Below are 144179 nucleotides of genomic sequence, written 5' to 3'. Positions count from 1 at the left end.
GCGGTGACAGAAGTTGATTTTGGTGCTTAATTTTGACACAACTTACCAGAAATATTTTTACCCATATGAAAAATTATGTAAGCCCCGGACCTTAAAAATCAGCCAAAAATATTTTTTTTCAAAAATGTCCAAATTCTGCTTAAAATATTTGGTACAACTTAAAAAACATTTGCTGCGGTGACAGAAGTTGATTTTGGTGCTTAATTTTGACACAACTCACCAGAAATAAATTTACCCGTATGAAAAATTACGTAAGCACCGGTCCTTAAAAAATGGCCAAAAATTTTTTTTTCCAAAAATCCAAAATTCTGCTTAAAACTTTTGGTACAACTTAAAAAAGATTAGCTGCGGTGACAGAAGTTGATTTTGGTGCTTAATTTTGACACAACTTACCAGCAATATATTTACCCATATGAAAAATTACGTAAGCCCCGGACCTTAAAAATCGGCCAAAAATATTTTTTTTCAAAAATCCAGAATTCTGCTTAAAACTTTTGGTACAACTTTAAAAAGATTTGCTGCGGTGACAGAAGTTGATTTTGGTGCTTAATTTTGACACAACTCACCAGAAATATATTTACCCATATGAAAAATTACGTAAGCCCCGGACCTTAAAAATCGGCCAAAAATATTTTTTTTCAAAAATGTCCAAATTCTGCTTAAAATATTTGGTACAACTTAAAAAAGATTTTCTGCAGTGACAGAAGTTGATTTTGGTGCTTAACTTTGACACAACTCACCAGAAACATATTTACCCGTATGAAAAATTACGTAAGCCCCGGACCTTAAAAATCGGCCCAAATTTTTTTTTTTTTTAAATCCCCAAATTCTGCTTAAAACTTTTGGTACAACTTAAAAAAATTTGCTGCGGTGACAGAAGTTGATTTTGATGCTTAATTTTGACACAACTCACCAGAAATATATTTACCCGTATGAAAAATTACATAAGCTCCGGACCTTAAAAATTGGCCCAAAATTTTTTTTTTCAAAAATCCCCAAATTCTGCTTAAAATATTTGGTACAACTTAAAAAACATTTGCTGCGGTGACAGAAGATGATTTTGGTGCTTAATTTTGACACAACTCACTAGAAATAAATTTATCCGTATGAAAATTACGTAAGCACCGGTCCTTAAAAAATGGCCAAAAATATTTTTTTTCAAAAATCCAAAATTCTGCTTAAAACTTTTGGTACAACTTAAAAAAGATTTGCTGCGGTGACAGAAGTTGATTTTGGTGCTTAATTTTGACACAACTCACCAGAAATATATTTACCCATATGAAAAATTAAGTTTGCCCGGTCCTTAAAAATCGGCCAAAAATATTTTTTTTCAAAAATCCAGAATTCTGCTTAAAACTTTTGGTACAACTTAATAAAGATTTGCTGCGGTGACAGACGTTGATTTTGGTGCTTAATTTTGACACAACTCACCAGAAATATATTTACCCGTATGAAAAATGACGTAAGCTCCGGACCGTAAAAATTGGCCAAAAATGTTTTTTTTTCAAATGTCCCCAAATTCTGCTTAAAACTTTTTGTACAACTTAAAAAAGTTTTGCTGCGGTGACAGAAGTTGATTTTGGTGCTTAATTTTGACACAACTCACCAGAAATAAATTTACCCGTATGAAAAATTACGTAAGCACCGGTCCTTAAAAATTGGGCAAAAATATTTTTTTTCAAAAATCCAGAATTCTGCTTAAAACTTTTGGTACAACTTAAAAAAGATTTGCTGCGGTGACAGAAGTTGATTTTGGTGCTTAATTTTGACACAACTCACCAGAAATATATTTACCCATATGAAAATTTACGTAAGCCCCGGACCTTAAAAATCGGCCAAAAATATTTTTTTTCAAATATATCCAAATTCTGCTTAAAATATTTGGTACAACTTAAAAAAGATTTGCTGCGGTGACAGACGTTGATTTTGGTGCTTAATTTTGACACAACTCACCAGAAATATATTTACCCGTATGAAAAATTACGTAAGCCCCGGTCCTTAAAAATCGGCCACAATTTATTTATTTTTTTAAATCCCCAAATTCTGCTTAAAACTTTTGGTACAACTTAAAAAAGATTTGCTGCGGTGACAGAAGTTGATTTTGGTGCTTAATTTTGACACAACTCACCAGAAATATATTTACCCGTATGAAAAATTACATAAACCCCGGACCTTAAAAATTGGCCCAAAATTTTTTTTTTTTTAAATCCCCAAATTCTGTTTAAAACTTTTGGTACAACTTAAAACAGATTTGCTGCGGATTCAGAAGTTGATTTTGGTGCTTAATTTTGACTCAACTCACCAGAAATATATTTACCTGTATGAAAAATTACGTAAGCACCGGTCCTTAAAAATCGGCCCAAAATTTTTTTTTTAAAAAACTCCCCAAATTCTGCTTAAAACTTTTGGTACAACTTAAAAAAGATTTGCTGCGGTGACAGAAGTTGATTTTGGTGCTTAATTTTCACACAACTCACCAGAAATATATTTACCCGTATGAAAAATTACATAAGCTCCGGACCTTAAAAATCGGGCCAAAATTTTTTTTTTCAAAAATCCCCAAATTCTGCTTAAAATATTTGGTACAACTTAAAAAACATTTCCTGCGGTGACAGAAGTTGATTTTGGTGCTTAATTTTGACACAACTCACCAGAAATAAATTTACCCGTATGAAAAATTACGTAAGCACCGGTCCTTAAAAATCAGCCAAAAATATTTTTTTTCAAAAATCCAAAATTCTGCTTAAAATTTTGGTACAACTTAAAAAAGATTTGCTGCGGTGACAGAAGTTGATTTTGGTGCTTAATTTTGACACAACTCACCAGAAATATATTTACCCATATGAAAAATTACGTAAGCCCCGGTCCTTAAATATCGGCCAAAAATATATTTTTTCAAAAATGTCCAAATTCTGCTTAAAATATTTGGTACAGCTTAAATAAGATTTGCAGTGGTGACAGAAGTTGATTTTGGTGCTTAATTTTGACACAACTTACCAGAAATATATTTACCCGTATGAAAAATTACGTAAGCTCCGGACCTTAAAAATTGGCCAACAATTTTTTTTTTTTCAAATGTCCCCAAATTCTGCTTAAAACTTTTGGTACAACTTAAAAAAGATTTGCTGCGGTGACAGAAGTTGATTTTGGTGCTTAATTTTGACACAACTCACCAGAAATATATTTACCCGTATGAAAATTTACGTAAGCCCCGGACCTTAAAAATCAGGCCAAAATTTTTTTTAAAAAAAAATCCCCAAATTCTGCTTAAAACTTTTGGTACAACTTAAAAAAGATTTGCTGCGGTGACAGAAGTTGATTTTGGTGCTTAATTTTGACACAACTCACCAGAAATATATTTACCCATATGAAAAATTACATAAGCCTTAAAAATCGGCCCAAAATTTTTTTTTTTTAAAATCCCCAAATTCTGTTTAAAACTTTTGGTACAACTTAACAAAGATTTGCTGCGGATTCAGAAGTTGATTTTGGTGCTTAATTTTGACACAACTCCAAGAAATATATTTACCCGTATGAAAAATTACGTAAGCACCGGTCCTTAAAAAATGGCCAAAAATATTTTTTTTCAAAAATCCAAAATTCTGCTTAAAACTTTTGGTACAACTTAAAAAAGATTTGCTGCGGTGACAGAAGTTGATTTTGGTGCTTAATTTTGACACAACTCACCAGAAATATATTTACCCATATGAAAAATTACATAAGCCTTAAAAATCGGCCCAAAATTTTTTTTTTTAAAAATCCCCAAATTCTGTTTAAAACTTTTGGTACAACTTAACAAAGATTTGCTGCGGATTCAGAAGTTGATTTTGGTGCTTAATTTTGACACAACTCCAAGAAATATATTTACCCGTATGAAAAATTACGTAAGCACCGGTCCTTAAAAAATGGCCAAAAATATTTTTTTTCAAAAATCCAAAATTCTGCTTAAAACTTTTGGTACAACTTAAAAAAGATTTGCTGCGGTGACAGAAGTTGATTTTGGTGCTTAATTTTGACACAACTTACCAGAAATATTTTTACCCATATGAAAAATTATGTAAGCCCCGGACCTTAAAAATCGGCCAAAAATATTTTTTTTCAAAAATGTTCAAATTCTGCTTAAAATATTTGGTACAACTTAAAAAACATTTGCTGCGGTGACAGAAGTTGATTTTGGTGCTTAATTTTGACACAACTTACCAGAAATATATTTACCCATATGAAAAATTACGTAAGCACCGGTACTTAAAAATTGGCCAAAAATATTTTTTTTCAAAAATCCAAAATTCTGCTTAAAACTTTTGGTACAACTTAAAAAAGATTTGCTGCGGTGACAGCAGTTGATTTTGGTGCTTAATTTTGACACAACTTACCAGAAATATATTTACCCATATGAAAAATTACGTAAGCCCCAGACCTTAAAAATCGGCCAAAAATATTTTTTTTCAAAAATGTCCAAATTCTGCTTAAAATATTTGGTACAACTTAAAAAACATTTGCTGCGGTGACAGAAGTTGATTTTGGTGCTTAATTTTGACACAACTCACCAGAAATAAATTTACCCGTATGAAAAATTACGTAAGCACCGGTCCTTAAAAAATGGCCAAAAATATTTGTTTTCAAAAATCCAAAATTCTGCTTAAAACTTTTGGTACAACTTAAAAAAGATTTGCTGTGGTGACAGAAGTTGATTTTGGTGCTTAATTTTGACACAACTCAAAAGAAATATATTTACCCGTATGAAAAATTACTTAAGCCCCGGACCGTAAAAATCGGCCAAAATTTTTTTTTTTCAAAAATCCCCAAATTCTGCTTAAAACTTTTGGTACAACTTAAAAAAGATTTGCTGTGGTGACAGAAGTTGATTTTGGTGCTTAATTTTGACACAACTCACAAGAAATATATTTACCCGTATGAAAAATTACGTAAGCCCGGACCTTAAAAATCGGGCCAAAATTTTTTTTTTCAAAAATCCCCAAATTCTGCTTAAAACTTTTGTTACAGCTTAAAAAAGATTTGCTGCAGTGACAGAAGTTGATTTTGGTGCTTAATTTTGACACAACTCACCAGAAATAAATTTACCCGTATGAAAAATTACGTAAGCACCGGTCCTTAAAAAATGGCCAAAAATATTTTTTTTCAAAAATCTCCAAATTCTGCTTAAAACTTTGGTACAACTTAAAAAAGATTTGCTGCGGTGACAGTTGATTTTGGTGCTTAATTTTCACACAACTCACCAGAAATATATTTACCCGTATGAAAAATTACGTAAGCTCCGGGCCTTAAAAATCAGCCCAAAATTATTTTTTTCAAAAATCCCCAAATTCTGCTTAAAACTTTTGGTACAACTTAAAAAATATTTGCTGCAGTGACAGAAGTTGATTTTGGTGCTTAATTTTGACACAATTCACCAGAAATATATTTACTCGTATGAAAAAGTACGTAAGCCCCGGACCTTAAAAATTGGGCAAAAATATTTCTTTTCAAAAATCCCCAAATTCTGCTTAAAACTTTTGGTACATCTTAAAAAAGTTTTGCTGCGGTGTCAGAAGTTGATTTTGGTGCTTAATTTTGACACAACTCACCAAAAATATATTTACCCGTATGAAAATTTCCGTAAGCCCCGGACCTTAAAAATAGGCCCAAAATTCTTTTAAAAAAAAATCCCCAAATTCTGCTTAAAACTTTTGGTACAACTTAAAAAAGATTTGCTGCGGTGACAGAAGTTGATTTTGGTGCTTAATTTTGACACAACTCACCAGAAATATATTTACCCATATGAAAAATTACATAAGCACCGGTCCTTAAAAAATGGCCAAAAATATTTTTTTTCAAAAATCCAAAATTCTGCTTAAAACTTTTGGTACAACTTAAAAAAGATTTGCTGCGGTGACAGAAGTTGATTTTAGTGCTTAATTTTGACACAACTTACCAGAAATATATTTACCCATATGAAAAATTACGTAAGCCCCGGACCTTAAAAATCGGCCAAAAATATTTTTTTTCAAAAATGTCCAAATTCTGCTTAAAATATTTGGTACAACTTAAAAAACATTTGCTGCGGTGACAGAAGTTGATTTTGGTGCGTAATTTTGACACAACTCACCAGAAATATATTTACCCATATGAAAAATTACGTAAGCACCGGTCGTTAAAAAATGGCCAAAAATATTTTTTTTCAAAAATCCAAAATTCTGCTTAAAACTTTTGGTACAACTTAAAAAAGATTTGCTGCGGTGACAGAAGTTGATTTTGGTGCTTAATTTTGACACAACTTACCAGAAATATATTTACCCATATGAAAAATTACGTAAGCCCCGGACCTTAAAAATCGGCCAAAAATATTTTTTTTCAAAAATGTCCAAATTCTGCTTAAAATATTTGGTACAACTTAAAAAAGATTTGCTGCAGTGACAGAAGTTGATTTTGGTGCATAATTTTGACACAACTCACCAGAAATATATTTACCCGTATGAAAAATTACATAAGCCCCGGACCTTAAAAATCGGCCCAAAATTTTTTTTTTCAAAAATCCCCAAATTCTGTTTAAAACTTTTGGTACAACTTAAAAAAGATTTGCTGCGGATTCAGAAGTTGATTTTGGTGCTTAATTTTGACACAACTCACCAGAAATATATTTACCCGTATGAAAAATTACGTAAGCCCCGGACCTTAAAGTTGGCCCAAATTTTTTTTTAAAAAACTCCCCAAATTCCGCTTAAAACTTTTGGTACAACTTAAAAAAGATTTGCTGCGGTGACAGAAGTTGATTTTGGTGCTTAATTTTGACACAACTCACCAGAAATATATTTACCCATATGAAAATTTACGTAAGCCCCGGACCTTAAAAATCGGGCCAAAATTTTTTTTAAAAATAATCCCCAAATTCTGCTTAAAACTTTTGGTACAACTTAAAAAAGATTTGCTGCGGTGACAGAAGTTGATTTTGGTGCTTAATTTTGAAACAACTCCCAGAAATATATTTACCCGTATGAAAAATTACATAAGCACCGGTCCTTAAAAATCGGCCCAAAATTTATTTTTTTTAAATCCCCAAATTCTGTTTAAAACTTTGGTACAACTTAAAAAAGATTTGCTGCGGATTCAGAAGTTGATTTTGGTGCTTAATTTTGACACAACTCCCAGAAATATATTTACCCGTATGAAAAATTACGTAAGCAACGGTCCTTACAAATGGCCAAAAATATTTTTTTTCAAAAATCCAAAATTCTGCTTAAAACTTTTGGTACAACTTAAAAAAGATTTGCTGCGGTGACAGAAGTTGATTTTGGTGCTTAATTTTGACACAACTCACCAGAAATATATTTACCCATATGAAAAATTACATAAGCACCGGTCCTTAAAAAATGGCCAAAAATATTTTTTTTAAAAAATCCAAAATTCTGCTTAAAACTTTTGGTACAACTTAAAAAAGATTTGCTGCGGTGACAGAAGTTGATTTTGGTGCTTAATTTTGACACAACTCACCAGAAATAAATTTACCCGTATGAAAAATTACGTAAGCACCGGTCCTTAAAAAATGGCCAAAAATATTTGTTTTCAAAAATCCAAAATTCTGCTTAAAACTTTTGGTACAACTTAAAAAAGATTTGCTGCGGTGACAGAAGTTGATTTTGGTGCTTAATTTTGACACAACTTACCAGAAATATTTTTACCCATATGAAAAATTATGTAAGCCCCGGACCTTAAAAATCGGCCAAAAATATTTTTTTTCAAAAATGTCCAAATTCTGCTTAAAATATTTGGTACAACTTAAAAAACATTTGCTGCGGTGACAGAAGTTGATTTTGGTGCTTAATTTTGACACAACTCACCAGAAATATATTTACCCGTATGAAAAATTACGTAAGCCCGGACCTTAAAAATCGGGCCAAAATTTTTTTTTTCAAAAATCGCCAAATTCTGCTTAAAACTTTTGATACAGCTTAAAAAAGATTTGCTGCAGTGACAGAAGTTGATTTTGGTGCTTAATTTTGACACAACTCACCAGAAATATATTTACCCATATTAAAAATTACGTAAGCTCCGGGCCTTAAAACTCAGCCCAAAATTTTTTTTTTCAAAAATCCCCGAATTCTGCTTAAAACTTTTGGTACAACTTAAAAAAGATTTGCTGCAGTGACAGAAGTTGATTTTGGTGCTTAATTTTGACACAACTCACCAGAAATATATTTACCTGTATGAAAAAGTACATAAGCCCCGGACCTTAAAAATTGGGCAAAAAATTTTCTTTTCAAAAATCCCCAAATTCTGCTTAAAACTTTTGGTACAACTTAAAAAAGTTTTGCTGCAGTGACAGAAGTTGATTTTGGTGCTTAATTTTGACACAACTCACCAAAAATATATTTACCCGTATGAAAATTTACGTAAGCCCCGGACCTTAAAAATCGCCCCAAAATTCTTTTTAAAAAAAATCCCCAAATTCTGCTTAAAACTTTTGGTACAACTTAAAAAAGATTTGCTGCGGTGACAGAAGTTGATTTTGGTGCTTAATTTTGACACAACTCACCAGAAATATATTTACCCATATGAAAAATTACATAAGCCCCGGACCTTAAAAATCGGCCCAAAATTTTTTTTTTCAAAAATCCCCAAATTCTGTTTAAAACTTTTGGTACAACTTAAAAAAGATTTGCTGCGGATTCAGAAGTTGATTTTGGTGCTTAATTTTGACACAACTCCCAGAAATATATTTACCCGTATGAAAAATTACGTAAGCACCGGTCCTTAAAAAATGGCCAAAAATATTTTTTTTCAAAAATCCAAAATTCTGCTTAAAACTTTTGGTACAACTTAAAAAAGATTTGCTGCGGTGACAGAAGTCGATTTTGGTGCTTAATTTTGACACAACTTACCAGAAATATATTTACCCATATGAAAAATTACGTAAGCCCCGGCCCTTAAAAATCGGCCAAAAATATTTTTTTTCAAAAATGTCCAAATTCTGCTTAAAATATTTGGTACAACTTAAAAAACATTTGCTGCGGTGACAGAAGTTGATTTTGGTGCTTAATTTTGACACAACTCACCAGAAATAAATTTACCCGTATGAAAAATTACGTAAGCACCGGTCCTTAAAAAATGGCCAAAAATATTTTTTTTCAAAAATCCAAAATTCTGCTTAAAACTTTTGGTACAACTTAAAAAAGATTTGCTGCGGTGACAGAAGTTGATTTTGGTGCTTAATTTTGACACAACTTACCAGAAATATATTTACCCATATGAAAAATTACGTAAGCCCCGGACCTTAAAAATCGGCCAAAAATATTTTTTTTCAAAAATGTCCGAATTCTGCTTAAAATATTTGGTACAACTTAAAAAAGATTTGCTGCAGTGACAGAAGTTGATTTTGGTGCATAATTTTGACACAACTCACCAGAAATATATTTACCCGTATGAAAAATTACGTAAGCCCCGGACCTTAAAAATCAGGCCAAAATTTTTTTTAAAAAAAATCCAAAAATTCTGCTTAAAACTTTTGGTACAACTTAAAAAAGATTTGCTGCGGTGACAGAAGTTGATTTTGGTGCTTAATTTTGACACAACTCACCAGAAATATATTTACCCATATGAAAATTTACGTAAGCCCCGGTCCTTAAAAATCAGGCCAAAATTTTTTTTAAAAAAAATCCCCAAATTCTGCTTAAAACTTTTGGTACAACTTAAAAAAGATTTGCTGCGGTGACAGAAGTTGATTTTGGTGCTTAATTTTGACACAACTCACCAGAAATATATTTACCCATATGAAAAATTACATAAGCCTTAAAAATCGGCCCAAAATTTTTTTTTTTAAAAATCCCCAAATTCTGTTTAAAACTTTTGGTACAACTTAACAAAGATTTGCTGCGGATTCAGAAGTTGATTTTGGTGCTTAATTTTGACACAACTCCAAGAAATATATTTACCCGTATGAATAATTACGTAAGCACCGGTCCTTAAAAAATGGCCAAAAATATTTTTTTTCAAAAATCCAAAATTCTGCTTAAAACTTTTGGTACAACTTAAAAAAGATTTGCTGCGGTGACAGAAGTTGATTTTGGTGCTTAATTTTGACACAACTTACCAGAAATATTTTTACCCATATGAAAAATTATGTAAGCCCCGGACCTTAAAAATCAGCCAAAAATATTTTTTTTCAAAAATGTCCAAATTCTGCTTAAAATATTTGGTACAACTTAAAAAATATTTGCTGCGGTGACAGAAGTTGATTTTGGTGCTTAATTTTGACACAACTCACCAGAAATAAATTTACCCGTATGAAAAATTACGTAAGCACCGGTCCTTAAAAAATGGCCAAAAATTTTTTTTTCCAAAAATCCAAAATTCTGCTTAAAACTTTTGGTACAACTTAAAAAAGATTAGCTGCGGTGACAGAAGTTGATTTTGGTGCTTAATTTTGACACAACTTACCAGCAATATATTTACCCATATGAAAAATTACGTAAGCCCCGGACCTTAAAAATCGGCCAAAAATATTTTTTTTCAAAAATCCAGAATTCTGCTTAAAACTTTTGGTACAACTTTAAAAAGATTTGCTGCGGTGACAGAAGTTGATTTTGGTGCTTAATTTTGACACAACTCACCAGAAATATATTTACCCATATGAAAAATTACGTAAGCCCCGGACCTTAAAAATCGGCCAAAAATATTTTTTTTCAAAAATGTCCAAATTCTGCTTAAAATATTTGGTACAACTTAAAAAAGATTTTCTGCAGTGACAGAAGTTGATTTTGGTGCTTAACTTTGACACAACTCACCAGAAACATATTTATCCGTATGAAAAATTACGTAAGCCCCGGACCTTAAAAATCGGCCCAAATTTTTTTTTTTTTTAAATCCCCAAATTCTGCTTAAAACTTTTGGTACAACTTAAAAAAATTTGCTGCGGTGACAGAAGTTGATTTTGATGCTTAATTTTGACACAACTCACCAGAAATATATTTACCCGTATGAAAAATTACATAAGCTCCGGACCTTAAAAATTGGCCCAAAATTTTTTTTTTTCAAAAATCCCCAAATTCTGCTTAAAATATTTGGTACAACTTAAAAAACATTTGCTGCGGTGACAGAAGATGATTTTGGTGCTTAATTTTGACACAACTCACTAGAAATAAATTTATCCGTATGAAAATTACGTAAGCACCGGTCCTTAAAAAATGGCCAAAAATATTTTTTTTCAAAAATCCAAAATTCTGCTTAAAACTTTTGGTACAACTTAAAAAAGATTTGCTGCGGTGACAGAAGTTGATTTTGGTGCTTAATTTTGACACAACTCACCAGAAATATATTTACCCATATGAAAAATTAAGTTTGCCCGGTCCTTAAAAATCGGCCAAAAATATTTTTTTTCAAAAATCCAGAATTCTGCTTAAAACTTTTGGTACAACTTAATAAAGATTTGCTGCGGTGACAGACGTTGATTTTGGTGCTTAATTTTGACACAACTCACCAGAAATATATTTACCCGTATGAAAAATGACGTAAGCTCCGGACCGTAAAAATTGGCCAAAAATGTTTTTTTTTCAAATGTCCCCAAATTCTGCTTAAAACTTTTTGTACAACTTAAAAAAGTTTTGCTGCGGTGACAGAAGTTGATTTTGGTGCTTAATTTTGACACAACTCACCAGAAATAAATTTACCCGTATGAAAAATTACGTAAGCACCGGTCCTTAAAAATTGGGCAAAAATATTTTTTTTCAAAAATCCAGAATTCTGCTTAAAACTTTTGGTACAACTTAAAAAAGATTTGCTGCGGTGACAGAAGTTGATTTTGGTGCTTAATTTTGACACAACTCACCAGAAATATATTTACCCATATGAAAATTTACGTAAGCCCCGGACCTTAAAAATCGGCCAAAAATATTTTTTTTCAAATATATCCAAATTCTGCTTAAAATATTTGGTACAACTTAAAAAAGATTTGCTGCGGTGACAGACGTTGATTTTGGTGCTTAATTTTGACACAACTCACCAGAAATATATTTACCCGTATGAAAAATTACGTAAGCCCCGGTCCTTAAAAATCGGCCACAATTTATTTATTTTTTTAAATCCCCAAATTCTGCTTAAAACTTTTGGTACAACTTAAAAAAGATTTGCTGCGGTGACAGAAGTTGATTTTGGTGCTTAATTTTGACACAACTCACCAGAAATATATTTACCCGTATGAAAAATTACATAAACCCCGGACCTTAAAAATTGGCCCAAAATTTTTTTTTTTTTAAATCCCCAAATTCTGTTTAAAACTTTTGGTACAACTTAAAACAGATTTGCTGCGGATTCAGAAGTTGATTTTGGTGCTTAATTTTGACTCAACTCACCAGAAATATATTTACCTGTATGAAAAATTACGTAAGCACCGGTCCTTAAAAATCGGCCCAAAATTTTTTTTTTAAAAAAACTCCCCAAATTCTGCTTAAAACTTTTGGTACAACTTAAAAAAGATTTGCTGCGGTGACAGAAGTTGATTTTGGTGCTTAATTTTCACACAACTCACCAGAAATATATTTACCCGTATGAAAAATTACATAAGCTCCGGACCTTAAAAATCGGGCCAAAATTTTTTTTTTCAAAAATCCCCAAATTCTGCTTAAAATATTTGGTACAACTTAAAAAACATTTCCTGCGGTGACAGAAGTTGATTTTGGTGCTTAATTTTGACACAACTCACCAGAAATAAATTTACCCGTATGAAAAATTACGTAAGCACCGGTCCTTAAAAATCAGCCAAAAATATTTTTTTTCAAAAATCCAAAATTCTGCTTAAAACTTTGGTACAACTTAAAAAAGATTTGCTGCGGTGACAGAAGTTGATTTTGGTGCTTAATTTTGACACAACTCACCAGAAATATATTTACCCATATGAAAAATTACGTAAGCCCCGGTCCTTAAATATCGGCCAAAAATATATTTTTTCAAAAATGTCCAAATTCTGCTTAAAATATTTGGTACAGCTTAAATAAGATTTGCAGTGGTGACAGAAGTTGATTTTGGTGCTTAATTTTGACACAACTTACCAGAAATATATTTACCCGTATGAAAAATTACGTAAGCTCCGGACCTTAAAAATTGGCCAACAATTTTTTTTTTTTCAAATGTCCCCAAATTCTGCTTAAAACTTTTGGTACAACTTAAAAAAGATTTGCTGCGGTGACAGAAGTTGATTTTGGTGCTTAATTTTGACACAACTCACCAGAAATATATTTACCCGTATGAAAAATGATGTAAGCCCCGGACCTTAAAAATCGGCCCAAAATTTTTTTTTTCAAAAATCCCCAAATTCTGTTTAAAACTTTTGGTACAACTTAAAAAAGATTTGCTGCGGTGACAGAAGTTGATTTTGGTGCTTAATTTTGACACAACTCACCAGAAATATATTTACCCGTATGAAAAATTACGTAAGCCTCGGTCCTTAAAAATCAGCCAAAAATATTTTTTTTCAAAAATCCAGAATTCTGCTTAAAACTTTTGGTACAACTTAAAAAAGATTTGCTGCGGTGACAGAAGTTGATTTTGGTGCTTAATTTTGACACAACTCACCAGAAATATATTTACCCATATGAAAAATTACGTAAGCCCCGGTCCTTAAAAATCAGGCAAAAATTATTTTTTTCAAAAATGTCCTAATTCTGCTTAAAATATTTGGTACAACTTAAAAAAGATTTGCTGCGGTGACAGAAGTTGATTTTGGTGCTTAATTTTGACACAACTCACCAGAAATAAATTTACCCGTATGAAAAATTACGTAAGCCCCGGCCCTTAAAAATCGGGCCAAAATTTTTTTCATCAAAAATTTCCAAATTCTGCTTAAAATATTTGGTACAACTTAAAAAAGATTTGCTGCGGTGACAGAAGTTGATTTTGGTGCTTAATTTTGACACAACTCACCAGAAATAAATTTACCCATATGAAAAATTACGTAAGCCCCGGCCCTTAAAAATTGGCCAAAAATATTTTTTTTTCAAAAATCACCAAATTCTGCTTAAAACTTTTGGTACAACTTAAAAAAGATTTGCTGCGGTGACAGAAGTTGATTTTGGTGCTTAATTTTGACACAACTCACCAGAAATATATTTACCCGTATGAAAAATTACATAAGCCCCGGACCTTAAAAATCGTCCCAAAATTTTTGTTTTCAAAAATCCCCAAATTCTGCTTAAGACTTTTCGTACAACTTAAAAAAGATTTGCTGCAGTGACAGAAGTTGATTTTGGTGCTTAATTTTGACACAACTCACCAGAAATATATTTACCCGTATGAAAAATTACGTAAGCCCCGGACCTTAAAAATCGGCCCAGAATTTTTTTTTTCAAAAATCCTCAAATTCTGCTTAAAACTTTTGGTACAACTTAAAAAAGATTTGCTGCAGTGACAGAAGTTGATTTTGGTGCTTAATTGTGACACAACTCACCAGAAATATATTTACCCATATGAAAAATTACGTAAGCCCCGGACCTTAAAAATCGGCCCAAATTTATTTTTATTTTTTTTTAAATCACCAAATTCTGCTTAAAACTTTTGGTACACCTTAAAAAACATTTACTGCGGTGACAGAAGTTGATTTTGGTGCTTAATTTTGACACAGAACTCTCCAGAAATATACTTACCCGTATGAAAAATTCCGTAAGCCCCGGACCTTAAAAATAGGCCCAAATTTTTTTTTCTTTAAATCCCCAAATTCTGCTTAAAACTTTCGGTACACTTTAAAAAAGATTTGCTGCGGTGACAGAAGTTTATTTTGGTGCTTAATTTTGACACAGAACTCTCCAGAAATATTTTTACCCGTATGAAAAATTCCGTAAGCCCCTGACCTTAAAAATTGGCCCCAAATTTTTTTTTTTTATCCCCAAATTCTGCTTAAAACTTTCGGTACACCGTAAAAAAAGATTTGCTGCGGAACTTCCGGTGGGCGGAGCATCGTGATGGCCGCGTTTTACTGAAGCTCCGTCACCCTCCTGCCTAATCTAACTGCATCTAAAGCTTCCCTCGGTCCCTTCAACACGTGAAGGAGATTTGCTGGCAGTGGAGGGTCAGATAAATCTGACAATATAAATCTTTTATTATATGGAGGCATATTACCACCGGAGTTCACCCTGAAAGTATTAGGGCCCAGAGGCATGCGGATGCTGTGAGCCGTTGGCGCCACGAGGCAAACATCCTTCCCAACATTGATCCCTTCATCCACAGCTGCGGCGTTCTATCATGGCCTGCCTACACTACATCGCAGACTTAATAGACCTACTGTGAAAACCCGGCTGCAGGTCCCTCTATCTGCTGTCTCACCCCGGCGCCGGGCTGGGACGGCAGGTGCCACTGAAGACCGGCTGGACGGAGGTTCCGCCTGTGAGTGGAATACAGCATTTGCCTGCTGCCGTGGAAACGGCTGAAATGGATGTCGGAGTGTGACTTCAGCCCTCTGTGAATGCCGCAGACTGCCTCCTGGTGAGCATCCACTTATTGTACTTACCTGCTGTTGCTGTCTGTGGGTAAACCTGCGGTGTCTACGGGCTGCTGTTGGGATGGACTGCTGAGTGTGGACACACAAATGACCTCTGTGGGATCTTGCTTGTCTGCTGTCCGGCTGCCTGTGAGTGGATCTGCGGAGCTCGCCAGCTAACTCTTCCTTGCATATTCGCGGGAGTACATCTGCTGACTCTCCGGGTCGTAAGGGGCACCCTTCATACTCTGCGGGTGCATCAGTTTCAGGAGATAGTGCCGGTAACACAGGAGGCCGGTGGAGTTTGCCGGGGCTGTTGCATATCAAGTAACTGATAGGATCTGACACGGCAGTAAATCGGATCTCCTTTAGCGGCTCTCTCTCTCACCCCCTGGCTCCCGTCTGCCGGTTGCTGCAATCTGAGGGCTGGGGTCGCGTTGAGCCTGCCATTCATCTAGGCAGTTAATATTACCTGGTAGTGCTGCGAGAGTGGACTTAACCCCTACCATACCTGAACACAGGACATCGCCTAATTGAGGAGCTTTCTGGAAACTGACAGACCGTGTCCTCACAGTGTCTTAACCTCTGCAGTGAAACAGTTAACCAGAAACAGATGAACTCCTACGGTACATGTCTGTTGCACTGCTGATGTACGAGAAGTGATTTAAGAGACGGCTGCTCTGTGGGAATTACTGCTAGACGGGGACTCTTCACTCCCGGCAGTCTGGTACTATAAATCACTCTGATTTTTTCCATTTGCTTCACCTTTGCCTCTCCTTTGATAAAACATACCCCTCCCTCCCCCTCCCATCCCATTCTGATACATTTTACATTTGTGACAATGGTGATTTCACTTCACAGAAGACAAGGCTTCTAATTGTATGCTAATTTTTGTTGGCTTCTAATTATATGCTAATTCTTGTTGGCTTTAATTACATGCTGATTTATGTTTAACTCACATAGCTTTGCTGGGTTACATTTTCACAGAATACTGATTATCTTGATACCATTACCTTCGTTCTGAAAGTTACCTTGTGCAGGACCGCCACCTAGTGGCAAACTATTATTAATACAGTTATATTCAGTATCATTCTGACAAATATTTGTTAAACAAAACAAGGTAATTTGTTTCATAACATTCTATTGTTCTAGTATAAATATGTAATCGTTGTGTATCATCTGGGGGGGATAATATCATCTTTCTGGCCTGCATTTCTCTCCATGGTATGGACAGATACTTCACTAAGATTCAAACACCTAAAATGGGGAAACCACAAAAGCAACTCAGTAAATCTGCTCCTACCAGGGTTTCACCAGTATCTAATTCATCAATTCCAGGGTCTGTGTCCCCTACAACTATGCCCCCTGAAAGCCCACCTTTACATGATATCCCTGAATCCTCTCAGGTACTCTCCTCAACACAGGCTTCACAAATTGATAAAAAATTGGATGCTATTCAATCATCCATTAATGCAATCCTAACCCACCTTGAGTCTAATACCAAACGGCTTGTTGAGGTTGAACAACGTACAAGTGATAATGAAGACGCCATTTTGGCACTTCAAAACACTGTTGAGGAACAGGCCCAATACATAGCGACTATGGAATCCAAGTTAGATGACTTAGAAAATCGTCACAGACGAAATAACCTGAGGTTCATTGGTATTCCGGAACAAATTAAAGGATCTGACCTGTTTGACCTCCTCTGTACAGATGTTGTCAATACACTTAATGTTCCTACCACTTCTGGTGCGGTGATTATAGAAAGAGCACATCGCATTGGGCCAGAACGGGAAACTCGTAATGCAAATTTTAGACCAGTCATTGCAAAATTTTTGAATTATCGAGATAAAGAGAACATCCTGACAGCATACAGGAAACAGCGCACACTCATGATACGTGACTTTAAGGTCTTGATATTTCAGGACTTTTCGGTCTCTGTCACCCAGAAGCGTAGAGAATTCACCCCTATCTGCAAACATTTGTTTGAAAATAACATTCGCTTTGCTCTGCTATACCCAGCAAAGCTTAGGGTTATGGCTGATGGTAAACCCATTCTTTTTGAGGACCCTCTTTTGGCCAGAAATCACTTTAAAATCTCACAGAACACATCTTCCACCAATCCACCCCCTAATGGATGAATACTTTATCTTAGCGCTAACACACAACAAATTCCATATTGAGTAAGCGTGAATAGCATGCGATTGCAATTTGATATTTTTTATGTATGGTATGTCTATTAATGATTACCTCCACACCGTGGAGCGATCATTGCTATTACTGTTCTTGATATACTACATGTTTTTGTTCCTCTTTGTTTTTCTCCTTTCCTTTTTGTTTTCCCCTCTTTTCCTCCTCCCTTTCCTTCTTGGGATGTGCACTCCTGGGGTCTGGTCGTTTGACTTTCCTAGAATCCTCTTTCGTCTTGCTCGCTGGGATGAGACGGAGGACACTCCATCGCAGTTTCTTGGCTGGTCTCACTGTAGAACTGGGGTAGGTTAATGTCATTGCAATCCTCTTCACCAACTAATATACAACTCAACTCTACTTCCTTCAGATGTATGTCATGGAATGTTGCAGGGCTAAATTCAATTATTAAAAGACGTAAGGTCTTATGTCACCTCAAACGTTTTCGCCCTGACATCATAATGCTTCAGGAAACCCATTGGTTAAAAAATGCTAACTCTACTTTAAAAAGCCCTTGGATACAGGAATGTGTATCTGCCTCATATTGTAAGAAAAAACGTGGGGTAGCTATATTATTTAACAGGAATTTAGTTTATTCTATTTCGGAGACGCTGGCGGACCCTGAGGGCAGATTCCTTTTGATTCATGTCACAATCCAAGGTGAGCGTTTCACATTGCTCAACATATATGCTCCAAATTTCCCTAATTTCTCCTTCTATAGGACTATTTCTAATATACTTATGAAACACGATACACCTAACCTTATAATTGGCGGAGATTTTAATTCGCTTCATGACAGTACTCTGGACCATTCCAATCCACTGAATAGATCTTCTGTCAATCCACGGGAAGGCATTTCCCTCCTTTGTTCTCACCATGCTCTGATCGATGCTTGGAGACTCCAGAGTGCTTCTAGTCGTGAATTCACATTTCACTCTCGAGTACATGACTCTTTCACCAGAATCGACTACTTTCTAATTGCAGAAACACTATTCTCCCACATTGCCCAAACTTATATTGATAAAATCATTATTTCTGACCACGCCCCTATTGTTTTGGATTTAACGCGACGTACTCCTCTGAATACTTCCTGCCTTTGGCGCTTCCCTTCCTTCCTCTCTCAAAATGAAGATTTTCAAATATACCTAAAAGCTAAGTGGCATGAATACTTGGATGATAACATTGAACACTGGGATGACCCAGTACTATTCTGGGAAGCGTCAAGGGCAGTTATGAGGGGTCATGTCATATCTTACTTGGCAAAACGTAATAGAGACCACAAGGAAAAGTTACGCCTTTTAAATAGCAAATTACAAACCTCTTATAAACGTTATTTGTCTTTTACAACAGCTGAAAATAAATCCCTCTACCTTCAAAATAAACAAGTATTGGAGGCTTTTCTATTGCAAGAGGCTAAACTTAAAACAGATTACACAAAAAATCAATATTTTCGTTGGGGGGGCAAAACAGGTCGACTTCTAGCATTTATGGCCAATCGACAAAAGAAAAGACATTACATCACTAGTCTTTGCGATCCTATAACGGGAGAGACCATTACATCTCAATCTGATATAACAAAACTTTTGGAAGTATATTTCCAAAATTTATATGCAGCTGAAACGTCTAACTTAGCAAATGCAAGCACTTTTCTTAATGAGACAATTCTACCAAAACTATCCACCCAGCAGAGGGAATGTTTAGAAGATAATATCACAGAGGAGGAAGTTCTCATGGCTATTAAATCGCTCAAATTGAATAAATCACCTGGCCCTGACGGCTTTACAGCAAATTACTATAATATCCTAAAAGACGACATTACACCTACACTTACCAATTTACTGCAACAAATCTACTCGAATAACATTGCATATCCCTCATTTAACGAGGCAACAACAATCCTGATTCCCAAACCAGATAGGGATACCTCCTTGCTGTCTTCATATAGACCCATTACTTTGCTTAACCAGGATTATAAAATCTTGGCAAAGATCTTATCGATTAGATTACATAATATGATGCCGACAATCCTTACCCCACATCAACTAGGATTCACAAAAGGCCGCCAATCGGTGTTGGGCATTCGCTCGGCAGTTGCAGTTCTGGCCTCCTCCCCAGCGGATCAGAGATCTTCCACTATTCTGTTGAGTTTGGATGCTGAGAAGGCCTTTGACAAAATTCTATGGGAATATTTGTTCCTAGTTCTCGATGCCAGGGAATTTGGTACGTCTTTTATTAATATGATCAAATATCTTTATTTGAATCCATGTACTAAGTTACTTGTCAATGGCCTTCTCGGCAACACATTACATATGTTTAGAGGTACGAGACAGGGGTGTCCGCTCTCACCCCTTTTATTCAATTTAGCACTTGACCCGCTAATCCGTTCTCTTCAAGATTGGTCGCTGTTGCGCGGTGCTTCCATTGGAGATTACGAATTAAAGCTTATAGCTTTTGCGGATGATCTCATGCTTTTCATATCTAATCCAGAGGTTAGTTTGACCCCCTTGTTCGAAAAATTGGAACGATTTGGTCACATTTCTGGATTTACTATTAACTTTACTAAATCTACGGCACTAGCTTTGGGTAATAGACCTTTTAGACCTAGAGACAATTTAGGAGGCTTAAAATGGGCATCTTCCAGCATACCTTACCTGGGTATACAATTACCCAAGAATATTAACAACCTATATTCTTTAAATGTTACCTCAATAATAAATAAAATTTGTGCGGAAATGGACAGCTGGCAACATTTTCAGCTTTCTTACCTAGGAAGGGCCAATCTAATAAAAATGATAATTTTCCCTAAACTGCTATACCCTCTACAAGTCCTCCCGATACTTCTCACTTTAACTGATATTAAAAAGATAGATGCCGCTTTTTGGAAATTTATCTGGAATAACAAAAAACCAAAACTTAGTTTGAAAATTCTTCAACGCACTAAGGAAGAGGGGGGAATTAACTTTCCCCATACTCTCCTTTATAACCAAGCTGCAATATGTAGATACATTCATGACTGGATTCTACATAGAAATCATTTCGCCCACTATGAATTAGAGAGACAGTTCCTATCTGGTTTGGACTTGGTTTACTTCTTACATATGCCTAAACACGATATACCACCGCACTTGCTTGATAACCCACTCCTGATGTCAACATGGTCAACATGGCACTCGATACGTAACAAATTTAAAATTCATGCTTCCTACTCACTACATCTCCCTCTGCTGGGAAACAATGACTTTCAGAATGGGTCTGCAACACACCCTTTCCGAAGGTGGGATTCACTGGGCCTTCGTACAGTTAGACATTTCACTAATTCTTCACTTAAACGCCCATTAACGTTTGAACAGGCACATACACAATACGATTTTCTTCATTCTTGTAACTTGGCCTTCCTACAGGCACAACACTACACCAGTAAAATATTATCTTTTTTATCTCCCTTGGATTGGGATAATAGGTTAGACACTGCCTTCTTGTTGGCTGGCTATCCATATAGGGCTATATCCCTGTTTTACCACCTACTAAGAATTCCTTACTTTACGGGAACATTCTCCACTGGTATCACTAAGTGGCAGACTTGGTTTCCAAATCTAACAGAAACTAATATTTTGCGCACGCTACAGTATTCCCTCCAAACATTGACAGCTACAACTTACAGAGAAATGTTCTACAGATTATTCTATAGGAGCTATCTTTCTCCCAAACATTGTCACTTGATTGGTATTGCAACCTCCTCTGCGTGTCCAAAATGCGCCCATTTAGAGGCATCTTTATACCACTGCCTATGGGACTGTAGGGTCATCAAAAAATTTTGTATGGAAGTGAAACAATATGTGCTAGCTGACCTAATCAATTATCTTCCATTAACACCAGAATGGGCAATATTGGGTTATATTCCAGGAATAACTAGAGTTTCCAAGGGTTGTAAAAAATTATTATTAATTATTTCGGCTGTAGCTAAAAAATGTATCCTGCAACAATGGATTGCTCCTACCCCTCCTTCATTAACCATGTTCAAAGAGAAATTATTTTATATTTTCAAAATGGATTGGGTCAACTCTTCTATCAACAAGGAAAAGAAAGCAGAACAATTCTTCTTAATTTGGGAAAGCTTTATTGAGGCTTTAAATCCTGAGATTAAAAGACAAATACAACAGTGTTTCAAATCAACACAATGGTATGAAACTAGAATACTGCTACAAGACCCCCCAATAACTTACGCTTAAGAGAAAAAAAAAAAAAAAAACCTACATAAATAAAAGAAGAGTAGTAGGGGATTGACCCTGGGAGTGCATGGCTCATAACCCCCTTCCCACTTTATTTCCTCTTCTCTGTTTTTTTTTATTTTTTTTAATTTATTATTTATTTATTTATTTTCTCCCTTTTTTTTTTTCATCTCTCTCTTCTTATACTTATCCACCGCCCCACCCCCCCATCACCCATCTACTTTCTTCCCACCTTCATTTCTTCTATTATGGTTGAAGTCATTAGAATATATTACTGTTTAATTTTCAATTGATCGGTAAAAAGAGAAAATTGTGGCAAGTCTATTACCTCAAACCACAAGTGAACTGTATGCTATAAATTATAATTATGTCATTGTTTCTTGTCATATTTACTTGTGTACCAGAGTGTATTTGTTGACTTCAATAAAAACATTTTTGAAAAAAAAAAAAAAAAAAGATTTGCTGCGGTGACAGAAGTTGATTTTGGTGCTTAATTTTGACACAGAACTCTCCAGAAATATATTTACCCGTATGAAAAATTCCGTAAGCTCCGGACCTTAAAAATCGGCCAAAAATAAAAATTTTATTTTTGGCCCTAATGTAGGCCAATGTCATTTTTTTCATTAATTTTTTAAAATATTGCACAAACCTCATACTGGCCACTTACTTCTTGGTGGCGACTTTAATTCTGTTCTGGATCCGACCCTGGATAAGTCTCTTTCTCGGACCCGCCCTTCTACTTGTCCTATATCTAAAATTCTCAATAAACATATGAAAATGGCTGGTCTTTTTGACACGTGGCGTTCCCTCATTCCCTCTTTTAAGGATTACACATTCTATTCCAACCCCCATCATACTTACTCCAGAATTGATTTTATTTTATGCAGTCTCCCCATTTCCAAACACCTTATAGATGCGAGTATTATTCCTAATTCCTGGTCTGACCACTCTATCATTACTTCCTCCCTCGATCTATTAGACAGCCCGGTCATCAGGCCCACTTGGCGGTTAAATGAGACCCTTCTTAAAATCCCTCATTTCCAAACTTAAATTACAGACGTTTTTTGCTCTTAATGTTTCCGGCTCCGGATGTTCTCCCATGGAATGGGAGGCTCATAAATCTGTCCTTCGTGGGCACTTCCTCAGCTCTGCTTCTCACAGAAATAAAGAACACAAGCATTTTTTCCGATCTCTCACAGATCAGGTTTATCATGTGTAGTCTCTCCATAAACGCGCGCCCACTGACTCTCTCTATAAACAACTCACTACTGCAAAATCTGCCCTTAGCTCCATTCTCTCTGAAAAAATTTAAAAATCTCTTAGATGGCTGAATTAGTGATTCTATGAAAAGAGCAATAAAGCGGACACTCTTCTTGTCAACCGTTCAAAGGCTCGCAAGGTTGCTATGGTGATTCCTGTGCTTAAGGACCATTCTGGATCTCTTCAATACAGCCCCTCCAAAATCAACTCTATCTTTAAAGATTATTCTAATCTTTTTAACCTTATGGATCACGATCCGTCTCCACCCCCTCCCTCCTATCTCCATTACTGACTACTTGACTTCTTGTGATCTATCCCACATCGATGCCTCCACCTCTGAATCACTTAACCTCCCCATAACTGAGGAAGAGGTTTCCTGTGTGCTTAAACATCAGAAACATTCAAAGGCGCCTGGTCTGGATGGTCTCCCCTTTTCTTACTATAAAACATTCCAGAGCTCTCTAATCCCACATCTCACAAACTCTTTTAGTCAAATTTCTGAAGGTAACTTTTTTCCCACTGATATTACCAGAGCTAAAATAAGTTATCCCGAAACCAGCTAAGGACCCTCATTTGGTAACTATCTACCAATTTCCCTTTTAAATATGGACCTCAAACTTTTTGCCAAAATTTTGGCAAATAGACTAAACCCCATCCTCCCTTCTCTTATCCATCTGGACCAGGTAGGTTTTGTCCCCTCCTGTCAAGCCCTTAATAACACTAGGTGTACAGTAGACCTTATACACCATGTAAACTCTATTAATCTTCCCTCCCTCCTTCTTGCTCTTGATGCCGAAAAGGCCTTTGATAGGGTTTCCTGGCCCTTTATGATTAATACTCTCCTTAGCTTCGGTTTTCATGGTAGATTTCTCCAGGCCATTAGGGCCCTTTATCATAACCCATCCACCTTGGTCCTCGGGGGTCTTCTTTCTGACACCTTCCCCATCTCAAATGGCACTAGGCAGATGTGTCCACTCTCCCCGCTGATCTTCGCTCTAATTATTGAATCCCTGGCCTTTAAGATCCGAGTGAATACAGACATTTCTGGCATTCAAATAGGTGACTCCTCTTAGAAAATTTCTCTATTTGCTGATGATGTCCTGTTTACTCTTACCAACCCTTTGATTTTCCTTCCAAAGCTGTTCCAAGAAATCTCCCTTTATGGACAATTTTCCGGTTATAAAGTCAACAACGACAAATCAGAAGGTTTGCCCCTCCATATCCCGAGGTCGTCTCTAGATCTCCTCCGTCTTAAATTCAATTTTAACTGGCATTCAGAATCCATTAAATATCTAGGTGTCAATCTGACAAAATCTTATTACGGTCTCTACAAGGCAAACTATCTCCCTCTGTTTAGGGCCATAGAACTAGACCTCTCTCATTGGCGCTCTCTATTTATCTCTTGGATAGGCCGTATAGCCATGATTAAAATTAATGTCCTTCCCAAACTCCTCTACATTTTCCAAACCCTGCCTGTGGCAGTCCCTCCCCGCATTCCATCTTCTTTACAGGTAAGTTATGGTAAATTTATCTGGAATCACAGAAGACCTCGTATACGTAGAGCTGTCCTTTTCAAGACCACTTCAGCTGGCAGCCTAGGTCACCCCTCGTTATCCAAATACTACCAAGCCTCTAGACATAGTCAACTAGTCACCTGGCACTCTCCCAAGGGAACCAAATGATGGGTTGATCTTGAATCTGCACTCATCAAAACCCCATCGGTTTCAAACCTACCGTGGCTCCCCAGAAAACTCAGATCTCTCTCTATCTCGTTGGCCCCATCAGTTGCCCTTACTCTATCTGTATGGGACTCTCTCGATACCAACTTCTCTCTGTCTACTCACCCCTCGCCTCAGACACCTCTCTGGTTTCACCCTTCTTTTCTTCCTGGCCATTCGCCCCACATGATCTCTACATGCTCGGCAGCTGGCATCACCCGCTTTCATCACATCCTGGGCAATTTTGCCCCCCATTCTTTTACAGAGTTATGGGAGATACATTCTTTACCGCAGTCCTGTTTCTACCAGTATCTCCAGATCCGTCACTTTGTCTATTCGTCCCATTCTTCTCTAGATGCATTACGAAACCCCATGGCTATGGAATGCCTTTGTATTTATAGACCCATGGAAAAGGGCTTAATTTCTCAGATCTACCATTCTATACTAGATCAGGATAGCCTGCCCCTTGAGACCCATGAGCTTTGTTGGGAGATGGACTTGGGTGCCTCTCTGGGAGAAGATACTTGGGTAGCTATACGCCTTAATATATCGAAATGCTCAATTAGCGTCTCCATTAAGTAAAGCTCTTATAAGGTGTACACTCGCTGGTACCTTGTCCCGGAGCGTCTTTTCCAAATATACCCTAATTCTTCCAACCTTTGCTGGAGACAATATGGACAAGTCAGCTCTTTCTACCATATTTGGTGGTCCTGTCCATATATTGTCCCTTACTGGTCCATGGTCCAATCTACTATATCATCAATGATTTCTTATGCTTTACCTCTTACTGCTGCTTTGTTGCTCCTGTGTGCCCCAGCCTGTCAACTTTCCAACCATGAGAGCAAGTTGGCCCTACACATCTCCTGTGCCACCAAATATCAGATTGATAGTTTTGGAAACAACCACTCCCTCCTACTCGTCAACAGTTTCTCAACTGCGACTGGTTTGTGGCCAAAATGGAATATATCACGAGCCTCCAACACAACACGGTGGACAAGTTTAATGCAATCTGGTCTCCCTGGTACAGCTCAAAGGTGTGACCCCTCCTGGTCTCTCATAATTATCTGCCCTCTGCTCTCTTTTTTTATCCTCTCTGTTCATCAGTATCTTTTCCTTTATTAATAAAAGTTTTTTTTTCTCTCAAATTCTTTATTCTCTCCCCCCAGCTCGCTCTCTCCCTCTCCACTCCCTGATTTTTTTTTATTTTCCCTCTACATATTTTCCAAATTTTTTATTTGTTTTTATTTATTTACTAAATTATCATTATATTTTGTGTGTTATTTTGTTAAGGAATTGATAAAAAAGGGAAAAAAGAAAAGTTCAATTTCAATATCAGTATATTGTTATACCTGTTATTTACCTATTTGTATGACAATTATTTACTGTTTATTTTGTTCCTTAATCCCCCTTGGGGACTGAATTATGCCTTTGTCTGTTTCTCTGGTATTGATACCCCAATAAAATTATATGATTTAAAAAAAAAAAAACTTTCAGTATACTTCCAAAATGATTTGCCGCGGTGATAGAAGTTGATTCTGGTGCTTAATTTTGACACAGAACTCTCCCATATATTTACCCGTATGAAAAATTCCGTAAGCCCCGAACCTTAAAAATCAGTCAAAAATAAACATTTTCAAAAAGCCCCAAATTCTGCTTAAAACTTTTGGTACACCTCCAAAATTAATTGCCGCGGTGACAGAAGTTAATTCTGGTGCTTAATTTTGACACAGAACCCTCCAACGTATTTAATCGTATGAAAAATTCCGTAAGCACGGACCATAAAAATCAGCCAAAAATAAAAACTTTCAAAAAGCCCCAAATTCTGCTTAAAACTTTCGGTACACCACCCAAATGATTTGCTGCGGTGACAGAAGTTGATTCTGAAGCTTAATTTTGATACAGAGCTCTCCAACATATTTACCCATATGAAAAATTCCGTAAGCCCCGGACCTTAAAAACCGGACAAAAATAAAAAATTTCAAAGTGCAAAATTTTTTATTTTTGGCCGATTTTTATGGTTCGGGGCTTATGGAAATGTTCATATGGGTAAATATGTTGGAGAGCTCTGTATCAAAATTAAGCTTCAGAATCAACTTCTGTCATATGTCAAATATCTGTAAATATGAAGGGAGGGTTCTGTGCCACAAGTTAAGCACCAGAATCAACTTCCGTCACTGAGGCAAATCATTTGGGATGTGTACCAAAAGTTTTAAGCAGAATTTGGGGCACGTTAAAATTTTTCATTTTTGGCTGATTTTTAAGGTCCGGGGCTTACGGAAATTTTCATAAGGTAAATATGTGGGAGGGTTCTGTGCCAAAATTAAGCACCAGAATCATCTTCCGTCACCGTGGGAAATTATTTGGGAGGTGTGCCAAAAGTTTTAAGCAGAATTTGGGACACTTTAAAAATTGTCATTTTCGGACGATTTTTAAGTTCTGGGGTTTACAGAAATCTTCATACGGGTAATTTGTGGGAGGGTTCTGTGCCAAAATTAAGCACCAGAATCAACTTCCGTCACTGTGGCAAATCATATGGGAGGTGTACTGAAAGTTTTAAGCAGAATTTGGGGCACTTTAAAAATTTTCATTTTCAGCAGATTTTTAAGGTCCGGGGATCATGGAATATTTCATACGGGTAAATATGTGGGAGACTTCTGTGTCAACATTAAGCACCAGAATCAACTTCCATCACTGCTGCATATTATTTGGGAGGTGTACCAAAAGTTTTAAGCAGAATTTGGGGCACTTTTAAAATTGTCATTTTTGGCCAATTTTTAAGGTCCGGGGCTTAGTTAATTTTTTATAGGGCAAAAACTTTTTGCAGCACCTGTGTCAAAACTAAGCACCAGAATCAACTTCCGGTGCCGCAGAGATTCCTTTAGGAGAGGTACCTAAAGTTTAAAGCAGAAATTTGGGCACTTTTGGAATTTTCATTTTTGGACGAGATTTAAGGTCCGGGGCTTAGGTAATGCTGACAGTGGCATCCCAACAGCCAGAATCCAAACACCCATAGGAACACATGTATTTCTCCACACCCTACCCTAACCCTCCCTCCCTGGTGCCTAACCATAACCTCCCCTACCTAGTGCCTGAGCCTAACCTCTTTCTCCCCATATCCTAAACCTAAGACCCCCTCCCTAGTGCCTAAACCTAATCTACCCCTCCCCGCACCCTTATCCTAACACTTCCTCCCCAGTGCCTAACCCTCCCCCTAATGCCTAAACCCACTACCTAACTCTATGCTCCTCTTAACACCACAATACTTCCCTACGGGATGCTGGTGGTCAGGATACTAGTGTCAGGATGCCGACTACATCCCCTTTTTACCTGTGGTCCTTGTCTTTTGGTGGTCAAGGTAACACCACCCCACTACAAAGATTAAGAACTAAAGACTCAATTTAAATGCCATATCATGTGTCCACAGAATCACCCAAAGAATACTCTGGTCATCAAATAAGTCTGCACCTTAAAAAAGTTCTGCAATTAGAGTAGTTGCACAAGGCACACTGCAGTATCAATAGAACTACATTTATGAAATGTTATTCCTAGTCATTATTATATGGGGGAAGGTTAGTCCAGTCATGCACTTCTTCCCCCCATGTACATGTGAGAGGCCAGTGGGTCATAATCTAGGTGATCATATATTTGTACCAGGCATCTATTATAGAAAAACCAATGCTGTCTGGAATACTCTGATTTGCTAGGTATACTGTCTTTAATTAATATCTGTAAACTCCAGAGTAACTTTAAATTTAATTATATAGTCAGATCTTATCTCCTAGCTTCATGGGATGCTGTTTTGGATCTGCTTGTTTTTTTAGAATTTTATGACTTGTATCTGGTGTGGGTGAGGGTGAGGGTATTGGGTGTGGGTGTAATCAGTGGCTACACATGTTATGCTTAACCATATACTCAGTAGGTTACAAGGCTTTAGGCTTGTAAAAGGCTGCTAGGTTTTATTTCAAAGTGGGTTTTTTTCTAAGTGGGACTACATGTACAGCATAACTTAAAGAGTTAAGTCAGGAGTTAAGCAGGAGGAAGACATTTTAAAAGAACTCTCAACTTGGAAAAAAAAGCAAAGGATCTTCTGAGCTACTGGAAACCCTGCTACTCAGCAACCAGCTTCCATTATAACTTGGACACACCTTATGCCAACACCCTGCTTCAGCATTGCAAGCAACTACCTGTTTACTGAACATTTAATTCCTGTATTTTTGTGTTTCTTCTCTACATTGTTTAAATCATTCCAATATCACTGTCAATTTATCTTTATAGCACTGTTTCACACCTATACCTTTTATTTTATATATATATATAGAAAATACAAGGAGCTGGTATAGAGCGCCTACTGTGCTTATATAGCTTATTATAAAGTGCTAACAATATAAAGTGATATTGTGCAATAAAAGTGCTAATGCAAGGATAGTAATATCAAATTATCATTATCCTCAAATATTTATGCAATTTGTTATATATAGAGTATAACTTATAAAATAACAACGGTCTGTATGACTAAAGTGCTATTGCAGAGATCCTTCAAGGATCATAAACTGAATTAACAATCATAACATTCCATAAACGTGTGCAAAAAATGCATAAATAATTTGAAATGTGAATCAATAAAAGTGCAAAAAATTCATTTAAAATAACATAAATTAATTTTAATCAGACACAACAATAGATATCCTCCTACATGAAGGATAAATGACATAAAAACACATAAAACCATGGACAAAAATGTGTATATATAAAAAAGGACTATAAATTTATCAGAATAAATAGGAATAAAAATCGTAGCTTATCTGATAAAAATGGCAAGTTCATGAATGGAAAGATAATAGCAGCCTCCAACGCGTTTCGTCTGTATCCTGGACTTCTTCAAGGGATAATACTTTCTACTAATTCTCAAGTCTTGCTACTTTAACAGCTCTATACCCCTTTTTTGGTTATAATATACTATTGTAGTTCTGCCTTTACATCTTCCAGCACTGTTCTTCCTTTTATCTGATTTTGACCTTTGACCTGTACTGCTCCCTCATCTCACACTCATTACTACTACTGACTTTTTCCCCCCCAACTGCCTCATCTACACTATGTCTCTTTTCTTCTACTCCTCCCTCACTCAGCTGCTAAATTTTTTTCTCCTCTACCACCAGCTTTCACCTCTTTTCTCCATCCATAGTCCCCTCTATGTTCTCCCCCTCCTTCCCCTCCTCTGTCTCTCTTCATCACACATAAGTCTCTCCACTGCATCTCCCAAAACTCCAGTATTATTCACTTCTCTTCCACCATGGTCCTGCTGCACCACCACTAAACCCTGCACCCTCTCTTTTCTCCAAGTTACTTATCCTTTCCCCCACACACACACACACCACACTAAACTTCCACCTTACCCACCACCTGCTGTCACCCTTCCTCATTCAGAAGCCAGCCACATACCCCACACTCCTTATCCCCCTTCTCTAGATCAATATCACCTCCACACTACATCAACCCTAATAATCTCATTCTCCTCTCGCCTCTTAACTCTGTCCCTCTCTTCTGTTCCCTCTGGAAAGCCAGTTTTGTCTATAATAAACTGGTCTCCATTCATGAGCACTTCATCTGCAATGCCTCGATTCTCCTTGCCATCACCAAACCCTGGATTTACCCCTCTGACACCACTGTTCCTGCAAAATTCCTCCATCACTTGGCTTCCTGGCTTTTAATCTTCAAATGGGCCCTCAAGACCCATTTTTTCCTTAATGTTTTCCAGCGCTCATCCTAACCCACTACCCTATGCTCCTTCCTCACTATTTAGCCCATCTGTGTCACCCCTGTTTGTCTGACCCTCCCCTCAGAATGTAAGCTCTCGCGAGCAGTGCCCTCTTCCCTCACGTGCTTCTTCTTGCCTAACTTTTACTTTCATTTACAATGGCATCTAAAACTTGGTTACTGACAACCTGCTGCTTATTTAGGTGTTATGCAGCATTGTTTATAAATCATGTAGTTGTCCTGCATTGTCTGTACTGTTAATAACTGTTGTCTTCTGTGCTCATTTGTTTCTGTACTTTGTAAGGCGCTGCGGAACCCTTGTGGCACCATATAAATAAAGGATAATAATAATAATATGTGTCCTGGTTCTGGATCCAGTAGATTCCTTGTTTGCAAACAATATAAATCAGAAGTGCAAAGGCTTCACAATAATAGTCCAAAATGTGTTGTAGTCATTTTAAAGAATTACTAGTCAACACAGAGAACTGCCACCATAAAGAAATTAAGAATTTTCCTTATAGCCCACACATTAGCCAAGCAGTACTCAGCTGTGGCACATCCAATCTTCCATGTTTAGCAGTTTCTGCTAAAAACAAAAAACTACAGGATTGTCCTGCCCATCAGGCCCCTGCTTACTGAGTGCTACTCCGAGTCTGTACTGTGTGGTCTCAGTCTGCATAACAATGTGCTTATTATAATGTAGTACCACCAGCACCCTAGTCAGTGACTGGATTGCCACCTCACAAGCACATGTACAAGATTGGGAATTAGTCTTTGGGAGGTCTTTCAGAAATTTTGCTATGATGCCAACATTGAGGACAAATCTTCAGTATTATATAGCGTTAGTCATGTGATAGCACCCGCTGATTGGCTAGTAGTAGTCTGAACCTAAGCCAACAATGGCTAAGATGCAGGAAACCTTGTGGGTTTCCATTAGTCTCACCCTGTCTATAGAGCATATATATACGTAGAGGCTGATTCTGTGTCCTCTAGGTTCTGGAGATCGTTTTTTTTTTACCAATCCTGGGATGCCTACTGACCAGCGCCAGGGAGTAGGTAAGTATGTAGCATGAGTGTGGGTGAGTGAATGTGTAATAAAGTATTAAACATGTGGTGTGTGTGTCATGTCTTTTTTTCAGATTATCTTCACAGCTGGGGTACAGGTGCTTTTGGCCTGCCGGCACTTGTGGTTCTACAAGTGCTGCAGGGCAGGCTTGCTGGGACATGTAGTCCCAGTGTAAAGAACAATATTATTATTATACTTAACCCATTACCCCTGCACCCACTGCCACTAGGGGGCCAGGAAAAAGCCCTATGTGTGTACACCTGCAATGTTCCAGATGATCTCTTTTAAGTCCAAAGGAGTCTGATAAGTCTATATGGCAATATCACTAATCATTACCATATTTCACTTCTCTAGGCTGCCTTGCATGGACATTCATTGGGGCGTGTGGTGGAACAAGGGTACCAGTGTGGTACCGTATAACCTACTACCCTGGAATGTCTGTGTGTGGGATTATTTCAGATGTTTTTTCACATCATAAAACTACTGTAGCTACTATTATAGATGGGGTTCCTGCTGCTTATGACAGGACCCCAGTATACTAACCCATTCTCCTGGAACTTCAGGGAGACTCACAAATTTGGGGGAGTCCCAGCTCCAGTAAAAGTAGCAACTCTCCTGTCACCTGCCACCACTTCTTAGGTGAAGTGGGCAGAACAAGATGCAATTTGCTTTGATTCATGCAATCATGGCCCTGTCATCAGTGACTTCAAGACGGTAATGATGGCAAGTCGTCATGGGGTTGAAGCCACGATTCCCATTAAAGTCTCCTTGATTTCCCTCTCTATGGACCTCCCAGGGAAGGACTTGCCAAAAATATGGTGCACACTAACCCCATTTCTTTTCTCCAGTCTAAGTTCTACGAAACACATCTCCCTGAAGTCAAAGGAAGTGCCGCATCTTAGAAGCCCAACATCTTCTATATTCAGGTTGATGCCACTTATTGGACCAATGACTTCTTCCAGCTTGTATGAAATCCTCCGTACAAGCAGTGAGCTGAACTTTTACAATCTGGGGCTGGTAGGTACTAAACGAGCCTCTTCAAACAATTCAGGCTGATCTTATCAGTGCAAGAGGAACAGTTTGGTAATTTACCATTTACTTGGTGGGGGAGGGATTGATGACCCTCAGTCAGTTTGTATCTCAGCCTCCTGTCTGCCATGGTGCCACGAAGTCTGAACTGGGGGATCATATCTTTAGATCCTCCATACAGAATTCCTTCCATGACTTTGTCCACAGGGTCTAGCGCCAAATTTAATTGAGAAACTGGGTGGTGCTTTCAGTAGGGACTTCAGCTCTGCTCCCCTCCTAACCCTAGTAAAGTGTTTGAAGTGTGGCTGACAAATGGCCAGGTCCTTTCCAAGTACCACTCTCTCAAGGTTTATGAGAACCCTGTAGGAGCAGATAGGTCTTTGGCACCATCATCTTCTGGACCCCATGCTTGTAGACTGGAAAGCATAAGTCTTACAGCCTCACACCCTCAATGCTTGGATCTCTACAAGGCCATAAAGGTGACTAAAATATTGTATTTTAAATGTACACATCAATTTATTCATAAGTGTAGCTTCTGTGCCAGCCTTTACCTCAATGATATCGATAGCTAGAGGGGTGGTAGACTTCTTGATTAAGATCATCTCAACCTTTTCTCGAGTTCCTAAACATAGCAGTTCCACCTGTGTAATGTTCATTCTTCATGCTGTAGATCCTGACAGGTCCAACCAGGGGATGACCTGAGATACTAATACCTGGCTCTCTATAAGGACTTGTGATCTCTTTCTCTGTTTCTCAACAAGATAATTGAAATAATAAGCAGTAATGACATATAAAAAAAATAGTAATATCTGAAAGCGATACCCAATAACAGACAAATAAATGAGCAGTGATAATGTGTAGGGTCACAGATAAGATACCTAGAATCAGTGGCAGAACTCCCCGAGACAATGGAGTCATTTGCCGCCGGGTGTCAGCCCTGAAGGGGGCACCTGGCTCCATTGTCCCTGGGAGCTGCATGGAGAAGTAGCACCGCTGATCGGCGCTCCACCTCCATTGGCGTAACTACGGAGGGTGCAAGGGGTGCGGTCGCACCCCTGCACCCTCCATTTGCCGGGAGCCCGCTGAGTGTGTTACCAGCGGGCGCCCGGCTCCTATCCTCCTGGCGGTAGCCGGAGGACGGAGCTCCCTCCGTCTTCCGGGTCCCGCAGTGTACTATGGGAGTGATGTCATGTCACTCCCATAGTGCCGAGGAGCGGACGCCAGGGACGGAGCTCAGGAGTGAGCTCCGTCTTCCGGGTCGCGCAGTGCACTATGGGAGTGACGTAATTACGTCACTCCCATAGTGCCGAGGAGCAGACACCAGGTATGGACGGCAGCAGCACTGGAGCGGGGATAAAGGTGTTTGGTTTTTTTGTGTGTGTGCGCACCTGTGGGGGCCATCACTACTGGGGGCAACTACAGGGGCTCACTACTGGGGGCAACTACAGGGGCCTGCTACTGGGGGCAACTACAGGGGCCTGCTACTGGGGGCAACTACAGGGGCTCACTACTGGGGGCAACTACAGGGGCCTACTACTGGGGGCAACTACAGGGGCTCACTAATGGGGGCAACTACAGAGGCCTACTACTGGGGGCAACTACAGGGGCCTGCTACTGGGGGCAACTACAGGGGCCTGCTACTGGGGGCATCTACAGGGGCCTGCTACTGGGGGCAACTACAGGGGCCTACTACTGGGGGCAACTACAGGGGCTCACTACTGGGGGCAACTACAGGGGCCTACTACTGGGGCAACTACAGGGGCTCGCTACTGGGGGTAACTACAGGGGCCTCACTACTGGGGGTAACTACAGGGGACTCACTACTGGGGGCAACTACAGGGTGCTCACTACTGGGGCAACTACAGGGGCCTCACTACTGGGGGTAACTACAGGGCCCTCACTACTGGGGGTAACTACAGGGGCCTCACTACTGGGGGCAACTACAGGGTGCTCACTACTGGGGCAACTACAGGGGCCTCACTACTGGGGACAACTACAGGGGCCTCACTACTGGGGGCAACTACAGGGGGCTCACTACTGGGGGCAACTACAAGGGGCCTCACTACTGGGGGCAACTACAAGGGGCCTCACTACTGGGGGCAACTACAGGGGGCTCACTACTGGAGGTACTGCATAGGGGGACCATTACTGGGGAGCACTACATAGGCGGGCACTGCATAGGGGGACCACTACTGGGGTCATTATATAAAAGGAACTGCATAAGGGGGGCGGCGGCAGCTGGGGCTGGCATAGGTGCTGGGGGGTAGTACATTTTAGTTTGGGGGGGGCACCAACATTTATCTTGCCTCCGGGCATCTGGGATGAAGTTTATGCCACTGCCTAGAATGGACTCTTAGGTTGGACTGTCACCCAGTACTAGGCGCCTAGAAAGAGGCTGTGTATACGTTACATGATATACTCTTCGTTTAGATCATGAGCCTGTGGAGCAATGCAAAGAGTTTTACTATTTTTTATCCTATTGACATAATTATAGATCTTACGACTGGTTTGTGGAGTTTCTGTATTCCCAAAGAAATCTGGTTGCTGGAAGGCACATGTGTATCAGTGGCCTTGATCACCTGTATTATAGGGATATTCTGGAGGAAGCATGTACTGGATGTTCAGGACACTTGGCCAAAGGATTCAAAGTCTGGTCATGGCTGGCACCACCAGTAAATTGGAATCCAGAAACTAACTGGAGAACAATGTCACATGTATAGTCAAAGGTTTGGTACATGAGAGCCAGGGGATTACCAGATAATAGATCAAGGTTAAAGCAAAGGTTCCATACACCTGGCCTCAGCCCGGAGTATAATAGGAAAGAATAGACATTGTTTCATAACACAATATGGCAACAATGAAGCTGCTTTGCCGGTATTATGTAGTCGCTGGGGCGTGCAAGGCTGCAACAGTGGGGTCACTCCAGAAGCAATAAAGGTAGCTCCATAGCAACATACGGCTGTGAGGCACAGGGTAATGGTACAGCTCTCCCCTATCACTTCCCACCAGGACCAGGGGCTCGTACAGACCACCCCTCTTCTGCGTCACCTGGGAACGAGACATGAAAGATCAGGAAGTGTGCTCGCAGGCCAGACGTTTATACACACTGGCTCTATGGGCACCCCCTTTTAGGTACACAATATAGGGGATAGTGACAAGAGTTCCTGTGGTCCATGACTGAGGTACACATGGATTTATTTACTTAGTAAGTTATTTATACAGCACACACATAGGGCCCGATTCAGAGATAAGTGCCTTTTTGTCGCAGCAGCGGTGCCAAATTATTCTAAGGCCGCAGGAGGCATCTTATGAACAAATATGGCTACTGCCAGCTTCTGTGATCTGCTGCTGCGTGACCATCAGACCCTCCGGTTACTCAGGATGTCCGGTGAAATCCCGCAGCCGGGGCCAGTGAATTGGCATCCGAGGACGCAGCCACTCGCTTCGGCACATCCCGTTTCCTGGTACACTGGCCATTGCCACCAACAAAGGCCAGCAGCATCTCAATCATGTGGCAGCTTTGGGGGCACCGCGAGCGACATCGCAGCCCCAGCTCTGTACATGCACAGTGCAGTTCCAGAGCAGGTATTAAACCATCGGAGATGTGCGTTATCATCTAATTAATTTCACATCTCTGACTCATCCTCACATTCTGCAGAGCTTTACCGATAATATTTCCATCACCCACATCAGTCCTTGCCCCAGTGGAGCTTATAATCTATATTCCCTATAGCACACACATACACTATTGTTAATCTTTTCTATTGTCAGAATCCAAAGAAGCTACCAGTATGTTTTTGAAATGTGAGAGGAAACTGGAGGAACCCCCTGGAAGGGGAAGGGGGGCAACGACACAGAATTGGTTCATCGTTAGGGCACATTTCATTACTAGACAGTAACACTCCCTTTAATACATTTCCTGCAATTACAATAGTTATATAAGAAACACTGCAGCAGAAATGGGACTACATTCATGCCATGAGTTATACCAGTTTGATATGGGTGAAGGCGAATCCAGCCACACACCTCACCCCACAATGCCAATGTGAAAGACCAGTGGGCCATGATCTGGTTTCTGAGGCCCCTGTAGGCTTTTCCTGGTTAGTGGAAACTATGAATGGTATAAATCGAAGTGCAAGGCTTCACCGCAACAATCTGACGTCCTATCCCGATGTGTGTTGTAGTCACTTTTGTTATTGTAATTAACTTTATTGTACAATACAAAAATACATAAGAACAGTAAAAAATAGTGTAATCATAAAAGTGTAGAGATTTTTTAATTTTTTTTTTCTTTCAAACCATTTCTCAATATGTAAAGAACAGATTGTGAAGCACAGTAATTATAAAATAGCAACAATAGCGGACTAAACAGCATCTGGCAACAATAAAAATAAATAAACCAAGAATGTAAGAAAACTAGTGCGCTATACAGCAGCCCAACAAACTCTCTAGTGCAATAGTGCTACAGTGCCGAAGGTCGTTCCCATTTGGATAACCTTTAGTACAATATTACAGGTGTGACAGTTCCATTGAGTCCTTCTAGATGGTGTACCTCAAAAATATAAGAAACAGACCCCTAATAGTGCAGTACAACTAAAACAAAGATATATATAAATGGATAAGTCCAGGCTTTATTACCGCATAAGGTGGTCTACAAAATGGAAGACAAATGAGCATTCAATGATGAAAGATATCAGCCCACTCAGCAATCAATAATCCCAATCTACGATCCTTTTCTTACTCTCAATCTAGGATCCTTTTCTCTAGGGTACATATAAAATGCATAGTGCAAAAAGCCTCCAATAGTGTAAAAATATATTTATTTTAAAGCAAGCAAACAAAGGTAACAATGGACTCTCACCAGGTGGCATGGTCTCCTAGGTGTAAAAGTAGACAAATATCACATTTGATAAAGATGTTACCTAGGCGTCCCCAGAAATCACCATCTATCCACCAGGTAGAACTCCACTGTGTCCCCCAAAGAAGAAAAGTTCCTCCACCCCAACGCGTTTCGATACTCCCAGTGTGTATCTTCATCAAGGCATATAGAGGAAGTGAGAATGGCCCAATATTTATACTGACCCATAGATACTATTGGTAAAACCTTTTTCAGACATAGACCAATTACCACTAATCAGTCCTATCATAACCCATGTGAATCCCTTCCTTTCTGAATCAGACCGCATTTTCCAAGTAATCCAGTCCCGCTCAAATGAACGTCCGGTGACTGCCTGAAATGACGTCCTATCGTGGCATCTGCGACCTTATCTGTCTGCAGCCATATTTCCCGGAACCGGAAAGTGCGGTAAGCATGTCACAAGGCACTGTATTCCAGAAAGTGCCGATTACTCACTTCTGGTTCCACCAGGACTTAACATGTAATCCATTGATCATATGATCGGGAATATCAGCGGACATCTTTAGAATGGGCATATAGTAGATTAATCACCCTTTTGGAATAGTGCATATGCAAGTTCATAAAAAATATATAAAACATACAAAAAAACATTTTCGGATCATGGTTTTCTCTGAGTAACTTTGAATGCCTCATAAAGTCCTCAGAAGGTCAGGGCCTATTACATTTCAACTCAGACCTTCTTGAGGAAGAGAGATTTAGACAGTCCTTTCAAGTCTTCTTTCAATATCATGAGACATTTTTGAAGGCAGTTCGGAATAGATCTGAGTGGTGGGAGGTAACAGAGAAGAGAATCCAAAAGGTTTTTCTCGGGGCTTGTAGCTAAGGAAAACTTGATAAAGCAGAACACTGACTCCATAACCTGAGAAAGAAATTAGATTTCTTGATCTCTGAGGGAGATAGTAGGGATAACTCCCGGGTAAAGGCTCAGATTAAGGAATTTCAGTATAACCAACTGACGCACTTAGCTCTGGAGAGGGATAACGGAATGTACCACTCACCGGATCCCTGCCAGAGTTTGAGGAGGTCAGTTGAGGCTAAAGAGATCAGGGGACTGGAAGACAGACAGGATGTTCTTCGTACTGATAAGGGCATTCTGGATGCAATTGGGTCCTATTATTCAGATCTTTTATCTGTGCATCAAAGAGAGGATGGAAGAATTTCTGTGGGGGACACCAGGATTGAGTACTCAGGGTGCCTCTTTTGAATCCTTGGAGAGTGATATAACGGTGGAGAAAGTTAGGAAAGCGATAGAGGGGTTAAACTCAAAAAAATCTCCTGGACCGGATGGTTTAACATTTGAATTTTATAAGATCTTTGCAGACCTCCTAATTCCTTGCCTAGTGGAAGTATTTAATGACATCCTGGACAAGAGAATCCTCCCTCCTTCCATGAGGTTATCTGCTCTTCTATTACTGTCCAAAGGCAAGGATCCGTCCCATATTGAGAACTGGCGCCCCATAGCCCTTCTTAATACAGACAGGAAGATTTTGGCAAAGGTATTCTTGAATAGGCTGTCAGAATTTTCTGAGCTATTTTCTCCTTCTTGGCAGCCTTTAGTGTTGTCCTTGGTGTCTGGGAGACCCTAGAGCGGTGCTGTGCTGAGAAATAGGGAAAGTATTTACTAGCAGTGGATCAATCTAAGGCATTTGATTGGGTAAATCAGGAGTACCTTTGGGCCCTACTGAAAATGTATGGTCTTCCAGAGCGGGTGGTGTATTGGTTGCAAGCTATCTACTGTAAGGCTGAAGGTTGGGTGGGTCCCACTTTTGGTGTTTGCTTTGGTGTCGTTCAGGGATGCCCCCTTCTATATGTTTTTGCGATCAACCCCATCATGAGGGTAGAGAGCGGAACTATTGGAGAGGTGTAGCTGGGGCCGGAGTTCTTCTGTCATCTTTGGCAGAGGCCCATGAGGTGGAAGATCTCATCTGTGAGTACTCTGAAGCCTCGTGTGCCAGGGTAAACCGGTAAAATTGCAAAGATTTCTGGATGGGGATGGAAGGTGAGGAGTTCTGCCTCCCACACAGCTTCAATCACAAAAATATTAAGGGCAATCAATACTTTTGCACAAAACTGGATATAAACAGCCTCCTAAAACATCTTATTGAAGGAAACACCAACTTCACAGGCTAGAAAAAGTCAATAAAATTATGTAGGTGAAAAGGAATGGCGCTTATGCCTCAGATGGATGAAGAATATATATGTATCCCAATCAAGGATAAAGCAGAGAACAAAATTTATTTAAAACATATATATTCCATAAAATCAAGAGGACATAAATATTGGGGTAACAGGAAAACAGCTTCTCACCATTAGAAAAGGCTGTGGTGTGCTTGATGCAAACAAAGCAAAATCCAAGAGATCCCAGGCAATGAAGCTCGGCACCAACGCAGAGAATGTAAAGTTTCCTGGCAAGCTGGTAGTCAAAGGTTCTCTTGTAGCATGTAGTCCCGGACAGCTTCCCCTAGGCCAGTCAACAGATCAAATATTTTAGGCATTTGTTTCGATCATGGGGATTATACCTCTTTAAATTTGGAAAAAATACTGGAAGATGCTACCCAGAAGATAGAGAGCTGGAAGTTACCGCTTAGAGTTGATCTGTGTAAGACTTACTTGGTCCCAATTTTTGTATGTTAGGTGTACTTTTTGTCTCAATCTATGTGGTCCAGATTAAATTCATTGTTCTTCCTGTTGTTATGGGGGAATATAATCAATATAGTCAAGAGGTGTCAACCTCAGACGAAGGAAAGACGGGGGTTTGGACATGGTGAACCCTGCAGTCTTTTTTGTAACAACTTTTTTAAAGCTCATTGTTGAAAGTTTGTTTTTTTCAGATGCTCCCCCTCGGTGGGTAGAGGCCTTAGATTCTGGGTGTCACCCTTCCTTAGGTTTTGGTTAGAGGGAGGCGAGATGAGCTTTCAGATCCAACATGGTTACCTGCCGATCTGTCATCCAGAGTTAGAAGGTGATAAAGCGATTCATGTGTGGAGGTGGGAGAGGTCAAAAACTTCTCCAGAAGGGAAAAGAATTTTGCAGACTCACATCCATGTCACGCTGTCTCTAAGGGACTGTCCGGGTTATGCTGCTTCAGCAGGGTTAGCTCAGGGTTAAATTCACAGATACCGCAGAAGCTCAAGGACATTGCTTGGCTCTCAATTTATGGAAGGCGAGGGAACCACGGGTGGAGGAGCACCAGTGAACGTGGTTGTCCATGGGAGGAATGTCCAGGGGTGGAGGAGACGATGCTTGAGCGTCCCTTCCATGTAAAAGTTTATGAGGAGGTATCAGAGGCCATTGGTTTCCGTGCCTTTCGAGGCTAAATTACCATGAGTTGGCTTATGGGGCAATCAGAAGGTATAGTGGATTTAATTTGACCATCATTTAGTTTAGCTGTTAGATTTCACACTTGGAATGTACAGTGACAGTGTCAGGTTCCCCTAAGGAAAAAGGCCCTTCCCTATGGAGAGGTGGTGGGTTTGATTCTTCAAGAGGTGAAATGGATGATGGATCTGGATAGTGAGAGGATGGATGCTGTCAGCTGGTCTCAGTGGGGCCAGTTGAAACCCCCTTGAGTGGGTGGCAGAAGTTCTCTTCTAAATCTATCTTTGGTTTCCTTTTTGTATACTTTACTCCCTGTAGATTTTGAGAAATTTTTCTTTTGATGGAAAGTTTTACAAGCATCGACTTGTGGGTGGTAGATAGGAATAGATTTTTTGTGATAATATGATAGCGATTTATTTGCCTTAGTGTGTTAATCAAATGCTCGCTTAATTTTTCCATGTATGGTGTAAGAATGTATATAGGTAGTGGGTAGGCATTTTTTTTTGTATTTAGAGTATAGTGTAGATTTATATGATGATCAGAATATATTATATACACACATTTTTTATTTAATGTATTTAATTTACTGGTATTTCTTTAATGTATTTATTATTATGTATTTGTTGCAAGTTTTAATAAATTAAACATTCAGTTAGGACTCGGAAATACATTCTCACCTATGTGAATTTTTTTATGGCTAACAAGATTTGATCTGAATCTAAAAAGTTTCCTACATTGAGAACATGAAAAGGGCTTCTCACCCGTGTGACATCTCTCATGTGTATTCAGTGCTGATTTCTGTGCAAAACGTTTCCCACACTCAGAACATGAAAAGGGCCTCTCACCCGTGTGACTTCTCTGATGTATATCCAGTGCTGCTTTCCGTGCAAAATGTCTCCCACACTCAGAACATGAAAAAGGTTTCCCATCTGTGTGACTTAGCTGATGTACACGCAGATTGGATTTAACTGAAAAACGTTTCCCACATTCAGAACATGAAAATGGCTTCTCACCCGTGTGACTTCTCTGATGTACAGTCAGAGTGGATTTCTCTGCAAAAAGTTTTCCACATACAGAACATGAAAAAAGCTCCCCACCTCGGTGTTGTCTCCCATGTATAACAAGACCTGATCCCTGTGCAAAACATTTCCCACATTTTGAACATGAAAAAGGCTTCTCACCAGTGTGAAGTCTCAGATGGTTATCAAGAGATAATTTATGTGTAAAATGTTTACCACACTCAGAACACGAAAAATTCTTCTCAGCTGTATGACATAGCTGATGTACAGCTAGAGCTGATTTATGTGCAAACCGTTTCCCACACTCAGAACATGAAAATGGCTTCTCACCTGTGTGAGTCTTCTGATGTGTAACAAGAACTGATTTCCGTGTAAAACGTTTCCCACACTCAGAACATGAAAAAGGCTTCTCACCTGTGTGACTTCTCTGATGTCTAACAAGATATGATTTCCATGTAAAATCTTTTCCACACACAGAACATGAAAATAGCTTCTCACCTGTGTGAAGTCTCTCATGTAAAATAAGAGCTGATTTGTCTCGGAAACCTTTCCCACACTCAGAACATGAAAATGGTTTCTCGCCTGTGTGAGTACTTTTATGCCTAATAAGTTCTGCATACCATGTAAAACGTTTCCCACATTCAGAACATGAAAATGGCTTCTCACTTGTGTGAGCTGGCTGATATATAATACATTTTGTTTTCTGTGCAATACATCCCTCTCCTATTGAACCTCTATGGGCTGTGCTATGTGCAACAGTGTCTGAGGTATCAGGGGAACACTCTTCATGCACAGAGGAACCAGATGATGTATCTGCACTGTGCAGTACTGGGTGTATATTTGGGGTAATGGGGTTTTCTCCTGGAGAATCTCGTGTGATGTCATTATCTTCTGTTTCACACCCTGGAGATAAAATGAGATGTTCCTCCGAGGGATTCCCACTATTGGGTCCATCTGTTGGAAATAAAAAAAAAAAAAAAAAAAGTTTCTATATACAATAAATAGTACACAGAAGTCCCCCTATGTTATCATCCAATTAGTAAAGTGAATATGTTTCATGGTACAATTATGAAGTCACAGACTTATTAAACTATCCTGTATTTATAGCAGTGTATATTGTAATACCTTGCTCTAGAGTTTACCAGTGATGCCAAAAGATGTGCCTAAAACAGAGCTAAATTGCGCTATAAAATACTAAACTTGACCCCTGCCCTCTTGTTATGACAGCAAATGTCCGGGAACAGGACCGGCCGAGAGGATGGTCGCCCTGCTAGATTCCTGCTGCTACCTCCTTGCAGAACAGGTGAACAATATCTAAGAGGTGGACTGATAGCCAGCAGTGTTGTTCATACCACATTTGCATTATATTTATATAAAGACTTGGATGTACTAGATGGACAAGAGTTCCTAAGGCTCCTGCGCTCCCAACGATGGTTCTGCATTGGTATCTTTTTGAGCCATTTTCCATCTGAGCAATTGCAATGACGCTCCCCGTTATCCGCAGCCTAGAAAAAGCCAGTAATAGTATCCATGCTCTGACTTCAAGTTGTCCCCACACAGATCACAGATCTCCCCAACACGTAACTCGTGGCTTAGTCTGCTTTGACAGTGGGAGACACTGCTGACCAAATCCAGCCCATATGGCCTTGCAGACAGATGCATCAAGAATTGCCTCCATCGGGTATGTATGGATTCCCCTCACTGTTCTCACCATTGTAATGGGGGAATGCTCTTATCATGCCTGAGGGCACCGGTTCAAGCTCCTTCCTGTATCACATATCGTCAGGCTTGCAAAGTACAATATATCACCTGCTAATGCATCACCCATCCTAATATTAGGGTGATGCATGCCCTTCTTCACCTTCCCAAGCTTGATATTGAATTTACATTGAAATCAACCACAGAAATCATCTGGAACAGAATTTTCCTACAATCTAGCCTCAAATTCTTGACTCCCACCATGCCCAAAGGGACGGGGGTGGGAATCACCAAACTCTGATCTCCCAAGCATTTCCCGAAAAACTTCTCTTACGAAGGGGAAGACTAAGACAAAAATACCCCCTTAGTTCCAGAGAGGACTATGATGAAAATCTCACCACGATCACTCCAAAAGACTTTCTCTTTCATATTGGGTGGACTGAAGGTTCAGAAGCAGGTAATTAGTAGAATAGTGTATGGACGATATGTGGGTACATCTGTAATGTGATAAGCTGCCTGAGGAGGTGAGTTTTCACGCCTGATGGTTTGGAGACTAGAGTAAAGTCTTGTTTTGAGAGAGGGCATTCCACAGAGTGGGTGCAGCCCAAAGACATCCTGTAACCTTGTCTGGGATCAGGTAATGACAGTGGATGAGTGACGCAGCTCTATAATATATTGGTGAAGTATATCGGTGTAGTGTTGTTAATGAAATCATATGTTAGTACCCTGGTTGTAATTTATATTGGATTTGATATAATACAGACAGCAAACAGAATGGAGCAGCAGGGAAATCAGCCTAGCTACTGCCTCATTACTGATTGCAGGGGTGATGGTCTGGTTATGGGAAGACCAGTAAGGAGACTATTACAATAGTCAATGCGGGAGATAATGAGGACATGAAATATTATTGTGTGAAGATGAATAACAGAAAGACAGTGACGGGCCAGCACAGATGGTGACAGAGAGGATGAGTACATTTCATTATCATCTGCATGGAGATGATACTAAATCCTAATGAGCTTATTATGTTGCCAGGAGCAGTAGTATAGATAAGGCTGAGCCTTGTGGTCTACTACAGTGCATACAAAGGAAGCAGAGAGGAGATGGACTGAGCAGTGAGGATGTGATGTGATAAGTAGGATAAGAACCAGCATAGGACTGTGCCTGGAAGATCCAGGGACTGTAGGGTCTGTATGAGAACAGAGTGGTCCACAGGGTCACATGCAGCAGAGTGAGCCAAGAATTAGACCTTTGGATTTAGCACTGATCACCTTGGTCAGCATAGTCTTGAAAAATCTGCTAAGATTGTGTCCAGCTCTGCCCCAAAATATACACATTCTAGATTCCACGACCACTTCACAGGTTTTAAGGTAAATAGTGCATCTGACCGCAAAAGAGGGAATGCAGATATCCAGGTCCAGCCAAAAGCTGCATCCATGAACGCATCACAAGCCATGGTATGATCCAATAGAGAGAGCAGATCTGATCGGGAAGACTCGTCCCCAAAGGGAAACCTCAGCGGTAGCAAAAAAATAGACTTGACAGCCCCATCACACTCTGTACCCGAACCGTCAATACATGTAGTCTCAAGAATGATGGAATATCTGGCAAGCCTGGCAATGGGGGCTTCCCATATACCCAAATCAGCAGTCACAAAAGCAATGTGTCCTGGCACCTGCAACTGTCCATCTGGCACCTGCCATGCCCTCGCCACCCTCTCCTAAGAATTCAGACAAATTAGAAATGGATGGCAAATGGACTATCTGCATCTGTTTTGTGGATCTGAATTATTTTAAACAATGGCACCAAGAGAACCACAGGTTCCTATGTGCCCTGAAAGTCTAAAGCCTGAAGGATTATGAAAATCAAATTCCCAATGCCTGACCTACTGGAATACACATCTTCCCATACCCAAGGATGGTCCAGATCCAAATCCAGCTGAACCTCGGACATCTAATCCAAAGAGTAGTCCAAATCGGACCACCAGCAGAGCACGTTGATGCCTGTAGGTGAAGCTAGCTAGCGTGGCGTCACACAGTCTGTCCAACAAAGAAGCCTTTAAGGGCCATATTCTTCTGAATTAAGGTAACACAGGGGAAGTCGGGAATTCCTAACACTGGAGGTGGTGGAGGAGGGGGGCTACATAGAACCATGTAGAAGGGGTAGTTTTGGTGATTCACAGCACGAGGACACTCTGCCCTGCTCTCCAGCTCCATAAAGTAGCCTACCAACATGCCAAGCCAGTGAAGTTGCACCACACCAGTGTGAGTCGTATACACACTGGTATGGCGCAACTTCACAAACATGCTCCGCCAGTGAACCCAGTCCCCGGCGGATCAAGTCCTGTATCAGCCACCTGTGTCTGGACAGCACTGAAGCAATTAAGCTCGGCACATGCAACAAGTGCTGGTCTGAAAGCTGCAGCAATCGGAGGCAGAGCTAAAAGTTGCACTAATGTATAGCACTTCTAATTTACTCTCTCTTCATGCAGATGGTGGGTGTAGGGTGAGCAGCACAGGGTCCCCCCTGGCTTGGGGGACCGTGTGCACTGCACACCATGCACCTTTGTTACTCCACAACTGGTTCCAACGGCTCCACATCACATCATATGGTGCATGTGATTATATGTAATTACACAGGTACAGTGTCTTGCAAAAGTATTCACCACCCTTTGCATTTTTCATGTTTTGTTGCCTCACAACCTGGAATTAAAATGGATTGTTTGAAGGTGTGCATCATTTCATTCACAGAAAATGCCTACAACTGTGAAGGTGTGCTTTTTTTATATTGTGAATCAAACAACATTTAGGACAACATAACAGAAAACTTCAGCATGCATAACTATTCACCCCCCTAAAGTCAGTACTTGGTTGAGCCACCTTTTGCGGCAATTACAGCTGCAAGTCGCTTTGGATAAGTCTCTATGAGCTTGCCACATCTTGCCCCTGGGATTTTTGCCCATTCCTCAAGGCAAAACTGCTCCAGCTCCTTCATGTTGGGTGGTTTCCTCTTGGGAACAGCAATCTTCAAGTCTGACCACAGATTCTCAATTGGATTGAGATCTGGGCTTTGACTAGGCCATTCCAACACATTTAAATGTTTCCCCTTAAACCACTCAAGTGTTGCTTTAGTGGTATGCTTCGGGTCATTGTCCTGCTGGAAGGTGAACCTCCGTCCCATTCCCAGTCTCAAATCACAGGCAGACTGAAACAGGTTTTGCTTAAGAATATCCCTGTTTTTAGCACCATCCATCTTTCCCTCGACTCGAATCAGTTTCCCAGTCCCTGCTGCTGAAAAACATCCCCACAGCATGATGCTGCCACCACCATGTTTCACTGTGGGGATGGTGTTCTTGGGGTTATGGGATGTGTTGGGTTTGCGCCAGACATAGCGTTTTCCTTGGTGGCCAAAAAGTTACATTTTAGTCTCATCTGAAAAGAGCACCTTTTTATTTTTATCACTAAGTAATGGCTTTTTTCTGTCCACTCTTCCAAAAAGCCCAGCTCTATGGAGTCTATGGCTTATTGTGGTCACATGCACAGATACACCAGTCTCTGCTGTGGAACTCTGCAGCTCCTTCAGGATTCCCTTTGGTCTCTGTGCTGCCTCTCTGATTAATGCCCTCCTTGCCCGGTCTGTGAGTTTTGATGGGCGGCCTTCTCTTAGCAGGTTCATTGTGGTATCATGTTCTTTCCATTTGTTGATAATGGATTTGCTCCGGGGATCATCAAAGATTTGGATATTTTTTAGAACCCAACCCAGAATTGTACTTCTCAACAACTTTGTCCCTGACTTGTTTGGAGAGCTCCTTGATCTTCATGGTGAGATGCCTCTTGTTTAGTGGTGTTGCAGCCTCTGGGGCCTTTCAGAAAAGGTGTGTGTATACTGACAGATCATGTGACACTTAGATTTCACACAGGTGGACTTCATTTCACTAATTATGTGACTTCTGAAGGTAATTGGTTGCACCAGAACTTCTGAGGGGCTTCATAGGAAAGGGGGTGATTACATATGCACATGCCAATTTTCTAAATTTTATTTATAAAGATTTTTTTTTATATATATATATATATATATATTTCTCATTTCACTTCACCAAATTAAACTATTTTGTGCAGATCGATCACATAAAATTCAGATAAAAAAAAAATGACAATGTAACAAAAAAAGTAAAAAGCCAAAGGGGGGGGTCAATACTTTTGCAAGGCACTGTACATGTAGTATGGCTCAGGGAAAGTCAGACGCATGCTGTCATTACTAAGTATTAGCTGCACTCTCTCATTTAAAAAAAATGACAGTCTCCTCTTACCCAGTGATGTGAGGGGCCGGTGATTCTCCATCATCACGTCCTTGTACAGACCCCTGTGTCCTTCTATATACTCCCACTCCTCCAGGGAGAAATAGACAGTGACGTGCTCACACCTTATAGGAACCTGACACACACAATGATACAGTCATCACCCAGACACATCCCCTGGTGTTACTGTATAATGTCCCATTCCCAGCAGTCACCTCTCCAGTCATCACCCAGACACATCCCCTGGTGTTACTGTATAATGTCCCATTCCCAGCAGTCACCTCCAGTCATCACCCAGACACATCCCCTGGTGTTACTGTATAATGTCCCATTCCCAGCAGTCACCTCTCCAGTCATCACCCAGACACATCCCCTGGTGTTACTGTATAATGTCCCATTCCCAGCAGTCACCTCCAGTCATCACCCAGACACATCCCCTGGTGTTACTGTATAATGTCCCATTCCCAGCAGTCACCTCTCCAGTCATCACCCAGACACATCCCCTGGTGTTACTGTATAATGTCCCATTCCCAGCAGTCACCTCTCCAGTCATCACCAAGACACATCCCCTGGTGTTACTGTATAATGTCCCATTCCCAGCAGTCACCTCCCCAGTCATCACCCAGACACATCCCCTGGTGTTACTGTATAATGTCCCATTCCCAGCAGTCACCTCTCCAGTCATCACCCAGACACATCCCCTGGTGTTACTGTATAATGTCCCATTCCCAGCAGTCACCTCTCCAGTCAGCAGCTGAATGATCTTGTTGGTGAGTTCCAGGATCTTCTGGTCATTGCGTCTCTCATGTATCAGTGAGTGAGGTGGAGGCACCGTGATGGGGCTCTGGGTCCTGCTCTGTCCTCCTGACACACGGGGGCGGCTGCAGGTTGTCTCACACTCACGTGATGTCTTTTTCACTACTGTGTAACCCTGTATATTGAGAAACATGTATCAGTATGTATAGACTGTGACTTTCGCAGAATTACCATTTCCCCAGTCAGATCCCTGTGTTAGTAATAGAGATAATAGTGATGTCACTGTGACACTCCCAGACTCCCTCACCTCCCCCACTCAGGTCCTTGTGTTAGTACCGTGTTTCCCCGATAATAAGACACTGTCTTATTTTTTTTTTTGTTAACAAAAACACCATAGGGCTTATTTTCGGGGTAGGTCTTATATTAAATTTGACAGCAGTGCCCTTATGCAGGCCCCCCCCTTGCAGAAGAGTCCCATATGCAGGCCACCCCCTTGCAGGCCCCCTTACAGAAGTGTCCCATATGCAGGCCACCCCCTTGCAGAAGTGCCCCTTATGCAGGCCCCCCCTTGCAGGCCCCCTTGCAGAAGTGCCCCTTATGCATGCCCCCCCTTGTGAAAGTGCCGCTTATGCATGCCCCCCCCTTGCAGGCCCCCTTGTGGAAGTGCCGCTTATGCAGGTCCCCCCCTGTAGCAGTGTCCCTTATTGCAGTGCACTTACCTGACTCGCCGCCGTCCGGGATGTCGCTCTCACCTGCGCACTGACTGGATCTAACATGATCCAGCAGGTGCGGCCGCACAGGATCCTCAGCGCGCGGGTGAAGTCATGACGTCACCCGCGCACTGCATGACTGGGAACGCTGGTCTCTGCAGCATTCCCAGCTGAAAATGAGTTCAGGTAGGTCTTATTTTCGGGGTAGGGCTTAATTTGGACCGGGTTTAAAAATTAAGGGTAGGTCTTATTTTCGGGGTAAATTTGGGGAAGGTCTTATTATCGGGGAAACACGGTAGCAGAGAAAATAGTGATGTCACTGTGACACTTCCAGGACCACTCACCTCCCCAGCCAGCAGGTAGATGATCTCCACAGTTAGAATCAACATCTTCTGAATGATTTGAGTTATGTCCTTGCCAATCTTTAAACAATTCAGAGGTTGGTGATGCATGAAGATGTCCTTGTACAGATCCCTGTGTCCTTCTATATACTCCCACTCCTCCATGGAGAAATAGACAGTGACGTCCTCACACCTTATAGGAACCTGACACACACAATGATACAGTCATCACCCAGACACATCCCCTGGTGTTACTGTATAATGTCCCATTCCCAGCAGTCACCACCCAGACACATCCCCTGGTGTTACTGTATGATGTCCCATTCCCAGCAGTCACCACCCAGACACATCCCTTGGTGTTACTGTATAATGTCCCATTCCTAGCAGTCACCTCTCCAGTCATCACCCAGACACATCCCCTGGTGTTACTGTATAATGTCCCATTCCCAGCAGTCATCACCCAGACACATCCCCTGGTGTTACTGTATGATGTCCCATTCCCAGCAGTCACCACCCAGACACATCCCTTGGTGTTACTGTATGATGTCCCATTCCCAGCAGTCACCTCTCCAGTCATCACCCAGACACATCCCCTGGTGTTACTGTATAATGTCCCATTCCTAGCAGTCACCTCTCCAGTCATCACCCAGACACATCCCCTGGTGTTACTGTATAATGTCCCATTCCCAGCAGTCACCTCTCCAGTCATCACCCAGACACATCCCCTGGTGTTACTGTATAATGTCCCATTCCCAGCAGTCACCTCCCCAGTCATCCCCCAGACACATCCCCTGGTGTTACTGTATAATGTCCCATTCCCAGCAGTCACCTCTCCAGTCATCACCCAGACACATCCCCTGGTGTTACTGTATAATGTCCCATTCCCAGCAGTCACCTCTCCAGTCATCACCCAGACACATCCCCTGGTGTTACTGTATAATGTCCCATTCCTAGCAGTCACCTCTCCAGTCATCACCCAGACACATCCCCTGGTGTTACTGTATAATGTCCCATTCCCAGCAGTCACCTCTCCAGTCATCACCCAGACACATCCCCTGGTGTTGCTGTATAATGTCCCATTCCCAGCAGTCACCTCCCCAGTCATCCCCCAGACACATCCCCTGGTGTTACTGTATAATGTCCCATTCCCAGCAGTCACCTCTCCAGTCATCACCCAGACACATCCCCTGGTGTTACTGTATAATGTCCCATTCCCAGCAGTCACCTCTCCAGTCATCACCCAGACACATCCCCTGGTGTTACTGTATAATGTCCCATTCCTAGCAGTCACCTCTCCAGTCATCACCCAGACACATCCCCTGGTGTTACTGTATAATGTCCCATTCCCAGCAGTCACCTCTCCAGTCATCACCCAGACACATCCCCTGGTGTTGCTGTATAATGTCCCATTCCCAGCAGTCACCTCCCCAGTCATCCCCCAGACACATCCCCTGGTGTTACTGTATAATGTCCCATTCCCAGCAGTCACCTCTCCAGTCATCACCCAGACACATCCCCTGGTGTTACTGTATAATGTCCCATTCCCAGCAGTCACCTCTCCAGTCATCACCCAGACACATCCCCTGGTGTTACTGTATAATGTCCCATTCCTAGCAGTCACCTCTCCAGTCATCACCCAGACACATCCCCTGGTGTTACTGTATAATGTCCCATTCCCAGCAGTCACCTCTCCAGTCATCACCCAGACACATCCCCCGGTGTTACTGTATAATGTCCCATATTCCCAGCAGTCACCTCTCCAGTCAGCAGCTGAATGATCTTGTTGGTGAGTTCCAGGATCTTCTGGTCATTGTGTCTCTCATGTATCAGTGAGTGAGGTGGAGGCACCGTGATGGGGCTCTGGGTCCTGCTCTGTCCTCCTGACACACAGGGGCGGCTGTTGCATATCACACGTTTACCATATGTCCTCATTACAGTGTAATCCTGAGCATTGAAAGAGACCACAGTAAAAAATAAAGGAAACCTCCTCCTATGGGTGGTTAGTGCTGATTCTGAGTCAGATCTCTGCGCAGGGAGAAAACGGCAAGTTTTCGCATACAGCGCCTGCGCAGGTGCAAATTTACGCAGTTTTGCATATGTCTGTCCTATCCTGATTAGGATGGAACGTAGCCACATCGGTCTTTACGTAAATTACTAAGGACAGGCTCTACTAGTCATGATCATGCTGAACGTAGTTACTTAATCCTTCAAGAAATCTATCTAAAGGCACGTATTCAATTAGAGGCGAAAAGCTGTAATCGGGGGAAAAAGTATGGAGTATTGTCACTTTTCACCTGGTCGGAACTCATCTCCAAATTAAATTCCAGCCGGAATTCGCCTAAGCGGAAACTCAATGCAATGTAATAGGCCAAAAAGTTTCTCCTAAGAATAGCAGGGTGCAAATGTTTGGAAAATCCAGAACCCTTGGGACAGCACCCCAAAGGACAAATCTTGCAAGCAAAAAAAAACCTAAGAACACCTCAAAAAAGTACTTTCATTTTTTGGGAGAAAAAGTAAAAAGTGGGGGGACAAGCATAAAAACTAGCAAAGTAGACTTCCTGGGGGTCTGCAAGGCTGGGTCAGGTGTTTTTGGGATTGCAGGTGCATGTAGCAGGTGCATTTTTGAAGTTTTTTTTAAAAGTTCACTTTAGATACATTAAAATATGCTAGCGCCCATTTTCAAGTTGCCCAAATTTGACTGGACTACTTATTTTCACAAAAAAATACAGCTTTATGTCATTCTTCACCACTTGTGCAAAGACGCAAATAAAAATTTAAACAACTTACGTGCCCCAAACACTTTTTATAAGGCTATTAGTACACATCTACATTGGTTCCCTATATTAGTGCATCTTTTTTTCAGGTACAGACTATTTTCCCCACTTCTGGCCGTACTTTTTGCTTGTTCTGCATTCGCCGCTTTCCGTTTTCGCGTGGTTTGGAATTGATTAGGGCGAAAAGCGAAGACGCGCACGCAATGTTATCGCCTCTGAATCAGGCGAAGGAGGCAGAAAGTCGGACAGACGAGTCCTTTCTGCCTATAATTGAATACGGGCCTAAGTTTCAATATAAATAAACTGACCAGTACCATTTCATAGATGGTATTTTCACTTTCTGTTATCCGTTTGGCAAAACCTTATGTATAAAACACAACTTTTACCATCACCAACATTAAGTAGACAAATAATATTGAGTTTCAAAGTGTCACTGCAAATGGTTTTTAAAAAGTTGGCAATGATGTGTAGTGATGTCACTTTAAAATCTCTCCAGTCAGGTCCTTGTGTTAGTAATAGAGATAATAGTGATGTCACTGTGACACTCCCAGACTGCCTCACCTCCCCAGTCAGGTCCCTGTGTTAGTAATAGAGATAATAGTGATGTCACTGTGACACTCCCAGACTCCCTCACCTCCCCAGTCAGGTCCCTGTGTTAGTAATAGAGATAATAGTGATGTCACTGTGACACTCCCAGACTCCCTCACCTCCCCAGTCAGGTCCCTGTGTTAGTAATAGAGATAATAGTGATGTCACTGTGACACTCCCAGACTCCCTCACCTCCCCAGTCATGTCTCTGTGTTAGTAATAGAGATAAGAGTGATGTCACTGTGACACTCCCAGACTCCCTCACCTCCCCAGTCATGTCCCTGTGTTAGTAATAGAGATAAGAGTGATGTCACTGTGACACTCCCAGACTCCCTCACCTCCCCAGTCAGGTCCCTGTGTTAGTAATAGAGATAATAGTGATGTCACTGTGACACTCCCAGATTCCCTCACCTCCCCAGTCAGGTCCCTGTGTTAGTAATAGAGATAATAGTGATGTCACTGTGACACTCCCAGACTCCCTCACCTCCCCAGTCAGGCACCTGTGTTAGTAATAGAGATAAGAGTGATGTCACTGTGACACTCCCAGACTCCCTCACCTCCCCAGTCAGGTCCCTGTGTTAGTAATAGAAATAAGAGTGATGTCACTGTGACACTCACAGACTCCCTCACCTCCCCAGTCAGCAGGTAGATAATCTTCAAGGTGATATGTAATATACTCTTAGTCATGTGACTCCTGTCCTTGTCCATCCTTGGTGAATCCATGACTTATACAAGACGGGTGTCACCGTTACGTGATTGTTAGTAAAGACTCTCCAGTTCCTCACAGCTCAGCTACCTAGGAAAAAATATAAGAATTATTATAATCACCACATAGCACACATGTAACAGACAATTTTGCATGGAAGTCTGTATTGTGGATTTTTAGCACTCCTCAAGCTTTTCAGCTTAGCAAATGCATTTCTGTGAGTTACAGTCGCAGGCACCTCAGTTGTATCACCATATGTTATACTTAAATTATTTTTTCTTGTTTCTCCGTTAATCCAATTAAAAAAAATATGAGATATGGTAAGAACTTACCCTTGTTATCTCTATTTCTACGAAGTCCATAGGGTTCCACAGGATACCTTGGGGTATAGGTGATGACGTCAGTCTTCAGGCACCACAGAGTTAAAGTTTTCAGCCTCCCAGGATGCATCTGGGTCCCTCTCCTATACCCCGCCCCCGGGCCAAGACATCTCAGTTACGTCACCAGCCATAGGCCGGAGGAGGAGAAGAAAGAGAGAGAAGAAAAAATATGGACACTCACAAGAATCACATTCTCACCATAGGGAGACGGAAAAACCGGTGACCAGAATAAAGCCCATCTGCAGTACAGGTGCGACAGGGCGGGAGTCCTGTGGAACCCTATGGACTTTGTAGAAATAGAGATAACAAGGGTAAGTTCTTACCATATCTCATATTTTCTACTTCAGGGTCCATAGGGTATCCACAGGATACCTTGGGGATATCCCAAAGCAGTATCCTTTAAGGGTGGGGACGCTCCTGTGCTGAGAGGAGAATCCGCCGCCCGAAGGAAGCATCCTGAGAGGCAAAGGTGTCAAAAGCGTAATACCTCACAAAGGTATGGACAGAAGACTACGTAGCAGCCTTGCAGATCTGAACTGCAGAGGCACCACGTCTAGCTGCCCACGAAGGACCCACAGACCTAGTGGAATGAGCCCTCACCAAGGAGGGAACTGGAAGACCTTCATGAAGATAAGCTTCTGAAATTGCCATACGAATCCAGCCTGCCAAAGTCTACTTTGAAGCAGGCCAACCCTTTTTACGGAAGCCATAGAGGACAAACAAGGTGTCCGACTTCCTAAAAGAAGAAGTGCGGTCAACAAATTCTCAATGCCCGCACAACATCCCAAGTGGCGTCACCCACTGAAAGTCCAGGTGAATTGAAAGCCGGCACAACAATTTCTTCATTGATGTGAACACTGGATACCACTTTGGGAAGGAATCCCGGACGAGTGCGAAGCACCGCCCTATTCCTCTGAAAAATCAGCAAAGGGGGTCTACAAGAGAGAGCCCCTAAATCCGAAACCCTTCTGGCCGAGGCAATGGCCCGAAGGAATAAGGTTTTAGCTGTAAGCCATTTGAAGTCCACTGAGCCCAGTGTTTCAAATGGCGGTCCCTGCAGAACTCTGAGGACCACAGCCAAATCCTAAGGCGCCACCGGTGGAACAAAAGGTGGCTGAATGCGAAGAACACCTTGCATAAAGGTGCGCACATCAGAGAGCGCAGCAATCCTATGATGAAACCAGACTGACAGGGCAAACACCTGGACTTTCAGAGAAGCCAGGCGAAGCCCATGATCCAGTCCAGCATGTAGGAAAGCCAACAACCTAGACAGGCGGAACTCCCTAGGGGAATACCCTCTAGGTCTACACCACCGGAAGAAAGTATGCCACACACAATGGTAGATTCTTGCCGAGGAAGGTTTATGAGCTCTTAGCATAGTTTGCACCACAGAGCCAGAAAACCCTCTGGACTTTAGCATGACCGTTTGAACAGCCACGCCGGCAAAGACAGCCGAGTCAGGTCCGGGTGAAGACAAGGACCCCGTGACAGCAGATCCGGTCAAAATGGTAACCTCAGAGAAACGTCTACTGACAGACTCTGGGGGTCGGAAAACCAGTGCCGTCTGGGCCACTCGGGAGCTATCAACAGTAGAGTACCTCCTTCTCGTTTGAATTTCCGTATTACCCGCGGAAGAAGGGAAAACGGAGGGAACAGGTAGGCAAACTGGAACGTCCACTGGACGGACAGAGCATCCACCAGAGACGCCTTTTCGTCTCTTGTTCGAGACCCGTACACCGGCAACTTGTTGTTGTGTCGGGACGCCATGAGGTCTATCTCTGGAAGACCCCACTTGCCCACCAGAATCTGAAAGACATCCTGGTGCAAAGACCACTCTCCCGGATGCACGTCCTGCCTGCTGAGAAAATCCGCTTCCCAGTTGAGGACTCCCGGGATGAACACTGCTGAATTTGCCGGGAGATTGCGCTCCGCCCAGACCAGAATGTGGGACACTTCTGCGAGTGCTGCCCGACTGCGGGTTCCTCCTTGTGTGTTTAAATAGGTCACTGTGGTGGCGTTGTCCGACTGGACCTGCACAGGGTGACCCTGGAGAACCAGCTGCACCAGCTGGAGAGCTCTGAACACCGCACGGAGTTCCAAGATGTTTAGTGGAAGCTCCGCTTCTGCCCGAGTCCACCTGCCCTGAAACAAGTGTGGACCCGTGACAGCTCCCCAGCCCCGGAGACTGGCGTCCGTTGTTAACAGGACCCAGTTCGCCAGCCAGAACGGACGACCCTTGTTGAGGTGGGTTGTCTGCAACCACCAGGTTAGAGACAGGCGAACCTCCGGAGTGAGCACTATCGTCTGGGACCTGAGACACTGATGCAATCCATTCCACCTGGACAGGATCAATAGCTGCAGAGGTCTGGAGTGAAATTGGGCATACTCCACCATGTCGAATACCGACACCATTGAGCGCAATAACCTAATTGCCGAGTGAATCGTCACTCGACGACACTTCAGACAACTGCGCACCCTCAACTGCAGAGCCAGGATCTTTTCCTCCGTCACAAAGATCCGCTGCTGCCTGGAGTCCAAGAAGGCCCCGAGGTGCAGGATCCTCTGAGACGGGATGCTCCCCCTGCCAGGGAATAAACGGATTTGAGGCAGATCTCCACCCTGCGGTCTGTGACATCCTTCAAGGATGACAGCGAAGGCATAGGCAACGTGCGACTTCTGACTAGGCGTGTGACGTGAATCCACCTGCGGAGGGGATTCCCACTTAGAAAAATAATTGTCCGCAAACGGATAAGCCACGGCTAAGCACCTCTGGGGCTGATACCATTTTCCTGGATTTTTCCACGCCTTCTCTAAATGATCCATTTTGATCAGAAAGAGGGAACACCGTAGCCTCGCCCTTAATATCCTTAAAAAAAGGCATATTTGGATTTGGCCAACGGAGGATCCTCATCCTCAATAACTAAAGCCGTGCGGACTGCCCGAATAAGACCAGGGATATACACCTTGGACTTAGCGTCCGGCTCTTTGGTGCGGAGAGGTTCTTGGTCAGATAGATCCAGAATCTCCCCATAATCAGACGTCACGTCGTCATCCTCATAAGGAGCAGACAGAGACGCCACCGGCCGCTTATGAGACCGCAACACAGATTCCCCTTGTAAAACATCGGACAAATGCTGAACCGATGTATGCAGGGTATTAACCCACGCAGACACCTGAGGAACCTGGTGAGGTGAATTGGGGTGACTGTGGGGTACCATCAGTTGTCTCGGGAAACCCTGCATGGGTGATGACACCAATGACTGCTGGGACAGACCCGTCTGGGTAAACACAGGTGGCGGAGCTAGCTGGCCCACAAGGGTTGTAAGCGCTTTAGCGAAACAAGCCCAGGGAGGTTCTTGTACCGGAGCCGTGACCATAATTGGCCGTGACAGTGCCAGGCACTGGCGACATAGCCCCTCCGCGTTACCCTCCCCCTCCGCTATCGGTACATTACATTTAGTACACATGAGCTGGAGAGGAAAATCAGTCTCAGACATGATGGTAAAGTATGTGACACACATATTGGTATAGTGTGAAAAACGCCCTGCACTCCGCGCACCGCAAGGGCTTTGAGCAGAGCAAGATCAGGGACAGTTATATGGCTGACAGTAGAAAGTGAAAGTACAGACAGCAGGCTAGCAGTTGAGTCACATACAATGCAGAAGAAACAAATCCCTGCACTATCAGCGCTGATCTTCAACTACTCAGACCCTCAGGCTGGTAGGACTCAGCGCTGCATACACTGACCTCTGGCAAACGGAGGAGAGGTATACTGGGGGACCCAGACTGCAATGCCACCGCTCACAGGCTTCCAGCAGCGTTCACCATGCTTTAAAGATGGCCACCGAGGAGCAGAGGATGAAGGAGGCCGGCCTGGGGGAGGAGCGCTGACACACTATGGCCAATCAGCCTAAGCAGAGAGGCTGTGTGCAGCAGGGGAGGCGCTGGCTGTGAGACAGGGAAAGCGCGCTCCCCTGGCATGCAATTAACCCCTGGGACGCCGCAGCGCATGCCGCTCAGCAGCGGCCCGCTGTCCCAGGGGGTTGTGGAAGCGCAGGTTGGTCGCCTGGCTCCACGCAGCAGCCAGTCCCCAGGGAGCCCCTGCCTGGGGACTCAGGACCATGTGACCAGCGGGGACCTACCGCGGGACCCCGCTGCTTACCTGTATCCCCTTGGATCCGGCCATGGTCCAAAGCATCTGGGGGCACCGCTAGCCATGACCCCAGATGTTTACCAGCATCCCCGAATCGGTACCGGCGTTCTGGTACCGGCGGGGTGTAGGGGAGACAGCATGGACGTCAGTACTGACTGTCCATGCTGTACTCCCAGATGTGCAGCCAGCGCTGCCTTTAAAAGAAACTTCAGGGGCTCTTCATAGCCCCCTTCTGCACAGTGCCTCCGACTCCGGCCAGGCACCGACGAAACTGAGATGCCTTGGCCCGGGGGCGGGGTATAGGAGAGGGACCCAGATGCATCCTGGGAGGCTGAAAACTTTAACTCTGTGGTGCCTGTAGACTGATGTCATCACCTATACCCCAAGGTATCCTGTGGATACCCTATGGACCCTGAAGTAGAAAAGTTTTTTTCCGTGGCAAAGCACTGAGGATTGATAATATTACAATATAAAAAGAGGATTATTTTTGTAATAATCGTAAAATCAATTCCTCTGAGACCATCTGGGGGACACTGCAGATTGTGGTTTTAGAGGGGAGGCTGAGGAGTACACACTAAAAAGCTAATCTGTTGGAGCTGAAACTCCATCCCACCTCCTCCAGTAACACAGGGGCAGATCTAATAAGCTCTGTAAAAGTGATAAAGTGGAGAGTTATACAGCCAATCAGCTCCTAACTGTCATTTTTCAAACACAGCCTGTAACATGACAGTTAGGAGCTGATTGGTTGGTCGTTTATCACTCCCCACATTATCACTTTCAAGACCTTATTACATCTGCCCCATAGTTATTTATCTAACAAAGCCTAAAGGAGAACAAAGAAAAAAATCTCCTATCTGGGGGACACTGCAGTACTTCCCAAAACAAGACGGGAGGTTACTTACGTACTTATCTGTGCACAAAACTTTACACCCAAAACTGGTGTCTGTGGCCACAAATGTATGTAAGCGATAACATTAAGTGAATGTGTGCACCGAAGACCAAGAAGCACAGTAGTTCAACCGAGGCACCCTGTCTTGCCGCTCAAGAGGCACTCACAGCTTAAACAGAATTCACTTGATTGGGTGATCCTGTGCCTCACCCTAAGAAAGAAAAGCCTGCCAAATAGCAGAAGTCATCCAGCGAGCCACAGACTGCTTTGAAACAGGCCAGCCCCACCTGTGAGCGTCATTGAGGACCAAGGGACTGTCCGACTTCCGAACCAATGCAGTCCTGTCCACTTAAAAACTCAACACCCGGACAGCATCAAAGAAGAGTAGAGGGCTATCAGAATGAGAAGGACGAAAAGCTTGATTCAGTCGTAATCTGTAAACCACCTTGGGTTTGAGATACAGGCGAGTAGGGAGCCCCGCCCGGTCAAAGCAAAAAAACACGAGAGGGGAACATAACAGAGGTGCCAGCTTTGAGAGCATCCGAGACAATGGCCAAGAGAAGCATCACCTTCCAAGTAAGCCACCATAGGTCAACAACCAACTCCAGAGGCTCAAAAGGAGCCATATGAAGCATCTCCAAGACCAACTTGAGGTCTCAAGGCAGGGCAGGTGGAACATCCTACAACTGTACATGAGGAACCCCTTGCATGTACGTCAAGAAATCCTGAAGCGAGACCATGTGCTTCTAATACAGACTTGACAGGGAAGAAACTGGAACTTGTAAAGAAGAAAGCAGGAGGCCCTAACACAATCTGGCCTGTAAAAAGGAAAGTAGATGAATCATGCGGAACCGAGAACCTGAGACTACCCGGTGCTCAGACCACCTAATGTAAGTTCTCTAGTGCCCAGCCAACAATGCCAGCCGAGGCCAATCAGAATGCAGAAATGGCCCTTTACTTAGCAGACTGTGCTGCAGAGGCAGCCATCACTGCAGATGGACCAGAAGTCAGAAGGTCCGTATACCATGCCCTCTGCGGCCTGTCCGATGCAATGAGAACGTGGGCCTTCTCCCTCTTGATGCGGCAGCATGGAAATGGGTGGGAACAGGTAACTCAGACAAAAAGACCACCTCATGATCAGAGCGTCCACAATTGCCAACTGAGGATCCCTGGTCCGTGCATCGTAACATTGCAACTTCCTGCTTAGGTTGGACGCCATGAGGTTGAAGTCTAGATGACCACAATGCTCCACAAGCAGGTTGAATGTGTCCTGGTACAAAATTACCACTAGCCGGGGAGGACCTTGAGATGACTGAGGAAGTGGGCTTGCCAATTGTCCACCCCTGGAATGAATATGGCAGAGATGGCTGGAACAAACTTCTCCACCCACCGCATGATGCGAGCAGTCTCCATGGTCCATAGACACCGGGTCTTGCACTGTCAGTTTATATAGGCCATGAACATGGCATTGTTTGACTGGACAGGAAAGGCTTGTACCACAGGGCCCACTGAGTCTAAAATAGGACACTCCAAGACCCTTCGCAGTTCTAGCACATTGATGGACAGAGAGGCCTCTGCTGACCAGACCCACTGAAACTGGAACCCCGGTTCATTACACCACAGCCCAAGAGACTGGCATCTGTCTCGGCCAGTGTCCAATCCAAGATCGCAAACGAAAAACTACTTCGTACCCTCGCCTAAGTTCGCCACACTGCTCCTGACAAATGGACTTTACCTATAACAGCCGCAATTCCTGGGTGAAGAAAATTCGCCCAGTACTGGATGCCACCAGGAAATAACGTAGGGACATGTGGGTATATTTACTATAGTGCGGGTTTTGAGAAGTGGAGATGTTGTCCATAGCAACCAATCAGATTCTAGCTATTATCTTCTAGAAGGGGCCAAATAAATGTTAAGTAGAATCTGAGATGTTGCTATGGGCAACATCTTCACTTCTATAATCCAGCACTTTAGTATATGGAGTCAATGTTGAAAACTAGGTGAGCACAGCAGTGGGCTGAAGTGGGAAACTTGGGACAGACAAAATAAAAATAACGAGGAGACACAAGGGAACAAGAGGCACAGGTCTGGGCTAGGTTAGGTGCAGGCTGCATATCCACGGTACAAACAAGGAACTGGAAACGGACGAGCAGATTCTGGCAGTGTTTCCACAGGATATAAGTATCAGGGTCAGTAACTAAATACAGAGCTATAACCAGGAGAGAGGCATGAGAGCGATCATACCCTGATCACTATACACACGTAACACACACTGGGCCTGATTCAGGCCTGGGCCTAGCTCGCTTTTTTTGAATGTATGCGCCCGGCATCCATTCACCAGCGGTGACTGCTATGCCGCCGTTTTCACCACCAGCGGGACACTGCGAGCCGCGTGTGGAGATAGAACCCGCTGGCTGTCTAAGCGGGGCGCCGTGCTGGAGGGCAGGGTGCTTTCTGCCCTTCAGAAATAGGGCAGGCTACGGCGCCCTGCTGAAACAGCCTATCGAGAACGCTACACGTACCGCACGCTGATAACTATACACAGGTCACACATGCCTCACGCTGATCACTATACACAGGTCACACATGCCTCACGCTGATCACTATACACAGGTCACACGTGCCGCACGCTGATCACTATACACAGGTCACACATAACACACACTGATCACTATACACAGGTCACACGTACCGCACACTGATCACTATACACAGGTCACACGTGCCGCACGCTGATCACTATACACAGGTCACACGTGCCGCACGCTGATCACTATACACAGGTCACACGTGCCGTACGCTGATCACTATACATAGGTCACACGTACCACACGCTAATCACTATACACAGGTCACACGTGCCGCGCCCTGATCACTATACACAGGTCACACGTGCCGCGCCCTGATCACTATACACAGGTCACACGTGCCGCGCCCTGACCACTATACACAGGTCACACGTACCGCGCCCTGACCACTATACACAGGTCACACGTACCGCGCCCTGATCACTATACACAGGTCACACGTACTGCGTCCTGATCACTATACACAGGTCACACGCTGATCACTATACACAGGTCACACGTAACACACACTGATCACACATACCACACGCTGATCACTATACACAGGTCACACGTACCACACGCTGATCACTATACACAGGTCACACGTACCACACGCTGATCACTATACACAGGTCACACGTAACACACGCTGATCACTATACACAGGTCACACGTAACACACGCTTATCACTATACACAGGTCACACGTAACACACGCTGATCACTATACACAGGTCACACGTAACACACGCTGATCACTATACACAGGTCACACGTAACACACGCTTATCACTATACACAGGTCACACGTAACACACGCTGATCATAGTGTTCTCGCTAGGCTGTTTTAGCGGGGCGCGGCGCCCTGCCCTCCTTCTGGAGGGCAAAAAGCACCCTGCCCTCCAGGAGGAGGGCAAAAAGCGCCCTGCCCTAACAGCCTGCGGGAGCCGTTCTCACCCGCGGGACGCATGCGCCTGGCGTCTATTCTCCCTTTCTGCAGCGCTTGGGGGGCTGCCCGGCATGTCCGTAAGCGCCGGGCACGCCCCCAAGTATGACGAAAAGGGGGACGCGTCTTATAGACACGCCCCCTTTTCATAACCACGCCCCCTTTTGGGCGCGCGCACAACATTGCCCTCTCTAGCTCCGGCGCCCTGCCTGCCGCCGGAGCTAGAGGGAACACTATGATCACTACACACAGGTCACAATATAACACACGCTGATCACTATACACAGGTCACACATAACACTACACCTGATAATACTGAGCTCCTAAATGCAGGTGCTGGTGGTCTCTGTCAGGGTCGTAGACTAGTAGATAAAGTTGAATGTGAATACTTGCTATCCGACAGGCTGACATTTGAGCACTAGAGGTAGTGTATTTTAATGCCTATACATGCTCCTGCTCCTAATACGGACATTTTCCTGAAGACCATCAGTCACTGTGAAACATGAGCGGTCTTACACAAAATGGCGCCTACACAGGAGACATCACGTGACCATAATTTACACTTCTGCCTCATTCATTGTATAAGACGTCTGTGTGGCTGCTGATTGGCTGTTATGAGATAACAGTATTACCCATGATCCTCTCCTGCTGGTGATGTGTGTAATGTATCTGTGTTGTGGTCAGTGTCTGTCTGATCTCTACACCAGGGGGCAGGTGACCTGTGGCACTCCAGCTGCTGAGGAACTACACATCCCAGCATGCCCTATAACAGCAGCACTGTGGCAGGGCATGCTGGGATGTGTAGTTCTCCTGCCCCTGGTGTAATAATAACAGGAGCTATGTGGCAGAGATAGGATGTGATAAGAGGTCTCTGTGTTATACACAGCTGTCACCTAAGCTGCCATCATATATGTTATCATTGGGAATGTTCCTGTTAGTGAGTACAGAGCAGCCCCACAGTACAGCACATCTCATGCATGTATGTATGTGTTATGTGCTGCAGCTCTCGCTGTCTCGCTCTCTTATTATAGGTTATTATGTAGTAACGCAGAGACACAAACTTTCCTGTTGGCCAAGTGGTAAAGGAGCATTCCGTTGTCACAGGTGGGACACTTGTACTGAGGTTTTCTTATTAAAAGAGGCGCTCTCTCATATGAAGTATATTTACATTATCATGGTATCTTACATACATTGTGCATGGTACTATAAGATGTGGATGGTAACTCTTTTGGGGATATTCAATTGGATACGAGGTAAAAAAACCTTACGCCCCTCGAGCCCAATTTTGGATTACTGCGGATATGCTCCCAATACCTGCGGTATCCAATTTAACAAAAAGTGGTTGCGGGGTTTTCAACTCTGAAAACCCTGTGTCGCGTGAAAAAATATATATATTTACATTTTCGGAGGTCTCCGTGGCTCCCGGTAGCCTCCCCTCCTTCTTGTCACTGGGGAAGGGTCTGCTGGGAGTCCCGGGGGCTCCTAGAAACCTCTGGAGGTGCTGGGGGGGGGTCACATACAGCGGGGGTCCCACTCACTCATACACACAAACAGCGCTGCAGAAGGAGAGTTATTAAGGACTAATGAATCTGTTTGGAAACTTCCAATTGCTTAATTAGTCCACATGGGGGGTGCCGCCGGGGTCCCAGAGCAAGTCCCGCTGATATTTCCTAAAATGAACGAATTTAGAGAATATCATACTTGCTCTGGAGGGAAATGGATTGAAATACCGGCGGCTGTTCAAATCCCGACTGCGGAGGCCCGACAGGAGGAGATCCCGACTGAGGCTGGTAAGTACCCTAACCCTCCCCTCTCCCTCCCTTAGTGGTGCCTTTACCCTAAAACTCCTAGGGTGGTGTCTATCCCTAAGTCCCCTCCTGGGGTGCCTAAACCTAACCCCACCTTCTGGGGCTTACCCGATTTTCGGGTACCCCTCCACACACCCGATAGAGTAGGCATTTCTCCCGCATTGCTGCCCACTTCCTAGTGACCTGGGCTGAATAGGGAGAATTTCCGCAGCGATCGCGGGTCTCCGTGTACAGTGAATCTTGTCATTTGGCCCAGCCCCCAATTTAAATTTGACCCAATTGCGTCAATTTACCTCAAGAGGGCGGGGCTTAATGACACAAATCGTCAGGCCCCGCTCCTCGTTGCCACCCTCCTGCTTCTCCTCCCCGGGCTTCTCCCGGGGAGAGAAAAACAAAAACCTCCGCCTACTGGCACCTAACCCCCCCCTTCCCCTAACCCTCCCTGGGGGGTGCCTAACCCTAAATCCCCCAGGGGTGCCTAAATCTATCCCTCCCCGGGTGTGGCCCCGATCTAATAACTACATCCCGCTCTGGCAGTGTGTGAAAAAGAACCTCTCGGCGCTTAATATCTAAAAAACAACCTGCACATAAATGAATATCAAAAATCCCGTCCCTGCAGCAATAACCTCGCATCAAATTGAATATGCCACTTATTTGCTTGGTTAGGTATGGCGTGATTGATTTTCAAACTTGTGTCACTGGTGGGACAGAAAAATATGAGATATGGTAAGAACTTACCCTTGTTATCTCTATTTCTACGAAGTCCATAGGGTTCCACAGGATACCTTGGGGTATAGGTGTGACGTCAGTCGCAGGGCACCAAACAAAAAGTTAAGCTTTCAGCCTCCCAGGATGCACTAGGTCCCCCTCCTATACCCCGCCCCCGAGCCAAGGCACCTCAGTTAGTTACCAAGCCATAGGCCGGAGGAGGAGAAGGAAGAGAGAGAACAAAGATCTGGACACATACAAGAATCACATTCTCACCAGAGGGAGACGGAAAACCGGTGACCAGAGCAAAGCCCATCTGCAGCATAGGTGTGACAGGGCGGGAGTCCTGTGGAACCCTATGGACTTCGTAGAAATAGAGATAACAAGGGTAAGTTCTTACCATATCTCATATTTTCTACTTCAGGGTCCATAGGGTATCCACAGGATACCTTGGGGATGTCCCAAAGCAGTATCCTTTAAGGGTGGGGACGCTCCTGTGCAGAAAGGAGAATCCGCCGCCCGAAGGAAGCATCCTGAGAGGCGAAGGTGTCAAACCTGTAATACCTCACGAAGGTATGGACAGAGGACCACGTAGCAGCCTTGCAGATCTGGACTGCAGAGGCACCACGTCGAGCTGCCCACGAAGGACCCACAGACCTAGTGGAATGAGCCTTCAGAGAAGGAGGAACCGGTAGGCCTTCATGAAGATAAGCTTCAGAAATAGCCATGCGGATCCAGGCTGCCAAAGTTTGCTTTGAAGCAGGCCAACCCTTTTTACGGAAGCCATAGAGGACAAACAAAGCGTCCGACTTCCTAAACGAAGAAGTGCGGTCAACATAAGTCCTTAAGGCCCGCACAACATCCAAAGAGGCCTCACCCACGGAAAGACCCGGTGAGTTAAAGGCCGGAACAAAGATTTCCTCGTTAACATGAAACTGGGAAACATCTTTGGGAAGAAACTCGGGCCGAGTGCGGAGTACTGCCCTGTTCCCATGAAAAACCAAGAAAGGGGGTCTACAAGAAAGAGCCCCTAACTCAGAAACACGTCTGGCCGAAGCAATAACCAGAAGGAAAACAGTCTTAGCTGTTAGCCACTTAAGATCCACTGATCCCAGTGGTTCAAACGGCCGTCCTTGGAGAGCCCTCAGGACCACAGCCAAATCCCAAGGCGCCACAGGTGGAACAAAGGGTGGCTGAATGCCTGTACCTTCAAAGAAGCAAGGCGAAGCCCATGATCTAGTCCCGCTTGCAGGAAGGCGAGAATCCGAGACAGACGAAACTCCCGCGGTGCATAACCTCTCGGTCGACACCACTGGAAGAACGTATGCCACACGCGATGGTATATCCTCGCGGAAGACGGTTTCCGAGCTCGCAACATGGTACGCACCACAGAGCTGGAAAACCCCCGGGACCTCATCATGGCCGTCTCAACAGCCACGCCGTCAAAGACAGCCGAGTCAGGTCCGGGTGACGACAAGGACCCTGAGACAGGAGGTCCGGTCGTAGCGGCAACTGCAGAGGACTGTCCACGGACAGACCCTGAAGGTCAAAGAACCAGTGCCGTCTGGGCCACGCGGGAGCTATCAACAGGAGCGTCCCTCCTTCTTGTTTGAATTTCCGGATTACCCGTGGAAGGGAGACCGGAGGGAACAGGTATGCGAACCGGAACGTCCACTGGACGGACAGAGCATCCACCAGAGACGCCCCTTCGTCTCTTGTGCGAGACCCGTACACCGCCAACTTGTTGTTGTGCCGGGACGCCATGAGGTCGATCTCTGGAAGACCCCATCTGTCCACCAGTAGTTGAAAAACGTCCGGGTGCAGGGACCATTCCCCCGGATGAACGTCCTGGCGACTTAGAAAGTCCACCTCCCAATTGAGCACTCCCGGGATGAAGACCGCTGATATGGCCGGAAGATTGCGCTCCGCCCAAACCAGGATCCGAGACACCTCTACGAGAGCCGCCCGGCTTCGGGTTCCTCCTTGCCTGTTTATGTAGGCCACGGTGGTAGCGTTGTCCGACTGGACATGTACCGGGTGACCCTGGGAAAACCGATGTGCCTGCTGGAGAGCATTGAAGACCGCACGGAGTTCCAAGATATTGATTGGAAGCTCCGCTTCTGTCGGCGTCCACCTGCCCTGGAACAGATGTGGACCCGAAACTGCTCCCCAGCCCCGAAGACTGGCGTCCGTTGTCAACAGGACCCAATTTGGAACCCAGAACGGACGTCCCTCGCTGAGGTGGGACGTCTGTAACCATCAAGCAAGGGACAGGCGAACCTCCGGGGTGAACACAATCGTCTGGGACTTCAGAGACTGAGGCAGCCCGTTCCACTTTGACAGGATCAGGTGCTGCAGAGGTCTGGAGTGAAACTGGGCATATTCCACCATGTCGAACACTGACACCATGGAGCCCAGTAACCTCATCGCCGAGTGTAGAGACACCCGGCGGCTGTGCAGACAACTGCGCACCCTTGACTGTAAAGCAGAGATCTTTTCCTCCGTCACGAAGATCTTTTGCTGTCCCGAGTCCAATAAGGCTCCAAGATGCAGAATCCTCCGAGACGGGATTAGAGTGGACTTCTGCCAGTTGATTAGCCAGCCGTGCCGTTGCAGCAGGGCAATGGTCAGGTCCAAGTGGCGTAACAGGAGCTCTGGAGATCCCGCCACCAATAACAGGTCGTCCAAGTACGGCAACATGTGGACTCCCTGCAGCCGCAGAGAAGCCGCCATGACCGCCATCACCTTGGTGAAAACACGTGGTGCTGTCGCCAGGCCAAAAGGTAACGCCCGAAACTGGAAGTGGTCGCTGCGGATTGCAAACCTGAGGAACTGTTGATGGCGCAAAAGAATAGGGACATGCAGGTAAGCGTCCTGTATGTCCAATGACACCATGTAGTCCCCAGGTTCCAGCGCCAGAATGATGGACCGTAGGGTCTCCATCCGAAACTTCGGTACCCGCAAAGACTTGTTGAGTGCTTTGAGGTTGAGAATCGGACGAAAGGACCCATTGGGTTTCTGTACCAAAAAAAGATTTGAGTAGAAACCCTGGCCCCTCTGGGAGAATGGAACAGGCACTATAACTCCAGCCTGGAGCATAGTGTGCAATACCTTCCGCAGCTCCGTAGCCTTGTTCCGGTCTGATGGTAGACCCGTGGTGAAGAATCGAGCCGGGGGTCTGTGCCGGAAGGAGAGGGCGTACCCGTGGGAGACCACCTCCAGAACCCAAGTGTCTGTCGTAGTGACCGACCAACACTGGGCGAACTGCAGCAGGCGGCCTCCCACCCTGGGATCCCCCAAAGGGAGCCACGGACCGTCAGGCCGCAGGCTTGTCATCTGGCTTGGGGGCCGGACGTCTGGTACTCCATGCCTGCTTCCGGGGCTTGACCGATTTCCTAGGGCCAGCCTGACGAGGAAACGACTGTGGTTTGGGCCTGCCCTGGGCCCTAGATGATCGAAAGGACGATGGTCCAGAACCAGAAGGAGCAGCGGCCGACGGGAGACAAACCGATTTGGCTGCCGCCAGCGTGGCCACAATCTTATCCAGATCCGGACCGAAGAAAACTTCTCCGGTAAACGGCAACGCTTCCAGACCCTTCTTGGAATCTGCGTCCGCCTTCCAGGATCGCAGCCACAAGGTGCGACGAGCAGCTACCGCTGCTGAAGAAATTGTAGACACCTGAGTACTAATGTCTAGAGCCGCCTCGTTGATGTAGGTGGCCGAATCACGGAGATTGCCAATCAACTCCGCCTGTTCGGCCGGACAGTCGGAATCAAAAGAAGCCTCTAATGAATCCGCCCAGCGCTCCATCGCTCTGGCAACCCAGCAAATGGCCATAGCCGGCCGTGCTGCCCCCCCGCAAGGGAATAAGCGGACTTCAGGCAGATTTCCACCTTGCGGTCCGTAGCATCCTTAAGGGAGGACATGGATGGCATCGGCAATGTGGCACTACGGACAAGACGGGTCACGTGAGAATCCACCTGTGGAGGGGATTCCCACTTAGCAAAATAATTATCCGCGAACGGATAAGCCACCGCCAGGCGTCTCTGCGGCTGGTATCTTTTGCCAGGCTGTTTCCACGTCTCCTCTAAATGGTCCACCAACTGACCCGAAAGAGGAAAGACTGTGGCATCGCCCTTCACGTCTTTGAAAAAGGCATACTTAGACTTAGCCGCTGGGGGAACTTCGTCCTCAATCACCAAGGCTGTGCGGACCGCCTGAATAAGTCCAGGAATATATACTTTGGACTTGGCATCAGCGTCCTTAGTATGGAGAGGTTCCTGATTGTAAGGATCCAGAATCTCCCCATCATCAGACGTCCCTTCGTCATCCTCATAAGGAGCGGACAGAGACGCCACCGGCCGTTTATGAGGCCGCATCACAGACTCCCCTTGCAACACATCCGAGTGCTGTACAGAACTCGTCAGGGAGTTTACCCACGCTGGCTCCTGAGAAACCGGGAGCGGGGAAATAGGGAGACTGTGTGGTACCACCAATTGTCGTGGGAAACCCTGCATGGGTGACGACACCACAGACTGCTGGGACAAACCCATCGGAGTAAACGCGGGCTGCGGAGCTAACTGGCCCACTAAAGCTGTTAGCGCCTGAGCGAAAAAAGCCCAGGGCAGCTCCTGTACCGGTGCTGTAACCGTAAGAGGCCGCACCATGGACAAACACTGCCGGCAAAGGCCCTCCGCGCTACCCTCCCCCTCCGCTAACGGTACTTTACACGTGGTACACTGTAGCCGGAGGGGAAAATCACTTTCAGACATGATGGCACCACGTATGTGACCCCTCTCACCAATTATATATTAAATAGGCGAGAGACCACCCTGCAGCACCGCACCGCAAGGGCTTTGCAGAAAGAACAGGGACAGTAATAAAGCTGACAGTCTTGAGAGAAGAAAAGTTACAGGCAGCAGCGCTAGCACAGTCACATACAATGCAAAGAAAATCAATTCCTGCACTAACAGCGCTGATCACTCAACTACACAGACACAGGGCCTGGTAGGACACAGCGCTGCATACACAGACCTGACCACAGCGGTGGAGAGGTATGCGGGGGGACCCAGACCACGATGCTTCCAATGCAGGCTTCCAGCAGCGTTCACCATGCTTCTGAAAAGATGGCCGCCGAGGAGCAGAGAGAAGGCTGGCCTGGGGGAGGAGCGCTGACACAGGGCCAGTCAGCACAGTGCAGAGAGGGCTGTGTGCAGCGGGGGAGGCGCCGGCTGTGAGACAGGGAAGGCGCGCTCCCCTGGCATGCATTTAACCCCTGGGACGCCGCAGCGCTACCGCTCTGCTGCGGTCCGCTGTCCCAGGGGGTAGTGGAAGCGCAGGTTGGTCGCCTGGCTCCACGCTGCAGCCAGTCCCCAGGGAGCCCCCTGCCTGGGGATTTAGGACCATGTGATCAGCGGGGACCCACCGCGGGACCCCGCTGCTTACCTCTGTCCCCCTTGAATCCGGCCATGGTCCGGAACATCTGGGGTCACCGCTAGCTGTGACCCCAGATGCCCACCAGCATCCCCGGATCAGTACCGGCGTTCTGGTACCGGCGGGGTGTAGGGAAGACAGCATGGACGTCAGGACTGACTGTCCATGCTGTTCATCCAGATGTGCAGCCACAGCTGCATGAAGAAAAAGCTTCAGGGGCTCTTCTAGCCCCCACTCCAACAGGTGCACCCGACTCCGGCCGGGCACCAAACTAAACTGAGGTGCCTTGGCTCGGGGGCGGGGTATAGGAGGGGGACCTAGTGCATCCTGGGAGGCTGAAAGCTTAACTCTTTGGTGCCCTGCGACTGACGTCACACCTATACCCCAAGGTATCCTGTGGATACCCTATGGACCCTGAAGTAGAAATAGACATACCTTCTCACATAGCGAGCTCTTTTATACAATGTGGTAGGAGTACAGAACATGGTTGCTGGAAGCCATATTGTTGTGTGATTTATAATGTATAAGGCAATAGATATCTGTGTCAGACATTAGGTAGTATTTTAGCTATATACATCTGTGTTCAGCAGTTTCATAATGTTGTTTGGTAATATGTGCATATACATTGCACAAGGTGTTCTCGACAGAAAGAACCCAAGGACAGGACAAAGTTCACTGTTTAAGTTGAGCAAAACGTTCAATCCTTTGCAAATCGTTTACAAAAGTGTCTAAAACGACCAGCGATGCGCGTGCCCGTTGGTCGTTTAGACATCTATCATCTTTCAAACATACTGGTCAACCTGACAATATCGTCAGGTTCAGCATGTTTCCAGATGATTGATGACCCTGCACTGAACGTCTGCTCGTTCAGTGCAGGCTCATCACACGACTGACAAATGACTGAACGATTACAATGTCGTAATCGTGCAGTTGTTTTCAGATCTTGTAGTGGATACCCCCCTTTATTGTGTACAGATATGTGGCCATACATATGTAAGCCTCCGTCAACAGTGTCTTACCTTCAGTTAAGCTAAGTACACGTCATAAACCTAGTCATATGTCTACAACTTGTCCAACTTTCTGAATTGAGGCAACAGTGCCCCCTACTGTCTATTCTTTCCTCTTTCTTTTTCCTATATTTCCTAACATGACCTTTGTACTTGTTAAACTGCTTATGCATGGGGTTGCCTTCCTATATAAGAGGTAACCTGTCAGTATACAGTTAGCCTTTTGTCTATGCTTGATGTATGAGATCCCAGCTCCAAGGCTCCTGGGAAGAAAAGCCATTGATGTTCTAAGTAGATGATGTGTTATTCAAGAAAGTTAAGTATTCCTCCTTTTACTTTGTAATAAATGTCTTTTTAACATATATTACTTGTGTGGCTTGATTAACTGTTTGTTCTCGTTCCACCGAGAACATACAATCTCTATGAATGTAGCGTTCCCACTAGGCTGTTTTAGCGGGGCGCGGCGCCCTGCCCTCCTTCTGGAGGGCAAAAAGCACCCTGCCCTCCAGGAGGAGGGCAAAAAGCGCCCTGCCCTCACAGCCTGCGGGAGCCGTTCTCACCCGCGGGACGCAGTGTCCCGCGGGTGGAGAAACATGCGGTGACCCGGTCACCGCCGGAGAATAGACGCCGGGCGCATGCGCCCGACATCTATTCTCCCTGTCTGCAGGGCTTGGGGGCTGCCCGGCGTGTCCGTAAGTGCCGGGCACGCCCCCAAGAGTGACGAAAAGGGGACGCGTCTTATAGACACGCCCCCTTTTCCGATGACCGTGCCCCCTTCTCGGACGCGCGCGGGCATGCCCTCTCTAACTCCGGCGCCCTGCCTCCCGCCGGAGCTAGAAGGAACACTAGAATGCACAGGTGGGATCAAATCTATCATTTACCCATAGTGAAGAACTCGTGTAGAATATGTTTAAAAAAAAAAGTATTCGTTTTATGCAAAATAATAATTTTTTATTTTGTTACGGGTGGGACACAATGTAACATATTTCTCAGTAATACCCATTTTATGTATGTAAACTAATACAGTGCACTTCTATTGCTAAATAATAATTTTTTTTATCATTTAACATGTTCATCTTATTACATCTATTATTGTTTTGAGCATATATTTTTTATTTTATTACATTTAACTTTTAACCCTGTGTAAACACATCTACCATAGCAGGAAAGTCATATAAAATACCGCCTCTCATTTTATTAAGACCTGGTGCAGGTAACACTGCAAGAATCTGATCCATAATTACACGCTGCTAGCGTGTCCTATGCCGCTCAGGACTGTCTAGCGATACAGGGCGCGATACAGAGATGGACGGCATTGCAGAGCCGCACACAAGTGACTGCGCAATTCTATCCATCTTAATGTAAATGCTGAAGGTGGCGTCAGACACCTCCTTGCTGCATCTGCAAGCACCATCGCCATCGATGGCTGCCTCTCTGGCCAGGCTGCGGGAGCTGAAGCTTACCGCAGCCTGACCAGTTGCTGGTCACGTTAGAGTCCAGGAATCTGTGCCCACCGACGCGGACCCTGGCGTTGCCTCTCTCGGAAAACTGCGCAGTCCTTTCACCATCGTATTGATGTACATTCATGAGCGAATGAATCACAGTGTCTTAAGTGCATAGCACTCACCATCGGTACACGGTGTTCCTCAGTGAGTACTCACCATCGGTACACAGTGTTCTTTAGTACAAGTGCTCACCATTGATATACAGGGGATATAGGGCCTGATTCAGAGCCGCTCGTAAGCGGCTGCTCGTTCGCTCTGAGCGATGTTCGCACAACTGCACATATGTATGGGTTGTAATGCACATACGCCAACCAGTCATTGCGGTTGGAAATCGTGCGCTCGCAAAACAGCGAGGGGCTGCTAATTTGATTGACAGAATGTACCGTTTGTGGGTGGTAACAGGGGAAGGTGCATGAAAACAGGGGTGGAGATCTGAACGCAGGCGTGCCAAACGGTAAAAAGGGCGTTTAATGGGTGTGCATAATTAGTAAAGGAGCGTCATCGACCACGTCACTTGGTTGTCTTTTAGCCTGAACTGCTCGCAGTATTAGGGGAAAGAAAATCCTACCACAAGCACTGCGAGCAGTTCAGATGCCTTTCAATGTTCCCAATTAATCTAATAAATACCGGAGATGACGCGTGATGCGAACGGCAAAGGGGCGTTTTTACAAAATAGCTAGCACATATTTTGTTCGCTGGCTCATAGAGGCGTCAACAAACCGCAAAGAGCGAGCTCTCAATTTAAATAGCCGGCCCCCTTTTTTGGAACGACCGTCCGCAAATAGCGTCCGGGTCTGAATCAGGCCCATAGTTCATATCCCAGCAGTCAGAGTGCCGGTACCGGAATCCTGATACCAATCAGAAACCCGGCGCCAGCAACACGGTGCCAGTCATCCCGACGGTAAGTATTGGAGTTAGGGGGAGAGTTAAGGGTTAGGGCTAAGCACAAGGGGGGGGGGAGTTAGGGTTGAGCATAAGGGGGAGGGTAAGGGGTTAGGTTTAGACACTGGGGGGGTTAGGATACTTACCTGCAGGTTTCGGTATCCTAACCCTGTCGAGATGCCGGCATCCTGTACCCAACCCATATACAGTGTCTGCATATCACTCATCATTGACTCTCTGTACACAGGCCCTGATTCAGAGTTGGACGCTCTGACAGAGCGCTCGCTCTGAATCAGGGCGTCTTTTTTTTTTTTATGGAGAGGCCTCCTGGGCGCTCGCATTGCTGTGGGTTGCCACACACAGCTAATGCGAGCGGCCAGGATGGTCGCGGTGGTCAAGACCATCGGGCTTGCAACGAGACCCTTGTGGTAGGGTCTTGTGGCCGCAAGCCCCAGAGAGCTTTCGGCTCAAAAAGAGACGAAAGCTCTCCCACTGACATCACTTGTGATGTTAGTGGGGCCGCCCCCAGACGGTAGGCGTTCTCATGGGAACGCCTCTGTCTGGGCAGCCACCCCCCCGGCCTGCCCACCAAAGGGGGCGTGCTGTCACTCAACATCGACAGCACACCCCCTTTGGTGCGAGACACGGAGCGACGGATTGCCCGTTGCTATCCGGGTCTCGCGCATGACGGAGCCGGCTCCGTCGTGCGCATGTGCTCTGGGCCATCGACCCGGTCGCGAGCGCTCAGCGCTTGCGACCGGGTCTGAATCAGGACCTCGGTGCGCTACGCTCCACCATCCATTGTCTTAGGGGGTCATTCAGACCCACTCGCAAGCGGCAGTACGCTCGCAAGTGGGTCGATGTTCCCCACTGCGCATGCGCACGACGGAGGGAGCTCCGTCGTGCGCATGCGCGAGACCCGGACTGCGACAGCCAAGCTGTCGCTCCGGGTCTCGCACCAAAGGGAGCCAAAATCACTCCAGGGCTTGTGGCTGGGAGACCCTACCGCAGGGTCTCCGTCGCAAGTCCGATGGTCGCGATGGTCAAGACCATCGCGACCATCTTTTTGGACGCTCGTATATGCTGTGGGTGGTGACCCACAGCTATACGAGCGTCCAGGAGGACGCTCCATTTTAATGGAGGAGGGCCCTGATTCAGAGCGAGCGCTCTGGTCAGAGCGTCCGGCTCTGAATCAGGCCCTTAGTCACAACAGTGGAAACACACACTTATAATGTGCCTCAGACCTGAACACTATGATATTGTCACCAAGTTCTAGGCCTGGCTTAGGTGTTGCCACCATCAGGTAGCCCTCCCCTGCCAGCCCTAGGTGCTCTATCTCATCAAGTCCCCCTGTATGTGTTCCTGTCCCAGAAAGAACATTGTATCACCACCAAGTTTCATTTATAAAAGTCATATCCTGGCCTGGTCATCGGCACTGTCTCCGGTACAAAAATAAACATCGATCTTGACAGTCTAAGTATGAAGAATAATCAACAATTAAGTTTTAGGTTCACTAATACGGATATTTAATTAACTATGGCATTGATTTAGTTTTAACTTGCAGGAATTAATAAATAAAAAGGCAATCTCCTTTCCTGATAATACATTTCTAAAACTGTTGGTCTCAGTCTTGGGGGTAAATTTACTAAAGTGAGAGTTTTTAGAAGTGGAGCTGCTGACCATAGCAACCAATCAGATTCTAGCAACCAATCAGATTCTAGCTATTATCTTCTAGAAGGTGCTAGTTAAGTGTTAAGTAGAATCTGGTTGCTATGGGCAACATCTCCACTTCTAAAAGCTCTCACTTTAGTAAATTTACCCCTAGGGGCCGTATTCAATTAGACACGAAAAGCCGAGTTTCGCGGAAAAGTATCGCCGATCTCGGCTTTTCGGGGGGCGGAAACTTATCTCCGTATTCAATTCCACCCACTTTTCCTGTACGCGGAAAGACATTTTTATTTTGGGGTGCAAATGTGGGGAAACCGCTCAGAACACTTGGGACAGCCCCCCAAAGGACAGCTGTAAAAAGAAAAAAAAAGTTACGAAAACCCCCAAAAAAGTACTTTCATTTTGGGGGTGAAAAAGTAAAAAGTGGGGGGACAAGCATAAAAACTAGAGGAATAGACTTTTGGGGGGTCTGCAAGGATGGGTCATGTTTTTTTGATTGCAGGTGCATGTAGCAGGTGCGAGGACTACTTATTTTCACCCAAAAACACTGCTTAATGCCATTCTTCACCACTTGTGCGAAGACGCTAATAAGAAGCTATTGAAACAACATAAGTGCCCCCAAATAGCTTTATTAGGGCTATTCGGTCAAATCTACATTGGTTCCCTATGTTAGTGCATCTTTTTGGGGTGTTCAGGCTGATTTCCCCATTTCTGACAGCACTTTCCGCCTGTTTCGAATTCGCGGCTTGTCGTTTTCACGTGGTTTGGAATTGAATAGGGCGAATAGCGGGAGCGCTCACAATAAGTTTCCATGTCCAAAACACGCGATGTCAGTGGAAATCGGGCAGGCGAAACTTTATCGCGAACGCGGAAGTAATTGAATACCGTCCTCGGTGTTCAATTGGTCACCGGTTGGGGCAGTTTAAAAAAGGTTAAAATCCTGATAATGTAACTGTATAATTCATTTAATGGTTTTTAGAGGTAACGAACTTAAGCAAATGCTTACTTCTAACCAACTGTACACCTAACATCAAAACCGTTATCTCACTACAAAAACTTTTGTATGTTTTTTGTCACGGGTGGAACAATTAAATCACTCTGTTTTTGAAAGTGAAATACTATACAGAAACTTACCGTTTCAAACAAATTCTCAGATGACTCTTGAAGTACACTACGGAAATCCATCGCAGTGAGTGACAGGCAGTGAGTGTTTGGGGGGTGACTGGGGAGTGGTCTGAGAAACGCAGTCCGTTTGAACGCCGTTACCTGGGCGTGTATAAATCAGCCACTACCACGGTATACACAGCTTGTGTACTCACTGTGTACGATGGAACTTGCAATTTCTGAGTAAGGTCTGGCCTGCTGTGATTGTGCGCGAGGGTCCGATGTTACCGATGTTTCGCTGGTCTACAAGGTAAGACGGATGTGAGAAAGCAGCAGGGGGTGTTTTTATGGTGGCTGTGTTTTCAGCTTAGCTGCGTACGTAATCGCGGCGGGGATCGCAATAGGAATCCATGCTGAATCAGGCCCATAAACAGTTGATGCATATGTAATGGTGGCCACTTTGAGTAGGCAGCCATGATTTAAGGGCCTGATTTATTACGCACACAGTCTCACTGCGATAGTATGCTTATCCACTGCGATCGCTATGCCATCACAGCAATACATAAGGACGCCCACTTTACCTTACACACCTCCGTAATGTTTAGCAAGACTGCGATAGCATCGGTACAATGGACTACCATCGCAGCCTCACGCACACTTGCACAAGATCTGACCTTACTCAGGAACTGCTAACCTCATCGCACGCTGTGTACGGCATCACAGTGGATAATTTATGCTCGCCATGCAATAGCGTTCAAATGCACTAGCACGCCGTCACCTCCCCCAAACGGCACTTCCTTTCAATCACTCTGCGATGGGTCTGCGTAGTCACTGCGATCGCAGTCCCGATCACAGTGGCCGGTTCGCACAGTGCACTGTGACGCAAAGCATGCGCGGAACGCAACAATTGGCAGATGGCGTGCGTATTCGCAGTTGCGATCGGTAGTGAAGCAGGCCCTAAGACAACAAATGGTGCTGCAAAATTATTTTTCTTTCATAGAATATTACATTTGAGGTATTTACTAAGAAAATAATTAAATATTGAACCTTGATAATGATCCTGAAAAAAACTTAGTCAAGTTCACCTCATGGAATCCCCCTAAAACAAACCGACGTCACTGCGGCACATACAGAAGGGGACATGTTTATGTGTAAGGCCAGGTACACGATGGGCATTTCGGCCAACGGCACGACCAACTGGACGAAATGTCGGTCGGCCGTACATACTAAAAGATGTAGCGCACAATCGCGCGCTATATCGTTCATGGCCTTATTCAGCTGTATGCGGGAGGGAGCGCGCAGGGGTGAGTACACTGTCGAAGCTGGATTAGTGGCTGAGACGGAATCAGCGTAAAAATTAGTGTGTGCGACGCCATCTTGCGAATGGCAGCTAGACTCCATCTTAAAAATAAGAATCTGCAAAACGCCATTTTGCGACCAGCGCCATTTTAAGTTACAACTCATGAGCTAAGTACAGATGGCAATGTTTTTGATAATCTTTTTAGAAGCCATGACAGGCCCATTCTTGCATAGGACAACCTTGCATAGAGAAATTTAAAAAAACAACTAGATAAACAGCCTCCTGAGAAAAGTAAATAGAATAGACAATACACCAGAATCCTGTGAGTGTTTTACATACAAATTGGGAATCCCTGTATATAGACAAGTATAGTTGTGGCAATTGTAATATAACCCTGACATTGATCTACACAATTGAATTTGTCTGAATCCTAAACAGGTTTTAGCCTCACTCCCAGACAGAATGGCCCCAGCTTCACAGCTGGGGGTCTCCACCTTGCTTGAGAAATGAAGCTCACTGCTCATAACACATTTGCATTGCAGTTAGAAACTGTTAGTAAGGAATGAGATATGTGTGTGTGTATATATATATATATATATATATATATATATGCCATCATAAATAGAATCTCATGCATAAACACCGATCATTACGCACAGTAGCGAATGCACAATATCCTGCATGCGAACGCTGTTTATTAGCTGCATGCGTGCACATATGCCCCAAATCAGATAAACCTAACTAGCGTCTTTTCCCATATCCCTAATACTTACATAATGCACACTTACACAAAAGGTTCCATAGCTATAAAGTAAAAGATCCAAGTTTTATTCATTTATTACAGATGCTGTGAAATAAAGACTATTTTGGTATCTAAAGTTTAATACGTGATAAGTAAGCCGTGTTTGATATTATACTGATCCGCACTTTATCCACAGCTTCCCGGTATCATCGGTGTGAAGATCACAACATGCATTCTCAACTTATGGACCGTAGAGATATAAAGCACCAAAATGTATTTTGTGAAACCAACAGCCTAGTTTTGCATGCAGGGGAAATAGAGGAGGCAACAAGCTTAGAGGCTGTTCTGTGTCCATTTGAACCAACCTGTTAAATGCCCTGTAACAAATGCACCCGGACTGGGAACCAATGGGATCAGCAACAAACTCCTCTATTGTGTTGTCTATTCCTGGGGGGGTATAAATATGTGTGCTCTGACCCTGGGTTTCTAGTCTTCATGCTGATACTGTTGATGGAGGTTTCTTATGGATGCCGGTAACTGGTCCCAGTGCGCTTGCGTATGTATAACTGTATCTTGGGTCTGTATAATTTCTTTGCGCTAAATTGTACTTAGAACACAGCGTGTAACTGACTGTACTTTACTTGGATAATACTTTGTGCTTTGGAAACACATGTTCCAGGTCTAAGGTTTTTATTTACTGTATGACTGCGTACGCAAATAAGAGTCAATCCTAGAGGTTTATAGGCAGGCTTTAGAAGGTATAGGTAGGAGTGTATAGAGGTTCAAATTCAGTATCCTTAACACATCAGACGGTGTGTACGACATGGAATAGTAAGGTAGGGACTCTAGGTGCTTAGAAAGGGTTCTGCCTTTGCTAGCACACTGGGGTCTTTACCCTATGACCCCTATAAATATGACCCCTAATAGGCCTGAAGTATGGGGATTGGTGTTAAAAGATGGGGATCAAGTGGGTTGGGTAGTGGATGATATTAAAATAAATGCAAAACTAAAATAAAGTAGAAAAACCATACAACCCTTGTCAGGTTGCTTTTTCACTCGACTATCCTCTTCTTTGTCAGTGTTAAGGCGAGTATCCAATCTTGCCGACAATGAAGGACTGAACGATAACGATATCGTTAATTATACTGTGCAGTGCCCACACTGAACGATATGTCGTTCAGTGCAGGCACCCTCCCTTATCCCCGAACATGCTCAACCTGACGATATCGTCAGGTTGACCATCATGATCGGATAATGAGCGATGGTCACAACGACCATCGCTGGTCGTTGCCAGGATATCCACTGCACGAGTAATGAACGACTGAACGATAATGATGTAGTTATCGTTCAATCGTCCATTTATATCGGCAAGTGGATATGCCGGCAACGACCAGCATGGCAGTTGTATATAGAAAAGTAAATACAAAACATGGAAAAACAATGTGTAGTATGTCTTAACGAATCAAAACAACCATTCATTTATAAGTAGACTATCTTCTGATTAAATACTTTATAAGACACAGGTACCCCACTTACACTCGGTAAATGGGGGATCCATACTAAAAGGTTTCTTTAACTGGATATATTAAGATTTCCCCTGGTGCTATAACAACAGCTGGCCAAATGCCTACCACAACTCACTGGAAAAGGGTGACTTTAAAGTGTTTAAAAGGTATCATTAGTGGCTGTAATTGGCGTACCAGCACCCACGGTGGAATGGCGTGTCTCAAACATATAAAGGTATCTTTATTTACAGGAAGTGAGGTTTCGTCCCTCCCAAAATATAAACCAGTATTCAAGATTGTATACAAATAGATTAATTTATTACTACAGGGTAAAAAATGACAAACATAAAACTAATCTCCTTATGTGACAGGATACATGCAGCTCCGCCGACCCCCATGCACAATTCTCAATCCGGATAAGAAAAAGTGAGAAAAGAGTTGGCGGAACGTTCCTTTCTCCAGGACTTGTATGGGTGACGGAGAGGATACTGCTTAGACCAGAGGTTCCCAAACGCGGTCCTCAATGCTCCCCGTGCAGGTCTTAGATATATCCATGGTTGAGCACAGGTGACTTAATTAGTTCCTCAGTCAAGTTGATGTAATCACCTGTGCTCAACTATGGATATCTCTAAAACCTGTGCTGTTGGGGAGCCTTGAGGACCGCGTTTGGGAAGCACTGGCTTAGGCCAACATGTTTCGAGACTCCTGTCTCTTCCTCAGGGTATCTAAGCAGTATTGGAATACCAGGCTTTAAATAGCCAAAAGAAAGCACACTTCCGGTCCGCACCAGATGGTGGTTCCCTTTCTACTACAAGCCAACAACTTGATGTATCAAGTTAGAACCTTGACTCAAGGGCAGGACTTGTTAGTCAAACTGGATCTCCTTCCAGAACCTACCTTTACTTCTCCTCGCGGCAGCCCACCAAACCCCAGTTGCTCCAGCCCTCCTCAGCCGGAACAGTCACAGTTGACCTGCCATAACGATAAAGGCTCTGATCCCCAAGGAAGTCTTCCTATCCTGTATGGCCCTTTTAATCACAACTGTACATGGGTTCGAAAACCCATTTACCTCTTCACAGTAAAGGATCTTTAGCTTTACATCAGTGGTTTGCATTGCCGTATCCTTTGTTGATTTTTATTGTTGACACATGTATTTTTATGTTATTTTTGAATATCTACCTTATGGTTTCATGACTTTGCTATGGGATGCAATGCTTTTTCTTTCCATGTTCTCCTCTGTGCTGTTCCCCCCCCCCCCCCTGCAATTCCCTTCACCTTCCATATCCCTCTACCCTCTTCCTTTTTGCCCATCCCTCGCTCCCCTTTCCCAACCCCCTTAGATGACACATACATTCCTTCTTTCACCCCGGCTTTTGTCGGGCTACTGGGAACCAGGTTATCTGGTTTTTATTGTTTCTCATGACGACTACTTCCATGCATCCTCTCCTATTTTTAGTGTTGATATGTTTAGTTTTACTAAGCTCTTCTTCCACTACCCCCTGCAGCCGCTTTTGTTTGCAGTAGATGTAAGTTTGCTTTTTTTTGTGGAGGTCCCTTATTTGCGGGGTTTTCGCCCCATCGGCCATTTCTCACTTCCCTGTCCATTTTTCACTTTTCTTTTTTCTTTGTATTTTTCCCCTCTCCTCTTCTTTCTATCTTGCTCATTACCCTTCGAGGTGGGCCTCTGGTAGGTTGTTTTAATTTATGTGGTTGTTGCTCACTCCAATAATTGGATTCCACTTTCTCAATTAATATGGCTTTAAAGTTATCAGTAAATGTCAATTGGCTTAATTCCCCTAGGATGAGCACGGTGGTCTTAAGTGCCTGAAGGAGGGAACGGGCAGACATAGTCTTTCTCCAGGAGACTCCACAGGCTCTCACTCCCGACTCCATGGTAAGCAATTCTCCCAAACCTTCTTTGCATCAGTGGATTGTAAGAAACGAGGTCTTGCAATATTGATTCACCGTAGTATTCCTTTTGAGCATACAAAAACGATTGCAGACCCAGACGGTTGCTATGTAATGGTTAATGGCACTCCTTGCTCCCAGGTCCTGACCCTTATCTCAGTGTAGGCCCCTAATCAAGACCCACCACAATTCTTTCACTCCCTATCTCGACACATTAAGAATGACACAGGGACATATAATTTTGGGAGGGGACTTTAATACTGTTATAGACCCCCTTTTAGACATCCATCCTCCCTAAAAATAAAAATGATGCAGATCCGTCTAGAGCCTCTATTTTTCTGGTATCCACCTTAAAGCAGCATAATCTATATGACACTTGGCACCTTAAACATTCTTCGTCTAAGGACTACACCCACTTCTCTGCTCCGCACCAACATTACTCCCGCATTGACATGATTCATGTATCCCATTCAATATCTTCTCTAGTTATGGAAGCCGGCATCCCTGCATTGGCATGGACTGACCATGCGGCAGTCTATATCCTGTTAGATATATATAGGGCCCCTCGAAGGTCGCGTAAATGGCACCTAGACGAGTCTCTTTTATTACATCCCTCAACTAAGAAGGACATTAAAGTACCTTTCCAAAACAATTTTGAGAAAAATACCTCCCCTGGTATCCTTTGGGAGGCGCACAAGGCCACTTTTAGAGGCCACCTCATGGCCTAAGCTTCTGCTCTGCCAAGAAAAGCAACTCAAGATATTTTCTGTCTGGAGTCCAAAATTTCCACACTTGTTGCTCAACATAAAGACTCTCCCTGTGCCTCTCTTCTGGCCCAAAAAGACCGCCTTTGAATGCCCTTTTATCTCACCGGGTAGCACCTGTTCTGTAACAGTTACATCAGTGCTTTTAAAGCAAACAAGATTGATACTCTATTGGCTACTATTTGAGATGTAAACAGGCTATGGGTATGATCAACTACATTCTCATAACATGGGATTGCACACCTATGACCCTAAGGTCATGGTGGATAAATTTTGAGATTTTTACTGTATATAACCTGCAAGAACCTACTCTGTCCCCTGCCGACGGGGGCATTCATACCTATGAACCATCCAACTTCTATGTGTATCAGAGTCTCAACTTTCTATGCTTAATGAGATTTCAATAGGACGACAGCTGCTATTAAGTCTATGCAGTCTTCAACCTCCCCAGGTCCTGATAGATTTTCAGCCCAATACGATAAATCATTTGGTATAGAACTTCTTCCACTGCTTATCTCTTTTTAATATTCTAGAAGGTGCAGCTTTTGCACTGGCTTCCAAATGCCAATATCGTAGTAATCCCGAATCCTGGTAGAGACCCAACGCAAAGCTCCAATTATAGGCCTATTTTCCTATTGAACGGTGATCTTAAAATTTACGCAAAAATTTTGATTAACCGTTTGGCCCCCCTTTTTAACTCATTTGGTCCATCCGGACCAGGCTGGTTTTATTCCAGGTTATCAAGCATCTGATAATACTAGACGGGCCATAGATTTGATTAATTCCATTCACAAGCAGAAATTACACTTTCTTATACTAGCTCTGGTTGCCGAGAAGGCATTTGACCAAATTTCTTAGTCCTTTGCTTTTGAGGTAATCTGCACAATGGGTATTTCAGGTAAATTTTTTTAAGGCATCTCAGCTTTGTATCGCTCCCCCACTGCTAAGGTCTCGGTGAATCATGTCACTTCTTCCTCATTCGGGATTACTAATGGTACTAGGCAGGGCTGTCCACTTTCACCCGATGCTTTAGTCATGGTGACCCCTGACGACGAGGATACGTAATAGCATAGACACCTCAGGTGTGAATACTGGCTCGTCTGAACATAAAATTGCGTTAAACGTAGACGTTTCACTGTCCCTTGCAAATCTGGAGCTTTCATTACCACCTCTATTCCCAATATCCTGGCTACAAACTCAAAACCAGCAAAACTGAAGGGCTTGGTTTTTATATCCCAGGACCAACTAAACTCACTCTGGAGACCTTGTTTCCTATTAAATGTCACACACAAAAAAAAATCAAATATTTAGGTATCTTTCGCACCCATCGCCACCATCATTCTTTCAAGCTAACTTTCCCTGAATATTAGATCAAATCAAGTGTGACCTCCAATCTTGGTCTAGCCATTCTATTTCATGGATAGCATGGTTAATTCAATAAAGATGCACGTACTCAGGGACATGCAGTCAGGGTAGGCAAGGGAGGCAGAGCCTCCCCTCTCATACTCCTGAGATTTAATATAAAATGATTAGAATAATACATAGAAGATATTGTCACAACACGGGTTTGTTTCCCCTGCCGCCGGGTCATTTACCAATTCTGCCAGCATTCTCTGTCATGTCCTAGACATGAAGGCTTCAGTATTTCCTGGCCTGCTAGGCCACAGACAACATCAGAGCCTGCTCTAGAGTATTGCAATGGCAAGTCCCGATCAACTGACTGTAGCAGCCAATCGAGTGACAACCTGTGCCTTCCCGTATCACCTGACTCTGTTTAGCCTATTGCGGGTACCCCAGGGGTATATCTCCCAGCTGCTGGCTCTACCAAATCGCCAGTACAATGTCTAACCTCAGTCTCTACTGAGTAAGCTATGCTGTGCTCCTATTGCATTCCTGGATTTCCTTTGGTGCAGTTTTGTTCCTGTTTGCTGCACGGACTCCTGCAAGTGTTCTACACCTGTGGTAGCTATTCCACTGGCTGCGCAGGTAATCTCAGCCTGTTCCAGGTACTTGAACTTGTACCACACCTGTGTATATACCATCCATGCTGCCCAGTGAGTACCTGCTCCATTGGTGCCGTTCCTGGTATCACTATCCACTACCCATTCCGGTGTTCGGTCTGCTACCATCTGAGTGCTTCTGGATCCTGGACTACAGCGACAACCAGTTCAAGCCTGGTAAATATGTTGCCAAGATCTACCACTCCAGCATTCCGGTTTACAGATACAAGTAAGAGTGTTATTATCTACAGTAACAACCCAATACCAACCTGGTCAATCTACTGCTACACTCTTCTCTGCTATACATACCAACCTGTCTCCGAAGTCCCTGGTGGTCTAGCGGGTATGATCCGGCACCTCTCTGCCGAGACCCGGGTTCGATTCCCGGTCAGGGAAGTGTTCTCTACCTTATGCCAGGAGGTCTCCTCAGGCCTGCCAGCTTTCTCTACACACCACCAGACACCCATACTGACTTTTCTCAGACACCGGGTCCACAAACAAATACAAGTCTGACAGATTTTTATAACTAATATCTTTGTTTATTGTAGTAATTTATATATTTCACACTCACCAGCTTTGTGGAGCTACCTGGGACTGCAGCGAGATAAGAAATTAGGCAGCAACAGCTCAGCCTCACTTCTGTATAGACACTGCTTGTAGAGCTGCGGAGGGGGGAGAGGGGGGAGCACACCACGGGCAGTAAGCTGCACAGAAAGAGCTAATAGAGGCATAACTGAGTATGGGGGGCATGCCTTGAGCACTGATGGACACCTTGGATGTGTCATGTGACCAGGAAGTGCACTGCAGTGTTCAGAGATCAGAGCTCAGCCAGCAGCAGCAAGAGAAGACAGTGATGCAGGTAGGAGAATCAATGGACACTAAAGCTTAGTGAAGTGAGTTACATTGAGTAGGGGGTGAAACAGCAGACCCATCTCCATGTGTGCCTCCCCAACCATTGACCTTACTGAACGTACTCCCTCGGCTCCTTTATCTTTTCCAGACCCTCCCAATATTTATCCCGCCCTCACTGTATTCAAATTTCTGCAATTTCAAACATCTCAATTTATCTGGGCTAATAAGCACCAAGTGCAGTTAAAAATATTACAGCGACCTTCTCATGATGGGGGTCTGGGTATCCGAAATTTCAAAAGGTACTATCTAGCTGGGCAACTTGCACAATATGTTCAATGGTGTAACCCTGGTGATAAAAAGGTCTGGATAGCTATCGAAGCGGAGGAACTGGGTCTCTTCACGGTCTCCTCCCTACACTGGCTCCTGAGGATCCACCGTCCCCAGATTGTTGTTTCCCATCCAATAGTTGCCAGTTCATTCTCCGTCTGGGCTTTTAGCAATAGGAAGTTTAAGTTAGCCCCAGGTCCCTCCCCAATCAGTCCACTATTTCATAACGCCGATTTTCCCCCGGGCAAACACAGGACTTAATTCTCGTCTTGAAAAGAGAGGGATATACTATGTTTAAACGATATGACAAGATTCCTATTTTCCTCAATCTCCCAGATACAAACAGATACAGCGCTTTCTTCCAATTTGAAGCCCTCTGAGACGTTCCTCCACTAACAGCAGCCTAATGTTCCTTCTCTATGCATTGCTGGTTGAGGATTCCTCCCGCAAGCGTGACCCCCCATGAAATTGCCTGGGTGGCAGATTTCGGTATCACTTTGGATAAATAAAGAATGGTTCGATGTTTGGCATAATGCTCTCTCTACTACTATATGCATTTGAATTAAAGAAAATACATACAAGTTGTTATATAGGTGGTACTATGTGCTCTCCCAACTATGCAAAATGTATCCCGGTACATGAGACAGCTGTTGGAGAGCTTGCACAGCTGAAGGCACTTTCCTTCACATATGGTGGACCTGTCCGAAGATGTATATTCTTTGGTGAGAGATCATTGATCGCCTATACTCACCGTTCCTAGCCCCATTGACCCCCAGTAAATCCTCCTTCCCTTGGGAATTCCCCCGGTGTGTCTCAACATCGAAACAAATATGCACAAGATGGTTTCCGCCACGACTTGTCCGATAGCAGTAGATTGGAAGTTCTCTGCAGTCTATCACATCCTGAATCCGGTACATATACCAGATGAAATATATGACCGCTATTATTAACAACTTCTCCAAATTGTTTGACCAAATATGGAGCCCCTGGTTAGCCTCCCAAAAGGTCTCCATTCACTTTGTGACAGCCCATTATATTTTTTTTCGGTACTCGCCGACCCGAGGTTCCACTAAAGTGCTTCTATTTCGAAGGACTTGAGATTTAATATGTCTGTTGCTTCTTTAAATGTGATTTTTACCTGTTGTGGTCACTGTAACTCAATGTGATCTATCTATTAAATTATATTTAAAAAAAAAAAAAGTTATCCTTAGTTAAGTCGTTAAGGACTATAACCCCTATATTCTTTTATGACATTTGGGGGCATTAGATCAAAAACTGCACTCCACAATACAAAGCGACTTTCCTTCAGTGTACAAGTAATAATAGAATGCAAGAATACATTATCTAGAGCAGTAATATACAGACACAGTAGTAACAGTAGTACATAGCCACCACATCACATATTTATATAGCAAGAAGATCGGGAAGGAGGTCAATGAGAAATGCGTGGCAGGAGAAACTTTTAATTTTGGTCCATTGAGATTTTATTTCTGTCTAAGACTTCGCCCTCATTCAGGACGCGGAGACACTTTCTAATTTTTGTGAGATTTCTGATGTCTATAAAGACTAGATTTGAATGTAAAACATTTCCCACACTTCGAACATAAAAATGGCTTCTCATCCGTGTGACATCTCTGATGTACAGCCAGCGTTGATTTCCATGAAAAACGTTTCCCACACTCAGAACATGAAAAGAGCTTCTCATCCGTGTGCCGTCTCTGATGTGCATCCCGCGTTCGCTTCCATGCAAAACGTTCCTCACACTGAGAACATGAAAAGGGCTTCTCACCCGTGTGACGTCTCTGATGTGCATCCAGCACTGCTTTTTTGGCATAACATTTCCCACAATCAGAACATGAAAAGGGCTTCTCATCCGTGTGACTTCTCCGATGTACAGCCAGAACTGATATATTTGCAAAATGTTTCCCACACTCAGAACATGAAAATGGCTTCTCACCAGTGTGAATTCTCTGATGTATAACAAGAACTGATGTGTGTGCAAAACATTTCCCACACTCAGAACATGAAAATGGCTTCTCACCTGTATGACTTCTCTGATGTCTAACAAGAACTGATGTGTGTCCAAAACTTTTCCCACACTCAGAACATGAAAAGGGCTTCTCACCTGTGTGACGTCTCAGATGTACAGCCAGCGCTGATTTACATCCAAAACGTTTCCCGCACTCAACACATGAAAATTGCTTCTCATCTGTGTGAGTTCTTTTATGCCTAATAAGTCCTGTAATCTGTGTATAACATTTCCCACACACAGAACATGGAAATGGCTTCTCCCCTGGGTAAGCTGGCTGAGGTCTAATAGATTTTGTTTTCTGTGCATTGCATTCCTCTCCTATGAAACCTCTATGGGCTATGCTATGAGTAACAGTGTCTGAGATATCAGGAGAACACTCCTCAAGCACAGTAGGACCAGATGATGTATCTGCACTGTGCAGTACTGGGTGTATATTTGGGGTAATGGGGTTCTCTCCTGGAGAATCTCGTGTGATATTCTTATCTTCTGTTTCACCCTTTGGAGATAAAATGAGATGTTCCTCCGGGGTGATCCCACTATTGGGTCCATCTGCCAAATACACAACTTTATAATTACAATAAACAGTACAAAGAAGTCTCCTTAAATTATCATCCAATTAGTAAAGTGAAAATGTTTCAAGGCACAATTTATGAAGTCATCGAGTTAAATGCGCTATTAACGACTAAACCCTCTTCCTAGCCTGTCGGCCCTGCTCCCTCGTCATGACGACACATGTTCAGAGATAGAGGTGGCACAGAGTGGATTGTCGCCCTGCTACATTTCTCCTGCCACCTCCATGCAGAGAACGTAATCAATATGTAAGAGGAGGATAGCCAGCAGAGTATCATTTTTGTGCATTTGCATAATATCTATATTAAGACTTGGAGGTGAGCGGTGTATGGCCCGACTGCCGTACTAGATGTATGAGAATTCCTAAGGCTCCTGCGCTCCCACCGATAGATAACAGTGCTGCATTGGGCAGTTACTATGTGTCTCCTCTCCAGCTCCCCGGCACCCTGGACCTCAGGGAGAAGTTTTTGAGCAGTTCCCTGTAATTCATGGCCTAGCATGAGCCATTAACAGTATCCGTGCTCTGACTTCCAGTTTTCCCCACATGGAACATGGATCTACCACAATACCCAAGAGACACCAGCATCCGCTGCTGCTGGCCCAGCTAACTCAAGACTTCTAGGGCCTCCATCATTATTCGCTGCTTAGTCCACTTTGAAAAAAAAAAAAATTTCACTTACAATAAAAGTAGAACAATATACAGTACACAATGAAAGGAGCACTTAAGGACGTTGAATCCCCACACACAGCGGATTACAGGAAAAGTCACGTCTCCTAAAGGACAACTTCCGATTGAATCAGCCCTATGAGCTCAGCCATGGGATGCCATTCTAAAATTCCAATACTTCAGTACAATACAAAATAGTCATTGGGAATGAGGGAATGTGGCCACAGAGAAACTTTCTATCATATTTGGTGGACATGTCCTAAAATCTCTTTATTGTGGGACAAAATACACAGGGACCTTGGCTCTATGTTGGAAGCTCCGGTCAACAAGGACCCATGGATTGAACTCTTTTCTTATCCCCTAGACTTATCTAGGCACTCCACCAAATTGGTTTTCCATGTCCTAGAAGGGATATAGATATATATATATATATATATTATATATTGTGATGACTTAGGGGTATTTAGCTCGGCAGAGGGTGGATGGGTGCAGTGTTTAAGTGCTTATTGAGGGTCCACACACGGTTTTCAAGTAAACAAATGATGCTTTTACTTCCAGCTTGTGAATTCAGGATACAGAAAATAACAAAACAACCTAGCCCCTGTTTAGGTCATCTAGCTCACTTCTTGAGCCCTCTCTAGTGTGACGCAGCTAATCTGCCAACAAAGTCCCAGCCTGCTTCTTGCAGGCCTATCGCCGGCTCCAGCCTGGCTTGGCTTGGCTGCCACAGCTACACAAACACAATCCTGGTGGCCTTCCCTGCATCACACAGATATAGGCCCTGGCTTTCTCAGCCCGCAGCTTTACTGCTTCAATGTCCCATGGCCAGAGAGTTTTGTAGTCCCCCTTTGCCTCCTGCAAGGTCCAGACACCGGCATCCTGGCCCCCAATGGCTCGCTCAGCTTCACTGGGCTCTCTGGCTGTTACAGTCCCAACTAGACTGTCTCCATCAGCCTGACTGCTTGGCCTTCTCATTAGTTCACACCTGAGCTCTCTCCCCCAGGCAGGTGTATCACCACTCAGTATTTAAACCCTGTGTGGGAGGATCTCTTCAATCCCACACAGAATCTGCTGCTCACCAACGCCATCTCTGGTGATACTGCCACAATATATATATGTGTCCCATTGGAAGCAAACAGAACTCAGATCTACCTTCTTTTCTTCGAAGTCCATAGAGGACACCAGCTTTAAACAGTGGGTATAGGCTGGAGGAGTCCAGGCACCAAACAGTTAATTGTCTCCCAGCAGCCCCGGATTCTTCTCCCCTACACCCTGCCCCCAGCACAAGGCAGGCCAGTGTAGTTAGCAAGCCCAAGGCAGGAGCGAGAAAAAGGAGCAGGAAGACTGGCACACACACAGAGCCACACACCCAGAAGAGATGGGCAGGGAAACCAAAAGCATAGCAAAAACCCCGCAGTCAGGAGCGTCAGGGTGGGCGCCCTGTGTCATCTAAGGATTTAACCAGACAAGAACATAAATCTCCTTTTGTTTCTTTCCATAGGGGATACAGGCTTTAAACAGTGGGACATCCCAAAGCTATCCTCCCCCTAAGGGAGGAGCCGCTCCTGAGCTGTGCTGAGAACTCTTCGCCCAAAAGTCGTGTCAGCGACAGTGAAGGTGTCAAAAGAATAGAATTGGAAAAATGTATGGGTGGAGGACCATGTGGCCCCCTTACAAAGATGCTCCGCAGAGGCACCATGTCGAGCTGCCCAAGAAGTACCCAACAACCTGGTGGAATGAGCTGTCACCTTGGCCGGGACAGGAAGGTCCGCCACAATGTGGCGGATGGTCAAACGGAGCCATCTGGCCAAAATCTGTTTCATAGCTGGCCAGCCCCATTTGTGAAAGTCATAGAGGACAAAAAGATCCCTGGTCCTGTCCACATATATCCGGAGGGCCTTACAACATCCAAATAGGCCTCCTCTGGTGATGAATCAGGGGCTTGAAAGGCAGGGACCTCAATTTCCTGGTTGATGTGAAACTACTTTAGGAAGGTAGTCTAACTGTGTCCAAAGAACGGCCCAGTCGGAGTGAAATACGAAAAATGGGGAGTGGCAAGACGACGCACTCAAGTCTAAAACCCTCCAGGCAGACACTATGGCAAGCAGGAAGACAGTCTTCCGCTTAAGCCAAAGGTTCAAAGAGTGACAATTGATGGGCCCGAAGCACCAAGGACAAGGTCCATGGAGCCACCGAAGGAACAAACGGGGGCTGAACGTGGAGTACATGCTGCAGGAAAGTCTGTACATAGGGCATCAAACTAATCTGCCTCTAGAAGAGGACAGAAAGGGATGGAAACCTGCAGCTTTAAAGAAGAGAGGCGGACCCAAAACCAGACCCGTATGCAGATAGAAGAGGACCTGCGAGAGTCAAAATGATCTGGGGTTTAACGCCCTGGCTGAACACCAGGCAAACTAAGTCTGTCAAACCCGGTGATAGATCCTTGCACAGAAAGGTTTACAGTCATTTAATATGATAATGACCAATCTGGAGCACCCCTTAGCTCTCAGGACGGATGTCTCAAGAGCTACCTTGTCAAATCAGGGTCTTGAGAGAGAAGACCGGCAGAGGAAGATGTAACGGAGCATCGATGGAGAGGCCTAGGAGATGCGCGTACCAAGTTCGGCATGGCCAATCGGGAGCTAACAGGATCACGGTGCCATCTTCCAACTTCAACTTGCAGAGGACCCCCGGAATTAGCGAGATCAGAGGGAAGATGTATAGAAGATAGGTCCACCGAACCAATAAGACGTCTACCAAAAGGACTTCTGGATCCCTGGTGTATGAGCAATACCATGGTAGTTTGTGGCTGTGCCGAAACGCAAACAAGTCGATGCCCGGCAAACCCCGGTGAAGAACCAGGAGCTGAAAGGCACCTGGAAGACATGGTATAGCAATCCAGGGCAGTCCCAACATACAAGCCAGTAAACTATTGTGTGCAATAAGCGGAAGTGCACTGAATGTGACCACACTAAGTGGGACTTTACAGCTGCAGTAATTAGCACTCTAAGCTATCTGTACAGAAAAAAGGTCAGACAAAGAGTTTAGAGAACAGGAGACATGTAGAAAAACTGTACTTCTATACACAATTACATGCACTCAAAAACATTCAGTGCAGGCAAAAAAATTAGAGTTATGGTAATAACCTACCTTTGTTAACTCTCTAACCAACTACAAGTCACTGGTGGTCTAGTGGAGCGCAGAGTACTGTGCGTCTGCTTCCACAGCCAGCACCTCTGGTCTGTCCCCTGAGACCGGAGGTAGGACTGCTCATACGCAGGTCACCGCAAGCCAAAAAAACAGGCGAAAACGGCAACAGGCGGAAAAAAAAACGGGAGAACTGTTTTCTCCATCCCAGACCAGGCAAAAAAAAAAAAAGGAAAATCCCTATTTTTGGCTAACACGCCCCCAAAAGATACATTACCGGGGAAAAAAAAATTGTAAGTTGCGTACTTTGGCGACGACCGCGCAAATTTTTGGGCGCAACAAAAAAAAAAAAGTTGTATTTTCTGTATTGGATCTGATTTTTTGATGGGCGGTATGGATGCGTCACGGGTTTTAAATATTGCACGCGGTCGCGGCATGCGGTTTATTAAAGTTTTTTAAAATTGTGTTTTTATGACGCTAAAATATGCTTGCACCCATTTTAACGTACCCCCCAATTTACGTGGAACAGTGATCTCCTGGAAAAAAATTCTTTTTAAAGTTTTGGGGGGGGGGGGATTTCGCCCAAAATTTGCGCAGTCGTTTTTTTCAGCAAAGCACGCAACTTACGATTTTTTTTCCAGTAATTTATCATTAGGGGGGTGTCCAAAGGGGTCTGAAAGAAATCCCCACATTTTTAGCCAAAAATAGGGATTTTGCATTTTTTTTTTGGCCTGGTCTGGGATGAAGAAAACGTTTCTCCAGTTGTTTTTTTTGCCTGTTGCGGTTTTCGCTTGTGTTTTTGGCAAAAATGTTGCCTTTTTTTGGTGGAAACAGGCGTTTTCGCCTATGGCAGAAAAAAAAGGAAGTTTTCACCGTTAATTGAATACGGCCCATAGTGAAGACCCCTGTATATTTGCCCCATTTTTGTTTAAAGCACTTTGTTTGAAATGCCCTCCTGGGGGTAATCCTGTATTGTATAAGGTGTTTATAAAAGAGACAGGTCCGCTGCTCAGCTCCCTTGAAATGTAAGATGTATGTCTTTATATTTTGTGAGATAGTTCTCTGATTGGTATATACGAGTCCTAGAGGTATATGGGGGAGTATACAACATGCTGTTTTTTGTCCTCTGACTACATAGAGGGCTGATGTGGCTCTGTGGCGTGTTATCCTCTGTGACATCAAGGAGGAATGTACTTCTCGGACATCTGTAAGCTGTGATTGTCCCGAGCACTTTCCACAAGGGGAATTTCAAAACATTTCAACAGTAACCATCTTGACTTAAGACGTCTGCATCTAGCTGTATCCTGTGACCACCAAAATAGCCCAAAAAGCCATTTTGTTTTCTGGCTGTACTGGATTGGGTCCAGCGTCTCCAAGTTGATACCCTCTGCCAGCTACCCTGCATAATTGGCCAGAGTAAGGGACCCAGGAAGTGTTGCAGCAGTGCCCAAACATACCCAGAAATAGGCGGTTCCAGGTACCAGTGGCAGGGAGGTGGCAGCGAAGTAGCCAATCATACACAGTGGGTGGAGTCAGTAGCAGGTAGTTACTAACAGTGAGAGGGAATGGCTAGGAGAGGTGAAGTAAGCCCACTCAGGGACGGGTAACCACACTCTATTCTATTAGTCAACAAAAATTTGTGATCGCCTGGCAGACCGAGATCATCTGGTACCATAAGTCGCCTACCAGCTGCCTGTAGCTGTAGAACCAGTCCTGGTTTAGGAGGAGGTCACTGGGGTGACAGATACAGCATGGGTAAACGCCCTAATGGATTGCATTTCTAGTTTATTCTCTCCTTATGCAGATGATGGGTGTAGGGTGAGCAGCACACCCCCTGGCTTGGCTTGGGGGACCGTGTGCACTGCACACCCTGCAACACTCTTCTGACAGCTCCACATCAGATCACTCCCCCATACAGTGCATAATGTTATATGTAATTACACAGGTATTTATAGTATGGCTCAGGGAAAGTCAGGCGCATGCTGTCATTACTAAGTATTAGCTGCGCTCTCTCCTTTACAATAAATGACAGTCTCCTCTTACCCGGTGGTGTGATGGGCCGGTGATTCTCCATCATCACGTCCTTGTACAGACCCCTGTGTTCTTCTATATACTCCCACTCCTCCATGGAGAAATAGACAGTGACGTCCTCACACCTTATAGAGACCTGACACACACATTGATACAGTCATCACCCAGACACATCCCCTGGTGTTACTGTATAATGTCCCATTCCCAGCAGTCACCTCTCCAGTCATCGCCCAGACACATCCCCTGGTGTTACTGTATAATGTCCCATTCCCAGCAGTCACCTCTCCAGTCATCGCCCAGACACATCCCCTGGTGTTACTGTATAATGTCTCAATCCCAGCAGTCACCTCTCCAGTCATCACCCAGACACATCCCCCGGTGTTACTGTATAATGTCCCATTCCCAGCAGTCACCTCTCCAGTCATCACCCAGACACATCCCCTGGTGTTACTGTATAATATCCCATTCCCAGCAGTCACCTCTCCAGTCATCACCCAGACACATCCCCTGGTGTTACTGTATAATGTCCCATTCCCAGCAGTCACCTCTCCAGTCATCACCCAGACACATCCCCTGGTGTTACTGTATAATATCCCATTCCCAGCAGTCACCTCTCCAGTCATCACCCAGACACATCCCCTGGTGTTACCGTATAATGTCCCATTCCCAGCAGTCACCTCTCCAGTCATCACCCAGACACATCCCCTGGTGTTACCGTATAATGTCCCATTCCCAGCAGTCACCTCTCCAGTCAGCAGCTGAATGATCTTGTTGGTGAGTTCCAGGATCTTCTGGTCATTGTGTCTCTCATGTGTCAGTGAGTGAGGTGGAGGCACCGTGATGGGGCTCTGGGTCCTGCTGGATGTCTCACACTCCCCAGATGTCTTCTTCTCTACTGTGTAACTCTGTATATTGAGAGACATTAATTTATCATTACGTATAGATTGTGACTTTCAAAGAGTTACCCAAATCCCCAGTCAGGTCCCTGTGTTAGTAACAGAGATAATAGTGATGTCACCGTGACACTCCCAGACTCCCTCACCTCCCCAATCAGGTCCCTGTGTTAGTACTAGAGATAATAGTGATGTCACTGTGACACTCCCAGACTCCCTAACCTCCCCAATCAGGTCCCTGTGTTAGTACTAGAGATAATAGTGATGTCACTGTGACACTCCCAGACTCCCTCACCTCCCCAATCAGGTCCCTGTGTTAGTAATAGAGATAATAGTGATGGCACTGTGACACTCCCAGACTCCCTCACCTCCCCAGTCAAGGCCCTGTGTTAGTAATAGAGATAATATTGATGTCACTGGGACACTCCCAGACTCCCTAACCTGCCCAGTCAGGTCCCTGTGTTAGTAATAGAGATAATAGCGATGTCACTGTGACACTCCCAGACTCCCTCACCTCCCAGTCAGGTCCCTGTGTTAGTAATAGAGATAATAGTGATGTCACTGTGACACTCCCAGACTCCCTCACCTCCCCAGTCAGGTCCCTGTGTTAGTAATAGAGATAAGAGTGATGTCACTGTGACCCTCCCAGACTCCCTCACCTCCCCAGTCAGGTCCCTGTGTTAGTAATAGAGATAATAGTGATGTCACTGTGACACTCCCAGATTCCCTCACCTCCCCAGTAAGGTTCCTGTGTTAGTAATAGAGATAAGAGTGATGTCACTGTGACACTCCCAGACTCCCTCACCTCCCCAGTCAGGACCCTGTGTTAGTAATAGAGATAATAGTGATGTCACTGTGACACTCCCAGACTCCCTCACCTCCCCAGTCAGGTCCCTGTGTTAGTAATAGAGATAATAGTGATGTCACTGTGACACTCCCAGACTCCCTCACCTCCCCAGTCAGGACCCTGTGTTAGTAATAGAGATAATAGTGATGTCACTGTGACACTCCCAGACTCCCTCACCTCCCCAGTCAGGTCCCTGTGTTAGTAATAGAGATAATAGTGATGTCACTGTGACACTCCCAGACCCTCTCACCTCCCCAGTCAACAGGTAGATAATCTCCAGGGTGATGTTTAATATCCTCTCAGTCATGTGACTCCTGTCCTTGTCCATCCTCTGTGATTCCATAACTTATACAGGACGGGTGTCACCGTCACGTGGTTGTTAGTAAAGACTCTCCGGTACCTCACAGCTCAGCTACCTAGGAATAGATATAAGAATTATTAGAAACACCGCAGAGTACACATGTAACAGACAATCTTGCATAGAGATACGCTTTGCGGACGGATCCTTTGATGTGATGCACAGTTCACGCTTCCGAGCGGAGCAGACACATTGATGTGAGTCACAGCTGCAGGAGCCTCAGGTGTATGTTATACTTATATACTGGTTTCTCCAGTCATCCAGGCACCAGTCATTTCCTTACATGTAGTTACTGGTATTGGTCACAGAAATCATACAGAGGGTAATGGGAAAAGCTGGTTTCTGGCCGCGCACTGAGGAGAGATAATATTACACTATAACATCTTATTGTCTCAGTATATAACTATTATTTATCAAATATGAGTAATAGGTTACTGTTAAGGGCGAAGTGATATGTCCGGGTACAAATAATGTTATCACAGATCATTATAACATATGTTATTATATAGGGAAAGATATTTGATCAATAACATGAACACGGAGCCTTTATGCGGTGGAAGCATCTGTCACTTGTTCCCTCACTGTGTAAGGAACGCGGCTGTATCTGGTTATTAGGTCATTTCCATCTACATTGTTACTTTAATGTTACACTAAGGGGCATATTTATTACAGGATATTTTCGCAAATTCCGAAACCATGATCAATAGGGCCCTCAGCTTCACACAGTTACAACTGGGGACTCACATGTAACCTTTAGATATTGTATTACATAGGTAGCATACATGTAGCTGTGTTAGTTATGTTATTGCTGTGCTGATTATATGTATGGTGCTCAGTAACCACAGAGGTGTCAGTTTCCTCTATTGTCCCCTTTCCTAACGTGCTACATTGTATCATTTCCTGTTATTCTTGTTACTAGTGTATTATTGGCTGTTAGGCTTTGTTACAATGACTGACAGATATAGTGTAACATACATGGTGATGATCTCCCTATATTTATCACTGACAGACATGGTAACAGTATTACAGTGACAGTACAGTTAGTAACGGTCTCTGGGCCCTACTGCTGAACGCAGAGTACTGACCATCAGGCATACGGGTCCTGCATGTTCGAACATAGAGCGGAAGTAGACTGTCAATGATTGATAGTCTGCTGCCATTTGGGGTCCGGGAGAGGGCGGCAAGAGCCAGGGAGAGGGCACCGCTCATCACTATACATAGGTCATGCATACTGTACCAGGGGCAAACGCAGGAATTTTAAAGGGGGGTTTCCAAACGGATTTAAAAAAAAAAAAAGCAAATATATATATATTGTAACCCCAGTAGCACATAATTAGAGATAGTGGCTAACTAGGACTCCAAGCAGGAGGGTTTTACAGCACATAAACAACAAAGCAATTATATTCCCCATTAATTCCTTCCTCTGTCCATACAGCAGCAGCACACACCCTGTCACACACAGCAGCACACACCGTCACACACAGCAGCATACACCCTGTCACACAGCAGCACACACGACAGCATACATCCTGTCGCACACGACAGCATACACACCCTGTGTCACATACAGCAGCAGCACACACCCTGTCACACACAGCAGCATACATCCTGTCACACACAGCAGCACACACACCCTGTGTCACATACAGCAGCAGCACACACCCTGTCACACACAGCACCATACATCCTGTCACACACAGCAGCACACACCCTGTCACACACGACACCACACACAGCAGCATACATCCTGTCACACACAGCAGCATACATCCTGTCACACACAGCAGCACACACACCCTGTCACACACAGCAGCATACATCCTGTCACACACAGCAGCACACACACCCTGTGTCACATACAGCAGCAGCACACACCCTGTCACACACAGCAGCATACATCCTGTCACACACAGCTGCTTCTGCAGCACATAGCCACACACACACCCTGTCACACACCCCACAGCTTGCCGGCTGATCGGGACCCTGGAGCACTGAGCAGTGTAGGGGTGAGGAATGCAGGCTGCCTGTGTTACTGAGTCAGTCACAGGAACACATACTGCACTTTTGAATTTGCAGCGTTTAGTTGCACCAGCTGCAAATTCTCTGGCACCGCAAGCATGGACTCAATGATACTTTTTATAAAGAGCGGTGCCAGGGCTCTTAATCTGCCAGTGTGCCCCCCAGTACACCGCTATACCTTTCTGTTGGTACTTAGCTGCCATCACTCCTTTCCGGCTATATACACGCTTCCTGTCACTCTGCCATAGCGCCATTTTAGACCACCCCCTTTGATGATGCTCTGGCGCAGGCAATCATTAAACAGTGCTTATGACATGAAGGGCACCTCATGAAGGCTACTCAGAGTCCACTGCATCCCCATAGAGGCACAGTTCCCAATCAGGGTGCCCACCTCTGCTCTGCTGCGCGCCTCCATCTAACTGCTGGGCAGCTGGGCGATCCTCCTTCTCCCATACTCTCTCTCGGAGGACTGTATGCAGTGCCCAGGTAGCTCCGATCGTGGTGGGTGGCCTGCGGCTGGTGCAGAGACGGAAACAAGGCTATGTAGCGCATACTAATCACTATACACAGGTCACACGTACCAGACACTAATCACTATACACAGGTCACACGTACCACACGCTGATCACTATACACAGGTCACACGTACCACACGCTGATCACTATACACAGGTCACACGTACCAGACACTAATCACTATACACAGGTCACACGTACCGTGCGCTGATCACTATACACAGGTCACACGTACCACACGCTTATCACTACACACAGGTCACACGTACCAGACACTAATCACTATACACAGGTCACATTGGTACTACACCTGATAATATTGAGCTCCTAAATGTAGGTGCTGGTGGTCTGGGTAATGGGGTCTCTCTCAGGGTCGTAGTCTCGTAGGTATCAGTTTTCAGACATGGAGGAGTCCTTTCTCCAAATAGGATGTAGCAGTAACGCAGCAACCAGCTACCCATGGGCTTGGAGGAAGACGTAAATTGACACACTAGAGGTAGTGTATTTAAATGTTTACATCTACTATTGCTTCGGACATTTTCCTGAAGATGATGATTCACTGTGAAACATGAGCGGTCTCACACAAAATGGCGCCTGCACAGGAGACATCACATGACCAGAAGTAACTCTTGTGCCGCATTCATTGTATAAGACGTCTGTGTGGCTGCTGATTGGCTGTTATGAGAATACAATATTACCCATGATCCTCTCCTGCTGGTGATGTGTGTAATGTATCTGTGTTGTGGTCAGTGTCTGTCTGATCTCTACACCAGGGGGCAGGTGACCTGTGGCACTCCAGCTGCTGAGGAACTACACATCCCAGCATGCCCTATAACAGCAGCACTGTGGCAGGGCATGCTGGGATGCGTAGTTCTCCTGCACCTGGTGTAATAATAACAGGAGCTATGTGACAGAGATAGGATGTGATAAGAGGTCTCTGTGTTATACACAGCTGTCACCTAAGCTGCCATCATATATGTTATCATTGGGAATGTTCCTGTTAGTGAGTACAGAGCAGCCCCACAGTACAGCACATCTCATGCATGTATGTATGTGTTATGTGCTGCAGCTCTCGCTGTCTCTCTCTCTTATTATAGGTTATTATGTAGTAACGCAGAGACACAAACTTTCCTGTTGGCCAAGTGGTAACACAAACCGGCGTCACTGCGGCACATACAGGAGGAGAAGGGGACACGGTTATGTGTAAGGGAGGGAGCTGTGTCATACATGCCGACGTCAGTAACAGACCCTCTGGGGGAATCCTGTAGGGGGAACCCTCTCTGATGGGGACGTGGTGCCGTGTTCAGGTCATCGTGGCTCTCGGCATCTTACAGCAGGGAGTTGGGGTAGGATCACCACCCGTCCGGGATTCATCCAGACAGTCCGGAAACCAGAAGATCTGTCCGGAGGACCTTTAATCCCAGACAAACAGTTTCTGTAAATCTCCTGGGGGCGGCACCACAACACTACTGACAGTCAGTGCACCCACCTCCCGCCTGTGGGAATCAGTATGATTTACCGCCGGCCGCATGCTATTTATTTAGGTAAACTGTACATTCTATTTTATATCTCCTTTTTTCCCAATGCAAATTGCTGAGAGATTTATGCTATCGGGGTCATTGTGGGAACAATGGTATTCTAGTAAAATCCCCAGGAAGAAGGATATAAAATTGCTGAACATCATAGGCGTCGGAATGGGGGCAGCAAGGAGACGGCGCGCTCCCCCAACCAAACATTTCAAATGCGCCGGTCCCGGATGGTCAGGGACTGTGCTTTATAGCAATAGGCTGCACAACCCCTGCACTGCGAAGAGGAGGAGGTGTAATTTGTAGTCTTTAAGTTAATAGACCGCACATTACACCTCCCAGTGGCGGAACATTGCTTTGGGCCCCCCTCCTTGGCCCTACTCCAAATTCAGAGTGCAGTGGGTGAGAGGTAGAGGGCAGTGATTGCAGTGAACCAAAAAAATTGTGGGTCCCTGGGGACCCCTCACTTTACTAAATTGGGGTCCTATCTGACCTTTTCTGGGTCCCATCGGAAAGGAAAGTTTTATGAAAATCCAACAACTTCAACAGAAAAAAATAATGAACGCTAAACAGTTATTTGACGCATTATTTAGCTTTATTATAGTATAATAAGTACATTTTGTTCATATTTAGTGCACAATGAGACATAATACACTCAACATCAGAGCTGCCAGTGTTAAGGTGCGTACACACTGGGCGATTAAAGTGGACGACTGAACGATAACGATATCGTTATGGTTCACTTTATCAACCATTTTTTTACCTAAATGATGAACGATAACGATGAAGGGCTAACAATGCGCATACCCGCAGGTGGTTCATCTTTATCGTTCATCGAGTAAACATGCAGGCCAACCTGACGATATTGCTGCATGTTGGGGAATGGGGGAGAGAGCCCGGCACTGAAAGATATCGTAAATGATATCGTTCAGCGGGTGTGCTCAATGTCATGAACAACATTGAGCACACCCTGCTGGGGACACACTAGACGATATCGCTCAGGGAGCATATCGTCTAGTGTGTACGCTCCTTTAGCCAACTATAGTTTTAGGAGCCCATTTATCATTGAATATTTGAGGTAAAATCCCCGAAAACACCCGTTTTTGGAGGTTTAGCTCAAATATTAAGTTTCCCCCGGATGTATCAAGGAGGGTCCAATCTCTGATACCTGCTGTGATCCCTTCATTCTCGCTGGCAGCCGCATCCCCCATAGGCTTCTATGGGGGATGCGATGCTGCCAGATTTACCAATATCCAGAATGCGATGCATTCCCGACACTGGCTCCCGCAGCTAACGTCATCTGGGTTAGCCACTGTAGCCTATGGGCTACCACCGCATAATTAGCCGGCGGTGGGTCCCTCCAGAACCATCCCCCGGCAATGGGCGTCAGTCACCGGAACTGCGCACTGGCCAGCAGCTACTTTCGGAGCCCGTGTCCCCGCATGTCCCATATGATACATCCGGCCGCTATGTGATCATGGGCGGTACTGATATGCCGATTGTGTTGCAAAAGCGATCATTAATACATGTGAAAGCTGAACAGTAGGCCACATAACCGGTCACTAATACGGGGGAGAGGCTGAGCTGCTCTCCTCCGTATTCTTTATCAGACACAGAATACTGCACTTGGTAGCATGGAGCCAGCCCAACCCCTGCCAGCGGCTGTTTGCATTGAGTCCGTAATGCCATGGCAAGTCCCTGTTAGTATTAAGCACCGCACCTTGCACAGTATTAGTATTCACATAGTAAGTACTGACCAAACCCCTACCCCCGCTAACGCACTGTACCGATACCATCTGCTGCCGAACCAACCCGCTACCGCACCATCCCCCACCTGCCGCGCTACCCCTCTTTACAAGTACCTTTTACAGGGAGTGCAGTCTGACCGTCCGCGCACCTTTGGTATATAGGAGGTTGCCGGATGCCGTCTTCAAGCCAGAGGGCTGGTGTCAGTCTTGCAGCTGGGATGCAGACTCTTCAATCCGAGGGGGGGCCAGAGTGTTCACGCCGGAGTGGGACGCACTCTTCGAGCAAGGTGGGCCTCCAGGACCAGGCGCAGTCTTCTCTCCGGGGGGCTGCCGGGACCTATCTTCACGTTGGGGGGTCGGGCACACTTCTCCTCGTGCTGTGAGCTGCTGCAGGGGAATGGCACGTAGAGGATGATAGACAGAAGCAGTGGGTGACGGGAGAGGGTGAGAGGTGACAGGGAGAAGCAGTGGGTGACAGGGGAGAGGGTGAGAGGTGATAGGGAGCAGTGGGTGACGGGAGAGGATGAGAGGTGACAGGGAGAAGCAGTGGGTGACAGTGGAGAGGGTGAGAGGTGACAGGGAGAAGCAGTGGGTGACAGTGGAGAGGGTGAGAGGTGACAGGGAGAAGCAGTGGGTGACAGTGGAGAGGGTGAGAGGTGACAGGGAGAAGCAGTGGGTGACAGTGGAGAGGGTGAGAGGTGACGGAGAAGCAGTGGGTGACAGTGGAGAGGGTGAGAGGTGACAGGGAGAAGCAGTGGGTGACGGGAGAGGGTGAGAGGTGACAGGGGAGAGGGTGAGAGGTGACAGGGAGAAGCAGTGGGTGACAGGGGAGAGGGCGAGAGGTGATAGGGAGAAGCAATGGGTGACAGGGGAGAGGGCGAGAGGTGATAGGCAGAAGCAATGGGTGACAGGGAGAGGGAAGAGGCAGTGGGTGACAGGTAGAGGGTGATAGGGAGAAGCAGTGGGTGACAAGGGAGAGGGAAGAGGCAGTGGGTGACAGGTAGAGGGTGATAGGGAGAAGCAGTGGGTGACAGGGGAGAGGGTGACAGGGAGAAGCAGTGGGTGAGAGGGAGAGGGTGATAGAAAGGTGACAGGGAGAGGGTGATAGAAAGAGGTGACAGGGAGATGCAGTGGGTGCCCCACACATTATGCCACACTGTAGTCCCCACACATTATGCCACACTGTAGTGCCCACACATTATGCCATCTTTAGTGCTCACACATTATGCTACACTGTAGTCCCCACATATTATGTCAGGCTGTAGTCCCCACACTTTATGCTACACTGTAGTCCTCACACATTATGCTACACTGTAGTCCTCACACATTATGCCACCTGTATTACCAATACATTATGCCACCTGTAGTGCCCACACATGCTACACTGTAGTCCCCACACATTATGCCACCTGTATTACCAATACATTATGCCACCTGTAGTCCCCACACATTATGCCACCTGTAGTGCCCACACATTATGCCATCTTTAGTGCCCACACATTAAGCTACACTGCAGTCCTCACACATTATGCCACCTGTAGTGCCCACACAGTGTACTCACCAGCAGCATCCTCAGGCAGCCAACAAAGCAGCAGTCACAATGAATTACACCCATGAGGCTGCGCTGCTGCTAAACTCCAGGTCAGAGGAGCATGTGATGGGCTCCTCCAATCAGAGCTCAGCACATGCTCCTTTGACCCCACTGCAGAGACTACTCGGATTTATTACCCAGTAGTGCAGTGCAGTGCTGACCTTGACTGCATGGTTAGGTCTAGAAAAGACTGCTGCAAGGGACCTGTGACGTCACACACCCACGTGACCCGCGATCAAAGGGATGGGGCAAGGATGAGAAAGGGGGGGCAAAAGTGGCCTCTCACAGGCTTGCTACGCTCGCCACGCTTCCCCCCCTCCATGCCCACGTGGATGGTAACACTGGAGCGTTCCGGCCCTCCTGCAGTGATCACGTGGTTGAAACATCACAGAGGTCCTTTCTCCAAATAGGATCTAGCAGCAACCCTGACTGCACGGTGCCCTGGCCCTCTCTCTGCGTGTAGTTGCTGTCCGGCTCAGTCTCAGCCTTGATGACTGCCCAGCAAACAGCTGCATTGCAGCCTGCCATTTACAAACGGCGCCGGGCCGTGTGGACCCCTACCTGTATATTGCGGTGGGTTTCGGTGCAGTGCACCGGCTGCCCTGCCGGTAGTTCCGCCCCTGCCTCCTCCGTGCAGTGCAGGGGAGTAAAGCCCCTGACTGTCCGCGGCCACTGTTCCAGTCCCGACCTGGGCCAGGCGTGATGTCACGTGAGGGCAGAAGTGTGGTTCCATGGAGATGGCGGGGTTTCATGCCCATGGAGTCCTGGCGCAAAAGGTAAATTAGGGTTGGTGTTGGTGACGAGGGTGGGTCGACAGCGAGGGTAGGAACAAATTTATGTGGTCCCCCCCCCAAAAAAATTGTTCTGCTAGTAAATGTGTGATTTAGCCCCAGAAACCTAACATTCATGTTGATTTTTTTTTAATTGATTTTCATTTCATTTTAAATTGATGAAGATCGATTAAAATGAACCTATGTAAGAGTGATGGTTGCCCAGGACCAAAAGATAACTTTCCAGTATCCCACATGTTACAGTCTGTGAGACATTACGGCATTGGTGAGAAAGGGGTAAATGTACTAAGGTCGAATGACATGGAATGGGGCAAATTCAGCCATTAAATGCATATTCGGAATTTACTAAAGGCTAAACTCTGCCAACTTTGCTCTATTCGATGTCTAAAACTCTGCCGACAATCAACCTGTAACTCAGCTGGTAACATGTTTACCCGAATCCCCGCTCCAACGTCCTCCCGGTCCACTCTGCACTATGGATGTGACGTCATGACGTCTCTCCCATCACCCACTGCAGTAGCCGGAAGGTGGAGCTCCAGTCCGGCTCTGGCAGTTGGCGCAGCAGCCAGTGAGAGTCTGTCTGACTCTCATTGGCTGCTAAAACAAACACGCCACCGCCCGGTAGTACGAGTGTACAACCCAGCGAACCGGTGTGCTTGTTACTGTGTAGTGTGGACCGCACTCACTGCAGTCTGCACTACACTTACTGATCAGTGGGCAGGGGGGTTTCTGGGTATTCAGAAACCCCCCATGCATGTGTGGGGAAGTAGTACAGGGTATGAAGGGTCAGTGATGTAGGGCAGGGTATAGTGGAGTCAGTGATGTAATGTGGGGAGGTAGTGCATTGTATGGAGGGTCAGTAATATAGTGCAGGGTATAATGGGGTCACTACACAGCCGTCCGCACTACACAGTAACAAACACAGCCGCCTGCTAGTACACTCGTACTACCCGGCAGCACTGTGTTTGTTTTGGCAGCCAGCCAATGAGAGTCAGACTGACTCTCATTGCTGCCCTGTACCCACTGCCGGAGCCGGGCTGGAGCTCACTCATGAGCTCCATCTTCTGGCTCCCGCAGTGGGTGATGGGAGAGATGTCATGACGTCTCTCCCATAATGCAGCGCGAGCCGGCCCGGGAGGATGAAGGAGCGGACAACGTTGGCGGGCGTAGGAGCGGGGATTCAGGTGTTTTGTTTTTTTATGTGTGTCTTTGTCTGGCATTGCTGGGGGGGGTACTACTGGGGTCACTATATAAAGAGGCACTGCATAGGGGGGACTACTACTGGGTGCCCTATATAAAGGGGCACTGCATAGGGGGGACTACTACTGGGGGCACTATATAAAGGGGCACTGCATAGGGGGGACTACTACTGGGGGCACTATATAAGGGGAATTACATAGGGAGGACCACTACTGGGGGCACTATATAAGGGGAATTAAATAGGGGGGACCACTACTGGGGGACTGCATAGGGGGGACTAATACTGGGGGCATTATATAAGGGACACTGCATAGGGGGGACTAATACTAGGGGCATTATATAAGGGGCACTGCATAGGGGGGACAACTACTGGGGGCACTATATAAGGGGCACTGCATAGGGGGGACTACTACCGTGGGTGCTATATAAGAGGTAATACTGGGGGCACTGCATAGGGGGGACTATTACAGGGGGCATTATATAAGGGGCACTGCATAGGGGGGACCACTATTGGGTGCACTGTATAGGGGGGACTACTACTGGGGGCACTATATAAGGGGCACTGCATAGGGGGGGAACTACTACTGGGGGCACTATCTAAGGGGCACTGCATAGGGGGAGAACTACTACTGGGGGACCACTACTGGGGGCACTCTTTAAGGGGCACTACTGGGAGCACTGTATAAGGGCAACCACTACTAAGAAGGGCACTATATAAGGGGTACTACTGGGTCACTGCATAGGGGGGACCAATACTTGGGGCACTGCATAGGGGGGACTACTACTGGGGCCATTGCATAAGGGACACTATTACAGTGGTCATTGCAAGAGGGGTACTACTACTTGGGGCATTAAGGTGCATATGGAATGGAAAGGAATGTTCCCAGAGCAGGGCCGGATTATAGGGAGGGCGACAGGGTCAGTCGTCCCGGGGCCCCCCTAATCCTGTTCCCGGCTGGCCTGGCCCTTCCCCGAGATTAACTATTTTTTTTCTTTTATCGGAGCCGCCTGTTGCGGCCCGCGATAAAGCTCCGCCCCCTTCTGCTGCTGCTGGCCTGCTGCCTGTCTGAAGTAAGCAATGTTTATATGTGTCTATATGTATATATGTGTGTGTCATACTGTGTGTGTGTGTGTGTGTATATATATATATATATATATATATATACAGTCAGGTCCATAAATATTGGGACATTGACAGAATTTTCATATTTTGTCCTCTATTCACCACCACAATGGCTTTGAAATGAAACAAACAAGTAACTGCAGACTTTCAGATTTAATTTGAGGGTAATTACATCCAAATCAGGTGAACGGTGTAGGAATTACAACGGTTTCTATATGTGCCTCCCACTTTTTAAGGGGCCAAAAGTAATGGGACAAACTAAACAATCCTAGATCTAACTTTCACTTTTGAATACTTTGTTGCAAATCCTTTGCAGGCAATTACAGCCTGAAGTCTGGAACGCATAGACTTCACCAGATGCTGGGTTTCATCCCTGGTGATGCTCTGCCACGCCTCTACTGCAAATGTCTTCAGTTCCTGCTTGTTCTTGGGGCATTTTCCCTTCAGTTTTGTCTTGGTCAAGTGAAATGCATGCTCAATTGGATTCAGGTCAGTGGATTGACTTGGCCATTGCATAACATTCCACTTTTTAGCCTTAAAAAACTCTTTGGTTGCTTTTGCAGTATGCTTCGGGTCATTGTCCATCTGCACTGTGAAGCGCTGTCCAATGAGTTCTGAAGCATTTGACTGAATATGAGCATATAATATTGCCCGAAACACTTCAGAATTCATTCTGCTGCTTTTGTCAGCAGTCACATCATCAATAAATACAAGGGAACCAGTTCCATTGGCAGCCATACATGCCCACGCCATGACACTACCACCACCATGCTTCACTGATGAGGTGGTATGTTTTGGATCATGAGCAGTTCTTTTCCTTCTCTTCTCTTCCCATCACTCTGGTACGAGTTGATCTTTATCTCATCTGTCAATAGGATGTTGTTCCAGAACTGTAATGGCTTTTTTAGATGTTGTTTGGCAAACTCTAATCTGGTCTTCCTGTTTTTGTGGCTCACCAATGGTTTACATCTTGTGGTGAACCCTCTATATTCACTCTTGTGAAGTCTCTTCATTGTTGACTTTGACACATATACACCTACCTCCTGGAGAGTGTTCTTGATTTGGCCAACTGTTGTGAAGGGGTTTTTCTTCACCAGGGAAATAATTATTTTGTCATCCACCACAGTTGTTTTCCGTGGTCTTCCGGGTCTTTTGGTGTTGCTGAGCTCTCCGATGCGTTCTTTCTTTTTAAGAATGTTCCAAGCAGTTGATTTGGCCACACCTAATGTTTTTGCTATCTCTCTGACGAGTTTGTTTTGATTTTTCAGCCTAATGATGGCTTGCTTCACTGATAGTGACAGCTCTTTGGATCTCATATTGAGAGTTGACAGCAACTGATTCCAAATGCAAATGTCACACCTAGAATCAACTCCAGACCTTTTACCTGCTTAATTGATAATGAAATAACGAGGGAATAGCCCACACCTGTCCATGAAATAGCTTTTGAGTTGATAGTCCCACTACTTTTGGCCCCTTAAAAAGTGGGAGGCACATATTGAAACTGTTGTAATTCCTACACCGTTCACCCAATTTGGATGTAATTACCCTCAAATTAAATCTGAAAGTCTGCAGTTAAAGCACATCCTGTTTGTTTCATTTCAAAACCATTGTGGTGGTGAATAGAGGCCAAAATCTGAAAATTCTGTCAATGTCCCAATATTTATGGACCTGACTGTATGTATATATATATATATATATATATATATATATATATATATATACACATTATATATATATATCCTTTTTTTTTTTTATATATATACATACACACACATCAGGCAGCCCGATGTATGCGTATTTATATATATATATATATATATGCGCATGTGTGTGTGTAAAATCATTTATTGATAGGGGCCCCAACACATTCGTTGCCCAGGGGCCCCCACAGACCTTAATCTGGCCCTGTCCCAGAGTGAAGAGAAATGGTGGTGTGTCATGTTGCCATGCCTACTTTTACATCGTGCCAAAGGCGCGCGCACCTACTTGTGGGGGAGCTCTGTTCTTCAACACACCCTGGGCTCCAAATACCCTAGTTACGCCACTGATTACAGGCAAGGGGGTAGTGAGTGGTGCACAGTCTGGCATTGCAGGGAGGGGAGAGTGGTGGACAGCCTGGCATTTCAAAAGGGTAAGTGGGGCACAGCCTGGAATTGAAGTAGGGAGTGTAAAACAAGTGTTGACCAGCCTGGCATCATGGGGGTATGAGAGAGCAGAATGGTATAAATCTTGGCCTCACAAAGAGGGATGCACAGCTGGTACAGGTGTATGAACTTACACCACCGCTCTGAAAACCTTAGCCAGCAGTGTAGCAGTGCTATGACCACCTTGCCCATCCATAACAAGTCCTGGACCTTCCAGCCTGGTCTGTTCATGAAAAATCATAAGGAAAACCTGCGTTTTCCATTAACCAGAACCAGACTGAACCAGCTAGGGTAGTAATGCCACAACATGAGGACACACACGGCGGTGGGTCTTCCTGTCGAAGAATTAAACCAGTCCCAAACTGGTCAGCCTAGGGCTGGGAAAGTGGGGATCCCCCTACCCAAAAAAAAAACCATGTGTTCCCCTCCCGAGCATCAACAAGCCCAGGGCTTTTCTTTGCATCCGTGGAGGCGGTGGGTATTTTTTCACAATGGGACTAGAGGTACCAGCAAGCCTGCCTTGCGGCACTTGTAGAACTGGCACCGGTATGCCCACTGTGGAAAAAATATAAATAAAGAATTCCATAATACACACACATCAAATGTTTTATTATTTTATTACACAATCACTGACCCGTACTCACTCTAGCAAGCCGCGATGACATCTTGAGGTGGTTTCTGGCATCCAGGAGACGAAACATGTTGACATTACTTCTTGCACACTACCCTTACCTGCTCCACACACCTGCTTGACTGCTGTCTGTATCAGCTCTACCCCATGTAGGTTCCGGAGATTACCTTTTGTGGTCACAAGCTGCCGCACACTAACAGTTTGCCAGACCTCTCAGTCATCTGAGTATAAGAGTGTGGTCGGGTCCCAGTCCCGCAGCCAGCACCCCCGGCCCCCCTCCACGTGGTTTTGTGTAGATTACTGCCGGTAGAATGAGGTAACCAAATCTGATGCCTACCCCTTACCCCGCATTTATGTGTTGTTAGATGAGTTGGCAGGGGCAAAGTACATCTCGATTTTTGACTTGAGCAAGCGGTATTGGCAGATACCAATGCCCTCCGAGGCTCAAGAGGGATCTGCCTTCATCACCTCATTTGGCTAGTTTGAGTTCAAGACCATGCCATTTGGGAAGAAGAATGCGCCCGCCACCTTCCAGTGTGTTGTCGATGACATGCTGAAGGGTACCATGATTTTGCTCAGGCCTACTTGGATGACATCACCATCTTCAGCCGAACTTGGGAAGATCACCTGTGGCATGTGGTCCTGGTGGAGAGGATTTGGTGGGCAGGTCTGACCATCAGGGCAGACAAGTGCTATATGGGGATGTCAGAGGTACAGTACCTGGGGCACCGTGTGGGGGTAGGTTTGGTGAAGCCTGAACAAGCAAAAGGTAGAGGCAATCCGAGACTGGCCCTGGGACTATGTCCCAGCCAAGGAGCGGCCGCTAATGTTAGCCGCCGCTGATTGGCCGGCTGCCCGTGACTGAAGTCTGCTCTTTCCCACGAGCAGACAGTAGTGCAGTGTAACAGCATGCAGTAACATGCTGTTACATTGTATCAGGGGACCCTCTTGGATTTCTCTGGAGAATATCGTGGGACAGAAAGGTGAGTATTGGATCTTTTTTTACAGGTAAATCGAAGGGATACTTTATGTTGACAAGTGGATGTGAACATCTGGAAACAGGTGAGTATGTATGTGTATGTATGTAATAAAGCTTTATTTTCCAGGTGTGTTGTTTTTAACCATTTCTTTACAGGTGTAGTACAGGTACCAGTGGGCCCTTAATGCCCCGCATGCTGGTACTTGTGGTTCTCCAAGTACCAGCATGCGGGGGAGGCTTGCTGGGACCCGTAGTTCCACTGTAAAGACAATGATGATAAATCTATTTTTTACACTACACCAAACACTATCAACCCGCCACCCACCACCCAGGGGTGGTGGGGATAGCCCTGGGCTATCAGCCTAGGCCAGGGATGCCCTGGAGAGGGTGACCCCTTTATTGGGGGGGTCATCAACTCCCCAGGGATCCCTGGCCTGGGCTGACTAATGGTCAGGGCTGATGCTGCGGCTGGGGGGCCCCGTTAGGGTCCAGGGCTGGTTTTAAATATACGGTGGAACTCACATCATTTTTTTTCTCCATATATTTAAAACCAGCTCGGTCCCTGCAGCCTTGTGCTGGTTCTTACAGGGGATCCCTACACATTTTTTTCCCTGTCATGTTAAGAACCTGAACAGGCTGGCAAGCCCGAGGCTAGTTAGTGTTTTGGGGGGGACCTCACGTCTTTTTTTTTTAACAAATTATCCCTATTTTTCCAGTTACAGAAAGAAACATACACAAGTCACAATGATTTATGTATGTTTCTGACCAGCTCGCAGCTCAGGGGGTTGAGAGTTTGAAAAGTGATTTTGACAGAGTTTGCTCCTATCTCACCCGAGCTTGTCATCCCGATTTTTGGTAAATTTGAGAGATGTATGTTTTAGGTGAAAAGTACTTCCGATTTGGCCCGATGGTGATTTAATTCGAGATTGCTATCTCACCCGAGTTTTACGAGTGAGATGAGAGAAATCTCTCTCTAACTCACCCGACTTTGGCCCTCATTCAGAGCCTAATCTGATTATTCTTTAATCATTCAGAGTCTCATTCAGAGTCTAATCTGATTAGACTTTAATTTCCTATTGGTGTTGAGTAATAGCGGGAGGAGGAGGAGGACTGGAAGACAACCGATTAACAAGAGGTGCAGAAGGGGAACCCACATACACAGGGAACCTATAAAGCTGGTACCATAACGCGAGGTTCTAGTTTTATGCTGTGAGTCTAAGGCGTAAACTTCAAGTAAGAGAACCACACTCCAGGTTTGGTGCAGTTTATTATCAGTTATTATTATTATACACATATTCCACAGCACAGAACATAAACATCTACATTTCCCACACAGAGAATGAATATGGGTATGTTTCCATGTCATTTCTCTGATGTGTAACATGTTTTTGAATTTTGTTTTTAAACATTTCCTGCGTGACTTCTCTTATATACAGCAAGTTCTGATTACTATAATGTCCTCTCCTCACAGTCACAGCATGATCATGGGTATACTGTGTGACTTCTCTTATATACAGCAAGTTCTGATTACTATAACGTCCTCCCCTCACAGTCACAGCATGATCATGGCTATACTGTGTGACTTCTCTTATATACAGCAAGTTCTGATTACTATAATGTCCTCTCCTCACAGTCACAGCATGATCATGGCTATACTGTGTGACTTCTCTTATATACAGCAAGTTCTGATTACTATAACGTCCTCTCCTCACAGTCACAGCATGATCATGGGTATACTGTGTGACTTCTCTTATATACAGCAAGTTCTGATTACTATAATGTCCTCTCCTCACAGTCACAGCATGATCATGGGTATACTGTGTGACTTCTCTTATATACAGCAAGTTCTGATTACTATAACGTCCTCTCCTCACAGTCACAGCATGATCATGGGTATACTGTGTGACTTCTCTTATATACAGCAAGTTCTGATTACTATAACGTCCTCTCCTCACAGTCACAGCATGATCATGGGTATACTGTGTGACTTCTCTTATATACAGCAAGTTCTGATTACTATAACGTCCTCTCCTCACAGTCACAGCATGATCATGGGTATACTGTGTGACTTTTCTTATATACAGCAAGTTCTGATTACTATAACGTCCTCTCCTCACAGTCACAGCATGATCATGGGTATACTGTGTGACTTCTCTTATATACAGCAAGTTCTGATTACTATAACGTCCTCTCCTCACAGTCACAGCATGATCATGGGTATACTGTGTGACTTCTCTTATATACAGCAAGCTCTGATTACTATAACGTCCTCTCCTCACAGTCACAGCATGATCATGGCTATACTGTGTGACTTCTCTTATATACAGCAAGTTCTGATTACTATAATGTCCTCTCCTCACAGTCACAGCATGATCATGGCTATACTGTGTGACTTCTCTTATATACAGCAAGTTCTGATTACTATAATGTCCTCTCCTCACAGTCACAGCATGATCATGGGTATACTGTGTGACTTCTCTTATATACAGCAAGTTCTGATTACTATAACACCCTCTCCTCACAGTCACAGCATGATCATGGCTATACTGTGTGACTTCTCTTATATACAGCAAGTTCTGATTACTATAACGTCCTCTCCTCACAGTCACAGCATGATCATGGGTATACTGTGTGACTTCTCTTATATACAGCAAGTTCTGATTACTATAATGTCCTCTCCTCACAGTCACAGCATGATCATGGGTATACTGTGTGACTTCTCTTATATACAGCAAGTTCTGATTACTATAACGTCCTCTCCTCACAGTCACAGCATGATCATGGGTATACTGTGTGACTTCTCTTATATACAGCAAGTTCTGATTACTATAACGTCCTCTCCTCACAGTCACAGCATGATCATGGGTATACTGTGTGACTTCTCTTATATACAGCAAGTTCTGATTACTATAACGTCCTCTCCTCACAGTCACAGCATGATCATGGGTATACTGTGTGACTTCTCTTATATACAGCAAGTTCTGATTACTATAACGTCCTCTCCTCACAGTCACAGCATGATCATGGGTATACTATGTGACTTCTCTTATATACAGCAAGTTCTGATTACTATAATGTCCTCTCCTCACAGTCACAGCATGATCATGGCTATACTGTGTGACTTCTCTTATATACAGCAAGTTCTGATTACTATAACACCCTCTCCTCACAGTCACAGCATGATCATGGCTATACTGTGTGACTTCTCTTATATACAGCAAGTTCTGATTACTATAACGTCCTCCCCTCACAGTCACAGCATGATCATGGCTATACTGTGTGACTTCTCTTATATACAGCAAGTTCTGATTACTATAACGTCCTCTCCTCACAGTCACAGCATGATCATGGGTATACTGTGTGACTTCTCTTATATACAGCAAGTTCTGATTACTATAACGTCCTCTCCTCACAGTCACAGCATGATCATGGCTATACTGTGTGACTTCTCTTATATACAGCAAGCTCTGATTACTATAACGTCCTCTCCTCACAGTCACAGCATGATCATGGCTATACTGTGTGACTTCTCTTATATACAGCAAGTTCTGATTACTATAATGTCCTCTCCTCACAGTCACAGCATGATCATGGCTATACTGTGTGACTTCTCTTATATACAGCAAGTTCTGATTACTATAATGTCCTCTCCTCACAGTCACAGCATGATCATGGGTATACTGTGTGACTTCTCTTATATACAGCAAGTTCTGATTACTATAACACCCTCTCCTCACAGTCACAGCATGATCATGGCTATACTGTGTGACTTCTCTTATATACAGCAAGTTCTGATTACTATAACGTCCTCTCCTCACAGTCACAGCATGATCATGGGTATACTGTGTGACTTCTCTTATATACAGCAAGTTCTGATTACTATAATGTCCTCTCCTCACAGTCACAGCATGATCATGGGTATACTGTGTGACTTCTCTTATATACAGCAAGTTCTGATTACTATAACGTCCTCTCCTCACAGTCACAGCATGATCATGGGTATACTGTGTGACTTCTCTTATATACAGCAAGTTCTGATTACTATAACGTCCTCTCCTCACAGTCACAGCATGATCATGGGTATACTGTGTGACTTCTCTTATATACAGCAAGTTCTGATTACTATAACGTCCTCTCCTCACAGTCACAGCATGATCATGGGTATACTGTGTGACTTCTCTTATATACAGCAAGTTCTGATTACTATAACGTCCTCTCCTCACAGTCACAGCATGATCATGGCTATACTGTGTGACTTCTCTTATATACAGCAAGTTCTGATTACTATAACGTCCTCTCCTCACAGTCACAGCATGATCATGGGTATACTGTGTGACTTCTCTTATATACAGCAAGTTCTGATTACTATAACGTCCTCTCCTCACAGTCACAGCATGATCATGGGTATACTGTGTGACTTCTCTTATATACAGCAAGTTCTGATTACTATAACGTCCTCTCCTCACAGTCACAGCATGATCATGGGTATACTGTGTGACTTCTCTTATATACAGCAAGTTCTGATTACTATAACGTCCTCTCCTCACAGTCACAGCATGATCATGGGTATACTATGTGACTTCTCTTATATACAGCAAGTTCTGATTACTATAATGTCCTCTCCTCACAGTCACAGCATGATCATGGCTATACTGTGTGACTTCTCTTATATACAGCAAGTTCTGATTACTATAACACCCTCTCCTCACAGTCACAGCATGATCATGGCTATACTGTGTGACTTCTCTTATATACAGCAAGTTCTGATTACTATAACGTCCTCCCCTCACAGTCACAGCATGATCATGGCTATACTGTGTGACTTCTCTTATATACAGCAAGTTCTGATTACTATAACGTCCTCTCCTCACAGTCACAGCATGATCATGGGTATACTGTGTGACTTCTCTTATATACAGCAAGCTCTGATTACTATAACGTCCTCTCCTCACAGTCACAGCATGATCATGGGTATACTGTGTGACTTCTCTTATATACAGCAAGTTCTGATTACTATAACGTCCTCTCCTCACAGTCACAGCATGATCATGGGTATACTGTGTGACTTCTCTTATATACAGCAAGTTCTGATTACTATAACGTCCTCCCCTCACAGTCACAGCATGATCATGGGTATACTGTGTGACTTCTCTTATATACAGCAAGTTCTGATTACTATAACGTCCTCCCCTCACAGTCACAGCATGATCATGGGTATACTGTGTGACTTCTTATATACAGCAAGCTCTGATTACTATAACGTCCTCTCCTCACAGTCACAGCATGATCATGGGTATACTGTGTGACTTCTCTTATATACAGCAAGTTCTGATTACTATAACGTCCTCTCCTCACAGTCACAGCATGATCATGGGTATACTGTGTGACTTCTCTTATATACAGCAAGTTCTGATTACTATAACGTCCTCCCCTCACAGTCACAGCATGATCATGGGTATACTGTGTGACTTCTCTTATATACAGCAAGTTCTGATTACTATAACGTCCTCCCCTCACAGTCACAGCATGATCATGGGTATACTGTGTGACTTCTCTTATATACAGCAAGTTCTGATTACTATAACGTCCTCTCCTCACAGTCACAGCATGATCATGGGTATACTGTGTGACTTCTCTTATATACAGCAAGTTCTGATTACTATAACGTCCTCTCCTCACAGTCACAGCATGATCATGGGTATACTGTGTGACTTCTCTTATATACAGCAAGTTCTGATTACTATAACGTCCTCCCCTCACAGTCACAGCATGATCATGGGTATACTGTGTGACTTCTCTTATATACAGCAAGTTCTGATTACTATAACGTCCTCTCCTCACAGTCACAGCATGATCATGGGTATACTGTGTGACTTCTCTTATATACAGCAAGTTCTGATTACTATAACACCCTCTCCTCACAGTCACAGCATGATCATGGCTATACTGTGTGACTTCTCTTATATACAGCAAGTTCTGATTACTATAACGTCCTCCCCTCACAGTCACAGCATGATCATGGCTATACTGTGTGACTTCTCTTATATACAGCAAGTTCTGATTACTATAACGTCCTCTCCTCACAGTCACAGCATGATCATGGGTATACTGTGTGACTTCTCTTATATACAGCAAGCTCTGATTACTATAACGTCCTCTCCTCACAGTCACAGCATGATCATGGGTATACTGTGTGACTTCTCTTATATACAGCAAGTTCTGATTACTATAACGTCCTCTCCTCACAGTCACAGCATGATCATGGGTATACTGTGTGACTTCTCTTATATACAGCAAGTTCTGATTACTATAACGTCCTCCCCTCACAGTCACAGCATGATCATGGGTATACTGTGTGACTTCTCTTATATACAGCAAGTTCTGATTACTATAACGTCCTCTCCTCACAGTCACAGCATGATCATGGGTATACTGTGTGACTTCTCTTATATACAGCAAGCTCTGATTACTATAACGTCCTCTCCTCACAGTCACAGCATGATCATGGGTATACTGTGTGACTTCTCTTATATACAGCAAGTTCTGATTACTATAACGTCCTCTCCTCACAGTCACAGCATGATCATGGGTATACTGTGTGACTTCTCTTATATACAGCAAGTTCTGATTACTATAACGTCCTCCCCTCACAGTCACAGCATGATCATGGGTATACTGTGTGACTTCTCTTATATACAGCAAGTTCTGATTACTATAACACCCTCTCCTCACAGTCACAGCATGATCATGGGTATACTGTGTGACTTCTCTTATATACAGCAAGTTCTGATTACTATAACGTCCTCCCCTCACAGTCACAGCATGATCATGGGTATACTGTGTGACTTCTCTTATATACAGCAAGTTCTGATTACTATAACGTCCTCCCCTCACAGTCACAGCATGATCATGGCTATACTGTGTGACTTCTCTTATATACAGCAAGTTCTGATTACTATAACGTCCTCTCCTCACAGTCACAGCATGATCATGGGTATACTGTGTGACTTCTCTTATATACAGCAAGTTCTGATTACTATAACGTCCTCTCCTCACAGTCACAGCATGATCATGGGTATACTGTGTGACTTCTCTTATATACAGCAAGTTCTGATTACTATAATGTCCTCTCCTCACAGTCACAGCATGATCATGGGTATACTGTGTGACTTCTCTTATATACAGCAAGTTCTGATTACTATAACGTCCTCTCCTCACAGTCACAGCATGATCATGGGTATACTGTGTGACTTCTCTTATATACAGCAAGTTCTGATTACTATAACGTCCTCTCCTCACAGTCACAGCATGATCATGGGTATACTGTGTGACTTCTCTTATATACAGCAAGTTCTGATTACTATAATGTCCTCTCCTCACAGTCACAGCATGATCATGGGTATACTGTGTGACTTCTCTTATATACAGCAAGTTCTGATTACTATAACGTCCTCTCCTCACAGTCACAGCATGATCATGGGTATACTGTGTGACTTCTCTTATATACAGCAAGTTCTGATTACTATAACGTCCTCTCCTCACAGTCACAGCATGATCATGGGTATACTGTGTGACTTCTCTTATATACAGCAAGTTCTGATTACTATAACACCCTCTCCTCACAGTCACAGCATGATCATGGGTATACTGTGTGACTTCTCTTATATACAGCAAGTTCTGATTACTATAACGTCCTCCCCTCACAGTCACAGCATGATCATGGGTATACTGTGTGACTTCTCTGATGTCTAACAAGTGCTGAATTCTGTGAAAAGCTTTTCCCACATTCAGAGCAGGAATACGGTCTCTTTCCTGTGTGACGTCTCTGATGTCTAACAAGTTCTGCATTAGTTGTAAACCCTTTTCCACATTCAGAGCAAGTATATGGTCTCTCTCCTGTATGACGTCTCTGATGTCTAATAAGATGTGAATTACATATAAAACATTTCCCACATTCAGAGCAAGTATATGGTCTCTCTCCTGTATGACTTCTCTGATGTCTAACAAGTTCTGCATTAGTTGTAAACCCTTTTCCACATTCAGAGCAAGAATATGGTCTCTCTCCTGTGTGACTTCTCTGATGTACAACAAGTTCTATATTACTACTACACCCTTTTCCACATTCCGAGCAAGAATACGGTCTCTCTCCTGTATGAACTCTCTGATGTCTAACAAGTTCTGATTTACATGTAAAACATTTACCACATTCAGAGCATGAATATTTGTATGCTCCTGTGTGAATGATCTGATGCCTAACTAGTATCCACTTTTGTTTAAAACATTTCCCACATTCCGAGCAAGAATATGGTCTCTCTCCTGTGTGACTTCTCTGATGTTTAACAAGTCCTGAATTACTAGCAAACCCTTTCCCACATTCTGAGCAAATATATGGTCTCTCACCTGTGTGACTTCTCTGATGTATAATAAGGTATGAATTACTTCTACACACTTTCCCACATTCTGAGCAAAAATATGGTCTCTCATCTGTATGTATACTCTGATGTTTAACAAGATCTGAATTACTGCTATAGCTTTTCCCACATTCTAAACAAGAATAAGGTCTCTTTCCTGTATTTTTTCTCTGATGTACAAGTTCTGAATTTAGAATAAAACATTTTCCACTTCCAGAGCAGGACATATCTGGAATACAGTTACTTTTAGCATGAGTAGATGTATACGGTGTATGATATGTGGGTGTATAAATATCAGCGTCTGAGAGATTTCTTCCATTACATGAGACGGATTCCTCCTTAGTATGAGTAGATGTATACTGTGTATGATATGTGGGTGTATACATGTCATTGAGGTCTCCTCCATCACATGAGACGGATGCCTCCTTAGTATGAGTAGATGTATACTGTGTATGACATGTGGGTGTATAATTGTCATTGTCGGTGAGGTCTCCTCCATCACATGAAACGGATTCCTCCATAATATGAGTAGATGGATCTTTAGAACATTCTGTGGGTAAAAACATAGAGGTCAGAGTCATAAAATTTAACTGTCCAATTATCTCAAATGAGAAAAAAACACAGGACAAAATAACACCCCCCAGGGAAGATATATAGGACCCAATTCTGAATCGGACGCATTTTGCAGCATTTGCGCCAATATCTATTTCATACAGAGCAAATGAGGAAAACCAACATATGTGGGCTGATTGAAAAGTAATGACTGCCTCTGTTTTTGTCCCATAGGTCAATGTGGCAAACGCTATGCTGGTTATTGTGAAGGTCATACATTGATGTGTCTGAACCTGTGGCAGGACTGCTGTAGACTTCTTTATTTGGTCACAGCCCTTCGTACGTTTTGTCATGGCGGATGAGGAAGACGTGTCTGAGATTACAGCAGAGATGTGCGATTTAATTTTGTGTTAAACTTGGAAAAAGTGGAAATGAAACTCATGACATGTTACAACAAGCATACGGTGGAGAAACAATAAGCCGTAGTATTTCAATGGTGGAAGAACTTCAAAGGAGGGTAATACGCGAGTGACTGATGAAGCCAATTATGGGAGATCATCCACCACAGTTACAGATGTCAACATTGCCAAAGCTGTGGAGATGTTGTAAAATGACACAAGGCCAGGTAGGTACCCACCCGACGAGTTTATTTGTGCAAGAAGACCATTCGAATGTCAGACAGGATACCCGATTTCCTGACATTGATTGTGATATTGTGATGAATCGTGGAGTAGTCATTATGATCCGGAATCCAAATAGTCCAGTGTATGGAAACACGTGAACTCGCCTCCTTCCAAAAAAATTCTGTGTGATGCCTTCCGCGTGTAAAGTCACGCTTCTGCTGTTCTTTGATGCGCACGGTATGATCCTACAGCACTGGGTTCCCCATGGACAGGCAATTAATGGTGACTACTATGCAACTGCCCTGAAAACCCATTTCCGTAGAACCATGAGGAGGAAAAGACCACATTTGCTGAAGAAACAGTGGTTTTTGCTACAAGACAATGCCCGACCACATGTTGCTCCTGTTGCATTGGCAGCAATGAATGAAAGTAATGTGACAGCACTGGAACACCCTCCACATAGCCCAAACGTAGCGTCCTGTGATTTCTGGGCATTCCCAACCCTGAAAAAACAATTGTGGGGAAAGAAGTTCTCAACAGATGATGAAGTGAAAAATGCCACAGCTGCAGCACCAAAAGTGATGTCTCAGAACAGTCTCCTGCACGTCTTTGGAAAAGTTGCAAAAAATGTATTGAATGCGATGTGAAGGACGCTATTTAGAAAAATAAAAAAGTTCAGATCCTGTGGAGTTAGGAGGATGGAGGTCCACTAAAGGATGGACATCTGCTTTAATGGATGGAGGAGGACATCTGCTTTAAGAAAATGCACTTCTTCAGGTACAGTGCTCAAGTCTATGACAGCTATGGCCCCAGTTGCCGGAGCACTCAGAGATAGGTCAGACTACAAGAAAAATTGGAGACGTTGCCTATAGCAACCAATCAGCTTCTACCAATCATTTTACAGAGTGTTCTTGATAAATGCTACCTCAAAGCCGATTGGCTGCTATGGACAACTTCTCCACTCTTTTCACTGCTTAATGCATCATCCCCTCTGTTCTTACCAGTGGTGGCCAGAAGAGCGTTACCATGTGTGGTAGATCCACTATCATAGACTCACTTAGCTTCCCTTCCATGGGGCATTATACAGTAACACCAGGGGATGTGTCTGAGTGATACAAGGATGTGATAGAGGAGAATCACCAGCCCCTCACATCACTGAGTAATAGGAGGTTCTATCACAGTCCTGTCTGTGTATATAGGAGATGTCAGCGCTAGGTGTATCTATACAGTGTTACTTGTGTACTGTGTGACTGTATATATACTATAAATGCATATTGTATGTACACAGAAGACTGTCATATGATGTTATTAGAAAACAATACTTACATTTATAGTTCTGACACTCAGGGAAAGATGTATCAAGTGGTGAAGAGTGGGGAAGTTACCCATAGCAACCAGCTTCTAACTCTTATGTTATAGAATGCACGAGATAAATGCAACCTCAAAGCTGATTGGTTGCTATGGGAAACTTCTCCACTCTTTTCACTGCTTCATACATCATACATCTCCCCCTCTGTGTGTGTCACTGCTTCATACATCTCCCCCTCTGGGTGTGTCACTGCTTCATACATCTCCCCCTCTGGGTGTGTCACTGCTTCATACATCTCCCCCTCTGGGTGTGTCACTGCTTCATACATCTACCCCTCTGGGTGTGTCACTGCTTCATACATCTACCCCTCTGGGTGTGTCACTGCTTCATACATCTACCCCTCTGGGTGTGTCACTGCTTCATACATCTACCCCTCTGGGTGTGTCACTGCATCATACATCCCCCCCTCTGTGTGTGTCACTGCTTCATACATCTCCCCCTCTGTGTGTGTCACTGCGTCATACATCTACCCCTCTGTGTGTGTGTCACTGCTACATACATCTACCCCTCTGTGTGTGTCACTGCGTCATACATCTCCCCGTGTGTGTCACTGCGTCATACATCTCCCCCTCTGTGTGTGTCACTGCGTCATACATCTCCCCCTCTGTGTGTGTCACTGCTTCATACATCTACCCCTCTGTGTGTGTCACTGCTTCATACATCTCCCCCTCTGTGTGTGTCACTGCGTCATACATCTCCCCCTCTGTGTGTGTCACTGCTTCATACAGCTACCCCTCTGTGTGTGTCACTGCTTCATACATCTACCCCTCTGTGTGTGTCACTGCTTCATACATCTCCCCCTCCGTGTGTGTGTCACTGCATCATACATCTACCCCTCTGTGTGTGTCACTGCTTCATACATCTACCCCTCTGTGTGTGTGTCACTGCTACATACATCTACCCCTCTGTGTGTGTCACTGATTCATACATCTCCCCCTCTGTGTGTGTCACTGCGTCATACATCTACCCCTCTGTGTGTGTCACTGCTTCATACATCTACCCCTCTGTGTGTGTGTCACTGCTACATACATCTACCCCTCTGTGTGTGTCACTGCTACATACATCTACCCCTCTGTGTGTGTGTCACTGCTACATACATCTCCCCCTCTGTGTGTGTCACTGCTTCATACATCTACCCCTCTGTGTGTGTCACTGCTTCATACATATCCCCCTGTGTGTGTCACTGCGTCATACATCTCCCCCTCTGTGTGTGTCACTGCTTCATACATCTACCCCTCTGTGTGTCTCACTGCTTCATACATCTACCCCTCTGTGTGTGTCACTGCTTCATACATCTCCCCCTCTGTGTGTGGTGTGTCACTGCGTCATACATCTACCGCTCTGTGTGTGTGTCACTGCTACATACATCTACCCCTCTGTGTGTGTCACTGCTTCATACATATCCCCCTGTGTGTGTCACTGCGTCATACATCTCCCCCTCTGTGTGTGTCACTGCTTCATACATCTACCCCTCTGTGTGTGTCACTGCTTCATACATCTCCCCCTCTGTGTGTGTCACTGCGTCATACATCTACCCCTCTGTGTGTGTCACTGCTACATACATCTCCCCCTCTGTGTGTGTCACTGCGTCATACATCTTCCCCTGTGTGTGTCACTGCGTCATACATCTCCCCCTCTGTGTGTGTCACTGCGTCATACATCTCCCCCTCTGTGTGTGTCACTGCTTCATACATCTCCCCCTCTGTGTGTGTCACTGCTTCATACATCTCCCCCTCTGTGTGTGTCACTGCGTCATACATCTCCCCCTCTGTGTGTGTCACTGCGTCATACATCTCCCCCTCTGTGTGTGTCACTGCTTCATACAGCTACCCCTCTGTGTGTGTCACTGCTTCATACAGCTACCCCTCTGTGTGTGTCACTGCTTCATACATCTCCCCCTCCGTGTGTGTGTCACTGCATCATACATCTACCCCTCTGTGTGTGTCACTGCTTCATACATCTACCCCTCTGTGTGTGTGTCACTGCTACATACATCTACCCCTCTGTGTGTGTCACTGATTCATACATCTACCCCTCTGTGTGTGTCACTGATTCATACATCTACCCCTCTGTGCGTGTCACTGCTTCACACATCTCCCCCTCTGTGCGTGTCACTGCTTCACACATCTCCCCCTCTGTGCGTGTCACTGCTTCACACATCTCCCCCTCTGTGCGTGTCACTGCTTCACACATCTCCCCCTCTGTGCGTGTCACTGCATCACACATCTCCCCCTCTGTGCGTGTCACTGCATCACACATCTCCCCCTCTGTGCGTGTCACTGCTTCACACATCTCCCCCTCTGTGCGTGTCACTGCTTCACACATCTCCCCCCTCTGTGCGTGTCACTGCTTCATACATCTCCCTCTCTGTGCGTGTCACTGCTTCATACATATCCCCCTGTGTGTGTGTCGGGCCACTACTCTGAGCATTATATCACAGAAAGACTTTGTCGGAGGGCGTTTGTGGTGAAACGTGTGGGTTTGTGGTGACATACACTGAAGCTGTTATGGTATGGCCTGTGGTTCCTATTCTTGCTGTATGGAAGCGTATAAGTGAAGATAATCCTTCATTCAGATATGGTGACAGTGTGCTATTTGGTGCACATATCAATTTTTAATTTTAGCAAAATAAAATTCAATATCTTCCTGGTGAGAATTTTAAATGTATATTTTCCTGGCAATTACTATAAATGTAACCATACAAAATAAAAAAAAAGTCCACTTCAAAATGAAGTATAACCGTAGCCACAAAATGTAAAACAATGTTACCAGAGATTTCCAGAACTGTCTATATCCCTGGTCAACAATGTTTCTAAAGTTGTCTTTTCCTGATCCAGAATTAGTAAAAGGATCTCCTACATTTGTGTCAGAGGCATTTTGGCTACAGACCAGTGTATTAGATGTCTCTATGAGCAAAGCTCCACAGTGTGAGGATCCTCAAGACAGAGCAATATGGATACAGAACATTTGTGGACTGTAGCAATGTATCAGACAGGAGAAGGGGCCAACTTACTGACCCTATGGCTGGGCTTCATGTCACTGACCCTGTAATTCCTCACACTGACAATGGGACACTTTTAGCAATTACCATTAGTATGTCTTTTACTAAAATACTCATGTAGGCTATCAGCAGTACCTAGTTCTTCAATTAGATTTATTCCTGATATATTTAATAAGTATATTTCATAAAGCATTTTATTGTACTGTGTTATAATAGACAGACAGAAATGTAATGCTGAGTAATGTAGAGTGTGTTCTAGGAGAACAAGATAACCTTGAGAAATAACTAAATTCATGTCTGTTTAAACATAACGTACGAGAGAACAAAATTACTACAGAGACAGTATGAAGAAAATGTTAAGAAAATTAATTTAACTTAAAGATGTGTACATACATATACAAACACACACACACACACTGTATACAAACACACATATACAAAAACACACCAGACAGAATTATATGGAATGCAGAAAGACAAGGTGGTATAAGTTCAACGAAGTGGAACGTGAACATTCGTGTAGATGGGGACACTAAAACTATTGGATGATCATTTCAAATGTCTGAGGTATTGAGTCAATGCAAATTTGTTAAAGATATGGTTTATTTTTGAGGTGGAACCATGGGTCTTACGTGCGATGTGACTGAGTGTCAAAGAGCCATTGTTTTTAGCAGAGATCATGGCCATAGCCTGGAGGAGGAGGCGGCATTTGTTAGTGTGCCCGTAAAAACAGGGAGCAGTGTCCATCTACAGTGAAAGAAGCATGGACACCAAGAATCTTAGCGGCAGAACAGTGGCCGAAAGTCAATCATGACAAATCGGGAACACAAGCATTTAGGGCGCCTAGAAACCACCAATCGGTTCCAAACACATTAGGAGCTGCTCCAACAGTACCATGCCAGACCCAGCCAAACAGTATCAAAACGAACACTTCGGCGCCAACTGCATGGGTTATGAATTTTCAGTCGTAAAGCTCGGGTGCGTTCAAGGTTAACAACCATCCAAAAGAACAGCGTCTGACATGGGCCAAACAGCATCGTCACTGGACCATTGAAAAGTGGAGACGCATCATATGGTCTGATGAATGCAAATTTGGCTTATATTACAATGATGGTCGCTCCAGTCATGAGGAGGAATGGGGAAGACTTCCAACCAGACTGTGTCCAACAAGCTGTGCAAAAAGGAGTGGAAGTGTCATGTTTTGGGGGTGTATTTCGAGTGCTGGAGCTGGCTGGACCCTTTGTCGAGATGTCCAATCGCATTAAAGCGGTGGACTATGTGACATTGTTGGATCATGCGGTTTTGCCATTTGTCCAGTTTCTGAAGGACAAAGACCATCTTGTGGATCCACTATTTCAGGATTATAACTGTACTGCTCATCACACTACGATTGTGCTGGATTGGTTTGCAGAGCACCAGACTGACATACCACATCTCACATGGCCCTACAATTATTGGAAAAATGTGGGACATGTTAGAATGGGCTGTGAAGAAGAAACACAAACACCCTCCAAGGCAGGAGGAGGAAAGTAGAGAAGGAAGACTGGTACACACAAGAATAACTCTCACATATAGGGAGATGGGAAACTGGTGACCCTATGGACTTCAAAGAAAGATTTAATGAAGGTAAGTTTTAGCATAACTAATTTTCTTCTTCAGGGTCTATAGGGGGATGTCCCAAAGCAGTTATTCAAGGGTGGGGATGCTCCTGTGCTGAGAGGAGAATCCTGCATCCAAATGAAGCATCCTGAGAGGCAAATGTAATGAAGGTATAGAACCTAAGAAAGGTGTGCACAGAGGACTACGTGGCCGCCTTGTAAAGATGTTCAGCTGAGGCACCACATTGAGCTGCCCACTTGGGACCCACAGAGTGAGTGGAATGAGCCGTGACAGTAGCTGGTACAGGAAGGCCTGCCTGCGTGTAAGCCTGTGAGATAGTCATGCAACGCCATCTGGCCAATGTTTGTTTATTTTCTGGCTATCCCTTCTTGTGAAATCCATAGAGCACAAATGGGAAGTCTATTTTCCTCAGAGAACTGGTATGGTCCACGTAGATCCTGAGAGCACGGACCACATCCAAGGAGGCCTCCCCTACCAAGAGGTCTGGTGATTGGAAAGCCGGAACTACCATTTCCTCAGTAATATGGAAATGAGTAACTACTTTGGGAAGGAAACCAGGTCAAGTTCAGAGAATAGCCCTGTCCCGATGAAAGATTAGAATGGGGGAATGACATGAGAACCCCCTAAATCTGATACCCTTTGGGTGGACGCCATAGCTAGAAGAAAAAAAAAATCTTCACGGTGAGGCACTTGAGATCCACAGATTCCAAGGGTTCAAATAGAATGCCCTGTAGTTTCAAAAGAACCACTGACAAATCCCACGGATCCACAGGAGGGACAAAAGAAGGTTGTATGCGAAGGAAACCTTAGGAAGGTGTGGACATCCGGCAGTGAAGAAATTCTACACTGGAACCAAATGGACAGATCAGAAACGCGTACTTTCAGCGAGGTAAGGTAGAGTCAAAGGTCCAATCCAGCTTGGAGGAAGGCCAGGACTCTAGAAACCGAAAAACATGAGGGTCATAGCTGCTGGCATCACACCATTGGAGTTGGTAAATCAGGGCATAGGCCAGTTTACGCTTGGACCACAGAGTGAGAAAATCCTTTAGACCTCAGGAGGGATGTATCAAGAGCCACACCAAAAAGACAGATGACCCAGGTCCGGGTGAAGGAAGGGACCTTGAGACAATAGGTACAGCCTCTGAGGTAGCAGGAACTATAGGTCTATGGAGAAGCTCCAAAGATCTGAGTACCAATGCCTGCGGGCACAGTGCCTCCGTCTTGTTAGAACTTCTGAAGGACTTGAGGAAGAAGGGAGACTGGAGGGAATAGGTACGCTAGATGGAAGGTCCACTTCACTGATCAGGCATCTACGAAGGCTGCCTTGGCGTCCCTTGTTCTGGGCTCATACACCGGCAGCTTGTGATTGTGTCTGAAATCCATGAGGTCCATCTCTGGTAGGACCCATTTGTCCACTAGGAGTTGAAAGACTTCTGGGTGGAGAGACCATTCCCTGGCATGCACGTCGTGATGGCTGAGGAAGTCTGCTTCCCAGTTTAGAACTTCCGGAATGAACACTGCGGAGATGGCCGGGAGGTGACCTTCGGCCCATGTGAGAATGAGTGACACTTCCGCCATTGCTGAATGACTTTGAGTGCCTACCTGGTGATTGATGTAGGCCACTGCTGCGGCATTGTCGGACTGCACTTGTACAGGCTTGCCCTGAAGAATGACCTGAGCCAGAGTGAGGGCTTTGTAGATGTCTCGGAGTTCACACGTATTTGCAGTGTGGAGATCTTGCCTGCTGTCAGGAAGATTCTCTGACCCTGAGAATCCAAAAAAAGAGCTCCCAGATGGACCATCCTCTGTGAAGTATTCAGGGAGGACTTCTTCCAGTTGATTAACCATGCCTTTGCAGGAAGGCAATGGTTACCTGAAGATGGCATTGAAGAACCTCAGGGGAGCTTGCTAAGAGCAAGAGGTCATCTAGGTGTGGCAACAGCCTGATTCCCTGACAATGCAGATAGGCCGTCATGATGCCGTCATTTTGGTAAAGACCTGTGGAGCTGTAGAAAGTCCAAAGGGCAGAGCCTGAAATTGGAAATGTTGCTGTAGTACAGCAAACCGGAGATATCGCGGATAAGAGGGCACTACAGGTACATGTAGGTACGCGTCCTGAATATCCAGTGATACCCTAAAGTCCCCAGGTTCCATAGCCAGTACAATATAGCAAAGGGTTTCCATGCGAAACCTGGGGACCCTGATGAATTTCTTGAGAGATTTGAGGTTGAGGACAGGCCAATAACACCCATTTGGCTTCTGTACCAAAAACGGGGTAGAATAACCATTCCCTCACTGTGACAGCAGGACTGGAACTATTACCCCTGCTTGTAGCAAGGACTAAATGGCTTTCTGATCAGCAGGGCCTTGTTCGGGTCTGATGGAGGGCCTGTGTAGAAAAATTGGTGGGGTGGCAGGCTTAGAAATGAGAGGGCATATCCATGAGAGACCACTTGTCTTACCCAAGCATCCATGGTGGTCTGACGCCATACCTGGGCAAACTGAAAAAGTCGGCCTCCTACTCTGGGGTCCCCTAGGGGGAGGCCTGCCCAGTCAGGTTGAAAACTTGTCCTCACTTTTTGAAGCAGGCTTTGTGGCCCTAGTGGAAGCTGATTGTCTAGGAAAAGACTGACCCTTAGTTTTGTCCTGAGGACAAAAGGTCCTGAAGGATGTTGTCCGAGGCTTTGCAGAAGCTGCTGATGGTAGAAATGCAGTTTTTGATGCTGCCAGTGTGGCCACAATCTTATCAAAGTCGGGGCCAAACAAGATTTCTCCATTGTAAGGTAATGCTTCTAAGGCCTTCTTAGAGTCTGCATCCACCTTCCATGACCGCAGCCAAAGAGAACGTTGGGAGGACACTGATGTGGCCAATGCTCTAGAGGCATCCAAAGTCGCTTCACCAGTATATGAAGCTGTATCTCTTATGTGAGCTATATAGGACATTTGATCTCTAGAAGCATCTGAGGGAAGAGACTCTTCTAGAGCATCTGCCCAGCTCTCAATTGCTTTAGCCACTCAGGCAATAGCCATATTCGGCCGAGCAATAGCTCCAGACAGAGAGTATATTGATTTGAGGCCAGATCCGTAGGATCCTTTAGCAAGGAAGTTGTAGGGATAGGTAATGTGGAGCTTTCAATCAATCTTGTAACATTGGAATCCCCTGCTGGAGGGGAATCCCACTTTGCACAGTGAGCTGTAGGAAATGGATGGTCAGGCGTTTTTGGAGCTGAATCCTCTTACCAGGTATCTGCCAAGCCATGTTCTCAGTTAGTTGATCTGAGAGAGGAAACATTGCAGAAGCCACTTTTTGTCAGTTAAATAGTGGATGCTTTGATTTAGGGGCTGGCTCATCCTCCTCTATTTGAAGAATAGATCTAACACCCGATATATTAAGTTTGGACTGAATCTCTTCCTCCCCTGAGGGGGACTCCGTGTTAGAGAGATCAGATATCTCAGATGATACCTCAAAATCTGAGAGCTGTGTAGACTGTGAAGATAGCACAGAACACTTAGTAGTCTTATTGGGTAGGGGCTTCTCACATTGCAACATATTGTGAAAAGCTGTAGAGGTATCCGCTAAGCTCTATACTGATGTAGAGTGTATGTCTATCCATAGGCATAGGAGGTACCTGTATTGCCTGTAACTGTTGCGGCAGCCCCATAGGGGGAATTACTGCTGGGACTGCAAAGTGGTCCACAATAGTAGTCAACACCTGAGCAAAGAAAGCCCAGGGGGCTCCTGAGCTGGGGCTGGAGGATCTGATTGGCCTGGTGGGTTATAACACCTGACACATAGCACATCCTGTATTAAATCATTTAAGCCTGCAGTACATAGTTTGCATGAGAGCAGCATGGGAGCAGATGCTTGCTTGCTACTCTTGCCTTTGCTGGACATTGCCGAGTAGTATAGCACACAATATGGCACTGAGTAATATGCAACCACTAGGTATGTGATATACAAGTGGGGATGCAATATACTGATACAGTCTTATGCTTGGGTAAGCTGCAGGAGCACACAGCACAAAATATGGCACAGTGTAGTAACCAACAGTATGTGAAAACCTTCACAAATACAAGAAATCTGGGGTACAGAAAACCCTGAATACACCTGTGTGTTAGGGCAAAGATGAGAAAAAGGGAAAGATATATGCTGACAGTAGAGAGAGAATATATAGACAGACAGCGCTAGCATAAGTCACATACAATGCAGAAATACATATGCAGTAGCTGTACAATGTCCTAAAAGGCTGGTAGGCTATAGTGCTACATAACCTGTCTACAGGGAAAGGTATGTAGGGGGACCGGACCCTGCGTTTCCCTGAGAGAGCTGTGGCTGAGCCTGTAGAAGATGGCCGCCAGAGACATCTGAGGGGGCGTGGTTGGAGGATGAGAGCAGTACAGAGAAGCCAGACCTCAGAGGAATGGTGCCTTGAGCTGAGGGGAGGGGCCGCTGTAATAGAAAGCTGACCTCCCCATGCTGATTGTTAACCACTGGGACGCTGGATTCCCAACTCCATATGTACCTTGGTGGTGTAGTGGATCACGCGGATGGAGCCGGTGTTCACCCTCAGCGCCTCTGGTCTGTCCCCCGAGACCGGAGGGAAGACTGCCCATCTGCGGGCCACCAAAAGCGGTAACCCCGCCTTACCTGTCCCCTGCTTCCGAGTTGCAGTCTGTGGTCTTCCACGAGGCCGCCTAGCAAGCTATGCTGTGGAGTTGCATAAGGCAGCCCACCGTGATAGCAATGAACCAGCTCCTGCCGGACAACAACAAAACGGATTTGCCTCGGGCTCAACGGCGGGGTATCGGGGGAAGAACCGTTGCATCCTGGGATTGCAAAAGCTTTAACTGTGTAGTGTCCAAGTCTCACCTACACCCAAGGTCTCACTGTGTAGCCCTATAGACAGTGGCGGAACTCCCGGAGACAATTGAGTCATTTGCCGCCGGGCGTCAGCCCTGAAGGGGGGCACCTGGCTCCATTGTCCCCGGGAGCTGCATGGAGAAGGAGCGCCGCTGATCGGCGCTCCACCTCCATTGGCGTAACTACGGAGGGTGCAAGGGGTGCGGTCGCACCCCCTGCACCCTCCATTTGCCGGGCGCCCGCTGAGTGTTACCAGCGGGCGCCAGGCTCCCATTCAAACCCTGGCGGCAGCTGGAGGACGGAGCTCCCTCCGTCTTCCGGGTCCCGCAGTGCACTATGGGAGTGACGTAATGACGTCACTCCCATAGTGCCGAGGAGTAGACGCCGGGGATGGACGGCAGCAGCACTGGAGCGGGGATAAAGGTAAGTGTTTGTTTTTTTCGTGTGTGCGCGTGCGGGAGGGGGCTCACTACTGGGGGCAACTACAGGGGCCTCACTACTGGGGGTTCTGCATAGGGGGACCCACTACTGGAGGTACTGCATAGGGGGACGCACTACTGGAGGTACTGCATAGGGGGACCATTACTGGGGAGCACTACATAGGCGGGCACTGCATAGGGGGACCACTACTGGGGGCATTATATAAAAGGAACTGCATAAGAGGGGCGGCGGCTGCTGGGGCTGGCATAGGTGCTGGGGGGGGTGGTACATTTTAGTTTGGGGGGGGGGGGCCACCAACATTTATCTTGCCTCCGGGCACCTGGGATGAAGTTACGCCACTGCCTATGGACCCTAAAGAAGGAATTTATTTAAAAAGAAATATCACACCATGTAGATGTACATGGAAGTTCAGATGATAAACTCCTGTAGATGATGTTCGAAGAATTTACAACTTTGAGCTGTCAGAGTTCTTCTTTTGTACAGTTCTGACACAGGATACAGTAGGGGTAATCCAGCGCCAGGTCCTTTAACCAATGCACAGGTATACTTGCACTGTGCATGGCATATGTATCCTCCAGAAGAGGTTCAACATGGTTGCCAGAAGACAGAGGGAAATGTTCTCCCCTCTTTGCATGAGGCTGCCTGGTAAGAAAGCCCAGCCCTTAGCAGTAACCTGGAAGCCTAGGAGAGGGAAATATCTCAATATCTCCCAACTAGAAAACTTACAGGAGGGTCTGCTCCAGCCTGTTCCCCGAGGTCAAAAATGGGCTCCAGACTCTGAGACAACAATTTCCATGCCATGTGGGACAGGACCTCGGCCACAGTAAAAAAGTATTAGAAGCCAAGGAGCATGTAGGTTCTAGCTAGATCTGCAGATAAGCCTCCACTCTCCAGGGTCTAATGAGTTACCATATATCTTCACTTTTCTGGACAGTAAGACATTGTCCCCAATTACTAGCATTACCCATGGTCTGAAAAAACCCTTTCCAATGCACTACTGAGTCAGGATAGTTATATGACCTCACACAGCCTGACTCCATTCCTCACACCTACAAGCCACACACCTGTAACATTTACATGGCATTACATATTTATATCATACATTAGTGCCAGTATATAGCTTAGCTCAGACCATTACAGGAAAATCCTCACTGAGAATTCATGTACAAATATTACTATTAGGAGCGCAAATGGAGGACCATGGGTAATGTCACGTGTTAAGGTCAGGAGGATCTATTGAAATGAGACAAAGCCTTTTCCCACTGCTCAGGGTTCAGAATGACATCTCTTGTAGTGATGATAAACACCAAAGAATGTGGGGAGGAGACTGGTCAGATCTCTGGGCTGGTAACACACAGTGACATGATGTGAGGGGGAGAGCAGGAGTATAATAGGGGCTGATGGCTTCTTACTCCCCCACTGGGCAGATACCATGTCCTCATTAGTCTGTAGTGACAGAGGAGGGTGTAGGATAAGAGAGTGCTGTAGTGACAGAGGAGGGTGTAGGATAAGAGAGTGCTGTAGTGACAGAGGAGGGTGTAGAATAAGAGAGTGCTGTAGTGACAGAGGAGGGTGTAGAATAAGAGAGTGCTGTAGTGACAGAGGAGGGTGTAGGATAAGAGAGTGCTGTAGTGACAGAGGAGGGTGTAGGATAAGAGAGTGCTGTAGTGACAGAGGAGGGTGTAGGATAAGAGAGTGCTGTAGTGACAGAGGAGGGTGTAGGATAAGAGAGTGCTGTAGTGACAGAACAAGGAGAATATGTGACTGTTCTGTACTTAGTGATTATTACTCACCTGTGCTGATAGCTGTAGGGATTTGTTCCTCCTTAGACAGCTGATCACTTATCACATACGTCTCCTCTCCTACCATTACTTTTTCTACTTTCATATGTTCTTCAACCTGAATAGCCCACAAGACAATACAATAATTCAGAGTAAACAGAAGACCTCAGTGTATGAGACCCGCACAGCTGTCCTACAGATCATATACTGTAGCATCACTTTGGTATTGGGCAACTCCCTGAATCCCACCTACCTGATCCCCCTGTGGGACACTGTGGTTCTCCTCTGTATGATCCTGGGAATAAAGAGGACGGGGACATCTCTCTGGGGTATTCCTGTTACTGGATCCATCTGTAGGAGACACACAGTGACTGATTACACTGTATATATGTGATTATCAGATGATGTGTATATAGGTGGCCCCATAGCTGCTCTCTCCATTACAATAAATGACAGTCTCCTCTTACCCAGTGATGTGAGGGGCCGGTGATTCTCCATCATCACGTCCTTGTACAGACCCCTGTGTCCTTCTATATACACCCACTCCTCCATGGAGAAATAGACAGTGACATCCTCACACCTTACAGGAACCTGACACACACAATGATACAGTCATCACCCAGACACATCCCCTGGTGTTACTGTATAATGTCCCATTCCCAGCAGTCACCTCTCCAGTCATCACCCAGACACATCCCCTGGTGTTACTGTATAATGTCCCATTCCCAGCAGTCACCTCTCCAGTCATCACCCAGACACATCCCCTGGTGTTACTGTATAATGTCCCATTCCCAGCAGTCACCTCTCCAGTCAGCAGCTGAATGATCTTGTTGGTGAGTTCCAGGATCTTCTGGTCATTGTGTTTCTCATGTATCAGTGAGTGAGGTGGAGGCACCGTGATGGGGATCTGGGTCCTGCTCAGTCCTCCTGACACATGGGGACGGCTGCTGGATGTCTCACACTCTCCAGTTGTCTTCTTCACTACTGTGTAATCCTGTATGTTTAGAGACATTATTGTATAGACTGTGACATTGCCAGAATTACCCATCTCCCCAGTCAGGTTCCTGTGTTAGTAATAGAGATAATAGTGATGTCACTGTGACACTCCCAGACTCCCTCACCTCCCCAGTCAGGTCCCTGTGTTAGTAATAGAGATAATATTGATGTTACAGTGACACTCCCAGAACCCCTCACCTCCCCAGTCAGGTCCCGGTGTTAGTAATAGAGATAATAGTGATGTCACTGTGACACTCCCAGACTCCCTCACCTCCCCAGTCAGGTCCCTGTGTTTGTAATAGAGATAATAGTGATGTCACTGTGACAATCCCAGACCCCCTCACCTCCCCAGTCAGGTCCCTGTGTTAGTAATAGAGATAAGAGTGATGTCACTGTGACACTCCCAGACTCCCTCACCTCTCAAGTCAGGTCCCTGTTAGTAATAGAGATAATAGTGATGTAACTGTGACACTCCCAGACCCCCTCACCTCCCCAGTCAGCTGGTAGATAATCTCCAGGGTGATATGCAATATCCTCTCAGTCATGTGACTCCTGTCCTCGTCCATCGTCTGTGATTCCATGACTTATACAGGACGGGTGTCACCGTTATGCGATTGTTAGTAAAGACTCTCCGCTTCCTCACAGCTCAGCTACCTAGGAATAAATATAAGGATTATTATAAACACCACCAGTGGCGGAACTAGAGAGTGGTGGGCCCAGGTGCAAGGATATGCTGTGGGCCCCCCTATGCAGCGCCCCCAGTAGAAGGCCCCCCTATGCAGTGCCCCCAGTAGTAGTCCCTCCCATGCAGTGCCCCCAGTAGTAGTCCCTCCTATGCAGTGCCGCCAGTAGCAGTCCCTCCTATGCAGTGCCCCCAGTAGTAGTCCCTCCTATGCAGTGCCCCCAGTAGTAGTCCCTCCTATGCAGTGCCCCCAGTAGTAGTCCCTCCTATGCAGTGCCCCCAGTAGTAGTCCCTCCTATGCAGTGCGCCCAGTAGTAGTCCCTCCTATGCAGTGCCCCCAGTAGTAGCCCCTCCTATGCAGTGCCCCCAGTAGTAGCCCCTCCTATGCAGTGCCCCCAGTAGTAGTCCCTCCTATGCAGTGCCCCCAGTAGTAGTCCCTCCTATGCAGTGCCCCCAGTAGTAGTCCCTCCTATGCAGTGCCCCCAGTAGTAGTCCCTCCTATGCAGTGCCCCCAGTAGTAGTCCCTCCTATGCAGTGCCCCCAGTAGTAGTCCCTCCTATGCAGTGCCCCCAGTAGTAGTCCCTCCTATGCAGTGCCCCCAGTAGTAATCCCTCCTATGCAGTGCGCCCAGTAGTAGTCCCTCCTATGCAGTGCACCCAGTAGTAGTCATCCCTATACAGTGCCCCCAGTAGTAGTCCCTCCTATGCAGTGCCCCCAGTAGTCCCTCCTATGCAGTGCGCCCAGTAGTAGTCATCCCTATACAGTGCGCCCAGTAGTAGTCCCTCCTATGCAGTGCACCCAGTAGTAGTCATCCCTATACAGCGCACCCAGTAGTAGTCCCTCCCATGCAGTGCCCCCAGTAGTAGTCCCTCCTATGCAGTGCCCCCAGTAGTAGTCCCTCCTATGCAGTGCCCCCAGTAGTAATCCCTCCTATGCAGTGCGCCCAGTAGTAGTCCCTCCTATGCAGTGCGCCCAGTAGTAGTCATCCCTATACAGTGCACCCAGTAGTAGTCCCTCCTATGCAGTGCACCCAGTAGTAGTCATCCCTATACAGTGCCCCCAGTAGTAGTCCCTCCTATGCAGTGCCCCCAGTAGTAGTCCCTCCTATGCAGTGCCCCCAGTAGTAGTCCCTCCTATGCAGTGCCCCCAGTAGTAGTCATCCCTATACAGTGCACCCAGTAGTAGTCCCTCCTATGCAGTGCCCCCAGTAGTAGTCCCTCCTATGCAGTGCCCCCAGTAGTAGTCCCTCCTATGCAGTGCCCCCAGTAGTAGTCCCTCCTATGCAGTGCCCCCAGTAGTAATCCCTCCTATGCAGTGCGCCCAGTAGTAGTCCCTCCTATGCAGTGCGCCCAGTAGTAGTCATCCCTATACAGTGCACCCAGTAGTAGTCATCCCTATACAGTGCACCCAGTAGTAGTCATCCCTATACAGTGCACCCAGTAGTAGTCATCCCTATACAGTGCACCCATTAGTAGTCCCTCCTATGCAGTGCCCCCAGTAGTAGTCCCTCCTATGCAGTGCCCCCAGTAGTAGTCATCCCTATACAGTGCACCCAGTAGTAGTCCCTCCTATGCAGTGCCCCCAGTAGTAGTCCCTCCTATGCAGTGCCCCCAGTAGTAGTCCCTCCTATGCAGTGCCCCCAGTAGTAATCCCTCCTATGCAGTGCGCCCAGTAGTAGTCCCTCCTATGCAGTGCGCCCAGTAGTAATCCCTCCTATGCAGTGCGCCCAGTAGTAGTCCCTCCTATGCAGTGCGCCCAGTAGTAGTCATCCCTATACAGTGCACCCAGTAGTAGTCCCTCCTATACAGTGCACCCAGTAGTAGTCCCTCATATGCAGTGCCCCCAGTAGTAGTCATCCCTATACAGTGCACCCATTAGTAGTCCCTCCTATGCAGTGACCCCAGTAGTAGTCCCTCCTATGCAGTGCGCTCAGTAGTAGTTATCCCTATACAGTGCCCCCAGTAGAGGCCACCATCCCATAGTGCCCCCAGTAGCGGCCAACCCTATACAGTGCCCCCAGTAGCGCAACCCCTATGCTGTGCCAGTGTCAGTTCCCATGCCCCCTTACACACAAAAAATAAAAAAAAACACACAACTTACCTGAATCCCCGCTCCTCCCGGTCCGCTCTTCTGCATCTCTCCCACCACCAGCTGCGGGGGGAGCTGGAAGGCGGAGCTCATGAGTGAGCTCCAGCCGCCTCCCTCTGTGGACGCAGCAGCAAATGAGAGTCTGTTTGATTCTCATTGGCTGCTATAACAAATACACTGCTGCCGCTGCTGGTGTTTGTTACTGTGTAGTGCTGACCGCTCTCACTGCAGTCTGCCCTACACTTGTGAGGCCCGGGGGACACTAGCGGCGGGCGCAGCGGTGGCTATGGGCAACTGCACCACAGCGGGCCCGATGCAAGCCACCGACCGCACCGCTGCTAGTTCCGCCATTTAACACCACAGGATACACGTTACAGACAATTTACATTAAAGTCTGTTTTGTGGACGGATCTTTTGATTTTTCGCACAGTTTACGCTTTAGAGCGGAGCTTTTATTCAGGTTGAAGCATCTGTCATTTGTTACCTCACTGTGTACAGAATGGAATGTGATAATTAGGGCTCTCAGTCTCACACTGTTACAATTGTAGACTCACATTTAGGGGTATATGTACCAAAGGCCGATTTTGGTGTATTTGTAGGTGATTTTCATTCTATTCTGCAACTCAGATTCCTGAAGTCAATATAGACTATAAAACTGAATCCTGACCAAAAACATCGATACTTTCACATAGACCACTACAGAGGGCCTGATTCAGCAAGCAACGCAAGTCTGCGCTCACATGCAGTTGGCCGATGTTTGCGGTCTGCGTTGCACTGCACATGTGCGAACTGTTCACTGCATATGGGAATGTGATCACAGTAGAACCATCGGAGATTGATTGATCGGAAATGGTGTCTGTGGGTGTATCAAGGGGGTGGTTAGCAAAACGCAGGCGTGACAGGGCGTTCCAATGCCGTTGCAGGGGCGTGCATATATTAGCAACTGCGATTGTATACACAGCGTGGCGTCCCTCTGCGTGCAGGAAGTTCAGCAAATTCTGCGGCAGGGTGAGGTCTACCACTATTCTGCGTGAAGCTCCGATGTGGGGGGGGGGGATTACTATGGGGGCACTACCAAGGGGGGGGATTACTATGGGGCACTACCAAGGGGGGAGTTACTATGGGGGCACTACCAAGGGGGGGTTACTATGGGGGCACTACTATGGGGGGGGGTTACTATGGGGGCACTACCAAGGGGGGGACTACTACTACTGGGGGAACTACTACTACTACTGGGGGCACTACAAGGGGAGGGGACTACTACTAGGGGCACTGCATAGGGGGGCGGGGACTACTACTAGGGGCACTACATAGGGGGAGGGGACTACCACTGGGGGCACTGCGAGGGACCACTGCTGGGGGCTCTATATAAAGGGCAATACTGGGGGTACTGCATAGGGGGGAGACTACACCTGGGGCCACTATTTAAGGGACATTGCATAAGGGTTACCACTATTGGGGGCACTGCATGGGGGGGTGGACTGCTACTGGGGGCACTGAACAGGGGGGACCACTACTGGGGGCACAAGGGGCACTGCATAGGGGGGGGATCACTACTGGGGGCACTACTGGAGGCCTGCATAAGGGTGTTATCTCCTGTGGCACACGGGGGCACTGCATATGGGCACTACGACAGGGGGCTGCCCCTAATCTTTATTTTTACCTTACATTAATCCCATATGGACCCACCTCCTCCCTGAAACACTTGAGAGGGGGCGGCGCCGTAGCACGCACGTTCTTCGGGCACCGTAGCTACACGCTACTCCTCTGCCAGGGCCGCCTGCATGCATTTGCCCCCCAGGCTAAAAGTTGCCAGCCAGCCCCTGTACGGCCGGGCGAATATATACATTAGCATAATCTTGCAGCGGACGGGTGCGTGCAAACGCAGGCTTGCGTTCTATGCTAATAAAAACAAAGCGCTATCGGTACAATCCAAAACAATATGTATGCATATACAATAACACGTAATTCTAGCGCTGCAAGGCCAAAGGAAACCTACTGTGAAGGTATCAGAGCAAACAACCAGAACTAACAAACAATAGCCGTGTGCAGCTAGAAATAGTATTCAAAAAATTATTATAATAATAGTGAAAAATGCAAAAAAGCTCATATATATATATATATATACTATGATATCGATACCATCATTATACAAAACACAACAGCATAAAAAATGGATATCTGATCCAAATATAGTGAAATGAATAGAACTAAAACAGTGTAGCTCCTCATATGACAATCAATAACTTTGTATCAAGTCAATCATGGGTCTCCTATAAGAGGAAGCAAAAGTGTCTATTAGAGATATAATAGAGTTCCTAATATAGAGCCAACAACTCAGTTAGCGTACTGAGTGATCCTGCTAATTGGATGATACCAGCTGGTACAATGCACTCACGGTTCAGTAGACAGGTCCGGTATTCTGGTATAAACCGTAGGGACCTAGGTAGGCTGCGGCCAGGAATATTCTTTGCCAATGAAATAGCGTGTGCACACAAATATTATCCAAAGGACTATGGCCCTCATTCAGAGCCGCACGCTCTGAGCAGAGCGCACGCTCTGAATGAGGGCCGTCCTCCATAACTATGGAGCGTCCTCCTGGACGCTCGTATAGCTGTGGGTCACCACCCACAGCCTATACGAGCGTGCAGTTTGATGGCCGCGATGGTCTTAACCATCGCGACCATCGAAACCGCGAGCCGGAGCCTGCGGTTGAGGTTTTCAACCGCAAGGCCCGGAGTGATTTTGGCTCTATCAGAACCAAAATCACTCCCACTGACATCACTAGTGATGTCAGTGGGCCGGCTTCTGACGGTAGGCGTTCCCTTAGGAACGCCCCGTCAGGGAGGCACGCCCACCAAAGGGCTGTCATATGAGGAGCTACACTGTTTTAGTTCTATTCATTTCACTATATTTGGATCAGATATCCATTTTTTATGCTGTTGTGTTTTGTATATGTTTTTTATAATGATGATATCGATATCATAGTATATATATATATATATATATTAGGGATGTGCAGGCTCGGATAGGTTCGAGTTTGCACGTGGAGTTCGGATTTTTCCCTCCAAAAAAACGGAACTCAGAACGAGGCAAAACGTCATCTTACATGGACGAACATCATCATTCCTGGACAAAAGACCAGGAATGATGATGTTCGTCCATGTAAGATGACGTTTTGCCTCGTTCTGAGTTCCGTTTTTTTGGAGGGAAAAATCCGAACTCCACGTGCAAACTCGAACCTATCCGAGCCTGCACATCCCTAATATATATATATATATATATATATATATATATATATATATATATATATATATATGAGCCTATTTGCATTTTTACACTATTATTATAATAAATAATTTTTTTAATACTATTTCTAGCTGCGCAAGATTATTGTTTGTTAGTTCTGGTTGTTTGCAATCTATGCTAAACCAGGCCCAGAATCACCATATTTACTAACAGTCAGATAGAAAATCAAATTAGAATCGACTACAAAAAAACTGACATTCATATCCCATAATAAACAGAGCTGCCTGAGGAGATATTGGGAGAAGCAGCACATGGCATCTATTCATTCACCAGTGATTGTTTCACCTGAACTTTCCCCCCTGCAGGAGACTGCGGCCCGTGGGTTTCAGCGGGCGCCACCATAAGGGCAGAGCGCATTGTAGCATTTTAATAGCAGGCAGGGTGCGGCGCCCCACTAATACAGGGAACACTAATCACTATACACAGGTCACACGTACCACACGCTGATCACTATACACAGGTCACACATACCACACGCTGATCACTATACACAGGTCACACGTACCACACGCTGATCACTATACACAGGTCACACGTACCACACGCTGATCACTATACACAGGTCACACGTACCACACGCTGATCACTATACACAGGTCACACGTAACACACGCTGATCACTGTACACAGGTCACACGTACCACACGCTGATCACTGTACACAGGTCACACGTACCACACGCTGATCACTGTACACAGGTCACACGTACCACACGCTGATCACTATACACAGGTCACACGTACCACGAGCTGATCACTATACACAGGTCACACGTACCACGAGCTGATCACTATACACAGGTCACACATACAACACCCTGATCACTACACACAGGTCACATGTACCACGAGCTGATCACTAAACACCCTGATCACTATACTCAGGTCACACGTACCACACGCTGATCACTATACACAGGTCACACGTACCACGAGCTGATCACTATACACAGGTCACACATACAACACCCTGATCACTATACACAGGTCACACGTACCACACGCTGATCACTATACACAGGTCACACGTACCATACGTTGATCACTACACACAGGTCACACGCTGATCACAACGCACAGGTCACAAACGCTGATCACTATACACAGGTCACACGTACCACATGCTAATCACTATACACAGGTCACACGTACCACACGCTGATCACTATACACAGGTCACACGTACCACACGCTGATCACTATACACAGGTCACACGTACCACACGCTGATCACTACGCACAGGTCACACGTACCACACGCTGATCACTACGCACAGGTCACACGTACCACACGCTGATCACTATACACAGGTCACATGTACCACATGCTGATCACTATGCACAGGTCACACGTACCACACGCTGATCACTATACACAGGTCACACGTACCACACCCTGATCACTATACACAGGTCACACGTACCACACCCTGATCACTATACACAGGTCACACGTACCGCACCCTGATCACTATACACAGGTCACACGTACCACACCCTGATCACTATACACAGATCACATCGGTACTGCACCTGATAATACTGAACTCCTAAATGCAGGTGCTGGTGGTCTCTGGGTGATGGTGTCTCTGTCAGGGTCGTAGACTTGTAGGTAAAGTTGAATGTGAATATTCGGTATTAGACATGGAGTAGGAGGGCTTACATTTAAACACTAGATGTGTATATTAATGTCTATATTTTATCTTATTACAGACATTTTTCTGAAGACCATCTTTCGCTGTGAAACATGAGCTGTTTTACACAAAATGGCGTCTGCACAGGAGACATCACGTGCCTACCCTCCTACATAACCGTTTCCACCCGATACAAAATGTTCTGTTCCTAGACTTCCCACCTAATTGATTGCAGCCACCTGTATTGAGCAAGTTCATAGATGAGACAGGTGTATCACCACAGGTAGCTGCAATAATTAATTAGCCAGGAGCAGAGCATTTTGTATCGGGTGGAGGGGGTCATGTTGGAGGGTCTGCATGTCATCAGAAGTAACTTTTGTGCTGCATTTATTTATTTTATTATATAAAACGTCTGTGTGGCTGCTGATTGGCTGTTCTGAGAAAACAATATTACCCATGATACTCTCAGTGTCTGTCTGATTTCTACACCAGGGGGCAGGTGACCTGTGGCACTCCAGCTGCTGAGGAACTACGGATCCCAGAATGCCTTAACAGCAACACTGTGGCAGGGCATGCTGGGATGTGTAGTTCCCCAGCAGCTGGGGTGGCTGCCCCTGGTGTAATAACAGGAGCTATGTGATAGAGATAGGATGTGATAAGAGGTCTCTACCATCCAAGTGGGCATAGAGGGGGAATATAACCATGTGGTGAGCGTAGCGAGCCACCAAGCCTGAAGTGTGGTGAGCGCACAACTTTCTTCTTTAAGTGGGGACAACTTCTTTAGCTGGCCTTAATGGGCGTGACCGCACTTGTGCCCTCACTCACGTCACCTCCAGGTACCTAGCATGAAGGGGAAATAAGCTCTACCATCACAGCATGCACTGAATCTGATGCTCTAGTCTATGGTGTCCGTGCGCTCTGTGGGAGGCTCTGCGGCTGGCAGGGGGCAGCGCGACAATGGAATAGATACGGGTTAGCTTGTTTTTTTTACTATTTAAAATTTTTAATTTATCTATTTTATATCCTCCTTTTATTCCAATACAAATTTCTGTGCTATCATGGCCATTTGGGGAATAACTACCATGGCAGTGGTTCTCAAAATGGTTGTCACGGGGCACTTGCAGGGGGGCTATGGGCAGGTCCGTCAAGAGTCGCGCCGGGCCCTGGTAAACAGGGGGCATGGTCTAATTGTGGGAGGCATGGCCGCGCCCCCTTAGGAAAAAGAAATAAACCAAGTTTTGCAGTGGCGCTGCGCGCTGGCAAGGGGGGCGCAGTGAACCCCCTCAGCCCGGCTCTTAACCAGTGGGGGGGGGCGATCAGCTTGATCGCTCTCCCCACAGGCATCGGAGACTGCTGTGGCCGCGAGCAGTCTCCCAGTGCAGCCCAGCACACAGCAGCGTGTACTGGCCTGCTGTGATGAGTAAAGGGGTGGAGCGGTACCAGACCCGGGCCCCATCCGGGACCCTACAGCAAGCCTGGGCCCAGGTAATTTGTACCCACTCCCCCCTTCCCTCTCGGCACCTCTGGCCACGGGTTGGGGATGATAGGCTAAACCAGGTCTAGTGGCTGCCAATCATAAAATATACGGACAAACAGGAGCGCGACCCTGTCCCCCAGCACATAACTGAGACTAAGGGTGACAGGTAACCACAATTACTCTTATTTTAATCATTTATGATACATTTCTCAATAATAAACTTTTGGTCCCGGGGGCACCATGAA

The 144179-nt window shown here is 45.0% G+C and overlaps 1 protein-coding gene across 1 annotated transcript; it reads right to left on the bottom strand.

Moving 5' to 3' along the window:
* Nucleotides 1-37311: 37311 nt before the first annotated feature.
* On the bottom strand, nucleotides 37312-142573 carry LOC148454345 (uncharacterized). The gene is made up of 19 exons (XM_088461015.1): nucleotides 142357-142573; nucleotides 135234-135399; nucleotides 134552-134743; nucleotides 134217-134340; nucleotides 134003-134100; nucleotides 133762-133867; nucleotides 118826-120051; nucleotides 109615-109703; nucleotides 102907-103018; nucleotides 96715-96795; nucleotides 95468-95629; nucleotides 94737-94860; nucleotides 87818-88858; nucleotides 53750-53844; nucleotides 51513-51701; nucleotides 49761-49961; nucleotides 48690-48881; nucleotides 47963-48086; nucleotides 37312-42909 (listed from the first exon to the last, which is right to left on the bottom strand). The coding sequence occupies exons 2-19, from the start codon at nucleotides 135324-135326 to the stop codon at nucleotides 41585-41587; spliced, it is 5574 nt and encodes a 1857-aa protein (XP_088317141.1). The 5' UTR covers nucleotides 135327-135399; nucleotides 142357-142573; the 3' UTR covers nucleotides 37312-41584.
* Between the last annotated feature and the right edge of the window lie 1606 nt (nucleotides 142574-144179).

Source organism: Taudactylus pleione, unplaced genomic scaffold, assembly GCF_031769625.1.
Source record: "Taudactylus pleione unplaced genomic scaffold, aTauple2 ptg001003l, whole genome shotgun sequence".
In the NCBI taxonomy this organism is placed as follows: Eukaryota; Metazoa; Chordata; class Amphibia; order Anura; family Myobatrachidae; genus Taudactylus; species Taudactylus pleione.
The sequence above is the reverse complement of the archived record's forward strand: the minus strand, read 5'-3'. Positions and strand labels throughout refer to the sequence as shown.

Coding starts and splice junctions, on each gene's coding strand:
- LOC148454345 (XM_088461015.1), bottom strand. CDS start 135,326: ATGGAATCACAGACGATGGACGAGGACAGGAGTCACATGACTGAGAGG. Junction 134,101..134,216: donor CCGGCCCCTCACATCACTGG/GTAAGAGGAGAC, acceptor TGTCTCCTACAG/ATGGATCCAGTAACAGGAAT. Junction 133,868..134,002: donor GTGTCCCACAGGGGGATCAG/GTAGGTGGGATT, acceptor TGGGCTATTCAG/GTTGAAGAACATATGAAAGT.